The sequence below is a fragment of the Monodon monoceros genome, unplaced genomic scaffold (genome assembly GCF_005190385.1).
Source record: "Monodon monoceros isolate NGI ecotype Baffin Bay Population unplaced genomic scaffold, NGI_Narwhal_1 Super_Scaffold_20, whole genome shotgun sequence".
In the NCBI taxonomy this organism is placed as follows: Eukaryota; Metazoa; Chordata; class Mammalia; order Artiodactyla; family Monodontidae; genus Monodon; species Monodon monoceros.
Window position 1 is genome coordinate 118138926 of NW_021703777.1, and position 144179 is coordinate 118283104.

At 36.8% G+C, this 144179-nt stretch overlaps 2 protein-coding genes and 1 pseudogene across 3 annotated transcripts; 2 read left to right on the forward strand and 1 right to left on the reverse strand.

The window, feature by feature from the left end:
* The first annotated feature begins 5791 nt into the window (after positions 1-5791).
* LOC114903216 lies at positions 5792-7408 on the forward strand (annotated as a pseudogene).
* A 14131-nt stretch (positions 7409-21539) lies between these two features.
* Positions 21540-66807, forward strand: ADAD1 (adenosine deaminase domain containing 1). 2 transcript variants are annotated; one of them, XM_029235902.1, is made up of 11 exons: positions 21540-21711; positions 22465-22653; positions 24814-24981; positions 29877-29944; positions 34544-34670; positions 41630-41753; positions 43553-43723; positions 44940-45169; positions 52830-53067; positions 57214-57346; positions 66694-66807. In XM_029235902.1, the coding sequence occupies exons 1-11, from the start codon at positions 21540-21542 to the stop codon at positions 66805-66807; spliced, it is 1734 nt and encodes a 577-aa protein (XP_029091735.1). The 2 variants fall into 2 exon arrangements, with proteins under 2 accessions (XP_029091735.1, XP_029091736.1); XM_029235903.1 differs by having other exon boundaries at positions 43586-43723.
* Positions 66808-96057: 29250 nt separating this feature from the next.
* IL2 (interleukin 2) lies at positions 96058-101319 on the reverse strand. The gene is made up of 4 exons (XM_029235371.1): positions 101126-101319; positions 100974-101033; positions 98211-98357; positions 96058-96433 (listed from the first exon to the last, which is right to left on the reverse strand). Exons 1-4 carry the CDS (start codon positions 101270-101272, stop codon positions 96323-96325), a joined length of 465 nt encoding a protein of 154 aa, XP_029091204.1. The 5' UTR covers positions 101273-101319; the 3' UTR covers positions 96058-96322.
* Positions 101320-144179: the final 42860 nt, after the last annotated feature.

Sequence of the window (144179 nt, forward strand, 5' to 3'; positions counted from 1 at the left end):
ACCATTGCAACAAAAAGAATAAAATATCTAGGAATAAACCTACCTAAGGAGACAAAAGACCTGGATGCAGAAAATTATCAGACACTGATGAAAGAAATTAAAGATGATACAAATAGATGGAGAGATATACCATGTTCTTGGATTAGAAGAATCAACAATGTGAAAATGACTCTACTATCCAAAGCAATCTACAGATTCAATGCAATCCCTATCAAACTACCAATGGCATTTTTCTCAGAACTAGAACAAACAATTTCACAATTTGTATGGAAACAAAAGACTCCAAATAGCCAAGCAAAAGACTCCGAATAGCCAAAGCAATCTTGAGAACAAAAAACGGAGCTGGAGGAATCAGGCTCCCTGACTTCAGACTATACTACAAAGCTACAGTAATCAAGACAGTATGGTACTGGCACAAAAATAGAAAGATAGATCAATGGATCACGATAGAAAGCCCAGAGATAAACCCACGTACATATGGTCACCTTATCTTTGATAAAGGAGGCAGGAATGTACAATGGAGCAAGGACAGCCTCTTCAATAAGTGGTGCTGGGAAAACTGGACAGCTACATGTAAAAGTATGAGATTAGAACACTCCCTAACACCATACACAAAAATAAGCTCAAAATGGATTAAAGACCTAAATGTAAGGCCAGAAACTATCAAACTCTTAGAGGAAAACATAGGCAGAACACTCTATGACATAAATCACTGCAAGATCCTTTTTGACCCACCTCCTAGAGAAATGGAAATAAAAGCAAAAATAAACAAATGGGTCCTAATGAAACTTCAAAGCTTTTGCACAGCAAAGGAAACCATAAACAAGACCAAAAGACAACCCTCAGAATGGGAGAAAATATTTTCAAATGAAGCAACTGACTAAGGGTTAATCTCCAAAATTTACAAGCAGCTCTTGCAGCTCAATAACAAAAAAACACAAAACCCAATCCAAAAATGGGCAGAAGACCTAAATAGACATTTCTCTAAAGAAGATATACAGATTGCCAACAAACACATGAAAGAATGCTCAACATCATTAATCATTAGAGAAATGCAAATCAAAACTACAATGAGATATCATCTCACACTAGTCAGAAGGGCCACCATCAAAAAATCTAGAAACAATAAATGCTGGAGAGGGTGTGGAGAAAAGCGAACACTTTTGCACTGCTGGTGCAAATGTGAATTGGTACAGCCACTATGGAGAACAGTATGGAGGTTCCTTAAAAAACTACAAATAAAACTACCATATGACCCAGCAATCCCACTACTGGGCATATACCCTGAGAAAACCATAATTCAAATAGAGTCATGGGCCAAAATGTTCATTGCAGCTCTACTTACAATATCCAGGAGATGGAAACAACCTAAGTGTCCATCATCGGATGAATGGATAAAGAAGATGTGGCACATATATACAATGGAATATTACTCAGCCATAAAAAGAAACAAAATTGAGTTATTTGTAGTGAGGTGGATGGACCTAGAGTCTGTCATACAGAGTGAAGTAAGTCAGAACGAGAAAGACAAATACCGTATGCTAACACATATATATGGAATCTAAGAAAAAAAAATGTCATGAAGCACCTAGGGATAAGACGGAAATAAAGACACAGACCTACTAGAGAATGGACTTGAGGATATGGGGAGGGGGAAGGGTAAGCTGTGACAAAGTGAGAGAGTGGCATGGACATATATACACTACCAAACGTAAAATAGATAGCTAGTGGGAAGCAGCCGCATAGCACAGGGAGATCAGCTGTGTGTTTTGTGACCACCTAGAGGGGTGGGATAGGGAGGGTGGGAGGGAGACGCAAGAGGGAGGAGATATGGGAACATATGTATATGTATAACTGATTCACTTTGTTATAAAGCAGAAACTAACACACCATTGTAAAGCAATTATACTCCAATAAAGATGTTAAAAAGAAAAAAAACCGAAAAAAAAAAACCTTACCACCAAATATACCAAAATACACCTCTTTCATTAAGTGAATTACTAGTGTTTCTATACCTGGAATGTTACATTTATTTTATTTACTAGATGTTTACATTTTGGGAAGGAAAACAGTATTGTTTGTTAAAAAAAATTAAATATTTGTAATTTGTTGTTCCCGACTAAAATTTTTATACCATAACAAAATTTGTTCTTTTCTCATGAATTTATAATTTCTAAATGAAGACAAGCAAGTATAAAATTGGGGGAAGAATGGGCTGTATTAATCAAATGATATCTTGATGTTTCTAAATAAGAAATTTATTTTATTTTTAACACTAAATTTTATTTTTAACACTAAACATGGGAGCTGTTTCTTAGCAAACTTGTTTGAAAGGACTGATGTTGTACTGTGTATTAGATTGCCCCATCCTGTATATGAAGCAGATTTGATCTTTGTCTTCTTAAGTTCCTCTACTTTATAATGGTGGTTTTACTTTAAAAAAATACTATATTATTTCATGTCTTTAAAACAATGTTTAAATGTGATCTACAGAATATTACAAATGATTTTTTAAAAAGTGCTGTGAAAATATTACAACCTAAATGAACTAAAAAATAAAAATAAAAAAAAACTAGTGGTCAGTATCTCATCCTGTATCTCTCATAAACAAAAAACATAGGTTCAATAACTGAGAGTTGAAAGATAAAGTTATCTCCTTTCACTATTATACCTAACAAGCACCTTCAAAATGTATACCTTCTGGGCTTCCCTGGTGGCACAGTGGTTGAGGGTCCGCCTGCCGATGCAGGGGACGCGGGTTCGTGCCCCAGTCCGGGAAGATCCCACATGCCGCAGAGCGGCTGGGCCCGTGAGCCATGGCCGCTGGGCCTGCGCGTCCGGAGCCTGTGCTCCGCAATGGGAGAGGCCACAACAGTGAGAGGCCCGTGTACTGCAAAAAAAATAATAATAATAATAAATAATTAAATAAAAAAATAAAAATACATAATCAGAGAACTTGAGGTTTCACCTTGGAGAGGTAGAGAACTGGAAAAAAGCACTGTGCTACCCTTAGAAAAAAAAAGCGGACACATTGTAAATTAACAATTTTTCTTGAACCCATCAGAAAACTGAGGTCATAGTGTAAACAACTAACAGAAAATCTGAAAAGACAGGCATAAGGACAAACAGAACCTGAGCATTTGCTTACTTGGGCCAAATGCTCACAAATGCCATACAAGCTAATAAGAAGAATCAGCCAGTAATTTTTAACTAATCAGATAGGCTAAGCATAGGCTAGAATAAGACTGTGATGCCCCTGGGAGCCAGACTTAGGGGCTGTTGTGCCTTCCTGTAAGCTTTCTCTCCAGGAATCCCACAAGATGCTCATAGGATAAATCAAGATGAATCCTGAAAAAGCTTCCCCCATGATACTGGCTAGATACTGGGAAGAACAGCCACCACTGAAACCCTGCCCAGACCCATGTCCTCTATATCTCCTAAGGAATACAAGTCTAATCTGCAGAGGGAAGGGCAACAAAATTGTTGCCTGAGGCAACTCGTGGAAACCCACTGAAGCTGGAGGAGAATAAAAAGGAAAAAAGTTCTACCGCTGGGAGAACTAGCCCCAATATTACATCTGAAAAAGGGGCAGGAACACTTCTGAATGAAAATGATATAGTCAGAAACTTGGATCTATATAAAGACATGTAGAGTGTTGAAAGTAAATGAGGATAACAAAAATATCTTTGTTTTTAATTGCTGTAAAAGATAATTAACTATGTAAAGCAAAAAAGCTGTACCAATATATTGTGTTTACAGCATATAAAGGAATAACTGGGAATATACTGTTATAAGATTAATATACAGATGTTAAGTGGTATAATATTGTTTGAAGGTTGACTCACATTATTTTAAAATATTACTGTAAATTCCAGAGCAACCACTAAAAAAGTTCTTAAATGACATCTAAATATTAAGTCAACAGAGGAGATAAAATGGAATCATAAAAAAATGTACAATTAAACCCAGAGAAGTCAGCAAAAAAAAATGGAACAGAAAACATCTAGCCTTAAGATTAAAGATTTTAATCCAACCACATTAATAATCATTTTAAATGTGAATTGCCTAACACACCAGTAAAAAATATATATATATATATTGGATTGGATAAAAAAACAAAACCTAACCATACACTAACCACAATAAATTCACTTTATATATAAAGATACAGATAGGTTTAAAACGAAAGGATACATATCATGAAAACACTAAAAGAAAGCTGGAGGAGATATATTAACTTCATAAAAAATAAACTACACAACAAGGAATATTATATTATCAGACCAAACAGTGATGTGACATAAAGTGGTCAATCATCCAGGATGACATAATAATCCTATATGTGTATACATCTACACTTTAAAATATGTGAGGTAAAAACTAAAAACTGATAGGAATGAAAATATAGACATATTCACAATTATAGCTGGAGATATCAAGATGCCTCTCTTAGTCACTGATAGAACAAGTAGGAGGAAAATCAGTAGAAATATAGATGACCTGGACAACACTAAAAGTCAACTCAACTTAGTTGGTATTTATAAAACACTCTACCCAACAACAGCAGAATATAGATTCTTCCCAAGTTCAAACAGAACATTCCCAAAACAGACCATACTCAACCCTAAGACAAACCTTAACAAGTATAAAATAGAAATCATACAAAGATAGTATGTCTTAAACCATAACAGAATTAAACAAGATATCTGAAAAAAATCCTGAAATATCTGGAAATTAAACAACACACTTCTAAGTAAGCCAAGAGTCAAAGAGGAAGTCCCAAGGGAAATTTTAAAATATTTTAAACTAAATGAAAATGAAAACGTATCAAAATTTGTGGGATGCAGCCACAGCAGTGCTTCGAGGGAAATTTATAGAATTAAACATTCATATTAGAAAAGAAGACCTGAGATCAGTAAACTATGCTTGAATAAAGAAATTAGAGAGCAAGAATAACAAATCCAAAGCAAGAAGAAGGAAGGGCATAATAAAGATGAGAGCAGAGATAAATAAAATTTAAACTGAAAAATAACAGGAAAAAATCAATAAAGCCAAAATCTGCTTCTTTGAAAACATCAATAAAATTGATCAACCTCTAGTCTGGCTGAAGAAGACACAAGTTACCAATATTAGGAATAAAAGAGGGGATATCACTACTTATCTCACAGACATTAAGATAATAATAAAAAATTATATGGCCATATATTTGACACAATTACACAAAACTTAGATGTAATATGCTAATCCCTTAAAAGGTGCAAAATACCAAAACTCACCTAAGAAATAGATAACATAAATATTTCTATATTGATTAAAGAAATTGAATTTGTAAGTTAAAACCTTCTCCCTGCCCCGAAAAAAAAGAAAACTCCTGCCCCAGATGGTTTTACTGAAAAAATTCTGAAAATTCTGAAAAATTTACTGTAAAATACAACATTCAAAGAAGAAATAATACCAATTCTACCTAATCTTTGTCAGAAAGTAGAATACTGAATACTTCCCAACTGATTCTATGAGGCCAAATTATCCTAATGTTAAAACCAACGACATTACAAGAAAGAAACACTTATAGCCCAATATTCCTCGTGAACACAGATGCAAAAATCCTCAACAAAATAGTAGCTAATTGAACACAGCAATATACTGAAAGGATAATACATAACACACAAGTGAAGCTCACCCCAGAAATTCAAGGATGGTTCAACATTTGAAAATCAATCAATGTAATTCACTGTATTAACAAACTAAATTTTAAAAGAAAGATCTCTGACCTACAGCCACGCAGAAGAAGATGGCCACCCCAGCAGTGTCTGGGCTCTCCCTGCAGGTGTGATGCTTCAGCACATCTGTGGTCAGGCCATTTGCCAAGCTTGTGATGAGGCCACCTGTTCAGATATATGGTATGTTTTTGTTTTTTTTATATGTACGAGAATATTTATTGCAACATTAGGTATCTGTACTTGCAAAAACACTGGACACAACTTACAGCTGTTAAAAAAAAATGGCAATTTGCCCACATACTACCACAAAGGCAACTGCAGAGCAATATATATAACTTCACTGCTGCAAAACAAACTATATAGTTTGTATGTCTGCATATCTATAGAAAAATACTGGAAGAATACCCACCAAACTACATATTCATAGCGACTGTCTCAAGTAAGGAGATTAAGGAAGGAATGAGACAGACCTTTCCCTTTTTTTTTTTTTTTTACTGCTTTTTTTGTTTTTTGCATTGCTTGCGATTTCTATCATTAGCCTACAGTGCTTTTGCAATTTAAAAAGCAGGGAGCGGGGGAGAATGAGGAAATCAATGTAGGCAAGAACTCTGCAGCCACTCGCTTAACAATTAGTAAATGCTACCATGGCAGGGACAAGATACTTCCTGAAGACCATGAGAGGAATGAGACAATGCCCCTCTTCATCACTTTCCCCCAGCCTAACATCCACTCACAGCTGTGCTTTGGTCACGATCCAGCCCCACCCTTCCAAGGTCAGCTCACAGGGCATGTCCTCCTGGATGCCTCCCCCAATACCTCCAGGCAGTCAAGGAATCTTCCTTTCGGACTCCTTGTCCATACTTCAGCAGACACTTATCACACTGCCACAATTATTTGCCCACAAATCTGTCCTCCCAGCTTGCTCTTTGTGTCTCCAAGAGCAGCGACTGTTCTCACCATCTTGCACTCCCCGGCAGTCAGCACAGTGACGGCGCTTGTGAGATGTACAAAGGACCCCAGGGCACCGTGGAGGCTGTGGTACAAGAGGAAGAGCCCTTGGCTCACCCTCACCTGCTGTTGTGATGTCGGGAAAGCTAACGAATTTATCTGCCTCTCGGGTTTTTCATTAGTACAGTTTGAAAAACATGAGATCTGACTGCACGAGGTATGCAAAAGCGTTTTCTGATATGCTCTTTATTCTGCTGCATTTAAACAGGATAAACCGAAGCAAGTAGAAAAGGAATAGCACAAATCTTGAAGGAACCCAAAACGGCTGCTTCTATTATGAATCCCTATGCAAAGCGTTCCATTAAAGTGAAAAGCTTAAATGACATGACAACAAAAGAGAGGTTTTCTCCCTTCATGTCCAACCCGCTCAATTTGCTTGCTGAAAATGGTCACTTGAACGATATCGCTGGAGTTATCTCTGCCTTTTCTACAGTGAGTGTCCACCATGGAGAAGCACCTTGCACAGTTACCACTGCAACTTCTTTAGATGAAGCCACTCTTACTGAATTAAAAACGGTCCTGAAGAGCTTCCTAAGTAAAGGCCAAGTATTGAAATTGGAAGTTAAGACTGATCCATCAATCATGGGTGAAATGATTGTCCGTACTGGAGAGAAATATGTTGAATGTCTGCAAATCCCAAGATTCAGAAGTTGAGCAGAGCAATGTGGGAGAGTTTCTAAAAGTTGATTTTCTGTCAGTGAAAATTCTTAAACTTGGAGCAACAATAAAATGCTTCCTGAACAGAAAAAAAAGAAAAAGATCTCAAAAGATACAAAAAAGCATTCAAGAAAATTCAACATCCATTAACAATAAAAAAAAAATCTTCATCAAATTAGGAACAGAAGAGAATTTCCTAAGCTTAATAAAGGACATCTGTGAAAAACCTATAGCTAACAGCATAGTTAATGGTGAGAGAATGAATTCTTTCCCTTTAAAATCCAGAACAAAGCAATGTTTCACTGCTATGATATACAATATCATACTGGAAGTTCTAACCAGTGTTTTAAGGAAAAGTAGCCCTCACATAAATATGCCAAATTGTTTTTTGACAAAGGTGCAAAAGAAACTCAATAGAAAAAAAATAGTTTTCTCAAATGGTGTTGGAATAACTGGATGTCCATAGGCATAAAAAAAAAAAAAAGCTCAACATAATCCTAATACCTTATACAAAACATTAACTCCAAGTGGAAAAATATATACCTAACTTAAAATTATAAAACTGTCTAGAAGTAAACATAGGAGAAATGTGTGACCTTGGGTTTGGCAATGAGTTTTTAGAGACAATATCAACAGCATGATCCATAAAAGAAAAAATTGACATAGGCATACCTCGTTTTACTGAGCTTTGCTTTATTGTGCTTCACAGATACTGCATTTCTTTTTTTTTTTTTTTTTTTACAAATTGAATGTTTGGCAAGCCTGTATTATCAGATGCTGGTTAGAATTTTTCACCAATTAAGTATTTTTAAATTAAGGTATGTGCATTGTTTTTTTAGACATAATGCTATTTCACCCTTAATAGGCTTCAGTATAGTGTAAACATGTCTTTCATATGCACTGGGAAACAAAAAAATTCGTGTAACCCGCTTTACTGTGATACTCACTTTATTTCAGTGGTCTAGAACTGAACATACTATATCTCCAAGGTATGCCTGTAAATTGGACTTGATCAAAATTAAAAACTTCTGATCTACAAAGACACTGTTAAGAGAATAAATACTCAAGCCACTAACTGGGAGAACATATCTGCAAACCACATATCCAATGAAGGATCTGTATAAAGAATATACAAATACTCTTCAAACTTAATAAGAAAATTTCCAATTAGAAAATGGGCAAAAGACTTGAACAGACACTTAACTAAAGAATGGCAAAGATATATGAAAAGATACTCAACATCATTAGTCATTAGGGAAGTCCATATTAAAACGACAATTAGATACCACTACATACTTACTATAATGGCTAAAATAATAGTTAAAAAAACTAACAATACCAAATGCTGGTAAGAGTGCACAGCAATAGGAATTATTTATTGTTGGTGGGATTGCAAAAATGTTATAGTCACGCTGGAAAATTCTGGCAGTTTTTTCTAAATTTAAGTATACGTTTACTGCTATGGACCAAATGTTGGGGCCTCCCTAAAATTCATATCTTGACACCTAATTCCCAATGTGACGGTAAGTGGAGGTGGGACCTCTGAGTGGTGATTAGATCATGAGCCCTTATGAATGGGATTAGTGCCCTTATAAAAGGGACTCCGGATTGCTCTCTTGTCCCTTCTGCCATGTGAGGACACAGCAAGAAGATGGCCATCTATGAACCAGGAAGCGGCATCTTTCATCAGACACGGAATCTGCCAGCAATCTGGACTTGCAACCCTCCAGAACTATGAGAAATATTTGTTATTTAAGCCACCCAGTCTATGGTACTTTTGTTATAGCAGCCCAAACAGACTAGGACACTTACTGTATAACCCAGCAATCCTACTTAGGATAAGTAGCTGTATTCATAATTACCAAAAGGTGTTAACAACCAAAATGTCCTTCAACAGGTGAACAGATAAACAGTGTTATATGCATACAATGGAATACTACTCTGCAACAAAAATGAATAAGCTATTTATTCACCTAACAACTTGGCTGAATCTTAAATGTGTTTTTCTAAATGAAAGAAGCCAGATCTAAAAGGTTACATATTGTATGATACTATTTGTATGACATTATAGAAAAGGAAAAAAAAAAGCTATACTGAAAACAGACCAGTGATTTCCAAGAGTAAAGGGAAGGAACAGGGGTGGGTCACATATGGAAATGTTAGGGTAATGGAACCATTCTGCATGGAACTGAGATGGTCAATATATGACCCCATGTATCTGTCAAGACCCACAGAACTGTACTTGACGAAAGTAAGCTTAACTGTATGCAAGTTTAAAAGACCAAGAGGGATGCCAGGATGAAGTGCAGGCTGTGACAAATGAATATAACTGTGTTATAAAACCATGACATGATCTCACTGAAGGGGATGCAAAAACAACTGACCTAAGTAACTCTGGAAAACAGTGTTCTGACCAGATAATGTAAGACTAAAGAAAAAAAAAAGAACTAAGCACTGTGCTTTAGTTGGTAAATATGTTTCTCATAGTGATACTGGTTAACAAATCTGCGACTACTTTACATGCTCAACAGATAAACTGTAGACACAGCCACATTTCTCATTGTCAGAGTAAGAAGAGACACACAGGCGAGGGGGAAGGCTAGAATGAATGTTGTGGTGTTGGATTACAGACAAAGGTATAAACTCATCATTATGTACAGATACCAAAATACAAATGTGTCTGCATATATGAGTTAGCATACATAAATATATTTACTAGTTCTGTTTTCTGTGCAAGCATAGAAGCAATGACACTTCTAAAGCAACAAGTACAACTAGCTCCAAGATCTTAGTTTTTCATTATCATTATCCAGTAAAAATAACCAGGGCTTCCTGGAGTAGGTGTAGGGCGTGGAAAATACAAGCACATCTTATAGTTCCAGAAAGTAAGGAAATACTTTCTTTAAAATGGGAACATGTCAAAAGGGCACAGGAGGCAACAATGAAAGAGCTCCCAATGTTGGAATAATCTGAATGACAAAATAATGACAGTAATGGATTATACCCAAATAATAAAATAAATATCAGTGACTCCACACTGGTATGTAAGGGAAGGGGACAAATGTTTCTTAAAAAGAATTCCAAATAACAAATGTAAGAGGAATGAAAGAAAGAGAAAATCACCATTAGAACACCACAGTAGAAGTTATGGTTCAAGATGGTGAAGCAGTAAGATCCCGAACTCACCTCCTCCCACAGACACACCGAATATACAGCTACATATAAAACAATTTCCTCTGAAAGAAACCACAAAACTAGCTGAAAAACTCCTACGCAATGGGCGACCAAAAAACCCCACATCGGAACAGGTAGGAGAGGCTGAGACACAATCTTGCTGAAAACCCCACCCCTAGTGTGGTGACCCACAAACAGTAGGAAACTCACAACTCCAAGCTTCTCCCTGAGGAGCAAAGGGTCTGAACCCCACACCTGGCAACTTTTAAGACCTGCACCTGAGAGATGAGCCCCCAAAACATCTAGCAACACAGGACTTGCATTCACAAAACACACAAGGCTATGGTGAACTGAGAAACAGTTCTGAACTGAGAAACAGTTCTGAGGACATCCTGGGCCAAGCGGTGAGGAAGCTGACTGAAACACCCAGTCTTTCTGTAAAAGAGGTCTATTTGCTTATCTTAAGGCTTTGGTCTAAGGGGCACGCATCTAATGTAACACACATTAGGCCCCTACTGAAATATTCTCCAAAGATAACAGAGGCCACCTTTGTGCTCTCCCCTCTTTTTTTTTTTTTTTTTTTTTTTTTCCGGTACGCGGGCCTCTCACTGCTATGGCCTCTCCCATTGCAGAGCACAGGCTCCGGACGCGCAGGCTCAGAGGCCACGGCTCACAGGCCCAGCCGCTCCGCGGCATGTGGGATCTTCCCAGACCAGGGCACGAACCCGTGTCCCCTGCATTGGTAGGCAGACTCTCAACCACTGTGCCACCAGGGAAGCCCTGTGCTCTCCCTCTGCATAACTCCAGGTCATGGTATCTCCCAGAAAGGAGTTAGTGCACATATCTGGTGCCCTAGTTTTTGTGCATATCACCCAAGAGTCACCCCTTGACTGCTGGCTCTGGTGGACAGAAAGGCTTATATTCGTAAGTCCCACAGGACTGTAAAAAACAGAGTTCTTAACTGGCTATTCCCCCAGGGCATGGTGGAGAAGCAGCAGACTGACATGCCCAGTCTTTCTGTGAAAGAAGCTTATTAATTTATCTTCCTACCCGTGGCCTGAAGGGCAGGCTTCAACTAAAACAAGTATATAAGGGACCATTGAAAACCTGTCCAGAGAGGCTGGTGAGTGCCATCTTCATGAGGGACCATTGAAAACCTCTCCAGAGACCAGAGAGGCTGGTGCGTGCCATCTTCATGTTTTCCCTCTGCCCCAAGTCAGGTCACCAGTGTCTCTCTGAGAAAGGAGCTTGTGCACATGCCTGGCACCACAGCTTTTGTAGCTGCCACCCAGAGGACACAGCTCTTGATAGCCTGGACCTGGTGGCTAGTAGGGTTGGGTTTGTGGGTTAAATGGGATGGAGGCAAACAAAGAAAAGTTCTTAATTAGCTGTCACCCCAGAACTCAATGCAGAGGGAGCAAACTGCAAAGCCCATTGCTGAGTCTTCCCATGAAACAGAAAAGCCTACTGCTGAGTCTTCCCCTGAAAGTCTTCATACTTTAAAAGCTGATCCCTGAGGGTCCAGCTTCCAATCAGTCTGCATCTAGGTAATGATTGAAGTCCTCCCCTTTGGGACAATGAAAGATTTTGGCACATGCTCAACTACAGAGAGGCACTAAGAACAAAGTAGACTACTTAGACAACCACAAGAGTTTGAGATATCAATGGCATTTTTCACAGAACTAGAACAAATAATTCTAAAATTTGTATGGAAACACAAAAAAACCCTGAATAGCCAAAGAAAAATCTTAAGAAGAACAAAGCTGGAGGTATCACGCTCCCTGATTTCAAATTATCCTACAAAGATACAGTCATTAAAACAGTCTGGTATTGGCACATAAAGAGACACATAGATCAATGGAACAGACTAGAGAACCCAGAAATAAACCCACACTTATATGGGCAATTAATCAACCACAAAGGAGGCAAGAATATACAGTGGGGAAAAGACAGCTTTTTCAACAAATGGTCTTGGGAAAATTAGACAGCTACATGCCAAATAATCAAACTGGACTACTCTCTCACACTATGCACAAAAATAAATTCAAAATGGATTAAATACTTAAATATAAGATTAGATACCATAAAACTTCTAAAAGTAAACACACCCAGTAAGCTCTTTGACATCAGCCTTAGTAATATTCTTTTGGATATGTCTCCTCAAGCAAGGGGACGAAAGCAATAATAAACAAACGGGACTACATCAAACTAAAAAACTTTTGCAGAGCAAAGGAAACTATCAACAAAATGAGAGGCCACCTACTGAATGGCAGAAAGATATTTGCAAATGATACATTTGATAAGGGGTTAAGATCCAAAATATAAAAGAACTCATACAACACAAGATCAATAAAACAACCCTATTAAAAATGGACAGAGGATCTGAACAGACATTTTTCCAAAGAAGACATACAGATGGCCAAAAGGCAATTGAAAAGCTGCTCAACATCACTAATCATCAAAGAAATGCAAATCAAAACCACAAGGAGATACCACCTCACACTTGTCAGAATGACTATCGTGAAAAAGGCAACAAATAACAAATACTGGCAAGGATGTGGAAAAGGGAACCTTCATACACTGTTGGTGGGAATGTAAATTGGTGCAGTCACTATAAAAACAGTATAGAGATTCCTTAAAAAATTAAAAATAGAACTACCATATGATCCAGCAATTCCACTCTTGGGTATTTATCCAAGGAAAACAAAAACATTAATTAGAAAAAATATGTTAATAGCAGCATTATTTACAATAGCTAAGATATGGAAGCCACCTAAGTACCCACCAAAGATGAATGGACAAAGATGTGGTACCTATACATACACACACACAGAGGAATATTACTCAGCCAGAAAAAAAGAATGAAAACTTGCCTGACACAACAACATGAATGGACCAAGAAGGTATTATGCTAAGTGAAATAAGTCATGTAGAGAAAGAAAATACTGTATTATTTCACTTATATGTAAAATATAAAAAAAAAACAAATGAATAAACATAACAAAACAGAAACAGAATATACTATCAGGCCACGCAAGATGGAGATTCTCTTGCTCTCTGTACATCCCTTGCTCAACCAGTACATGCTTTATCTACATGCTACTCAAATGACTAACCTTCTCTCTCATTCATAGAGCCTAATCAGTAACTGCCTACATGGTTGCCCCCAGCGTCAGATAGTGATTGTTATAATCTTTAGATCAGAAAGGCTCCGCCCTCCTAGTGTATCAAAGGGGTTATGAGGGACATGCCCCTTTGCTGGTTTCCCTGGTAACCAATAAGCCAACCTGATGTCAACTCCACCTACAACTAGTAACCTCCCTCTTCCCCTAGTAGCAACGACAGCTGCTGTGACCTGCCTGCTGTCTGCCATACATGGTGGAGTGCTGCTCCAGGAACTCCTTGCTTCAGATGTGTAAGATCCTCTATCCAATAAACCACCGATATCGCTGTCTATGGGCTTTTTCTTCAGTCTTGAGGCTAGGCAATTACAAAACTTGCAGGCCTGTGGAATGCAGCTCAACCTAGTTACAGATATAGAGAACAAACAGGTGGTTGCCAGATGGGAGAGAGGCTGGAGGGGGTGGAAAGAAATAAATGAGGGAGATTAAGAGGTACAAACTTCCAGCTGTAAAATAAATGAGTCACAGGTATGAAATGTATAGTGTGGGGAATACAGTCTGTAACTCTGTAGTATCTTTTTATGTTAACAGATTGTAACTATATTTATTGTGGTGATTATTTTGAACTGTGTAGAAAGATCAAATCACTATGTTCTGTAACAGGAACTAACACAATGTTGTTGGTCAATTATACTTCAAAAACAAATAAACTCATAGAAAAGGAGACCAGACTCATAGTTACCAGAAGCAGGGATTAGGAGGAGGAGGAATTGGACGAAGACAGTCAAAAGGTAGAAACCTCCAGTTATAAGATAAATAAGTACTGGGGATGTAAAGTACAACATGATAAATATAATTAACACTGCTCTATGTTATGTATGAAAGTTGTTAAGAGAGTAAATTCTGAGTTCTCATCACAGGAAAACATTTTTTTCTCTTTCTTTAATTTCATATCTATATGAGATGATGGATGTTCACTAAACCTATAGTGATAATCATTTCATGATGTATGTAAGTCAAATCATTATGCTGTACACCCTAAATTCATACAGTGCTGGATGTCAACTATATCTCAATAAAACTGGAGGAGGAAAAAAGACAATAGAAAGGATCAGTGAAACTAAGAGCTGGCTCTCTGAAAAGATAAACAAAATCGAAAAACCTTTAGCTAGAGTCAACAAGAAAAAAGAGAAGGCTCAAATAAATAAAATCATAAATGAAAGAAGATACATTACAACTGATACTACAGAAATACAAATGATCCTAAGATACTACTATGAACAATTATACACCAACAAATTGAACAACCTAGGAGAAATAAATTCCTGGAAACACACAACCTACCAAGACTGAATCAGGAAGAAGTAGAAAATACGAACAGACCAATTACTAGTAAGGAGACTGAATCAATAATCAAAAACCTCCCAACAGACAAAAGTCCAGGACCAGACACCTTCACTGGGGAATCCTACCAAACATTTAAAAAGAATTAATACCAATCCTTCTCAATCTCTTGCCAAAAATGCAAGAGGAAGGAATATCCCAAAACTCATTTTATGAGGCCAGCACTACCCTGACACCAAAACCAGACAAGGACAGCACAAGAAAAGAAAATAATAGGTCAATATTCCTGATCAGCACAGAAGTAAAAACCATCTACAAAATATTAGCAAACTGAATTCAACAATACATTAAAAGAAGGATCATGCACCATGATCAGGTAGGATTTATTACAGTGATGCAAGGATGGTTCAACATCTGCAAATCAATCAACGTGATATATCAAGTTAACAAAAAGAAGAATAAATATAATTGTCCCAATATATGCAGAATTCAACATCCACTTATGATAAAAACTCTCAACAAATTGGGTATAGAGGGAACATACCTCAAGATAATGAAAGCCATTTATGACAAGCCCACAGGTAACATGATACTCAACAGTGAAAAGCTCAAAGGTTTTCCTCTAAGATGAAGAACAAGACAAGGATGCCCACTCTTACCACTTTTATTAAACATAGTATTGGAGGTCCTAGCTAGAGGCAAGAAAAATAAATGAAAGGCATCCAAACTGGAATGAAAGAATTAAAACTATCTCTATTTGCAAATGACATATTACAAATAGAAAACCCTAAAGACTTAGACCTAATTTACAAATTCAGTAAAGTTGCAGGATACAAAATCAGCATACAAAAATCTGGTGCATTTATATACACTAATAAAGAACTATCAGGGGCTCCCCTGATGGCACAGTGGTTAAGAATCTGCCTGCCAATGCAGGGGACATGGGTTCAAGCCCTGGTCTGGGAAGATCCCACATGCCGCAGAGCAACTAAGCCCATGCGTCACAACTACTGAGCCTGTGCTCTAGAGCCCACGAGCCACAACTACTGAGCCTGCCTTCTGCAACTACTGAAGCCCGCATGCCTAGAGCCCATGCTCCACAAAAAGAGAAGCCACCACAATGAGAAGCCCACGCACTGCAACGAAGAGTAGCCCCTGCTCGCCACAACTAGAGAAAAGCCTGTGTGCAGCAACAAAGTCACAACACAGCCAAAAATAAAAATAAAATAAATTTAAAAAAAAAGAACTATCAGAAAGGGAAATTAATAAAACAATCCCATTTACAATTGCATCAAAAAAGAATAAAATACCTAGGAAGAAATTATCCAAGAAGCTGAAAAACCTGTATGGTGAAAACTATAAGACGCTGATGAAAGAAACTGAAGATGACACAAATAAATGGAAAAACATTCCATTCTCATGGATTGGAAAAATTAATATTGTTTATATGTCCATACTACCCAAAGCAATCTACAGATTCAGTGCAATCCCTCTCAAATTTCCAATGGCATTTTTTTCAAAGAAATAGACAAACAATACTAAAATTTGTATGGAACAACAAAAGATCCCAAATACCCAAAGCAATCTTGAGAAAGAACAAAGCCAGAGGCATCATGCTTCTTGATTTCAAACTACACAATAAACTACAGTAGTCAAAACACTATGGTACTGGCACAAAACAGACACATAGATCAACAGAATAGAGCAGAGAGCCCACAAATAAACCCACGCATATATGGTCAATTAATTTATGATAAAAAAGCCAAGAATATACAATGGTTAGTCTCTCCAATAAAACTGGACAGCCACATGCAAAAAAATAAAGCTAGACCACTATCTCACACCATTCACAAAAATAAACTCAAAAAGGATTAAAGACTTGAACATAAGACTGGAAACCATAAAACCCCTAGTAGAAAACATAGGTGGTAAGCTCCTTGACTTTGGTCTTGGCAATGATTTTTTGAATTTGACACCAAAAGCAAAGGCAACAAAAGCAAAAATAAACAAGTGAGACTATATTCAACTAAAAAGTTTCTGCACAGGAAAGGAAACCATTAACAAAATGAAAAAGCAACCTATGGAAAGGGGAAAAAATTGCAAATTGTATATCTGATAAGGGGTTAATATCAAAATATATAAAGAGATCATAAAACTCAATATAAAAACCCCATACAATCTGATTTTTAAAATGGGAAGAAGATTTGAATACACATTTCCCCCAAAGAATGTATACAGATGGCCAACAGGTACATGAAAAAATGCTCAACATCACTAATCATCAAGGAAATACAAATCAAAACCACAATGAGATACTACTTCATATCTAATAACAGCTATTATTTAAAAGACAAGAAATAACAGGTGAATAGATGTAGAGAACAAACGTATGGACACCAAGGGGGGACGGGGAGGTTGGATGAATTGGGAGATTGGGATTAACATATATACACTAATATATATAGAATAGATAACTAATGAGAACCTGCTGTATAGCACAGGGAACTCCACTTCACTGTACAGTAGAAACTAACACAACGTTGTAAGACAACAATACCCCAATAAAAAAAGAAAGAAAGAAAGAAAGAAAGAAATTACCAGGGGAGGATGTGGAGAAAAAGGGAACGCCCATACACTGTTAGTGGGAATGTAAATTCCTTCACTGGTAATGGAAAACAGTATAGAGGTTCCACAAAAAATTAAACATAGAACTATCATACGATCCAGCATTTCCACCACCGGGTATTTATCTTAAGGAAATGAAAAAAGTAACTGGAAAAGATATCTGCACCCCCATGTTCACTGCAGCATTATTTACAATAGCCAAGACATGAAACAACCTAACTGTCCATCAATGGTGAAATGGATAAAGATGATATATATATATATATATATATATATATATACACACAACTGAATATTATTCACCCATAGAAAGAAGGAAATCTTGCCATTTGCAACAACATGGATTGACCTTGAGGGCATTATGCTAAGGGAAATAAGACAGAGAAATACAGATACTGTATGATCTCACTTACATATCGAATTTTTAAAAAATGAAGTCATAGGGCTTCCCTGGTGGCGCAGTGGTTGAGAGTCCACCTGCCGATGCAGGGGACATGGGTTCGTGCCTCGGTCCAGGAAGATCTCACATTCTGCGGAGCAGCTAGGCCCGTGAGCCATGGCCGCTAAGCCTGGGCGTCCGGAGCCTGTGCCCCGCAACGGGAGAGGCCACAACAGTAAGAGGCCCACGTACCGCAAAAAAAAAAAATGAAGTCATAGATTCAGAGTACAGATGCGTGGTTGCCAGAGGCAAGGGGTGGGGATGTCAAAGGTACAAACTTCCAGTTATAAGTCCTGGGGATGTTATGTACAATATTTGCTAAGATAGTAGATCTTAAAAGTTCTTATCACAAACAAAATATTTATAACTGTATGTGGTGATGTTAACTACACTTGTTGTGGTGATCAACCTGCAATATATACATACACTAAATCATATGTTTTTTTTAATAAATTTATTTATTTTTGGCTGTGTTGGGCCTTCATTGCAGTGCACAGGCTTCTCATTGCGGTGGCTTCTCTTGTTGCAGAGCACAGGTTCTAGGCGCACAGGCTTCAGTAGTTGTGGCTCGCAGGCTCAGGAGTTCTGGCACACGGGCTCTAGAGAGCAGGCTCAGTAGTTGTGGCACACGGGCTTAGTTGCTCCATGGCATGTGGGATCTTCCTGGACCAGGGCTTGAACCCGTGTCCCCTGCATTGGCAGGCAGATTCTTAACCACTGTGTCACCAGGGAAGCCCTAAATCATATGTTTTACAACTGAAACTAATATAATGTTATGTGTCAATTATATTTTAATAAAAAAGAAGAAATTTAACTGAGAAAACTTATTTAAAAAAATAAGAATACCACAGTAATAACTGCTTCAGGCAAAATGAAAATTAGTCAAACTCCAGGGTGAAACAGGATATTTACATAGCCTCAAATTATCTCCCTAAAAATATTTATTAACATGGTGGTTTTAACATATGTCTATAAACTGTGATACTCTTCTCTCCAGGAGATGTATCTCTATTTCCCTCCCCTTGTGTGTATGCTGGACTTCCTTCTAACAGAGTACAGAAAAGGGAAAATAGTAACTTCAGAGTGGAGAAACCTGACAGACACAACCTTAACAAGTCATCAAGGTTAACATCACCACTAACAGCTGCTGATATCATGAACTCCTTGATATGCCACAAGATGCGCACTTCACCTCCATAGTAGTCTTACCAAATATCCTTAACTCTTGTTTAAGCATGAGAAAACATTAGGCAAATGTAAATTGAGGGCCATTCTACAAAATATCCAACTGGTACTCTTCAAAAGGATCAAAGTCATAAAAAACAAGGACAGACTGAGAAACTACCATTTAAACCACAGAAGACGAAAGAGACATGACTGCTAAGTGCAATGGGGTATCCTGGGTTGAATCTGGACATTAATTAAAAACCTGGTGAAATCCGAATAAAGTATATAGTACAGTTAGTAGTTTTGTACCAATGTGAATTGCTTAGTTTTGATAAATGTACTATGCTATGTAAGATGTTAACACTAGGGGAAACTGGATGGAAGAGTATAGAGGAACTCTATCTTTACAAGTGTTCTGTAAATCTAAAATTATTTCAAAATAAAACATTATATACATATGCTTTATCTTTAAGAGTCATTTTTAACCATTCCTTTTACTTCTTTAGCTTCTATTTCCATTCCGTGTCCCTACTCAAACTGATCCTAATGTAATTATGTAATTTTGTACTTAGAAGTTTTATTCACCATCCTTACCACACTTCTCGGCAACATTTGAACTTTTTAATCTCCTGTAAGCAAAAGTTTCTAAATATTAAAGGAAAAAAAACCTAGACTGAGTTATCATTACAGTTATCAACGAGCACTTGATCAAAACGTCATAACCAACACATTCTGATAACCACTAAAGAACATGCTGCTTTTATTGAAAATGCACTACTTAATGAGAAAATGATGTTGTTTTTTCTCCCAATTAACCCATGTATTTGTGGACGGATATTACTTCTTGCTATAATGAGGTAGCACACCATCAATTCTGTTATTTTTTCTATTTTTTTTAAAGTGATTTAACCCTTGAGAAGCCTTTCCCACGTAAAGAAGTAGAGGGTCATTTAAATTTTGTTATAACAATCTCACTCAATTCCATGAGTTACATGCCAAATCTTGTTTAGTAAAATACTAGTTAAAATATTTTCAGTGGTGTCTCAGCAACACCTCTATCAGAGCCTCCTTCAATTTTCACAAGAGCCAAGAACTGAGGACAGGCACACTGGGTTTGCCATACCTGTTTTCAGGACTGTTCCTGGCTTGGCCCCATGTGAAGCTTCTGCAAGAATCCAGGGTGGTTTTTTTCCTGTAAACAATAAAGACACCGTGAGGCCAAACCCTGTCCACAGGGACCTTCTCAGAGTATAACTGGGGACAAAGCGAAGGGTTTCCTTGAAACTACCCACACCCACCCACACCCACACCCACACACACACACACACAGGTAGCCCTAGGGCTGCCTCCAAGGACCCTAGATAAGGAGACCCCATTCCAGTGCTCTCTCAGGATGGAGTGGGTAGGGGGCAGGTGTGCGTAGAGGGCGTCGGGCAGGGGAGCGAAGGGGCCGAACTGCTCAACGTTACCGGCGTGCTCCAGCAGTCAAGGCGGCCAAGGGGCCTGGATACCCACCCTCGGAAAGCTGGGAACACATGCCGCGGCCTTAAACGTGCGCGACGTTCTGTGGCGTCCCGACGCTTGGCGACGCAAGCCGTGGAGCGCGGCGGGCACGCGTAGGCGCAGGCGCGCACGCGTAGGCGCAGGCGCGGGGGGCGGTAGCGCGAGCCTAGGAGACGGTTGGTGACTGGTTGAGGCAGGGCGCGGGGGCGTCAGTCCCTGGCCTGCAGGGACGCCGTGAGGCAGCCATTTGAAAGACGCAGCCCTGGCCGTGTGGTTGTCAGGCCAAGCGGTTTGAAGTGAGAGGTTGAGGCAGGGAGGAAGAAGCCACGGCGTCGGCAGCAGCCGGCCGGCGAGCACCCGGCCTGCGGCTCCGTCAGAGCTGCCCGCCGGCAGGGTCTGGCCAGCAGGGCAAGAAGGACAATTTTGGTAAGTGGGTGTTGGGCTGGGACTCGCGGGCCGCTGCGGGTCTCAAATGTATTCTTTTTGTTGTTGTTGTTTTTCGTGACACCCGAGGAAGGGCTTTTCACCACGGACCACCTCGTCCCTTCTTTCCTCTTTGTAGTAGTGCTTTGGGGGAGGGATTTAGGAGAGATAGTTTTGTCGCCCGTAAAACTGTAGGCACAGAGCAGCCGTGGCATCAGTTAGATAGCGCTTGTCATGTGTGTGTAAAGGCCGCTTATGGGAATGTGGTTGGTTTTTATTTCAGAGTATTTTTAGTTTACGTAGTACTTTTTTTTTTTTTGTCTTCTGCCAACTTTCTTACAATTTGTAGGTGAGAAAATGTCTGGCCACGATGACTGGTTTCAGAGTTCTCGGGTCCCTAGCTTTGCCCAGATGCTGAAAAAGAACTTGGCAGTTCAGCCATCAGCCCAGACGGTAACCACACCCACAGGATATTCCTCGGAAAGTTACAGCCTGTCGAACATGACATCCAAGGTTACTCAAGTGACGGGTACAAACTCCTTTACATTTGTACTAACGCCTACGTTCTTTAAGATTCTGAGATGGCCAGTTAGTTTTGTTGAGCCCCCGGTTTAAATGTTTCCTGGATATATATCCATTTACCTGTGGCCATGTCCCGACTGAAACTTGGATTTGACTCCCAGCACAGTAGAAGTCCTTCCCTTGGCTACTGACTTAATCTTTACCACTTGGGTGTACAACCACTTCCAGTGTGTCTTGCCTTTTTGAGGTGAGGCTGTGTCACTCCCTTCAGGAGAGAGGACTGGATTTATACTGGTTTCTATTCCACATATCACTCAGTAGAGTGTTAAGTGTAAAGCAGGGACAGACACACTAAAAATTTGATTGAATTCAACGTGAAAGGTAATATGAAATAGTGAATGGGAAGCAGAAACTAGGTTCTAGTCCCAAATCTGTCTTAATACATTTTAGGCCTTAGTGACATCATGGATAAAACTGGCTTAGAGAGCATCTGAAGACCTTGACATCACTGAAATGCTAGGATCCTTTGATATCACTTAATTATATGACAATGATAGTACTTTGCAAAATAGTACTCTAAAAGATATATACAGTAACAGGTTACACTTCTTTAGTAGTAGAAACTCATTGTTAATGAAAAACACATGTGACTAAATGTGTCTGGAACACCCTCCATTTTAGGAAAGGGTTTGGTGCTTTTGCTTGTCTTATTATTCTTTTTAATTTAACCAAGTTGACAAGAGTAAACATTTATTTTTAGGTAATTTTCCAGAACCATTGCTCTCCAAAGGTCTTTCATCTATTTCAAATCCTCTCCTTCCTCCAAAAAAAATACCTAAGGAATTTATAATGAAATACAAGCATGGAGAGATAAATCCGGTATCAGCCTTGCACCAGTTTGCGCAAATGCAGCGGGTTCAGTTTGACCTTAAGGAAACAGTAACAACAGGCAAGTGCGAAGTTGTATCTGGTTGTTCCAGTACTAGAAAATATTTTCCTATTGAAAACAGTATATAAGTGGTACAAAATTTGATTATCTTATTTATTTGCCTAATGTCGGGGTTAGATAATTGCTAGTATGTCTTGACAAGGGTACTTCAGAAATTTTTATGTTCATACTTCTTTAGCCTTTTGAGCCTCTAAATTTACTCATACAAAAGTTCTAAAATACTGAATTTTAATTTTTTGTGTATGGCTAGTTTAAATCTCATCAGCCTTGTAGATTATTTTCAATTGTAAGTACTTCTTATAGCATAAGTATACTTCTGTAGGGATGTTGAATATTTGGACTCTGATGATTTTATGAGTATTCTGTGGTGATGATGCGTAATGAAAATTATAGTCAAATTTGGCTTCTGAAATTTATATTTCAGAACCTAATTTTTATAAAGTATAAGGGAAAATAGCAGTTACCTGATTGATTCTCTGTCTGCAGCCTTGTCTTTGACTAAATTTCTCCATTCTCTCTTAAACTGTCCCCTGCCAGAAGAATCTGTTAGCACATTGGGCCTGTGGAAGGCTACAGGAGTACAGATTAGTAAAAGATGGAAAGAAGTTTCTGATTTCTTAACCTTATGACTAGTGATTAGAAAAATTAACAGGTGACAAAAATAGGGTCTTAATAATGAAGTGACGTTTTCCTAGGTTCTATCACTGTAGGTTGGATAACTTCATACGATCAATACTATGGACTGAATTTCTGTGTAATTAGCTTTCTGCCATTCTTCTCAGACTGCCCTTGGAAAATGTAAACTATTGGTCACAGTATGAAGAAAACTTATCAGGGCAACTCTTCGTTGAACAAAGTAAAAACTCAAAAACAATCCAGTGATTGTTAACGATGTGCATTTTATGTGCATAGTACTAGCTGAATAATCTAATTCAGTAGATTTGGTAGAAAAACCAGAGTGTCAATATTTTTTAACAAGCTCTTTAGTATGGATTTAGATGATGATCAAGTTTGAGAACCTGGGGTAGAAACAGGATGAAGCTTAAAGTCTCAGCACTCTGACACAGTACTTATTAACAAATTTGACACATAATATCTCACAAATAAGAATCATCTTGGGCCACTTGTTAAAAATATAAAATAGTCTCAGGTTTACTAAATTTGGATTGGAACCCAGGTGATCATGAAGGAAGGAATTTGGGAAACTGAGGTCATAGATGTTAGGAGGAAAACAGTTTACACTGATGCAGTCTGGAGTTGCTTCTAAATTCTTGATGTACATCTTAAAGAAAAACCCAGAAGTTAATGGAATATGTAAGAAGACAAGATAATACAATAATAATGAGGCTTATGTGGAGTGACACTGTATGTATCCATTTGTAACCAGAGTGGAGACTTAAGTTTCTTAAAGGCCTCCTGTAGTCTGAATACCAAGTAAAACTTGAACCAGAAAAATCTTTGGCTTGTAAATTTAGAAGATGGTTCCATTTCATTTTTCATCAGGCAAATATGAAAACTAGGTAAATGTAACTGTGTAAAGGTAATTTTTCCGGGAATTTTGGGTGACTGGACAGTTCAGTTCTTTAGCATATCTTTTCTTATTATTATTTACGGTTTGGTTTTCCTTGTAAATCCCACACACACACCATAAGGTTGTGATGGCTTGGATTGCTTATTGTGACTCCCTGATAGAAACATAAGATTTCTTCAAAGGGATTCCTTCTGTTCCGGAGCTTATAAGAGTATCAGGGCACTCGGAGTGTAGGAGTTGTTCAACTTCATTGGTATTGAAGTTCGAAAGAAGAGACATGTTGCCAGAGGCTCCACATCTTCCCTCTCATTGGTCATTAGATAGATATTGGGATGCTTACCATTGCCAGGAATTATACAAGGCACTGTCACTCTGTGTGTGACGTGTACTCTAAGCTGGCCCTATTGTTCATGCTGAATCTGGAGCCAAACTGGCTGCTTGAAGGATTCCTCAGAACTAGTTCAGGGGCCCACTCCGCTTTACTTTTAACCTGTATTGGCTCTGCAGAATAACTGGTAGGCTGAGATAGTTTTCTACAGTTGTACTGGGATGTTTTTCTATGTAACAGACATCTTTTGCAAGATCATACTGTGAAGTATTACAGCATTCATTCTGAGTTATTTTTCAAGGTAATGTTATGGGACCATATTTTGCTTTTTGTGCTGTGGTGGATGGTATTCAATACAAGACTGGACTGGGACAAAATAAAAAGGAGTCTAGATCCAATGCAGCAAAATTAGCTCTTGATGAGCTTCTACAATTGGATGAAACTGAACCAAGAATTTCAGAAACATCAGGTAAATATTCTTGATTATAAAGTAGTGTTTATAAAGTGTATCATTTTCCAGAAAGTGTCACCTGAAAGATTTATGTTAATGAAGAGTTACTTGGCAACTACAAGATAGAAGTAGCAGGATTTGAATGATTTTCTTCCGTTGCTGATTGCTGACTTATTTAATAGTAGTTAAAATGCTCTTGTATATTTCAACACCAAAGATGTAAACATGTTGCTGAACTGTCTGATAACTTGTCAGATTGTAGATGGGTTTGAGTCCTGAAACTTAGCTTTCTCTGTAATTTATTGGATTCTTATTATGAACTTAACACTGTGCACTTAATATGTAGAGGTTATTAATGCAATTTTTGTGAAGTTTGCCTATGTTAAATTCGGTAATGGTAGGGTTACTTGAGAAAATAAGGGCCTAAGGTAGCATAGCAAATAGGTTGAGAGTGTAAAGTCCAGAATTAGATTGCTCAGGATTGAGTATTGACCCTGGACAAGACAAGTTGTTTGCTTCCTAATTAGCTAAGTTTCATCATTTGAAAAATGGAGACAAGGATAGATACCTACTATGGCTGTCATTAGGATTCAGTAAATAATGGATGCAAAGCTTATAACCAGTGCCTGGTGAACAGTAACATAATCAAATGACAGTGGTTCTTACTAAACATTAATCAATTTGAGGAGTATATATGTTAGCATAGTAACCAGTTTTTGTCAATATTTCATTCATGTTAGATTACATTTTGGTTTAGCTGTAAATGAGGCAACTTTAGTAAATAAAAACATTTAAATTTGATTTAAACAGTGACAATAAATTCTAGTTAAATTCAGATCACCTTATGACTGGGCTTTTTTTGTTTGTTTATAACCTATTAATTTTAATATTTCTTTTGTAATACTTTCCTTAAGGTCATTTTGTTCTTTCTCTAAGTTCAGTTCTTATTCTATATATTTTAATTTTTCTGTTGTTTAATTAAAACCATTATTGTTTTGATGTGTAGTCTTTCTCATTGTTTTCAAAATACTGATAGTTTGGATTAAATAAGTACTTAGGAAAGTATTTTGTTAATTTTCATATTTCTGTTCACTATTTTTTAGATTTATTAATTTTTTAGGGCTGGGTATGATAATTTTGGTGTCTTATCCATGCTGGCAGTTTATCAATGGAAATTCTTTATATGTGATTATTTCATAAGCTATCAACCCACCTAGGTATGTCCCCAGTAATATTTTCCCCGTTTCTTTCCAACCGTCACATGCATTCAAATCAATAAATCTATGTTTTGAGGATGTACTAGGGTAAATACTAGGACTGTGATAACTTCCAGGGACTGTGGTAAATACTAGGAGTCTAGAATCAAGTAAGACCCATTCTGTACCCTCAAGGAACTAAAATACTTAGTTGAAATCAAGTTAAAATATATCTACAGAATTTCCCATGCATCTAATTTAATTATCAGAAAATGATATTTATGATTGGCTTCTCATGAAAAATGCATTTCCCCTGAGGGTTTTCAAAATGTTTATCTAGGGCTAGCAAATCTTTTGCCCTGTGGGCCACAATTTTTAGTTTCTAAACATTTATCTTTTCCCTTTTTTGTGAAAAAGTAGCATTTTCCCATCTGCACTGATGCCACTTTTATATTCACTATTGTTTTCTTGAAAAGTGCCAATAGTTCCTTAATGATGACTAAGAGTTCTTTAATAAAAGGTTTTCTCTTGGCATAGAGCCTGGAAATAATTCAATTAGGTCGTCTTTTCCCTTATAATGAACTACATTTTCTTCTTTAAAATGTTTGTCCTAGACAACTGAGCTTAACTGTTTATTTTTCTTGTGAAGAGATATGGAAGATAAGTATTGAGTATTTATTTCTTTTCTTTGCTGTTAATGTTATATTTGTTTTTCTAGTCTCCTCCCTATTTATAATGTAAAAATTTTAAAACTTATTTTTAATTTTTTCAAAATTCTGAACTCATCAGAATTATTTTTCATGTATATCTTCTTTCATATATTGTACATGGTGTTTTTAAAAGTATATTCTTAGTTTTTTGTTAACCATATAAATACTTTTTTGCTCTGACTCTTTTCAAGAGCAGTATGCTTAATGATATTATGTTAGGTTTTGAAAATCTAACACTTTTTGACACAGTGATTTAAGAATCTGGCTCTGTGTTTATTTTAGTTCAATACCCCTTAAAAAATCATTTAATAATGTAAAAGTAACGTAAACTTTTTGTAATGCATGTATTTAAAACGTAAAAATTACCAAGTTAACCATTTTAAATGTACAGTTCAGTAGTGTTAAGTACATTCACTTTTTTGTGCATCCAATATCCATAACTGTTCATCTTGCAAAACTGAAATTCTATACTCATTAAACAGTTACTCGCATTCCCCCCTCCACCAAGCCCATGGCAGTTACCATTCTACTTTCTGTCTATATTAATTTGACTTCTCTAGGTACCTCATTTAAGTAGAATCATACAGTATGTGTCTCTTTTGTGACTGGATTATTTCACTTAGCCAGTTTATCCATGTTGTGGCATGTGTCAGAATTTCCTTCCTTTTTTTTTTTTTTTTTTTTTTTTTTTGTTGCAGTATGCGGGCCTCTCACTGTTGTGGCCTCTCCTGTTGCGGAGCACAGGCTCCGGACCCACAGGCTCAGCGGCCATGGCTCACGGGCCCAGCCACTCCGCGACATGTGGGATCTTCCCGGACCGGGGCACGAACCCGTGTCCCCTGCATCGGCAGGCGGACTCTCAACCACTGCGCCACCAGGGAAGCCCAGAATTTCCTTCCTTTTTAAGGCTGAATAATAATTCTATTATATGTGTATACCACATATTGTTTATCCATTCATCTGTTGATGGGCATTTGGGTTGCTTCTCCTTTTGACTATTGTAAATAATGCTGCTATGAACATGGGTGTACAAATATCTCTTTGACACCCTGCTTTCAATTGTTCAGGTTTTATACCCAGCAGTGGAATTGCTGGATCATATGGTAATTTTGTATTTAATTTTTTTGAAGAACTGCTGTATTGTTTACCATAATGGCTGCACCCTTTTACATTCCACCCACAGTGCACAAGGGTTCCAGTTTTTCGACATCCTTGTCAACACTTGCTATTCTTCATTTTTTTGATAGTAGCCATCCTAATGGGTGTGATATCATGTCTCATTGTGATTTTGATTTGCTTTCCCTAATTATCAGTGATGTTGAGCATTTTTTTCATGTGCTTATTGCCCACTTGTATATATTCTTTAGAGAAATGTCATACTCATGTCCTTTGCCCATTTTTGAATTGGGTTGTTTGGTTTTCTTTTGAGTTTTAGGAGTCCTCTGTATATTCCAGATAACAATCCCTTATCAGATATGTGATTTGCAAATATTTGCCCCTCTTTTGTGATTTGCATTTTTACTCTGTTAATAGTGGCCTTTGAGTCACAGAAGTTTTCAATTTTGAAAAAGTCCAGTTTGCCTATTGTTTTTATTTCCTATGCCTTTCATCAGATTCAAGAAATCATTGCCAAGTCCAATGTCATGAAGCTTTTTGCCCATGTTTTCTTCTAAAGGTTTTATAGTTTTAGCTCTTACGTTTGGGTCTTTGATCCATATTGTGTTAATTTTTGTATATAGGGTTATCTGAGGGTCCAACTTCATTCTTTTGCATGTGGATATCATGTTTTTCCAGCATAATCTGTAGAAAAAGACTGTCCTTTCCCCTATTGAATGGTATTGACACCTTTGTTGAGAATCATTTGACCACCTTTGTAAGGATTTATTTCTGCCCTTTCTATTCTATTTCATAGGTCTATAAGTGTCTGTCTTTATGCCATTGCCACACTGTTTTGATTAACGTAACTTTTGTAATTAAGTTTTGAATTCAGGAAGTGTGAGTCCTCCAACTTTGTTCATCTTTTTCAAGATTACTCTGTATATGGTGTTTCAAAATGCAGACCAACTTGTACAGTCACATTTTCTTATTTATTGAAAGCATTTGTGCTTGATAAACAGGATTTAATATCTTTAGTTTTCATTTCACTTGATCCTCACTGAGTAGATGGAAAAAATCCATCTTTCTCTGAGTTTTTAAAGTTCTGCTTATTTAAAGTCCAGAGTGTATATATCTAACTATAGTCAACATTTACTTAATTAATGTGAACCCCAAGATGACATTGTCAGTCTTTCTTTGCTAATTTCTATGTTACAACCAGTTTCTCATTTTACTCAAAATGAGGTCCAGAGTAGCAGTTCTGTTTTCTTTCTTTGTCTTTATGAATGATTTCTTGAGAGATATTGACTACTTTAGTTGAACCTTTGCTCCTGGACCCTTCTCATTTAAGCTTTCCTGATCTTTTATCCCTTTAGTTTAGTGTCATGTTCTTTTCTTGTTCTTCCTGGATTTCCCAACTTGGGAACCAAATTGGAAAGCTATTGCAAAGAATGGGACTAAAAGCTTAGAAAACTTTGAATGAAGTATTCCCCTACAAACTATGATAAAATAGCATTAAAATGGTAATTTTTTACTTACTAACTTTTTGGTAGAATATTAAGTTTAAATGTTTTACCTAGTATTATTGTAAATATAAAATTGTTCATAAGCATTTAGAACAGGGTTTCATTTTTACCGGTTTTCAGAATGTTGAATCTATTACAAAGCAAGCTATATAGTAGCATAAGAATAGGGCACCCAGAAAGGTATTTGGTGTTTGTAGAATTGATTTCAATATAGGAAAGACATTTAGCAAGGCTGAGCTAATGGATAATAGATGGCCTAGAGTTGGCAGAAGTATACAGAAAAGATAATCATTCTTGGATCGCTGTTTTATTACAGAGTAGTATGATACCTGCTCTTTGGAACATTTGATGTTTCATTTTTCCTTATGTTTTTGTTTTATTTACAGGTCCCCCTCCTATCCCTGCAGAACCTATTGTTTCACCTGAACCAGTATATGTTTCAAAAGTACATTATGGAAGGAAAGTCCTTTATGATAATTTTTTTTTTTTTAAGAAGATATTTGAGGGTAGGAATTTATTAATTAATTTATTTTTGCTGTGTTGGGTCTTCGTTTCTGTGCGAGGGCTTTCTCTAGTTGTGGCAAGCGGGGGCCACTCTTCATCGTGGCGTGCGGGCCTCTCACTGTTGCGGCCTCTCTTGTTGCGGAGCACGGGCTCCAGATGTGCAGGCTCAGTAGTTGTGGCTCACAGGCCTAGTTGCTCCGCGGCATGTGGGATCCTCCCAGACCAGGGCTCGAACCTGTGTCCCCTGCATTAGCAGGCAGATTCTCAACCACTGCGCCACCAGGGAAGCCCCTATGATAATTTTTAAAGAAGATTAACCCAATTAAAAATTATAACAGCATATAATTAAAATATGCATAGGTATGAAAATGTACATTAGTATTTTATTATTCAAACCTGTCACACTTCAGCAAAGATGAGTATTTCCTTCCATACTCTGCTAAAAATTAGAGAGATAATAAAATTGGAGAGGAACTATTGAAGAAGTGGTTTCTTTCCTATAAAGAGATGGCTTATCAATATCATATAACTGCTTTTTTGAGAACTCTTTGCTTCGGTGGGCCGGTCATTAATGAAATCCAGTGGCTTTCTGGTGCTTGATGGCTGGGGTATTCATTTCAAGTAATCTATTCACTTTCTTTTAATGTTAGTTATTTGTCACTCAAGCCCAAAGAAAACTATAACTGCAATTGAAATTACTAGTTATGTGACCTAGGACCAGTTACTTCTCTGTACACCTTAATTTCTCTGTCTATAAAATAGCTACAACAATAATTACCTCATAGGGTTATTGTGAGGATTAAATTAATTTATGCATTTAAAAAAAAACGTGATCAGTGCCTGGCACACAGTAGGTGCTCACTAAATAGTAACTACCATTATTTTAACATTTTATTATATTCAACATTATGTAGATTAGTGTATACTTTTCCCATTAGATTGTGAATCCCCTGAAAGGCAGGAAATTATCCTTAATTTCTACATTGCCTTCATAATAGTAACACTTCAGACTTCAGAGTGTTTGTGCAACTAAAGTGAAGAACAGCATTTCTTTCTTTGTCTTTTCCAGGTCTGAGGATTAGGATTTATGCCTTTTCAGGTTTGGTTTTCCATTGTCTTTCTGAGACAGAAAAAAAAGCTGCATTTGTGTGCTTGTTTGGAGTAAAACGACCAGACCAGGGAAAATAGGCATATTCAAAAGGCAAAGTCTACCAATAGTTAAATATAGTCAGTCAGATATAGTCATTTACCCTGATAGTCATAGGAATTGATGAACAGAAGGACAGTGAGTGGCCAGTCCAACAGCAATGATTTCTTAATATGAGAAGGGACTCTAGTGTTTCTTTTCAGCCTCTGTGGACATTTTTAATGAATAGTTAAAAAGAATCCCGGGTTGGCAAATAATAAAAACTACTGTTACCCTGAGAAAACACATCAATCTATGGGGAAGAAAGAGTATGTGGTTAACGGTATGTTTAAAGAAATACATGAGTAGAGTCAGGTTTGGTAGGCTCAGGTAAGGAGTTAAAAAGTTAAAACTTGACAGTTTTAGTCGGGAAATGGAGAACAGACATCATTATCAGGCTTATAGGTAAAGACGGGAGTTGGATGTTATCACTTTTGAAGAAAAAAAGATTTGAGATACATAAAAATCTCCTGAACAGGTCCTGTTGGGCTAGTTATGGAAGGTATCACCATTTCACAGCCTGTCTACTTTGCCATATTTTTACTGGAGTGTATCTTCATTTAATATAGTGATATTTTGGCTCTGAAGATAGGTTCAGGTTACTTATGATACTAAAGATCACTTGAAATTAGCAACTGGAAATCAAAGAACTGGTGTTAATTAGCATCATGTATGTCATGTTTTTATGTCATCCTTCACTTCCAGTAGTTTGTGAGAACATTTTATTTCCTCAGCAACCAGCGCACATGTATAGGAAAAATAGTATTGCACTTGCTCCTTATTCCTTCATATGCATGCTAGTAAGAGATACATTTAGTAACTAAGATTTGATTATATTCACAACATTTGTTATTTCCTTCAACACCAGTTAAGATCAAGAGCTATATCAGTACGTTGTTAACTTCCAAACATTCTTTATGATATTCAGGTGCAACGTTTTTAATATGCAGCAAAATATTCTCTTGCCACACACATAATTCTTGATCTGTCAGTACTAATTGCAGTGTATTTTTCTATTCTATATCATTGCGCAAAATAATTGCTAACTGTATAGGACATGATTAAATAAATTACAGTGCATTCATTGTATGGAACCATTAAGAAGAAGGAGGGTAGCACTACCTCTGAATGATGCCCAAGACCAAGTACAGTAAGTCCCTTACATACAAACGAGTTCCATTCTGAGAGCGTGTTTGTAAGTCCAGTTTGTTCATAAGTCCAACAAAGTTAGCCTAGGTACCCAAATAACACAATCGGCTATATAGTACTGTACTGTAATAGGTTTATAATACTTTTCACACAAATAATACATAAAAAACAAACACAAAAAATAAAACTTTTTTTTTTTTTTTTTTCCTCGGTACGCAGGCCTCTCACTGTTGTGGCCTCTCCCGTTGCGGAGCACAGGCTCCGGACGCTCAGGCTCAGCGGCCATGGCTCATGGGCCCAGCCACTCCGCGGCATGTGGGATCCTCCCGGACCCGGGCACGAACCCACGTCCCCTGCATTGGCAGGCGGACTCTCAACCAGAGTGCCACCAGGGAAGCCCCAACATTTTTAATCTTACAATACAGTACCTTGAAAAGTATAGTAGTATCAGCTACATCACCGCTGCTTTTACACTTGCTTCCAGACATCCTAGGCTTGAAATAAATATACTGTACTACTGTATACAGTACTGTACAGTAAAGTACACAAAAGCACAACCACTTGTAGAGGATGCACACACGTGACAGTGTAATGACAGACACATGAACTAACTTACATGATTGGACATATGAGCGTACCTTTGCATCTTTGAAAGTTCACAACTTGAAGGTTCATATGTAGAGAACTTAGTGTAAATGCAAAGTGGATTTTAGCATGCCCCAGTTTTTATTTTTTAATTAGTGTATGTTTAGATGTATATTTTGTTTATCAAAATATCCATACTGGTAATAGTGGTTGCATTTGGAGAGGGAGACTTATGAATGTACATCTCTTATATTGCTGTTTCAGTGGGAAAAAAACATTTAACTTTATGCTATCATCAAATGAATATGCTTCTCCTGTATCATAAGCTTTTGGTAATAAGCTGAGCCAAGTTGTTGAGTACTTCTCATAGTTTTACTGCATAAACACCAAAAGCTAATTTTTACACCACATGATGGTTTTACTAATTTAAATGAAATATATGCTAGCATGCAATTATAATAATTTGCACCTTCTTATTGTATGCTTTGTGGTTAGATAAAAGAATATAGCAAGTAGTTCATTTTTCTGATTGTGTTTATGATGTTCTTTAACTCTTTTTGATGTGACTTTACATGTTTTTGCTAAGAGAGCATTAACAATATTAAAGAAAAATTCAAGTTTAACAAATATAAGTAAAAACTTGTAAATGGCCTTACTGAAATGAGTTGTCTTAGCTGAGACTACTAACATTAAATTTTTAGCATTTATGTGCCTTTTTAATATAATTATTAAGCAGGTAAAAAGAATTTCTGTGAAAAATATAGTTATACAATTCATATATATGCAAGGTATGAGAGCAAAATTGTTTCATTTACTTTTTTCCTCTGAGGGTATAGTGGACTGCGAACCACTTGATAGACTACTTACCAACTATCATGCAACTAACAAGGACTATCAGTGTTTAGTAAACAACTAAACTTTGAGAAATACTATATTAAGTGATTCTGCAACCTCTCATTCTCTAGAATAATGATTCTTCCCTGGGGATATACAAGCATACATACACAAAGCAACAGATGGCCAGGGCTCTATCTCAGAACCTCAAGTCTTTCATTTTTTTAAAAAGGTCCATGGGTGACTTTTGATGTCTATTCTTGGTTATAACTGTTCTATGGTAATCCTGATTACTTCAGACTATCTCCTTTCAAAGTTTGGGACTTTTTTTTTTAGTGCGAACGTGGAACTATATCAAGAGTCTAAGTGTTTAGTGCTTTGCAGTGGTTGTCAGTGGGACAAATACTTAGGAGTATATTTTGATTGTCACAGTGATTGGGGAAGACTGCTGGCATTCATTGAGATGTTGCTTGTCAGGCAATGTGGGACAATCCCATACAACAGAGAATTGTCTTGTGTCCTGTATGACTTTTGAATGTTTTATCAATTATAAATTAGTAATCCTCTAATATGTAATACTTATACATCTTTTTACAAGAATCCAAAAAGCTCAATAACTTGTGTTCTTTTAGAATGGAGTACTTTAAAATCAATCATGACATAAATTATAAATTTGCTTACATATCTCTATAAATTAACTCATTCAACTGAAAGGTTATAAGAGGAATAATAGAGACCTCTGGGAGAAAGCACAGTGTTCTTCAAATTCATATTGCATTTGATTTTTTTTTTCTAGAAGGGAGACATACTCAGTTTGCAAAGATTTCACAGATCGTTAAAGAAACATTTTATCAACTAATTTCTAATCATTCAGAGTGTCTGAAATGTAGCAACTCATTAGCTGCTTTTATAATTGAAAGAGGTAAGTGCAAGTACTTGGGATGTGTTCATTTGTACAAAAGCTATTAAGTAACTTAATGATCTGAACTACGCAATGGTAATATTTTAATTAACTATCTTTGCCCCTGTTGACAGTAGCGCTGCATTGATTTGAAGTGGCCCTTTCTAGTAGGTGTGGGTCATTAAACACAAAGATTCTCAAAGGTAGAGATAAAGTATACTGAATAGGAACCAATAGAGAACTGCAGAATGGTAAAATAACCTAATATTTTAATCAGTAATTGTGTTGGAGTCACTACCATCTTGAAATCTAACCCCATTATAACAAATATTGAGAGAGACTCTATAAAAATTAACATTTTCTTTACTTTCAAATAATAAAAGATTAAAGTGAAAAATCATGAATCTATGTTTTTTCCTGTGAATATTATGATGTGATTCCAATTACATTTTTTATTTATCCTGTAATGTTCTAGATTGATCATTAATTAAACAGATTTGAATTTTATATTCATCTCAATATTATAGATGATACAAAAACAATTTGATATTTGGTTCTTAATGATTTTTTGTGACCTAGGTGGGGAGAAGATATATATGATTTTTCAAGGGTCAACTTTAGTTTGAAATCATGGAGCATGATACCTCCATGCTTTATCATTCCGTCTTAAGATCACTTTGGCTATTTGGGTGTTTTTGTGTTTCCATACAAATTGTACAATTATTTGTTCCAGTTCTGTGAAAAATGTTGTTGATATTTTGATAGGGATTGCATTGAGTCTGTGGATTGCCTTGGGTAGTATGGTCATTTTAAGAATATTACTTCTTCCAGTCCTTGAGCATGGTATATCTTTCCATTTATTTGTTGTCAACTTCAGTTCCTTCATTAACGTCTTACAGTTTTCTAAGTATGTCTTTTACCTCCTTGGTTAGATTTATTCCTATGTATTTTATTCTTTCTGATGCAATTTTAAATGGGATTGCTTTTTTAATTTGTGTTTTTGATAGTTCATTATTAGTGTATAGAAATGCAACAGATTTCTATACATTAATTTTGTATCATGCAACTTTACTGAATTCATTTATTAGTTGTAATAGTTTTTTGGTAGAGTCTTTAAGGATTTCTGTATATAGTATGTCATCTGCAAACAGTGACAGTTTTACTTCTTCTGATCCAATTTGTTTTCCTTTTATTTCTTTTTCTTGTCTGATTACTGTGGCTAGGGCTTCCAATACTATGTTGAATAAAAGTAGGGAGGGTGGGTATCCTTATCTTATTCCTCTGATATAAGAAGAAATGCTTTCAGCTTTTCACCATTGAGTATGATGTTGGCTGTGCGTTTGTCACATATGGCCTTTGTTATGTTGAGGTATGTTCTGTTGCTACCTACTTTGTTGAGAGTTTTTTTTTAATCATAAATGGATGTTGAATTTTGCTGAAAGCTTTTTCTGCATCTATTGAGATGATCATATGCTTTTTAATTTTCAGTTTGTTAATGTGGTGTGTCACATTGATTGATTTGTGGATATTAAACCATCCTAGCATCCCTGGAATAAATCCCACTTGATTATGGTGTATGATCCTTCTTTTAATGTATTGTTGAATTTGGTTTGCTAATATTTTGCTGAAGATTTTTTTGCATTTGTGTTTAGGCATATTTGTCTGTAATTTTCTTTTTTTGTGGTATCTTTGTCTGGTTTTGGTGTCAGGGTAATGCTGGCCTTATAGAATGAGTTTGGAAGTGACCCCTCCTCTTCAATTTTTTGGAATAGTTTGAGAAGAATAGGTATTAACTCTTCTCTAAATGTTTGGTGGAAGTCACCTGTGAAGCCATCTGGTCCTGGACTTTTGTATGTTGGGAGTTTTTTAATTACTGATTCAATTTCATCACTAGTAATTGGTCTGTTCATATTTTCTGTTTCTTCCTGGTTCAGTCTTGGGAGATTGTATGTTTCTAGGAATTTATCTGTTTCTTATAGGTTGTTAATTTTATTGGCATATAATTGTTCAGAGTAATCTCTTATGATTCTTGGTATTTCTGTGGTGTCAGTTGTAACTTCCCTTTTTTCATTTCCAATTTTATTTATGTGGGCCTTCTCTCTTTTTCTTGATGTATCTGGCTAAAGGTTTATCAATTTTGTTTCTTTTCGGAGAACCAACTCTTAGTTTCATTGATCTTTTCTATTTTTTTTTTATTCTCTATTTCATTTATTTCTGCTCTGATCTTTCTGATTTCTTTTCTTCTAACTTTAGGTTTGGCTATATCTATTTTTCTTGTTCTTTGAGGTGTAAGGTTAGATGATTGATTTGAGATTTTTCTTGTTTCCTGAAGTAGACTTGTTTTTTTCTAATTTTTTTAGAAGTTTTATAGTTTATTTTATTTATTAATTGATTGATTGATTGCTGCATTGGGTCTTTGTTGCTGCATGCCAGCCCTCTGTAGTTGCATCGAGTGGGGTCTACTCTTCATTGTGGCGTGTGGGCTTCTCATTGCAGTGGCTTCTCTTGTTGCAGAGCCTGGGCTTTAGGTGTGCGGGCGTCAGTAGTTGTGGCATGTGGGCTCAGTGGTTCTGGCTCACGGGCTCTAGAGTTCAGGCTCAGTAGTTGTGGCACACAGGCTTAGTTGCTCTACGGCATGTGGGATCTTCCCAGACCAGGGCTCAAACCAGTGTCCCCTGCATTGGCAGGCAGATTCTCAACTACTGCACCACCAGGGAAGCCCTGAAGTAGACTTGTTTTCATTTCCTAATCTTACATCTGCTTTTGCTACATCCCATAGGTTTTGGGTTATTGTGCTTGCAGTTTCATTTGTGTCCAGGTATTTTTTTATTTCCTTTTTGATTTCTTCAGTGATCCATTGATTGTTTAGTAACATGTTGTTTAGACTCCACCTGTTTGTGCTTTTTTGTGCTCTTGTTTCTTGTGATTGATTTCCACTTTCATAGGGTTGTGGTCGGAAAAGATGCCTTATATGATTTCGGTATTCTTAAATTTATTGAGACTTATTTTGTGGCATAGCATGTGACCTGTCCTGGAGAATGTTCCACGTGCCCTTGAAAAGAATGTGTATTCTGCTATTTTGGATGAAATGTTCCATATATGTTTAATTCCATCTGGTATGATGTGTTATCCAAAACCGGCGTTTTCTAATTGATTTTGTGTCTGGATGGTCTGGCCATTGATGTAAGTGGGGTGTAGTCCCCTACTACTACTGTATTATTGTCAGTTTCTCCTGTTACATTTATTAATATTTGCTTTATATATCTAGGTGCTCCTATGTTGAGTGCTTTACATTTACAAATGTTATATATACTTTTAGGATCGATCCCTTTATCATTGTGTAGTGTCCTCTTTTGTCTTTTTACTGTCTTTGTTTTAAAGTCTGTTTTGTCTGATAATAAGTATTGCTACTCCAGCTTTCTTTTCATTCTGTTTTCATGGAATACCTTTGTCCCCTTCACTTTCAATCTGTGTGTGTCTTTAGATCTGAAGTGAGTCTCTTGTAGGTAGTATATATGTGGATCTTGTTTTCTTCTATTTTCTTCTTTTTTTTTTTGGGGGGGGGGTACGTGGGCCTCTCACTGTTGTGGCCTCTCCCGTTGCGGAGCACAGGCTCCGAACGTGCAGGCTTAGCGGCCATGGGTCACAGGCCCAGCCGCTCCACGGCATGTGGGATCTTCCCGGACCGGGGCATGAACCCGTGTCCCCTAGCATCGGCAGGTGGACTCTCAACCACTGCGCCACCGGGGAAGCCCGGATCTTGTTTTCTTATTCAGACACTTTATGTTTTTTGATTGGAGCTTTTAGTTCATTTACATTTAAAGTAATTATTGATAGGTATATACTTATTACCATTTTGTTAACTTGTTTTCAGGTTATTTTTGTAGTTCTTTTTTGTCCCTTCTTTTGCTTTCTTCCCTTGTGATTTGATGACTGTCTTTAGTGGTTGTGTTTGGATTACTTTCCCTCTTTTGTGTGTGTATCTGTATTATCGGTTTTTTATATTTATATATATATATATATATATATATATATATATATATATGGGTGAGTATTTTAAGTTGATGATCTCTCAAGTTCAGATGCATTCTAATCACCCTGTATTTTTACTCCCCCCAAAGGTTAATGTATTTTACATCTTTTTGGCATGTGTATCCCTTAACTACTTGTTGTGGCTATAGATGATTTTACTGCTTTTGTTTTTTAACCTTCCTACTAATTTTATAAGTGGCTGATCTGTCAACTTTACTGTATGTTTGCCTTTACCAGTGAAATTTTTCCTTTCCTACTTTTCATATTTCTAATTGTTATCTTTTCTGTTTAGAGCAGTCCCTTTAACATTTCTTGTAAAGCTGATTTTTTGGTGCTGAACTCTTTTAGTTTTTGCTTATCTGTAAAATGTTTATCTTTCCTTCAAATCTAAATGATAACCTGGTCAGGTAGAGTATCCTCTACCGTAGGTTTTTTCCTTTCATGTAGGTTCTTTTCCTTTCATTGCTTTGAATATATTGTGCCACTCCCTTCTGGCCTGCAAAGTTTCTGCTGAAAAGTCAGCTAAAAGTCTTATAGGAGTTCCCTTGTATGTGACTAGTTGCCTTTCTCTTTCTACTATTCTCTTGCTTTATCTTTAATATTTTCCTTTTTAATTATAATGTGTCTTGGTTTGAACCTCTTTCAGTTCACCTTTTTGAGACTGTGTGACTCCTGGACCTGGATTTCTATTTTCTTCCCCAGGTTAGAGAAGTTTTTAGCTACTATTTCTTCAAATAAGTTCTCTGCCCCTTTCTGTCTCTCTTCTCCTTCTGGGACCCCTATAATGCACATGTTAGTGTGCTTGGTATTGTTTCAGAGGTGTCTTAAACTATCCTCATTTTTTAAGTTCTTTTTTTTCTCTTTAGCTTAGGTGACTTCCACCACTTAGTCTTCCAGATTGCTGATTCGTTCCTCTGTACTAGCTAATCTACTGTTGATTTTTTTAGTGTATTTTTTATTTTAGTTATTGTATTCCTCAGCTCTGTTTGGTGGTTCTTTATATTTTCTACCTCTGTGTTCATCCATTCTTCTCGTGTCTTCAGTGACCATCTTTATGATCATTATCTTGAACTCTTTAATCAGGTAGATTGCTTATCTCCACTTCATTTCGTTCTTTTTGTGAGGTTATGTCTTTTTCCTTCGTTTGGAACATAATTCTCTGTCTCTTTGTATTGCCCAATTCTCTATGTGTTTCTGTGTGTTAGGTAGTTCAGTTACATTTCCCCCTCTTGGAGAAGTAGCCTTTTGTAGGAGACATCCTATGGGGCCCAGCAACACATTCTTCTCTGGTCACCAGGGCTGTATACTCTAGGGGTGCCCTCTATTTAGAATGTGTGTGCCCTTCTGTTGTGGTGAGGCCTACTACTCTGGGCATGTGGGTAGGCAGGCCTGGCCCCTGACCCAGTTGGCTATAAGACCAGACCCTGTGTGGTGGCTGTGAGCCCAGTGGAGGACAGGGTAGGCTTGCCTGCCATTTCCTCTTACATCTTGGCGAATTTCTTCTTTTGGTTATTCCCTCTTTTTCCTACATTATCAAACTCTAGTATCTCCCTGAAACATTGCAGTTTGAGTTACAGAGAAAGAAGCTGAGCTCTTGGCTACACTACTGCCCATTATAACTCAGAACATAGATCACCATTCCAGAACTTACACTGACACTATACAATTCCCTTATATCACCCCATATCCCACACCAATACTAGAACTTTTTGACCAACCCAATACATTAGAGATAATAGAACATTTTTACTTTTCTCATCTAATCCTACTCCTCCAGCTGCCTTTATCTCAGTAAATGGCATCCATCCAGCTGCTAAAAATCTAAGTCATCCATTATTTATCCCTTCCCCTAACATCTTACAATTTATCTTCAAGTCCTGTTTATTATATCCTCAAACTCTATCTCAGGTCTGATCTTCCTTTTTTTTTCATTTAACCTCCATCATTTGAGTCTTAAGTCATTATCTCTGACCTGGACTACTGTAACAGAGCCCCTAATTCAGCTTCTTGGACCTTACTGGAATCCTTTACCCCACTCCTTTTGCTGCTCACTCATAATGAAACTTAAATTTCAGTTTCATAAGGAGGGATTCTGCAACTGGTCTTCATGAGGTAATCTTTCCTCCTAATATTCTTTAAATTAGCCGTGTATCTGTTTCCTTCAAAGCTTTTATTACAATTTGTGGTTTTAGTCTTTTTTTCTTCTCTCCTATTAGAAGCTTCATGAGGGCCTGTCTTAATCAGTGTTTGATTCCTAGCATCTATTTCACTGCCTAGTATTTGGTAGGACTGCAACAATTTTTGTGGAATTAATGGAAGTCCTTTCTTAGGTAGTTGCAGATGTGGAACTGAACTTTGAAAGACTAAGACTAGAGATTTTCTGAAATCATCAACACAGAGGTAAACTATAGCATGAGATAGGTACTCAGAAGAATATTTAGAGAAAAAAGAACAATGATCTAGCAACTAGGATATAGAAAGGCCACATAGGTAGGAGGTGAAAGGAAAAAACTATCTTCTGAGCATAGAGTTTCAAAGAAATCTCAAATGGAGTACAGCAAAAAATGATTCTATTGATTGTAGTAGAAATGTAGATAAAGTATAATATAAAACATTTGCCTTTTAAATTGTGATACTATTGAAGTAGTTTTTAAATTTTGCTTCCTAGAAGACTCTCAAACTCTTATTTGAAATTGTGGAATTATTTTTCCAACTTTTTGGTCAATATATTTTACTAACTTTAAAATGGTAAGGTAGACTTTTTCATTGAACTACCGTTGTAATTAATTCATTTAACCTACTCTCTTTTTACACCAGGCATTTACTAGATGCTCAAATAAAAGTTTGTTGAATATAAATGGGAAAAAAAATGGTAAGAAAGAGGTGGAGGTTGAACATAGGGAAGAGGAAGGTAAAAATAACCTGCTACTGTTAACCTTTCCTTTCAGCTGGACAGCGCGAAGTTGTAGCTATAGGCACAGGTGAATACAATTATAGTCAGTGCATTAAGCCAAATGGAAGAGTGTTGCACGATACTCATGCTGTTGTTACGGCAAGGAGATCTCTCCTTAGGTAAGGTAACAAATATATTTAATTAAATATATTAAATATATATAAATATATCTGTTAATATTTAACAGATATGTTTAATGCCATCAAATATTAATGCTCTTAGCCTAAAGCAATCACATATATATGTCTTTATTTACAAATGGAATTTTACTCATCATTGAGCCAAGGGTATGGCAGTCTCTTACTTATCCAAGCCATCTGATATTTTCCTGTCACTTTTGGAAACCTTATAGTAATTTCAGTGTCTAGCCTATGAATTTTAGTGGCTTCTATTATCAAGAGCTTATGAACTCAGTTTTAAGAGTCATACAACCTTTTTTTTAAGAGAAAAATACTGTCTTTATTACTGATAAAAGTAATTGGAGAGTATAGCTTTAGATCTGGACCAAGTAGGCTTGGTAATATATCACCCCTGAATTAATCATACTTATCCAAAGGCAGAAATCAATGAGTTTCCACTCATGAGGTCTGTACAAAGTTTACGATATAGCAGAGTGTCGATAAAGTATTTTTTAGGCTGGCAGATCTCAGAGAGAAAGAGAGAAAGGGGCTAAAGTGAGGATGCCTAGTTTCTTTTTCCAAACTTATCAGTCACTCTGCTCCTTGTAAGAGGCATAATTAGCAGATAGTAGAGAAATAAACCAAGAATGTTACTCTTTGGAATTCCTTTTCTGTAAAAACATGAAAAGTGGGACATGAGCATTACCTCCTGCAGTAGTTACCAGCTTTTGTTCTCTTAAGTCACTAAGTTTACTTTTTATAAAACATTTTTAATCGAATTTTTCAAACAAAAGTGAGAATCAGATAATTAATTCCATCATTCAGTTGTCAGCATTCTGATACCAATACCCAATGATCATATCCAATTATTAGCATATCCAGTTATTAGGATTCTGTTGATCTTATTTAATTTATGCACCCTCACTTTTTGTTGGTGGTATTTCTTTACTGGAGTATTTTAAAACAAATTTACACGTATTATTTTATCGGAAAAACTTAAGTATATATCTCTAATAATAAGGAAAGAATCCTATAATCTTAAAAGGAAAGATTTTGGGAAGTCCATGAAGGTAATGCAACTAATTGTCCTCCCATCCCCCTTGGTGCTTAGTGAATTATTTGACCCCTTTAAAACTACCTCTTTGTGTTTATTTCTTGTCATGCTTGGCACTGTCATTTATACTGGTGCTTAATATTTTATTATATATTTCTGATGATAGGATTAAAATCATGGTTTTTTAAATAAGCAAAATAGTATTTGTCCTCTGATTTGATTAGTAGTTTCAGGAAATCTATTTCACTTCTTAATTTAACTTACAGGCTTTGTTATGTTATTCCTACGCTCTTGTGTTTTTGTCTTCAGAACCACTAAGCAGTGGGAACCACAGTCGTTGTCTACCTGTTTTGGCATGGAAGGGAAAATAGAAGTAAAGCAGAAAATTGATACTTCACCTAGGAGGCTGGGAGCAGAGCTGTCTAAGAAAGAAGGGAGGAATCAGTAGAGAAATGGGTCTTTTGCAGAAAATGATAGTTGAGTACTTTAATGTGAAATGAGAGTGGAGTGGTAGTCGAGGAATGATGCTTTAAGGCAGGTCACCGGGCAGACTGGGCTCTAACTGAAGACTTATCAAGGGACTTAATTCTTCATTAAGTAAGGCTAAGATTATTTTACAAGTTCCTATCAATATCAAAACTTTTGGCATATAGGGACATTGTTCATAACATAAATATAATGTTTGTTTAAGATACTTCATTTTTAAATTTTCTTACTTGATGAAGCTCTATCTCATTAATTTTAGGTACTTTTATAGACAACTTCTACTCTTCTACAGCAAAAATCCTGCTGTGTTGGAAAAATCAATATTTTGTACAGAACCAGCTTCTAATCTGCTCACTCTCAAGCAGAATATCAACATTTATCTCTATATGAACCAGTTGCCTAAAGGATCAGCCCAGATTAAGTCACAATTGTAAGTATTATGGAAGCTGTTTTTGAAGGAATCTAGGATGGCCATATCATGCATTCTGAATCCATACAGCAAAAGAACAAGTAAATTCATATCTATCCATATTCTTCCTCCAGCCTTGAGGTGTTATTTGTAGGCTGCAAGAGCCTGAAGGCTGAAAGACCACAAATTCTTTCTCCTTCCCTCCACTCAGTCTGGTCCATTACTACTACTTAAGTATTCCATGTACTTCACTGCTCTCTTTTTGATGCTGTTGAAAATCTTCTATTCCTTTCTAGTTGTAATACTTCATAAACTTTAGGAAGTATGGATTTATACACTCTTCACACACTAACACAGGAGTTAAGGAATGCAGTCTATTCTTCTGGTCAGTCTGTGGCCAAAACTTCATTATCTTGATGAATGGGTAGCATCAGTTAGCATGAAGTTTGAACAACACAGGCAAGCACAAAAAAGAAAGTAAAATTCACTTCACTCCAACCATCTAGAGATAACTGCAGTTTATAGTTTGTTTAAAAGCCTTCCAGTAACACCTTTGAAAACAAGGGTGAGTGTTTCTCTTGAGAGAAACCTCAAGAAAAATAATTTTAGATTTTACTGTTTTAACATATTTTGTTGGAGGTGAATCTTGAATATAAATTGTCAGTTTTCTTTTTTTCATTCTCTAATTTTGTAGTGTTTAAAAATTTTAATATGGAGAAAGGAAATAACTCACAAACTATGGCAGGGACAAAAATTAGGTTTTCATTTGATTTTAAGGGACATAAAGAATGGCAATAATATGAAATTTATCCTTGCTGGAAGCTCTAAATATGGTTAATTTCTGTTTGGTTTTAATTTTGTGGAAGGAAGTCACTCCATCCTACCTTGCTTTGGGTTTGCATCTATTTCTGTTACTGGAATTAAATGTACACTGGCAAGTTAAATATGTTTGAGAACAGTTCTTAGGTACATGCAGATTTTACTTTGTCAGCTTTGGGTTTTGGTTTTTTTTTTAACATCTTTATTGGAGTATAATTGCTTTGCAATGATGTGTTAGTTTCTGCTTCATAACAAAGTGAATCAGTTATACATATACCTATGTCCCCATACCTCTTCCCTTTTGCCTCTCCCTCCCTCCCACCCTCCCTATCCCACCCCTCTAGCTGGCCGCATAGCACAGGGAGATCAGCTCGGGGCTTTGGTTTTTAAAGGAAGAAACTTTCTTTTCTTTCTCTAGGCGTCTTAATCCACGTTCTGTGTCTGCATTTGAAGCCCATGAAGAGCTGAGTCTCCATGTGGCTGTTGAAGGCAAAATTCATCTGACTGTCTACTGCCCTGCAGATGTTGTTAATAGAATAAGCAGCATGGCCTCAAGTGACAAACTGATGAGATGGGGAGTGCTTGGTGTACAGGGAGCATTGCTGAGTCAGTTTATACAGCCAGTTTATATCAGCAATATACTTGTTGGTGAGTTGGATTACAGTACCTCTTGGCCTCTTTCACTAAGTCATTTCACTATATTTTATTTACCAGTGTAAAATCACAATTTGCATGCATGAAGCTTTACTTAAGGTAAAATTCAGATCCAGTGTTTTGTTGAGGTTTTCATTTCATGGTAACTGGTCATCACATTTAGTATAATATGACTTTTGCCATCTTATCAGGAGGCTAATAAGAATCAATATTTTATGTTAGGCAATTACATGTATTCTGTCTTGAATGTATACTTTTGTTTGTACAGTATTCAATTTTTCCCTTTCTTTTGGAAGAAGATGCTTCTTTGAACTTATCAAATTTAAAAGCTTATATTTAGTTATTCCTGAAATAAAAAATATTAAATGCCCATTTTGGTTCTTTCTTACTTTTATGCTTTTTTTATACATTTGGTTATGATTTGGATCCTTTTGATTTGTGAAGTGAGTGGGAAGTAACTAGAACACAAATAATGTGAACTAGTAATTTATTTCTTTCTTTGGTAGGGGCTATTATAGAATGCTGTATTTATATTTGAATGGTTTTCCAGATATTATCCCATTGACAGACATTTTGGGCACTCAATTCTATAGTTTTCATAAAGCCCTAAGAGTTTCAAAGCTTCAGTTACCCTTGGGAAACAATTTAAATACTACCATTACTTGGCTGTTCTTTGTTTACTGCTAATTTTTCGTAATGATGGCCCATATGCAAGCTTTGGATCCTCGCATGAGAAGTAGTTTTACTTTTAGAAAGTGCTGTTTCTTTTATTCTTGTGGGGTTTTTTTGTTGTTGTTCTATACATTTTATACCCATTTCTTTAGGAATTTCTCCTATAGACAGTATTTTTTCAGTTCCATGTATATACAGAATATTTTATTTTCTTCCCATTTTTGTTTGGTTTGGCTTTAATAAATGATAAAAATGAAATAGTAATTATTTATTTTTCTAATATTAAGCTTATTTTCTTTGTTTAGGAAACCTGTTACTTGGTTCACAATTCAAAAGATTCAAAAGGGTATTCAGTCAAGTCTTCCTTCTATCCTAGGGCCCTAGGAACCCATTTTACCTCTGTGGCATCCATTGTTACTAGTTTGTTTTTCTTTCCAAAGGTAGTTTATGCTTATAAAAGTATATGCATATTTTTTTGTATTTTACACCAGTGGGATCATACAATTCATACTTTTCTGCACCTTGCTCTTTTCATTTAACAAAGTGTCTTGGAAATTTTTCCATATGAGTATATGAAGAATTTTTCATTATTATAATTCATAACTCTCTGTATGGTATTTCTTTGTACAAACGTATTATAATTTATTTAACCAGTTGTGGGTTAATGGAACTTTAGATTGTTTTTAATCTTTTGCAGCTACCAAATGCTATTGTGAATCATGACCTTATTACACTTGTTATTGACACATGTAAAATATATCTATATAAAATGAATTCCTAGAAGTAGAGTTGCAGGTCAAAGAGGTATGCATTTGCAATTTTGAAAACTATTACCAAGTTACCCTCCAAATCATATTCTCACTAGCAATATTTGAGAGTGCCTGTTTGCTCACACCCTAAAAAGTGGTTATTTCTAACTCTTTTTCCAAATATTTATTCTTGTAGATGATTTATTTCTTAGATTTAACTTGGATACCAAAATTATGCTTTATGATGTTTTCTTTTAGTCAGTTCAGATACTCTCTCAGACATTTCAAACTTTTCTCAGTCTTCTTTAGGAAAGGCAATTTTTGTTCTTGATAAGTGTCTACAAAATGTCTAATAAATGTCTGTGCATTCTCTAGAGTCACAGTTTGGCATGCAAGGCTTTCTTTGACTTTTGTGAAGAAAGATATTTTACAGTTTGCCTTTTGTATGACATAACTCCGTACTATATTTAGTTTCTTAAAAGGGTAGAATCTTAGATTCTTTTAGAATTATTTAGTGTTTAGTGGTTTGGACAGGGGCTTAAAAATTAGACCTCATCATTTTGCCTGTCATCTTGCACGTAGCAGTAGGAATACCAGGTAGCAATAAAAATACTATGAAACTTGGTAAAATTGCTTCTGATCTCTTTCTTTGCATCTTTATGGAACATATCTAAAGTTAATTAATTGGTGTTCTGTCTGGCATAACCTAAACAGATTTTAATGTTTGTTAAAAATGCAGATTTCTCAGCCTCTTAAGATCTGTACTGTATGTCTGGGGGATAACCCCAGGAATATATGTTTTAAAAGAGCACCACCAGGTGATTCTGATACAGATGATTTGAATGGCTCACATTGAGAAATACTCAGAGTGTCTGTATACTTAAAAGTGTGATATGTACAGCTAAAAGAATCTTAAGAGTTTATTGAACTAGTCGTGTAGTACAGCTTCTCACTTATTATACAAACTCTTACTTTTTATTTCACATTGGAGTATAGTTGATTAGCAATGTTGTGATAGTTTCCATTGTACAGCAAAGTGATTCAGTTATACATTTTCCCGTTTAGGTTGTTACATAATATTGAGCAGAGTCCCCTTTGCTATACAGTAGGTCCTTGTTGGTTATCCATTTTAAATACAGCAGTGTGTACATGTCAATCCCAAACTCCCTAACTATCCCTTTCCCCCACCCTTCCCCCCTGGTAATCATAAGTTTGTTCTCTAAGTCTGTGAGTCTGTTTCTGTTTTGTAAATAAGTTCATTTGTATCATTCCTTTTCAGATTTCGCGTATAAGTGATATAATGTGATATTTCTCTTTCTCTGTCAAACTTACTTCACTCAGTATGACAATCTCTAGGTCTGTCCATGTTGCTGCAAATGGCATTATTTCATTCTTTTTAATGGCTGAGTAATATTCCATTGTATGTATGTACGACATCTTCTTTTTCCATTCCTCTGTTGATGGACATTTAGGTTGCTTCCATGTCTTGGCTATTGTAAACAGTGCTGCAGTGAACATTGGGGTGCATGTATCCTTTCAGACCATGTTCTTCTCCAGATATATGCCCAGGAGTGGGATTACAGATCATATGGTAGCTCTATTTTTAGTTTAGTTTAGTTTTGTTTTTTAAAATTATTTATTTATTTATTAGCTGTGTCGGGTCTTAGTTGCAGCATGCGGGATCTAGTTCCCTGACCAGGGATCAAACCTGGGCCCCCTGCATTGGGAGTGCAGAATCTTAGCCACTGGACCACTAGGGAAGTCCCTATTTTTAGTTTTTTAAGGAACTTCGATACTGTTCTCCATAGTGGCTGTACCAATTTACATTCCCACCAACAGTGTAGGAGGGTTCCCTTCCCTCCACACCCTCTCCAGCATTTATTGTTTGTGGATTTTTTTATGATAGCCATTTTGACTGGTGTGAGGTGATATCTCATTGTAGTTTTGATTTGCATTTCTCTAGTAATTAGCGATGTTGAACATCTTTTCATGTGCCTCTTGGCCATCTGTATGTCTTCACAAACTCTTTTTATGCCATTTCTGATAGAGGATCATCTAACCCTGCCTTAAAAGGATCCAATAATGTGGAGTATAAGATTTAAAGACAATCTATTCCATTAATTGATAGCTCCAATTGTTTTTAAAAATTACTCTTTAGAATTGAAATTTGTTTCCCTTTAATTCTGAACTAAATGACAATGCAGATTAAATCTAATTATTTGATGATAATGACCTTGTCCCCTTTTCTCTTAAGTCTTATGAAATCTTTTGCAATTCTTTATTTTGATGCTTGAAAAACCTAAGATATTTTAGTAGATCAATTAAAAATGGAGAGATTATTATAAGACTTCATTTAACTTTTCAAAAACTTTTTGGAGGGCTTCCCTGGTGGCGCAGTGGTTGAGAGTCCGCCTGCCGATGCAGGGGACACGGGTTCGTACACTGGTCTGGGAAGATCCCACATGCCGCGGAGCTGCTGGGCCCGTGAGCCATGGCCGCTGAGCCTGCGCGTCCAGAGCCTGTGCTCCACAACGGGAAGTTTTTGGAAACTAATTTTATACTGTAGATGTTTTCAGATAATTCATTTTGTCATTTTATGGTGATAGTCTTTCTTTTTTAAGAAAAATGTCTTAAGCTTGCACTATAAAAAGGCACTATTATTTGTATAGAAAATAATCCAGAGTAATCTGGAAAAAAATTCATTTTGCTTAGTTATTAAAAGAGCTGGATTTATATTCGTTTTCAAGCCTTTTAAGGTGTATTTGCAAATTTGTTATCCTGTTAAGATAAAGTTTTCTGAATAAATACCTCAAGAATGTTTATCCAGAGGTGTTTCCATTCAGGAGTCCTTTTCAATACGCTAATTTGAATTGTACAATTCCATTATAGGGAATACTAAATTCTGATTCCCTCTTAGTGAAGGAATCTATTTTCAACATAGTTCATGAACTTTTAAGAAGCATGTGATAACCTTAGAGATTCTGTTGTTCATTTCTTTCTTTTTTTTGTTTTCAGGTCAGTAATAAGAGGTTTAGAATGTTAATAAAAATACATGCCCAAAATCATTCAGTTTGCCTGCTGGCAGAGCCTGGACCCACACTCAGTTTTCATAACTTCTCATGCTTCTGCCTTTTGTATTAAATTGAGCTCTGACAGCTTTGTCTGAGCCTAGCCAGTGACTAGAATCCCACTATTGTGTCTGCTAAACTTGACACTCTTGAAAGGCAGGTGCTTTGCGACACTCATCTTGGTCTGGTTTGTACCAGGAGGTCAATAAATGTTTCCTGGATAAATGCTTTGAGTCAGCATGTTTTATTTTTTAAAATGCTTTTATTTTTCTTCTTAATACCAATTCTGCTGCCTGGAACACTTGAAAAATAAATTTTAACTATTATTCTTTACTCATGTTGCACTTCAGGTTCACCTGGATAGCTTTTAAAATAATATGGGAATGGCATTAGTATTAATATCCCCATCCTTACTGATTCTAATGTGTATCCAGAATTGATGATTACTGCTCTCTGATAATCTAATCTTTTATGTTCCTTTTTCATCAGGTGTTTATTGAGCCACCTACTATATGCTAGGTGCTGTGCACTGTTAAATAACTCTCAGGGGCACCATTCACATAAAATATAGAATGAGAATTAAGAATACAAAGATAAGATGCTTCTGCCTTCATGTCTTCTCCTATTTAGACATCATTTGTGTTTCACAGGAGCATGATTTGTTTTCTCCAGCTGTTCTGTAATTTGTGGGTGGCGGTGTTAAAATGTAATGCCTCAGACTAAATATGATGTTTCAGATATGATATGAGCAGTGCATAGTTCTATAATAATGCTGAATTCTTTGACTTAGACACTGTATTTTTATTAATGCAGCTTCAGTTTGTATGGGCACACCTCAAAGATATTGTGGGTTCAGTTCCAAACCACCATAATAAAGTCAATATCACAATAAAGTGAATCACACGAAGTTTTTGGTTTCCCAGTGCACATAAAAGTTATGTTTACACTATACTATAGTCTGTTAAGTGTGCAATAGCGTTATGTCTAAAACAAAGCAACGTACTTACCTTAATTGAAAAGTACTTTATTGCTGAAAAAGGCTAAACATCATCTGACAACACAAGGTTGCCAGAAACCTTCAATTTGTAAAAATCGTAATATCTGCAAAGTGCAATATAGCAAAGTGCAATAAATTGAGGTATGCCTTCATTACCTGTTTCAGCAGCTGTTTCTGTTCACTTATATTAACTTATGGTAGACTAAGGTCCTGAGAACTTTTCTTTTTTTTTTAAATTTAATTTTATTTATTTTTTTATACAGCAGGTTCTTATTAGTTATCCATTTTATACATATTTAGTGTATATATATCAATCCCATCTGAGACCTATTCATGCAGAAAAGTTCTCAGGTCAGGTTTGCTATAGTCTTTACTAAGATTTAACCTTTGCCTTTAATCTTTGAGTTTTATGTTATTATTTCAAATCATTTTAGATGAATCAAATCGAAATTATGTGATATAATTTTAGAGATATATTTTCCCGGGAACAGGATTTAGCCTCAAGATAAAATTAAAATCATACCTCAGGTATAGCTAATAATTAAAGCATACATATATAAATGGAGAAAGTAAAATTTCTAATAAAATATTAATATACTTGATTTTTTTCTATTAAATTTTATACCACCACGTTAAAACATCTAGGTGAAACAATTTGATGTTTACAGAATCTTAACGTGGAGTTACTGGTAGGTTTTTATTTTTCTTTTTCCAAATGTTATCTTGCTGTTTTATGCACAACCAATGTCATTATCTTATTACAGTATGTCTTAGTCTGTTTGGGCTGCTACCAAAAAACAAAATACCATAGACTGCATGGATTAAACAATAAACTTTTATTTCTCACGGTTCTGGGGGCTGGGAAGTCCAAGATCAAAGGGCTGAGAGATTCATTATCTGTTGAGGACCTGCTTTCTGCTTCATAGATGACTGTCTTCTCAGTATGTCCTCCTATGGTGGGAGGGGTTAGGGTCTCTTTTATCATAAGGGCACCAATTCCATTCATGAGAGCTCTGACCCTCATAATCACCTTGCAAAGGTCTCACCTCGAAATACCATCACATTGGGGATCAGGTTTCAGTATATGAATTTTGTGGGGACACACTTAGTCTGTAGTACAGTGTGTAATACGTAACATTTTTTTTAACCCATGTTTTCTGTTCATTATAGATACAATGACTATTCTACAGACCTTATTTCTTCTTTTTTCCTACGTCTAAGTATATCTTTAACTTAACTAGCCTGTATTAGGCAGTATCTCTTGATTTGGAACATTGAAAGGAGTGCTTAGAAAAAGAGTGTCAGAAGCAACTCATGTTCTTTTTACATCATTTTCTAGTTCCCAAGTAATCATAGTGAGTGTAAGCCCAGTAGCCATCTCAACAGTTCCAGTGATGTGAAAACAAAACTTTATCTGTGAAATATGTCTACTGGTATATAAAGATTTTCTTGTTGTGAGAACTTCAGACCCTCTAAGGAGGAAAGAGATCTGCTTTGGAATTATTAATTTTTAAATAGGAATGACTGTTCCCTAACTTCTATTTTAAGTTTGACGCAGCCCATTTTCTTATACTAATCATCTTTTTGAGCTTTCTTCTTCAACAGTAATTTTAACTGAGAACTCAAAGCTTTTGGCATTGGCCACAGTTATAATCAGAAATGGTCATTCTTTAAAGTACTTCATGTTGTGAAACTAAGCCATGTGGTACTGGAACAGTTGCAAGCTGTGGCTCTCAGATGTGGAAAAATAACACACTTTAACCAACTATTTCTCAGCTACATATATCTGCTACATTATGTGCTGGTTTCATGCTGTAATCTTAGAAATCAAGACAGAATGAGCCAGTTCTCTCTGGCAGAACCCTGTAAAAGTACTGATTTGTTTCTGGTCAGGTCTGGCTTTTTGCTTTTATTCACTGGAATGTCAATTCATTATTTTCTGTAGAAGATTCTTTTTTGAATGGAAATTCTGACTTATTACCTTGTCTTGATTCTGGTAAAGAGTATAGAAGTAGCTACTAAGAGAGTAGAAGTCAGAAAGAGAAGGTTGCAAGATACAGGATAAAGAAGTGAACTATTTACGATTAAACTTTTATTTATATCCTTTTTTTTCAGTATAGTCTTTTCATACTGAACTTCTGAGTATTTACTTTGTTTTTGCTTTGTAGGTGATGGGAATTGCAGTGATACTAGAGGCTTAGAAATTGCTATAAAGCAACGTGTTGATGATGCACTCACTTCAAAACTTCCAATGTTTTACTTGGTCAACAGACCTCATATTAGTTTAGTACCTTCTGCATATCCATGTCAAACAAACTTGGAATATAAATTCCTGAGTCTGAATTGGGCACAAGGGGACATTTCTTTGGAGATTGTGGATGGCGTAACTGGGAAGACCACCGAAAGGTTAGCGTCACTAATTTCTTCAAAAATCACATATTAAGCAAAACAATACATTTTAATACGATTTTTAAAAACTCTCTTGTTTTTTGAATACAATTTTTTGAATTGTGATTAATAATAATAATAGTTATCAAGTGTGACTATGTTGCAGGCATTGTACTAATGAAAAAACTTTTTTTTCCTGATGAGAACATAGGCCTGGAGAAGTTATATAATTTACCAAAGTTACATGGTAAATGGTAGAGCCAGCATTCAAAATCAGTCTCCAGATCCTTTGTTTCTCTAGTGATCATTAGCAAATAATATATTTGTTTTAAAAATTCAGTTTTTCCTACTGAATCTGAATGTCTGGATTTAGGGCTCCAGAATCTGTATTTTTGACAACTTTCCCAAATATTGTTTATGTACACTTGAGTTTGAGAACTATTGTACTATGTTATACTGCTTTCTTATAAAAACCTTGTGGGTTAGGTGATATTGTTTTTTTTTTTACAGGTAAAGAAACTGAGATTCAAGCTAGTTTAAATATCTTGCTTAAAGTCACCCAACTATTAAGTGACACAAGTAGGATTCTGATCTGGGCATTTTATTTCCAAAGCCTTTGTTCTTAGCCATAATACATTATGCCTTTTAGACATTTCTTTGTAATATTCCTGTCGTTGATTATCAAGTAAAACTAAAATCCTCCTTTTAGTGTGAAAATACATTTATAATGTGGTAATGAATAATGTTAAAAGTTTAAGTGCCTAAATTTACTTTCTTTGTGAAAGACAGATTTAAATTAAGATCACATACAAATGTTTCTTGGTATGAACTGAGTCAGGCATACTATTGATTATTTCAACTAGGATGAATTATACTACTTATGCATTGAGTCAGCATTAAGAAGTGTATTTCTGTTAATAACAGACTACACACATACAAACAAAACAGGTCTTCTGTGGAAGACATTAAAAAACTGTTTACTGAGGGACTTCCTGGTGCTCCAGTGGTTAAGACTCCGTGCTTCCAATGTGGGGGGCATGGGTTTGATCCCTGGTCAGGGAACTAATATACCCCATATGCCACATGGCAAGGCCAAAAAAAATAATAAACTGTTTACTGAAAACATAATAGTATAACAAAGATGAAATTAATGTAAAATGAGCTTAACTCATTTATTATGGCTAAGTGCTTGCCAGGTGATTGCAAAGAAAGCAGATATGATCTGATTATTCATCCCCAAAGCATTACATAAGGCAAAGGACACTTTAGCAATATAATCCACGAAGAAGAACAGTTCTGAGTAACTGCAGCAAATAACATAGTATCAACCTTCATAAAGCAGAAATTACAGAAAATAAAAGGATAAATAGAAATACACTATTAGTTGAGGCAATAATTCACCTCTTTCAGTTCCTAGTAGATTGAGTAAACAAAACAATAAGCAAGAATATAACAGTCTTAAATAACAATAAGGTAGATTTGATTAATTTCTTTAAAACTCTGTACCATAAAATATAAAATATACCTGCTTTTCAAGAACCTGCAGAACATTAACAAAAATTGACAGTATGTTAGGCCACAAAAAAAAATCTGAAATTCTAAGAAGTAAAAGTGATGTAGGCAGTGTTCTCTGATTGTGATGCAATCAAACTGTAAATAACAAAATCAGAATATTTAGAAACCACTTTCATTGGGAAAAAGAAGTTCTCCAACTTTTGGCTCAAAGAGGAAATATAAAATGAAATCACAGAATATTTAGAATATTTAGAAAATATTAGAATATTTAGAAAACACGGATATTTAGTGCATTGCATTTCAGAACTTGTAGGATATATAGCTAAAGCAAAGTGAATGGAAAAGCCAATTCTTTAGATGCTTATAGCAACAAATAATGAAAATAAACAGAATGAAGAAGTTCATAAAACTAGAAATGTAAATTAAAGATCTAGAGAACTGAAGAAGTTAGAAATGATCATAAAAAACTGATTCTGTGAAAAAAAATCAGTAGCTAATCTCATATATACTAATGAATGATAAAGGCGTAATTACAGAGAAAATTAAAAGAAGTCATAAGAAACTTCTTTGCCCTACCATGCAAATATATTTGAAAATCTGGGTGCAATGCATATATTTCTAGGAAAATATTTTTCTAAAATTGGTACGGAAGAGGGAAAAATATCTAACATTATTTTCTTGAGAAAGTTACCAAGAAGGCGCCCTACCTCTTTTTCAAAGAAAACACCATTCTGAGGTGGTTCGGATTAATTTTATAAACCATTAAATAGCAGGAACTTCCAGTGCTATCTAAAAAGATAGAAAACATTCAAATACTTTTATGAAGCAAGTGTATCATTGATACTTAAATCTAATAGAAGATTGCTGTCCCCCTACCACAAAAGTTACAGACCAAGCTCACTTTTATATTCAAGCATAATTGCTAAATAAAATATTAGGAAGCAGAACCTTAAAATAATATATTTTATACAATAATACCAAGTGGAATTTTTTCTAGAAATGTGAGAATAACATAATAAAAATAATACCAAATTAGAAACTCGTATTAATATAATTTGTCATATTAATTGATCTAGGGAAAAACACCATATATTCATTTTTATAAATTCTAAGAAGACATGTAATACAGCTCTACAACTATTCTAGATAAAGTTACTCAATAAAAAAGGAATAGATATTTTTGTTAAGGGTAAAATATATCTTTATTAGTCCAAAAGTGCCATCATGATTAATGATGAAATCTCAGAGTCATTTCTACTAACATCTGAAACAAGACATGATTGTTTACTGTTATTGCTGTTATTTAACATGTTATTTAATGCATTTGAACAAAAGAAAGAAATGAGAGATATAAAATATTGGAAAGGAGGAGGTAAAATTACGACTTTTTGCATATGGTATCATTTTATACCTGAAAAGCCCAAGCGAATCATCTAAAAATCCACCACCAAAAAAAGGTATGATGGTGGAAAATTAATATATAGAGATTAGTACATTTCATTAATAGGCGTTTATGTTAACTATTACTGCATATAAACTATCTCAAAATTTAGTGGCTTAAAACAACAAACATTTATTGCTGTTCAAGTCCTTAGGTCAACTGAGCTAGATTTGGTCGGGCTCTCCCATGTGTCTGGGATCCACTCTAGGTCAGCTGTAGGGCATCTTGGCTGATCTTAGAGGGACAGCTGGGCTCTGGTCCATGTGTTCTCTCACCTTCTAGTAGACCAGTCTTAGGAGGCTCACATGGCAGAGGAAGGGGTCCCCAGAGAATGAAAACACAAAGCCTCTTGAGGCCCAGGCTTGGAACTGGCACATAGTCTATTTTATTCACCAAAACAAGTCACAAGGCCAGCCCAAATTCATGGGGAGGAGCAATCAACCATAGTTAGTGATGGGAGAATCTGAAAAGTTACATTGTAAAGAGCATGGAGACAGGAAGGAATAAAGGATTTTGGCAATTTTTGTAATCTATCAGGAGAACAACTAATGAGAAGATATAATGAAGGGAAAGAGTTACAATAGCAAGAAAGCTCATGATCTGTGGACCCACTTCTATTAGAAACATAGAAAAATACATATCTATATGTGCATACATACACACATATATATGGAGGGTGGTGAGGTGAGTGTGTATAATTTACTTTTTTAGTGAGTCAAGATTTACAAAGAGTGAAATGTACAATTTCATGAGTTTTTTTATTTATTTATTTATTTGTTTGTTTATTTATTTATTTATTTATTTATATACATGCCTGTGTAACCATTACCCCAGTCAGAATACAGGACATTTTCTTCATTTCAGAAAATATTTTTTTGCCCTCTTCTAGTCAATCCTTGGTAGAACCACTGTTTTAATTTGGATCACCATAGATTAATTTTGCTTCAAACAAAAGAAATGTTCCAAATATCCATCCTCTGCTTTAATTTTTAATGCAGTACTCTGATAACTTAAACTATAATTTCATAAAAGAAATTAACTTCAGAAAGTTAAATATTCAGAATAATTTTATGTAAAAAAATTTCACTATATGCACTGTACATAATTGAAATAAATATTTGTAGATTCTGTGTTGATTTTAATCCCTACAAGTGCCAACATAAATACTGAATAATGATTAGTGAATGTTTCATTCTTTTCTACTTCAGTTCCCCATTTAAAAGTGGTGTGTCAATGGCAAGTCGGCTTTGTAAGGCTGCAATGTTAAGTCGATTTAACCTGCTTGCCAAAGAAGCTAAAAAAGAAGATTTACTTGAAGCTAGTACATATCATGCAGCTAAGGTAAGTCTTAAAAGGAATGAAGCTAATCACTGAAATAAAAATTTAAGACAATAATAATGTAATTTTATGATGATGATACATAGCAAAAGTTGAGTAAATAGTTCCTGAAAATAAGAGATTACCATGTAGTGATAAAATTAATTTTTAAGTGAACATGCTGGAAATTGGATATGTAAATAAGTGTTGCCCCTGAAAGTAGCTACCTCAGTATGGTGTGTACCTACTTTGACAATATTGATCAAAACCTACTGTCATACCCAGAGGAACAAAATGGTAATAAAATTTCTTATGTATATGATATTAGCTATGTTAACGATAGTATTTAAGTATTCTAAAATGATATATTAGTATATTCATATAAATTAATTTGCCTATCTTAAAATTGTGAAACACCTTTAATTTGAGTTTGTGATTTGGGCTTAAGTGATGTAGGTAGCCTTCTTCTATCTTTAAATATATATATTCTTTTTTTAGTATTACGAACATAATTCATGTTGAGTAGAGAATTTGGAATTTTAAGTACAGAAGGAAAATATTACTTGTAAATCCACCTACTACTCAAATATAATACTCTAATCTTGTAATGTAAGCATGTTATTTCAGTTTCTTATCATGTATTTATATTTTTGTGTATGTATATATTTTAAAATATTAAGCTTATATTATATATGCTTGTTAATCTGATTTTTTCATTCAACATACTAAGACCTGAGCCATTTCATAATATGTTATATCCATGTTATCAAATTATTAAATACAAATTGTTTTTAATAACCTAATTTCAGTTTCAGTAATATAGTATTATGTGAAAGTCTCTTAATTTCACCAATATCTTAATACTCAAACTGTATAATTCCATCCTGTAAAGCAATTAATATTAACTGTAGGTTTGTTTGTATATACAAACATTTTTAAGTATAAAAGCTTACCTAGACAATTTCGGGTTTGGGCATAAAGAGGTTGCAAGTCATCTCTGTAAAAAATATAAAACTGGACAAAATTATCAGGGGAAAAAAACCCCTTCTCACAACTCTGGAAATTAACTAAAGGCAGAAAACACACTGAAAAGTGTATACTCTTGTAAAACTTTTAGAACTTTGGGTAAGAACAGCAGGAATTTGTGGCACCTTTGCCCAAAGCTGTTCCTGTTCTCTCTCCTTCCTCTCTGCTAGTTTGAACGGCAAGAACTGTAGTTTTATCAGATTGAGAATGCCACCAAAAGTAGTAGATTTTCTGCTAGAGGGGATGAACTTGATGTGTGGCAGAGGGTGAAAATTTGTGACTTTTTCAACTAAATGTGCCAAACCTGGTAGAGGAAAATAATGGAGAAAATCAGTAACTTCGCTGGCCCAAGGTTGCAGTCCTTGGGGCAAGTGGTATACCAGTTAGTAACTTAACAGGGAGATCTTGGAAGTGAAAGAGCCATGGAAGCGTTGAGAGAAATTCTCTATATATCCTTGGCTGACTGAGAAATTACACTCATGTGCAATGCAGACTCAAGAGAACCTAGTAAAGAGTGAAAGTGTGAAATAGAACTGCCTGCAACATTAAATACACTGTACCACCCACCCCTCCCCAAATGAATTGATCAGAAAAAGGTAGAAGCCTTTTAGGTTCAAGGTGTTTGAGCATAATGTATGCTGAAATCTTTTCCTTATCACTAAGCTATTTGTTTATCACTAAGGTTTGCAGATACAGGGTAACCCCTAGGAAGCCAGGCTAAAACATAAAAAAACTGGAAAGAGACAGTACACACCATGGGGAAAACAGATCTCACAATTGCAGCAAACTTAAAAAAAATAAAACAGAATCCAGAGTTGCTACAATATATTATCTAAAAAGTCTGTTTCAACCAAAAATTATGGGATATGTAAAAAACAGGAAAGTAAAACCTATACTCAGGAAAAATAACATTCAATAGAAACTGGTTCTGAGTGGATCCCAGTGTTGAATATAGCAAAGGCTTCAAAGCAGCTATTATAAATATGTTCAAGTAATTAAAGGAAAATACAACAATGTTTCAGTAAATAGGTAATCTCGGTAGAGAAATAGAAACTACAAAAAGAAAAACCCCAAATGAATATTCTAGGATTGAAACAATATATAATAACTGAAATGAATATAATTCTCTAGATGGGTTCAACAGTACGTTTGAAATTGCAGGAAAAATATCAGTGGACTTTGAAGATAGATCAAAAGAAATTATTTTAAAGGACAGAATGAAACAGGTTAAAGAAAAATGAACAGAACTTCAAAGATTTGTGGAACAGTATTAAGTGTACCAACTTATGTTGGGTTGCCTCCATTTTTTAAGTAAAAATAAAAGACACATTTTTCATTTTCACCAAGAACTTGATTGAACAACATATTCACCCTTTTGTTCCACTACCTTCTGCCATTTTTCAGGCAACTTCATAATTCCATCTTCCCAAAACTTTTTCTTTTCGAGTAAAGAACTGCTCTGTGTACCTTTTACAGTCTTCCAGGGAATTGAAATTTTTTCCATTAAGAGAATTTTGTAAAGAGCGAAATAAATGAAAATCCAAAGGTACAATGTCTGGTAAATATAGCAGATGAATCAGAACTTCCCAGCCAAGGTGTAACAGCTTTTGCCTGGTCATCAAAGAAACATGCTGTCTTGCGTTATCCTGATGGAAGATTATGCATTTTCTGTTGCCTAATTCTGGATGCTTTTCATCTAGTGCAGCTTTCAGTTGGTCTAATTGGGAGCAGTACTTGTTGGAATTAATCATTTGGTTTTCTGAAAGGAGCTCATAATGGAGGACTCCCTTCCAATCCCAGCATATACACATCAACTTCTTTGGATGAAGACCAGCGTTTGGTGTGGTTGGGTGGTGGTTCATTTCACTTGCCCCATGATCTCTTCCGTTCCACATTATTGTACAGTATCCACTTTTCATTGCCCATCACAATTTGTTTTAAAAACAGAATATTTTCATTACATTTAAATAGAGAATCGCATGTGGAAATACAGTCAAGAAGGTTTTTTTTGGCTTAACTTACGTGGAGCCCAAATATCAAAGTGATTAACATAACCAAGCTGGTGCAAATGATTTTCAGCACTTGATTTGGATATTTTGAGTATGTTGGCTATCTCCCACATGGTATAACTTTGATTGTTCTCAGTGAATGTCTTGATTTGATCGCTGTCAACTTCAACTGGACTACCTGACCGTGGAGCAACCTCCAGCAAGAAATCTCCAGCACCACACTTCAAAAACCACTTTTGACACATTTGATCAGTCACAGGACCTTCTCCGTACACTGCACAAATCTTTTTGTGCATTTCGGCTGCGTTTTACCTTTCTTGAAATAATAAAGCATAATATGCTGAAAATGTTGCTTTTTTCTTCCATCTTCAGTATTAAAATGGCTACACAAAAATTCACCAATTTTGATAAGTCTTTTTTTAAATGCACGATGATATGACAGCTGTCACATACAATCTAACAAAATTGTTTTGAATGAAGTTGAAGACAACTAAGTGATACTAGAGCCATCTTACGGAAAAAAACAAATGAACCTTTTGACCAACCCAATGCTAGGAGTCCTAGAAGAAAAGGAGAGAGAAAAGGGATCAGGAAAAACACTTGAAGAAATTACTAAAAATAACCCCATATTTGAGGAAGAATATTAACAGATCCAAGAAGCTCAAGAAACCCCAAGAAGGAAAAAAATAAAGATTCATACGTAGATACATCATAGTCAAACTGCTTAAGACCGAGACAAAGAGAAAATCTTGAAAGCAGCAAGAGAGAAAATAGTTATCAACCATAGACCAATACATTTAAGGCTGATTTCTCATTAGCAGTAATGGAAGCAAACCCAGAAGAGCCAAAGCAATCTTGAAAAAGAACAAAGTTGGAGGATTCACACTTCTTGATTTCAAAGCATACTACAAAGCCATAATAATCAAGATAGTATAATACTGGTATTAGTATAAACATATAGATCAATGGAATATAATTGACATTCCAGAAATAAACCCTGGCAATTATGGTTAAGTGATTTTTAACAAGAGTGCCAAGATCATTCAGTGGGAAAAAATAGTCTTTTCAGTAAGTAGTCCTAGGACAACTGAATATCCCCATGGAAGAGAATGAACTTGGACTTCTGCCTCATACCATATACAAAAATGAACTCAAAATGAATAGACCTACGTAAGAGCTAAAACTATAAATCTCAGAGAAAAACATAGGAGAAAATATTTGTATTCCTAAGTAAGAAAAAAGGTTTCTTAGATCTGATAACAAAAACACAATCCAAAAGAGAAAAAAATAGTATTTTAAACTTCATTAAAAGTAAAACTTTTGCATTTCAAAAATTATCATTAGGAAATTTGCAAATCATATATTTAATAAGGGACGTGTATCCAGAATACACAAAAAACTTTTGCAACTCAATAATAAAAAGACAGATGACCAAATTTTTTGAATGAGCAAAGGATTTGAACAGACATTTCTACAAAGAAAATTTTAAAATGGCCAATAAGCATATGATGTTCAACATAGTCATTAGGAAAATGCGAATGAAGACCACAGTGATATACTGCTTTACACACATTAGGACATAGCTGTAATAAAGAGTGACATTAACAAGGGTCAAGAATGTGAAAAAATTGGAACTATCATGCATTGCTGATAGGAATATAAAATGGTACATCTACTTTGGAAAACAATTTAACAGTTCCTCAAAAAGTTAAATATGAGTTATCACGTAACCCAGGAATTTCACTCCTAGGTATATGCATAAAAGAATTGAAAACACTTATCCACACCAAAACTTAAACATAAATGTCTGTAACAGTATTCATAATACAGAAAAGGTAGAAACAATCCAAACGTTCATCCACTGATGAATGGATAAACAAAATGTGGCATGTCCATACTACGGACTACCATTCATCCATAAAAGGAACTCTGAAGTACTGATACATTCTACAGTGAGGGTCAACCTTGAAAATGTTAAGTGAAAAAAGCCAGCCACGAAAGGCTGCATGTATGATTCCATTTATATGAAATGTCTATAATAGGCAAATTCATAGAAACAGAAAGTAGATTACTGATTTCCAGGGGCTGTGGGGAGGAGAGAATGAGAAGTGACTGCTAATGGGTCAGGATTCCTTTAAAAACAAAAGCAAAATAAAAACATTGCCAGGTAGACAAAAATTAAGAAAATTTGTTGTTAGCAGAACTTCTCTAGAAGGAATTCCAAAGGAAGTCCTTGAGGCTTAGAAGAAATTATACCAGATGATAACAAGTCTACAGGAAGGAATAAAGAATACTATAAACAGTAATTATGTGGGTAGATATAAAAGATGTGTATATTTTTTTTTATTTTCTTTAAAAAACCAAAGTTGTTTAAAATTATTTTAGCACTGTATTATTGAATTTTATAATGTATGTAAGTGGAGTATAAATGGCAATAATAAAGGACAGAGAAAGAAATGGATCAATATTGGAACAAAGTTGCTATATATTAGCAGGATTAAGTCAGTATGAATCTGAAGCAGACTATGGTAAGAGAAAGAGGTATATTGTAATTACTAAAGTAGCCATGAAGAGAATAGCTGGAAAACTACAGCTAAAACATCAACAGAGGAATTAAAATGGTGTACTAAAAATGCATTTTTAAAAGGACTAGAAGGCAATAAAGAAGCAGAGAAATAAAGGACACAGGACTTGGAAAATAAAGTGAAATGGCAGACATAAATCCACTATATCAATAATTACATTAAATTTGAATATTCTAAATGCTCCAGAAAAAAGACAGAGATTTTTCAGATCGGGCTAAAAAGCAAGATCCAACTGTATACTATCTGTAAGAGACACATTAAATTCAAAGACACAAATAGATTGAAAGTAAAAGGATGAAAAAAAAGACATACCAGGCAAACAATAGCAGTAAGAGAGCTGGAGTGTTTACATTAAAATCAAACAAGTACACATCAAGATGAGCAATATTACTGGAGACAAAGGGTAACGTGTTATAGTGGTAAACGGTTAATACATTAGGAACATAACAACAATTATATAAGTATATGGGTATAACAGCAGAACCCCAAAATACATAAGCAAAAAATGACAGCATTTAAAGGTGAACTGGAGAATTCTACAATTATAGTTGGAGGTTTTAATGTTCCTCCCTCAGTAATTGATAGTTCAACTAGACAGAAAATCAGTAAGAATATAGAAGGCTTGAATAACACTACAAACCAACCAGACTAAACACTATACACAACAGCAGAATATACATTCTTTTCAAATACACATGAGGCATTCTCCACTATAGGCCATATAGGCCATAAAGCACGTCTCAATAAGTTTAAAGGATTAAAATCATACAAAGTATGTTCTAACTACTATGGAATTAAATTAGAAAACAACAGAATGAAATCTAGAAATAATTATACATTTGGAAATTAAACAACTTCTATTCCACAAGTCAAAGAAGAAATACAAAGGAAATTAAGAAATATCTCAAACTGAATGAAAATGAAAATACAGCATATTAAAATTTAGAGAATATAATCAAAGAAGTGCTTAGAAATGCATAGCTTTAAATGCTTATATTAAAAAGGAAGAGAACCATAAAATCAGTTATTTAACCTTCCACCTCAAGAAGTTAGAAGAGCAAATTTAAAAAAAAAAAAGAGAATAATATAGGATGGGTTGGAAATTAATGAGATAAAAGACAGGAAAATCAATAGAAAAATCAATGAAATCAAAAGCTGGTTCATTGAAAAAAATCAGCAAAAAAATTCATAATACTTTAGCTAGACTAAAGAACTAAGAAATAACTGAGAAATAAGAGACAACGCAAGTGATCAAAATCTTGATGAAAGAAGAGTCATCACTGAAGACCCCAAAGAGCTAAAATAATTATAAGGAAATACTATAAACAACCTTTTGTCAACAAATTAGACAAGTTAAATGAAATGGATGCATTCCTAGAAAGACAAATTACAAAACTCGACTAAACAGAACATCTGAATTGAACTAAAGTAAAAAAAAAATTGAATTATTAGTTAAAATTCTTAAAGAAAAGCACAAATGCAGTTATGGGTTTGCTGGTGAATTCTACCAAACATAACAGCAAAAATTAACATAAATCCTACAAAAACTGTTTAATAAAATAAAGAAGGAGAGAATGCTTCCCAGCTCATTTTATGAGGCCAGTATAATAACCCTGATACCAAAAGTGGTCAGAAACATCACAGGAAGTGAAAACTACATATCAGTATCTCTTAGGAACATAAATGCAAAAATTATTCATAAGATATTTACAAACCAAATCCAGCAACATATAAAAAGGATTATACACCATGACCAAGGAGGTTTATTCCAGGATGCAAGGGTGATTTAACATCAGAAAATCATTTGATGTATTATGTGAATATATTCAAGTTCAAAACCCACATACTTATCTCAGTAGATGTACATAATGCATTTGACAAAATCCAACACCTATTCACAATAAAAACACTGAACAAATAAGAAATAGAAGTGAACTTCCTCAACCAGATAAAGGGCATCACTGAAAAACTACAGTTTACCTGACAATGCTGAAAAGCTGAATACTGTTTCCCCTTCCCCCAAAGATTGCTCTCACCTCTTCTAGTCAGCATGATCTGTAGGTCCTAGGTAGAGCAGCAAGGCAAGAAAAAGGAATAAAAGGCATCCAGACTGGAAAGGAAGTAGAAAAACTGTCCTTATTTCTAAATGATATTGTATGTAAAATATCCTCTGGAATCTACCAAAAACAACTATATTATATGTGAATTTAGCACACAGTGTAAGAACAATATAGAAAAATAAATTGTATATGTATATACTAGGACTGAACACCCCAGAATTACACTTGAGAAAAAAATTTCATCCACAGGAGCATAAAAATAAACTTAGGAATAAATTTAATAAAAGAAGGTAAGACCTGTACACCAAAAATGATGAAACATTGCTGAGAGAAATTTAAAAAGACCTAAGTAAGTGGAGAGATGTACCAATTAATAGATTGGAAAACTCAGTGTTTTTAGAATGTCACTTCTCTCCTAAATAATCTATGGATTCAGTGCAAGTTCTTTCAAAATCCCAGTAAGCTTTTGTGTAGAAATTGACAAGCTGTTTCTAAAATTGTTACGTAAAATCCAAAGGACATAGAAGAACCAAAACAATTTTTAAAAAGAACAAAATTGGTAGAGTACCCTACCTAGTTTCAACAACTTACCATAAAGCCACAGTAATCAAGACAATGTATTGATGTAATGATAGACATATAGATCAATGGACATATAGATCAATGGAACAGAATAAGAGACCAGAAATACACCCACACACTTACGATCAATTGATTTTGTACAAAGGTACAAAGTAATTTAATGGGAGAAAGAAAAATCTTTTCAACAAATGGTGCTGGAACAGTTGGGTATCTGTGGGCAAGCCAAAAAATTAACTTAGACTTATATCAGTCATACAAAAACTTCAAAATGGATCATAGAACTAAAAGAGGTAAAAACTATAAAAACTTCCAAAGAAAATGTGAGGAAACATTTGTCTTCCTAGGTTAGGCAAATTTTTCTTAGATATGACACCAAAAGCACAATCCATAAAAGAAAAAATTGATGGACTCCAGAATTTAAAACTTGGATTAAGAAAATGAAGATACAAGCCACAGAATGGAAGAAAATACTTGCAAATCATACACTTGACAAAGGTCTTAGATCTAGAATAGATAAAGAACTCTTATAACTCATTATTAAGTGGGCAAACAACCCAGTTTTTCAAAGTGGCAAATAATATATACAAATGGCTAATACACATATAAAAGATACTCAGCCTGATTACTCATTAGGGAGATGCAAAATCAAACCACAATGAGATACCACTGCACACCTACTAAAATCCAAAAGACTGACTACACCGGGTGTTTTTGTGGAGAAACTAGAAACCTGTTACACTGCTGACTGGAATGTTAAAATGGTATAAAGCACTTTGGAAGACAGTTTGGCAGTTTGTTATGGAGACAAACATATACTTACCATGTGATCCAGCACAGGTGATTTTTATTCTGTTTTCTCTATTTTCAAGTTTTCTGTAATGAGTATGATTACTCTTCTAATTAAAAATTAAAGAAGAAAAATTGTCTTTTAGGAGTGTTGGGAAGGAAAATTTTTAGTTTCAAAAACAATACTGAGGAAAATGGGAAATAAAAAAGATTTTTCTTAATTTTTAAAATGTCAAACTAAAGAAAGAAGATTAGGGCTACTTACTTTTCATAAGCCTAATTCTGCCTATATTCTATAATTCAATATTTTTTTCTTTCTGTAGCATATGTCTGGATCCTATCAAGAAGCTAAAACTTTGTTGAAATCCTACTTACAGCAGCATGGCTATGGCTCCTGGATTGTGAAATCTCCCTGTATAGAGCAATTTAGTATGTGAATTAAACCATTGTCATGTTAGAAATCGTTTTTTTTTTCATGTGTTTTGACTACTAAAATTTTTTTTTAAATGTTGGTGGTGTTCAGCTTTTAAAATCAGAGTCATGCAACAGCAGTGTTCAGAGATTGCTGAAATTTTGTAAATATTCGTGTCAATTTATGTTGAAACATTAGGGTTTTAAATGTTTTTTAGTTTTTGAAAAAATAATTACCTGCTTCATTATATAGCTATTTTGTATTTATTTTTATAGACATTATAAAGCCATTACCCTTTTGTAATTTAAAAGAATATTCATTTTCTTTTAAGTTTTTGCTTTAAAGTTATTTGTTCAGCAAAGATATTCAGCATTGTGTCCTGATATCTCACTCGTTTTTTCTTAATTAAAAATTGGAATTCAAGAATATAAATAATAATTCTTACTCATTTGTTGATTAAATCAACAGACATTTGAATGTCTAATATTTGCCAATAACCATAGTAAGAAACAGTAACTAAAACATCATTTCTCATGTCAGAGAAGCTCTTGAATGCAAACTGAACATGTAAATGCAGAAAAATGTTAACCATGTTAGGGAATAATTTGATACATTAGTTATTCTGATTAATAGAGGATTATTGTAAATGCTTTAAGATTGCCTATTTTCAGGTATTCTGTAAGATTCATCCAAATATTATTCTTTATAATTTAGATTAGTAGGGACTTCTAATAATAGATCAATAAAAGATTATTTAGCTTTATATTTGTATTTGTTTATACGGTTAGATGAAAGAGAAAGTTTAGTTACTCTTGGGTTAGGATATATATCTTTATTGAAGTTGGGAGTTTGTTCCATGCTTTAGCCTCTTCAATCTCTTCCTTAGTTTAAATCACAGATGAATTAAGCATTGGCTCTCAGACTTTGTTCCTCTTAGCTTGGATCTTTATTAAATTAGTCTCACTCCAACTCCAACCCATATGAACTATTATAATCTCTGATAAGGTTAATGTAGGGTTTTTGTGTTTTTGGATTTGTTTTTTGTCTATTCTAAAAGTATGGTAGAGTTTAGTTTATGAACACTGAAGTCATTCTGGAAAGACATACTTACATGTCTTTCAGTAGACTAGATTTTATACTTATCAGTAGGTTGAACCCTGTGAAATTGCCATTTTTATGGGGGGAAAGTAGGTCAAAAATGGTCAAATATGGACAGTTTCATGTGGATCAACATAAATATACTGTTATTAATAAGTTCCATTTCCATCAATTAGATGATATCTAGTGCTTATTTCTCTAAATTGGTATTTCCTTCTAAAATCATTTTAGTCTCTTATCTGGGTTGATTCCATCTACAGCTAATTTCCAGCCTTTATTTCTATTACTTTACCTCTCTTTGATAGTAAATTGCCTCTAAAAATACAACACCTTTCATCTTCTCTTGGCTCTTCACATTTGTGGGTATTCTGCTTTTGACTGACACAAAATAAGGAAAAGCACCAAGTGGTTAATATTTGCTTCTGAAAGTTTTACCTAACTAGTGAAAGGTCATATGTTAGACAATTTATTTCCTCAAGAAAATTTTAATTTTAAGGGTAAGATAAAACAAATATACCCAGCTGTTTTATAGACAGAATCTAGTAAGTGCCACTTATTTATTCAACAAGTGGTCACTGAGTGTCTCTGTGTATGTATTATGTCTACTTAACTTACATATGGTGTTGTGATTTAGAGAAAGATTATATTCTAGAGAGGGATAAGCTATATAAAGGGTAAAGGAGATAGCATTTAGTAGAAGGCAGTCATTTAGCAGAAGGGGCAGGATATAGATGTGAAACCCAACATTGGCTGTTATGACTCTTGACAATTGTAAATTATTTAATTTCTTTTAGCTCCATTTTTTATCTTTGCAAGGATGAAATTGGTACTTGTGGTTGTTATTCTTTGTTCAGGGTTGGAAGCTTAATAGAAAGGACTTCAGGCTGCCCTTCATCAAAAGTAGAAATGCTTATTATCTCTTCTATATATAATGTGTTGGGGTTGTACAAAATATTTTGCTTTAAGAAAAGCAAACTTTTTAATATAAATCATATGTAATGTTTAATTTATAAGCATGCTGAGCACAATATTTGTAAGCATGATAAATACGTTATTAGTGGCAGATATTTTTCAAAGATTTTTATAAGAAAGGTAGATAATTATGAAATACTTTTATGTAGAAGGTTTAGGGGTAAGCTATTTTTCAATACAGGAAAAACATATTATTCAAAGTTCCATTTATTTTTAAAGTTCTGTTGGGAAAAGCAAACTTCTAAATTTAGACTTCTAAACCTCTACTTCTAAAGTTGTTCAAAAACCCATGAAACTAGTTTAAAGTCCTCTTTTAGCTCCAAGGTTCTGTTATGTTACCTGAAGCAAGCACTGAAAGATGGGTAAAATTTAGAAGGTTGAAATGAGAGAGAGATTGCATTCCACTTGAAAATTATGAAGCAAAGATTAGAGGGGAAATGTTACAGTGTTTGAGGCCAATAAAGAACACTGGATGGAAGATTTGAGAAATGAGTCTAGCAGATGTTCTCTGTTTGGTAGGCAGAAGGGAGTCCTTGAAAGATTTTGTGTAGGGAAGTGACCTACAGTAAAACAGCATTTCACAACATTTTCTTTATTTACTTTTTATGGAAATTTTCAGACATACAGAAGTAGAGAGAGTAGTACCCATCACACATGTATTATAAATCATGGCATGATTATTAAAACAATCTTGTTTCATATATACCTCCCCAAAGTAGATTATGTTAGAGCAAATATCAGACATGTTATTTCATCTGGAAATACTTTGATATGTATCTGTAAAATATGAGGACTCTTTAATACACACACACACACACACACACACACACACACCTGTGTGTGTATAACCACAATTCAGTTAGTATACCGTAAGAATTAATAGTAATTCTCTCATCTCATAAATGTTGTATATATTGTTGGAATCAAGATCAAAATTACATCCATGTATTGAAATTCAAATTTTTGTTAAGTATCTCTTAATCTATAGATGCCCTCTCATTTTTTTCTTTTAATTTAGTTCTTGAAAAAACTGGGTTCTTTGTTTGCACAGTTTCCCACAGTCTCATTTTGCTGCTGTTATTGGTTATTGCTGTTATTTCTTTTGCTCTCTCGTGATTTGATGACTATCTTTAGTGTTACATTTGAATTCCTTTTTCTTTTCTTGCATGTGTATCTATTACAGATTTTTGGTTTGTGATTATCATGCAGTTTTTATATAGCAATCTATATATATACATGATGGGTTTAAGTTGCTGGTCTCTTCTTTTTAACAGCTTTATTGGAGTATAATTGCTTTACAATGGTGTGTTAGTTTCTGCTTTATAACAGAGTTAAGTTGCTGGTCTCTTAATTTCAAATGCATATTAATAACTTTGCATTTGTTCTCACCTCCCATCATGATTACTGCGTTTTATATCATATTTTACATCTAATTGTTTTGTGTATCCATTAACTGCTTATTGTGGATATAGATGATTTTACTACTACTTTTAACCTGTCTGCTAGCTTTGTGTGTGGATCATTTCTTAGTTTACTGTATGTTTGCCTTAACTGATGAGCGTTTTCATTTCTTAATGTTCCTGTTTCCAGTTGTGACCTTTTCTTAAAGAAGTTCCTTTAACAATTTTTGTAAAGCTGGTTTGGTGGTACTGAATTCTTTTACCTTTTTATTATCTGTAAAACTTTTTTTTTTTTTTTTTTTTCGGTACGCGGGCCTCTCACTGTTGTAGCCTCTCCCTTTGCGGAGCACAAGCTCCGGACGCAGGCTCAGCCGCCATGGCTCACGGGCCCAGCCGCTCCGCGGCATGTGGGATCTTTCCAGACCGGGGCACGAACCCGTGTCCCCTGCATCGGCAGGCAGACTCTCAACCACTGTGCCACCAGGGAAGCCCTGTAAAACTTTTGATCTGCCCATCATATCTGAGTGAGAGCCTTGCCAGGTAGAGTATTCTTGGTTGTAGGTTCTTTCCTTTTATCACTTTAAATATATTGTGCCACTCCCTTCTAGCTTTCAGAGTTTCCGCTAAAAAGTCAACTGATAGCCTTATTGGAGTTCCCTTATATGTTATTTGTTGGTTTCCCTTGCTGCTTTTAATATTCTCTCTTTATCTTTAATTTTTGCTATTTTAATTACAGTGTGTCTTGGTGTCTTCCTCTTTGGGTTAATCCTGGGTTGGATTCTCTGTGCTTTATGGACTTGGATGTCTGTTTCCTTTCCCAGATTAGGGAAGTTTTTAGCTATTATGTCTTTAAGTATATTCTCAGCTTCATTCACTCTCTTCTTCTTTTGGGACCCCCTATAATGCAAATATTAGTATGCTTGATGATGTCCCAGAGGTCTCTTAAGCTGTCCTTATTTTCAGCCTTTTTTCTTTTTTCTATTCAGTATCAATGATTTTTAACTACTCTGTCTTCTAGCTCACTTATCCATTCCTCTGTATCATTTAGTCTTCTGATGTATTTTTCATTTCAGTTATTGTATTTTTCTTCTCTTTTTGGTGGTTCTTTATATTTTCTAACTCTTTTAAAAACTTCGAACTTCTCGCTCTGTGCATCCATTCTTCTCCCAAGTTGTTTGATCATCTTTATGATCCCTACCCTCAACTCTTTTTCGGGTGTTACCTAACTCCCCTTCACTTAGTTCTTCTTCTGGGGTTTTACCTTTTTCCTTCATCTGGGACATGGTCCTCTGTCACCTCAGTTTGCCTAAGTTGCTATTTGTACTTTTATGTATCTGGTAGATTAGTTATGTTTCCTGACTTTGGAGAAGTTCCCTTTGTATGAGGCATCCTATGCATCCCAGCAACACACTCCCGTCTCATCATCCGAACTATATCTCTAGGGGTTCCCTTTATGAGGGCTACAGGGTCCTTCCGTTGTGAAGGGCCTGACTATGTGGGCAGTCTTTTAGGCTTTGTTGGTCCCCAGTCCAGTTGGTTGCCAGGTCTTGCCTTGTGCACAGGCTGCTGGCTGGTGGTTGGTAGTGCTGGGTCACAAGGAGGTGGCTGACTGCAGAGCTGCAGGGAACCTTAGGACTAGTGCTGCCTTACTGGTGGGCAGGGTCCAGAAGACTCTGAGGCTGTTGCCTGCCCACTAGTGGGTGAAACCAGGTCCTCGGGTTAGAGCCAGACTACTGGCAGGCAGAGCCAGGACCTGGAGTGTGCTTGCAGGGCCCTGGGGTCCCAGTGCTGGTGTCAGATGGCTGGTGGGGGAGACTGGTTCCTGACACAGTTTGGTAAGGGATCTGGGGTGTCCTGAAGCTTGTGCTTGCCTACTAGTGGGTAAGGCTGTTGCCCAGCTGGTCCCATGACAGGGTCTGGCCTGCTGATGGCAGGCTGGGTCCACAGGCTGTAGGATTGTGGTTTTCTTGCATCTGGTGTTTACCCCGTGGTAGGTGAGACTAATCCAGAGGCTAGAGCAGACTTCCTGGGGGCATGGCCAGGGCCCAGGGGATTCTGGGGCTGGTGCTTGCCCACTGGTAGATGAAGCTGGTTCCTGGGCCCTCTGCTGTGCAGGGCGGTGACCAGAGGCAGCTGTTGGCTCAGTGGGTCTTAAGGCAGCCTATATGGTGATGGGTAGGGTGTGTCCCTGCCCACTTAGCTGCTTGGCCTAGAGCATTCCAGCACTGGCACCTACCAGCTGTTGGGCCAGGGCAGGGTTGGGTCCTGGGGCTAATAAGCTAGAGGGATGATTCCACAGTGGCACCTGCCAGCACCAGTGTCACTTGGTAGAAGGAGCTCCCAAGCATGGCTGCTGCTAGCATCTGTGTCCCCAGGGTGAGCCATACTTGCCTCCTGCATCTTCAGGAGACTCTCCAAGAGCAGCAGGTAGGTCTTACCTAGGCTCCTATCAAATTACTGCTTTTGTCCTGGGTCCTGGAGTGTGTGAGATTTTGTGTGTGCTCTTTAAGTGAGATCTCTATTTCCCTCAGTCCTCTGGGACTCCCGAAATTAAGTCCCACTGCCTTTCAAAGCAAAATACTTTGGGGGCTCATCTTCCTGGTGCAGGACTCCTGGGTTGGGGTGTTTGACGTGGGGCTTGGACCTCTCACTCATGTGGGAGAACCTCTGCCACAGTGGTTGCCCACCCAGGCATGTGACCTGACTATATCGTGAATCTGCCCCTCCTACCCATCTTGTTGTGGTTTCTTCTTTACATCTTAAGTTGTAGAAGATCTTTTCTGGTAGGTTCCAGTCTTTCTCACTGATGATTGTTGTGTAAATAGTTGTGATTTGGGTGTACTTTTGAAAGCAGTTGAGCCCAGGCCCAGAGACAGCTGAAGCCTGGACAGTCAACTGTGTCATTAGGCAGCCGTTATTTGCCCCCATGTCCAGTAATGCCAGTTTCTTATCTGTGCCATGTATGAAAAAGGTTAGAAAGCAGTATTCTAAACTTTTTAATAAAAAATGTGGTGGTGTTGATCATGTATTAAGTCATGGCCTATTGAGGTAGAATAGCCATTTAATTATATCTGTTATAGGAACTTACAATTTTTTAGTTGGGAGGTATTTTTAGATAATATTTCATTTTGCACGTGAGGTGGTGACATGACTGAGCATTATTTTAAGGAAGGCTTAGATGAAACTTGTGAAAAATAATTTAAGGATAATATGTACATGAAATAGGTACAGATACTTTAAAAATATTGTTGGTTGCGGAGTGGATATGAGTGTTGTCAAGCTTCATAATAACAGTTAATGAAGGATCACTGTGACTTTCAAATGCAAGTTTATTTTCTTTGAGAATGAGCTGAAATTGATGGTTCCAAGATAAAGATAACTTTTCTTTGATGTGAGAAAGGAGAAAGAATATTGTTAAGTAAACAGGAAGCATGCGAATTTCCTCTTTAGAAATCTTTTGATCCTGGTACCATACTATAAATTAAGTTGAGTTAAAATACAACTTTCTACTCTGTCACTTCTTGTGTTATAATAGATGGCAAAAGTATTTTTGTTTAGTGTAATAGTTTTAGTAGTATCAAAGGAGCATCCTGACTACCAAAACATTATTTGTTCCTGGAAATAACATACATGTTTCTGTTGTTAAAAAGTCTGCTGAGCCTGAATTCCCTTTCTTTGTGATATTTTAAATCTGGATTATTTTTTTAGAAGCTATAGTTTTTATTGTTACATGATGGTAGAGGTTAAAAAGGTATACTACTCCTAGAAGATTGGTATTACCATTTAAAATCTTTAAATGAATTATTTTGAGAGTTGTAGTTTAAATTGTTCTACATATATTAATATGTTATGTTTGTTAAGAGTTTTGATCTTGATCGTCCGAGTAACATTTTTTATTTTTAATAGCTCCCAGTAGTTGAGGGTGTGCCAAGACCAGTTAGTGTCCCAAAGGGGAAGAATTCAGCATCTAGAATATAGGTTGATTGGAAGCCAGACCCTCAGGCAGCAGCTGTTAAAGTATGCAAATATATATAGTCCTATGGGACTACAAGGATAAGCCCCACTGGTCCCCCTGAGCCAGGCAATCTGGAGGTATCCCCTGGGCAGCATTTACAAAAACCAGGGCTACAGACAAGTGTATAAGCTCCTTTCTGGGAGGTACCGTTGAACGGTGGCAAGGCAGAGGGAGAGTGCAAAGATGATTTTTCCCGGCCTGTGTTCCCTGAGAGCACCTTCGTATCCTCTAGATGTGTACCAAACTTGAAGCCTGCCCCTAAGGCCAAAGGTCCATGATTAGCAAGTCCCTCTTTCACAGAAAGTCTGGGTGTGTATTTCAGTCTGCTATCTGTGTAGTGCCCTGAGGGGGAGGCTGCCAAGAACTGTCTCTCCAGTGTTACAGTCCTGTGGTACCCAAGAATGCAAGCCCCCCTGGCCACCAGAGCCAGGCAGTCCAGGGCAGCAGTTACAAAACCAGAACGTCAGAGAAGGCTATAAGCTCCTTTCTATAAGATACCAGTGAGCTGAAGTGAGGTAGAGAGAGAGCACGAAGATTGCATCCACTGGCGTTCTCTGAGAGCACCTCTGTAGGTCCCTATAAGTGTGTCAAACCAGAAGCCTGACCCTCAGACTAAAGCTCATGGGCAAGGAAATAGACCTCTTTCTCAGAAAGACTGGGGGGGTGTTTCAGTCGGCTACATGTGCAGTGCCCTGGGAGTGATAGACTTCCAAGAACTCTCTCTGATTGTTACAGTCCTGTAAGACACAGAAATACAGGCCTCTGGTCTCTAGAGACAGGTGATCAAGGGGTATCCCCTGGGTGGCAGCCAAAAAAACTGGTCACCAGATATAAAAAAAACAGGGTGAACAAAGTGAGAAAGTGGCATGGACTAAATACACTACCCAATGTAAAATAGATAGCTAGTGGGAAGCAGCTGCATAGCACAGGGAGATCAACTCTGTTTTGTGACCACCTAGAGGGGTGGGATAGGGAGGGTGGGAGGGAGATGCAAGAGGGAGGAGATATGGGGATATATGTATATGTATAGCTGATTAACTGTGTTATAAAGCAGAAACTAACACACCATTGTAAAGCAATTATACTCCAATAAAGAGGTTAAAAAAAAAAAAAAAAAAAGCCAGGGCAGCAGATGTGTGTAGAATCTCCCCTCCAGGAGATACTGGTGTTCTGAAGCACGACAGAGGGAGAGTGTGAGTGGGAAGATGGTGCCCTCCGGCTTTAGCAAAGCAGAATGAAAGCAGGAAGATGGTGCCTGCCCACCAGCCTCTGTTCCTGGAGAGTATACCAACAGGCCCCTGCCCCTCAGACCAGTGCTTTAAAATTAGGAAATGAATCTCCTTTACATAAAGTCTGGGCACTTTTCAAAGGACTGCTTCCACATTGGGCCCTGGGGCAGGTGAGTCTGTATACAAGCCCTCAGTTTGCCACAGCTCTCCAAGTGTCATGGGTGCAAGCCTCATTGGTCTTCAAAGCCAGGTATTTGGAGGACTGTTTCAGGTGCTGACCTTAAAAGTTGGAGTGTCCAATGTGCGGTATTATGAGCCCTCTGCTGCTTAGTGAGAAGCTTCAGGTTTTGAGTTCCCTCCTGGTTGTGGGTCACCTCACAGTAGATGGGATTTATGGTGAGATTGTGTCTTAGCCTTTCCTATCCACTTTGATGTGATATCCCTCTCATTTGCCCAATGTGAAGGGGCAAACTGGTTTTGCTGGTTTTTAGTTTTGTTTCCAGAGGAAATTATTCCATATATAGCTGTAGGTTAGGTGTGTCCATGGGAGGAGGTGAGTTCAGGAACTTCCTACATTGCCGTCTTGAGTTGGAGCCTCTCCTCTCCATCTTTATCCAAATTCTTCCTACTTTAAGGACAGCTCCAATGTAACTTTTCCATTAAATTTGCTCTGAAACTTCCTAGTTTTAAATATCCTTCCTATTTCTGAGCTCCCATATATATATCCATCCCTCTCTTAACACATTTATTTTTACTTCTTATCACTGTTACTAAATTGTAAATTTGTTCATTTTTTTCCTATAGCCTCCTGGGTAGTGACTTTAAGTAATCAGTTAATATTTACTTATTGAAAACTTACTAAGTTTTTATATTTTTTTCCCAAGAATGAAATATGCAGATATGTGTAGACATATCTAGAGACAACTAAATTTACTACTTCAGAAATTGGGGGCATCTCTGAGTCCCTTAGATATATGTTGTAGATGAATTATCTTATTTGATCATTTACTGCTAGAATTTTAATGACTACACTTCCTGTATAACTGCACTTACTAAGATGACTTCTACTTTTAAAACCCAAGGACTTTCTGTATTAAGAAGGTATAGAGCACCAAGTTTAACGTGTTGTTCTTTTTTTTTTACTAAAAACACTTAAAAGGAATTATTTTCTCTCAGAATTTTAAAAACCTTTTTCGAAATAATTATATGCTCATAAGAAGTTGCAGAAACAGTACAGAGAGGGTCCTTTGTACCCATCACCCACCATCCTTCAGTGGTACATTTACATAATTATAGAACATTATGAAAACCAGGCACATAGGCACAATATAATTAACTAGACCACAGAACTTACTCAGATTTCTCCAGTTTTTATATGTACTCCTTTTTGATGTGTACAGTTTTATGAAATATTTTCACATGTATACATTAATATAACTACCACCACAAAGGAACTCCCTCAAGCTTTATAGTCAAACCTTCTCCAACATCTGGCAATCTGTTCTCCCTCTGTATATAATTTTGTCATTTTGAAATGTTATATTAATGAAATCATATAGTATAATATTTGGAAAATGGCTTTTTTCACTCATTAGAGTGACCTTGAGATCAGTCCAAGTTGTTGTGGGTATCAATAGTTCTTTTTTTATTGCTGAATAATATTTCACTTTATATATTACCACAGTTTGTTTATCCCTTCACCCATTAAGGTGAACCCATTTGGGTTGTTTCCAATTTTGGCTATTACAAATTCAGAGAACATTAATGCATGTTTTATTGCAGTAAAATATATAACAAAATTTGCTGTTTTAACCAACTTTAAGTGTACAATTCAGTGGTATTAAGTACGTTCACAGTGTTTTGCAGCCATCACCATTATCTATTTCCAGAACTTTTGTATCATTCTAAACAGAAACTCTATACCCATTAAACAGTAACTCCCCATTCCCTCCTTCCCCCAACCCCCAGGTAAGCACACATCTATTTTCTGTCTGTATGATTTTGCCTATTCTAGGTACCTCATATAAGTGGAGTCATAAATATTTGTACTGTTTTGTCCAGCATAGTGTTTTCAGGTTCATTCAGAGTTACCTTTTTAGGCTGAATATTATTCCATTGTATGGGTGTACTGCATTTTGTTGTTGTTGTTGTTTATCCTCTCATCTGTTGATAGATATTTGGCTTATTTCTACCTTTGAGCTATTGTATTTCATGCTGCTCTGAACATGAGAGTACAAGTACGTTTGAGTCCCTGCTTTCAATTCTTCTGGACAAATACCTAGAAGTGGAATTGTTAGATCATATGGTAATTCTGTGTTTAATTTTTTGAGGAACTACCATACTTTCCAGTATAGCTGTCTCAGTCTGCATTCCCGCAAGCAGTGCACAGAGGTATCAGTTTCTCCTCATTCTATCAACACTTATTTTACCTTTATTCAGACATAATGCTCAAGGGTTTTTTTTTTTTAATCTATCTAGTTAACCTGGAAGCATTTATTGGGAAGACTATTCTTTCCCCATTGAATTAAGTTGTACATTTGATGTAACCTTATATATGTCAGACTTTTTCTTTTCCTCTGCTCTGTCCTTATGTCAACCATGCTTATTTATTATGAGTTTTTTACTAAGTCTTGATAGTTGGCAATAGGAGCCCTGCAGCTTTGTTTTTCTTCAGGAATGTCTTGGCTAGTTTACATTCTTTGTATTTCCGTATAAATTTAAGCTTCACTTTTTTGGTTTCATACCACCCCTCCACCACAAACATATATACGTTTAAAATCTTCCGGAATTTTGAACAGATTGAGTTAACTCTGTAGATCAAATTAGGGAGAATTAACATCTTATACTGAGTCTTAAATTCACGAACATGGTAGATCCTTTCGTTTATCTAGATCTTAATTTCTCTCAGTAATGTTTCTTTTCAAGAGAGAGGTATATATATTTCATGACATTTATTCCCAGTTATTTGATGTATTTTGGTGCTATTGCAAATGGTATTGTTTTAAAATATTCTCTGTTTGATTCTGGCATATAAAAACACATTTGACATTTTTGTATATTAATCTTTTTATTAATCTTACTATGTTCACCCATTAATTCTAATAGTTTGTAGTTGCAGATCCTTTTCGACATTCTATTTGTACAGTCACATCTGTGAAAAGTAATTTTACTTCTTCCTTTCTAATCTTTTACTTTTTTTCCTTGTCTTATTACATTTGTTAGAACCTCCACTATACCATTGACTAGAAATGGTAATGAACACCTTTGTCTTAGTCCCGAACTTAGGAGAAAGGTGTCCCACATTTCATTATTAACATATTGGCTGTGGTTTTGTGACAAAGATACTCAGATTAAGGAAATTTCTTTCTATTCTTAGTTTTCTGAGCACCGTTAATTTTTAAGTTTCTTATCTGATTTTTATATACCAACTGAGCTGATTCATGTAGTCTATATCGATTTGTTTTTTTCTCTGTATATGATGAATTAATTACATTTTTTAAAAAACATCAAGCCCATTTTACATTCCTGGACTAAATCCAATTTGGTCACATATATTACCTTTCATATATAACACTGATTTTTATTTGCTAAAGTTCTGTTTTTTGCATTTATGTTTATCAGAGTTATTGGCCTATATTTCCTCTTTCTTATAATGTTAGTTTGGTGTCAACGTTATGCTGGCCTAATAAGAGTGATTTTTGAAGTGTTCCTTCTTTTTCTACTCTTTCAGATTGCTTGTGTAAGATTGCTAGTATTTCTTATTTTAATATTTGGAAGACTATAACAGAAAGGCGATTTAGGCCTGGAGTTTCCTTTATGGGAATGTTTTAAATTATAGGTTAATGTTCCATTATTTTGGACCATCTTTATGGGGATTTTTTTTTTCACATCCTTGTTGAAGTATAATTGCTTTACAATGGTGTGTTAGTTTCTACTTTATAACAAAGTGAATCAGTTATACATATACATATATCCCCATATCTCCTCCCTCTTGTGTCTCGCTCCCACCGTCCCTATCCCACCCCTCTATGTGGTTACAAAGCATCGAGCTGATCTCCCTGTGCTATGTGGCTGCTTCCCACTAGCTAGCTATTTTACATAGATAGCATATATATTAGTCCATGCCATTGATAGGGTATATATTAGTTCATGCCACTCTCTCACTTCGTCCCAGCTTGCCCTTCCCCATCTCCGTGTCCTCAAGTCCGTTCTCTATATCTGCGTCATTCCTGTCCTGCCTCTAGGTTCTTCATAACCTTTTTTTTTTTTTTTTTTAGATTCCATATATATGTGTTAGCATACAGTATTTGTTTTGCTCTTTCTGACTTACTTCACTCTGTATGAAACACTCTGGGTCCATCCACCTCACTACAGATAACTCAATTTCATTTCCTTTTATGACTGAGTAATATTCCATTGTATATATGTGCCACATATTCTTTATCCATTCATCTGTCAATGGACACTTAGGTTGTTTCCATGTCCTGGTTATTGTAAGTAGAGCTGCAATGAACATTGTGATACATGATTCTTTTTGAATTACGGTTTTCTCAGGGTATATATGCCCAGTAGTGGGATTGCTTGGTCATATGGTAGTTCTGTTTTTAGTGTTTTAAGGAACTTCCATGTTCTCCATAGTGGCTGTATCAATTTACATTCCCACCAACAGTGAAAGAGGGTTCCCTTTTCTCCACACCCTCTCCAGCATTTATTGCTTGTAGATTTTTTATGATGACCATTCTGACTGGTGTGAGGTGATACCTCATTGTAGTTTTGATTTGCATTTCTCTAATGATTAGTGATGTTGAGCATCCGTTCATGTGTTTGTTGGCAATCTGTATATCTTCTTTGGAGAAATGTCTGTTTAGGTCTTCTGCCCATTTTTGGATTGGGTTGTTTGTTTTTTTGATATTGAGCTGCAAGAGCTGCTTGTAAATTTTGGAGATTAGACCTTCGTCAGTTGATTCATTTGCAAATATTTTCTCCCATTCTGAGGGTTGTCTTTTGGTCTTATTTATGGTTTGCTTTGCTGTGCAAAAGCTTTTAAGTTTCATTAGGACCCATTTGTTTATTTTTGTTTTTATTTCCATTTCTCTAGGAGATGGGTCAAAAAGGATCTTGCTGTGATTTATGTCATAGAGTGTTCTGCCTATGTTTTCCTCTAAGAGTTTTATGGTGTCTGGCCTTACATTTAGGTCTGTAATCTATTTTGAGTTTATTTTTGTGTGTGCTGTTAGGGAGTGTTCTTATTTCATTCTTTTACATGTAGCTGTCCAGTTTTCCCAGCACCACTTATTGAAAAGGCTGTCTTTTCTCCACTGTATATTCTTGTTTCCTTTATCAAAAATAAGGTGACCATATGTGCATGGGTTTATCTCTAGGCTTTCTATCCTGTTCCATTGAGCTATATTTCTGTTTTTGTGCCAGTACCATACTGTCTTGATTACTGTAGCTTTGTAATATAGTCTGAAGTCCGGGAACCTGATTCCTCCAGCTCCGTTTTTCTTTCTCAAGCTTGCTTTGGCTATTTGGGGTCTTTTGTGTTTCCGTACAAATTGGGAAATTTTTTTGTTCTAGTTCTGTGAAAAATTCCATTGGTAGTTTGATAGGGATTGCATTAAATCTGTAGATTGCTTTGGGTAGCATAGTTATTTTCACAATGTTGATTCTTTCAATCCAAAAACATGGTATATCTCTCCATCTGTTTGTATCATCTTTACTTTCTTTCATCAGTGTCTTATAGTTTTCTGCATACAGGTCTTTTGTCTCCTTAGGTAGGTTTATTCCTAGGTATTTTATTCTTTTTCTTGCAGTGGTAAGTGGGAATGTTTCCTTAATTTCTGTTTCAGATTTTTCATCGTTAATGTATAGGAATGCAAGAGATTTCTGTGCATTAATTTTGTATCCTGCTACTTTACCAGACTCATTGATTAGCTCTAGTAGTTTTCTGATAGCGTCTTTAGGATTCTCTATGTATAGTATCATGTCATCTGCAAACAGTGACAGCTTTACTTCTTCTTTTCCAATTTGGATTCTTTTATTTCTTTTTCTTCTCTGATTGCTGTGGCTAAAACTTCCAAAACTATGTTGAATAATAGTAGTGAGAGTGGGCAACCTTGTCTTGTTCCTGATCTTAGAGGAAATGGTTTCAGTGTTTCACCATTCAGAATGATTTTGGCTGTGGGTTTGTCATATATGGCCTTTATTATGTTAATGTAAGTTCCCTCTATGCCTACTCTCTGGAGGGTTTTTATCATAAATCGATGTTTAATTTTGTTGAAAGCTTTTTCTGCATCTATTGAGATGATCATATGTTTTTTATCCTTCAGTTTGTTAATATGGTGTATCACATTGATTGATTTGCATATACTGAAGAATCCTTGTATTCCCGGGATAAACCCCACTTGATCATGGTATATGATCCTTTTAATGGGCTGTTGGATTCTGTTTGCTAGTATTTTGTTGAGGATTTTTGCATCAGTGTTCATCAGTGATATTGGCCTGTAGTTTTCTTTCTTTGTGACATCTTTGTCTAGTTTTGGTATCAGGGTGATGGTGGCCTTGTAGAATGAGTTTGGGAGTGTTCCTCCCTCTGCTATATTTTGGAAGAGTTTGAGAAGGATAGGTGTTAGTTCTTCTCTAAATGTTTGATAGAATTCACCTGTGAAGCCATCTGCTCCTGGACTTCTGTTTGTTGGAAGATTTTTTAATCACAGTTTCAATTTAAGTGCTTGTGATTGGTCTGTTCATATTTTCTCTTTCTTCCTGATTCAGTCTTGGCAGGTTGTGCATTTCTAAGAATTTCTTAGAAATTTCTTCCAGGTTGTCCATTTTATTGGCATAGAGTTGCTTGTGGTAATCTCTCATGATACTTTGTATTTCCACAGTGTCAGTTGTTACTTCTACTTTTTCATCTCTAATTCTATTGATTTGAGTCTTCTCCCTTTTTTTATTGATGAGTCTGGGTAATGGTTTATCAATTTTGTTTATATTCTCAAAGAACCAGCTTTTAGTTTTATTGATCTTTGCTATTGTTTCCTTCATTTATTTTTCATTTATTTCTGATCTGATCTTTATGATTTCTTTCCTTCTGCTAACATCGGGGTTCTTTTGTTCTTGTTTCACTAATTGCTTTAGGTGTAAGTTTAGGTTGTTTATTTGAGTTGTTTCCTGTTTCTTAAGGTAGGATTGTATTGCTCTAAACTTCCCTCTTAGAAGTGCTTTTGCAGCATCGCATAGGTTTTGGGTCGTCATGTTTTCATTGTCATTTGTTTCCAGGTATTTTCTGATTTCCTGTTTGATTTCTTCAGGGATTTCTTGGTTCTTAAGTAGCATATTGTTTAGCCTCCATGTGTTTGTATTTTTTACAGATCTTTTCCTGTAATTGATATCTAGTCTCATAGCGTTGTGGTCAGAAAAGATACTTGATATGATTTCAATTTTCTTAAATTTACAAAGGCTTGATTTGTGACCCAAGATATGATCTATCCTGGAGAATGTTCCATGAGCACTTGAGAAGAAAGTGTATTCTCTTGTTTTTGGATGGAATATCCTATAAATATCAATTAAGTCCATGTTGTTTAGTGTGTCATTTAAAGCTTGTGTTTCCTTAATAATATTTTCATTTTGGATGATCTGTCCATTGGTGAAAGTGGGATTTTAAAGTCCCCGACTATGATTGTGTTACTGTCGATTTCCCCTTTTATGACTGTTAGTATTTGCCTTATGTATTGAGGTGCTCCTATGTTGGGTGCATAAATATTTACAATTGTTATATCTTCTTCTTAGATTGATCTCTTGATCATTATGTAGTGTCCTTCTTTGTCTCTTGTAATAGTCTTTGTTTTAAAGCCAATTTGTCTGATATGAGAATTGCTACTCCAGTTTTGTTTTCATTTCCATTTGCATGGAATATCTTTTTCCATCCCCTCACTTTCAGTCTCTATGTGTCCCTAGTTCTGAAGTGGGTCTCTTGTAGACAGCATATATATGGGTCTTGTTTTTGTATCCATTCAGCCACTCTGTGTCTTTTGGTTGGAGCATTTAATCCATTCACGTTTAAGGTAATTATCGATATGTATGTTCCTATTCCCATTTTCTTAATTGTTTTGGGTTTGTTATTGTAGGTGTTTTCCTTCTCTTGTGTTTCCTGCCTAGAGAAGTTCCTTTAGCCTTTGTTGTAAAACTGGTTTGGTGGTGCTGAATTCTCTTAGCTTTTGCTTGTCTGTAAAGGTTTTAATTTCTCTGTCGAATCTGAATGAGATCCTTGCTGGGTCGAGTATCTTGGTTGTAGGTTCTTCCCTTTCATCACTTTAATTAATGTCCTGCCACTCCCTTCTGGCTTGCAGAGTTTCTGCTGAAAGGTCAGCTGTTAACCTTGTGGGGATTCCCTTGTACGTTATTTGTTGTTTTTCCCTTGCTGCTTTTAATATGTTTTCTTTGTATTTAATTTTTGATAGTCTGATATGTGTCTTGGCATGTTTCTCCTTGGATTTGTCCTGTATGGGATTGTCTGTGCTTCCTGGACTTGATTAACTATTTCCTTTCCCATATTAGGGAAGTTTTCAACTGTAATCTCTTCAAATATTTTCTCAGTCCCCTTCTTTTTCTGTTCTCTTCTGGGAGCCCTCTAATTCCAATGTTGGTGCGTTTAATGTTGTCCCAGAGGTCTCTGAGACTGTCCTCAATTCTTTTCATTCTTTTTCTTTATTCTGCTCTGCAGTAGTTATGTCCACTATTTTGTCTTCCAGGTCACTTATTCGTTCTTCTGCCTCAGTTATTCTGCTCTTGATTCCTTCTAGAGAATTTTAAATTTCATTTATTGTGTTCTTCATCATTGTTTCTTTGCTCTTTAGTTCTTCTAGGTCCTTGTTAAACGTTTCTTGTATTTTCTCCATTCTATTTCCAAGATTTTGGATCATCTTTACTATCATTACTCTGAATTCTTTTTCAGGTAGACTCCCTATTTCCTCTTCATTTCTTTGGTCTGGTGGAATTTTACCTTGCTCCCTCATCTGATGTGTGTTTCTCTCTCTTCTTATTTTGCTTAACTTATTGTGTTTGGGGTCTCCTTTTCACAGGTTTCAGGTTTGTAGTTCCTGTTGTTTTGCATGTCTGCCCTCGGTGGCTAATGTTAGTTCAGTGGGTTGTGTAGGCTTCCTGCTGGAGGGGACTAGTGCCTGTGTTCTCGTGGATGAGGCTGGATCTTGTCTTTCTGGTGGGCAGGTCCACATCTGTTGGTGTGTTTTGGGGTGTCTGTGACCTTATTATGATTTTAGGTAGCCTCTCTGCTAATAGGTGGGGTTGTGTTGCTGTGTTGCTAGTTGTTCGGCATAGGGTGTCCAGCACTGTAGCTTGCTGGTCGTTGAGTGGAACTGGGTCTTAGCTTTGAGTTGGAGATCTCTGGGAGAGCTTTCACCGTTTACATGGATCCAGGAGATCTCTGGTGGAGCAATGTCCTGAACTCGGCTCTCCCACGTCAGAGGCACAAGCCTGACACCTGGCTGGAGCACCAAGGCCCTGTCAGCCACGTGGCTCAGAATAAAAGAGAGAAAAAAAGAAAGAAAAATAAAATAAAGTTATTAAAGTAAATATTAAAAAATAATTATTGAAAATTTTTATAAAAGGAAAGAAAGAAGAGAGCAGCCAAACCAAAAAGCAAATCCACCAATGATAACAAACGCTAAAAACGATACAAAAAAAAAACAGAACCCTAGGACAAATGGTAAAAGCAAAGCTATAGAGACAAAATCACACAAAGAAGCATACACGTACACACTCACAAAAAGAGAAAAAGAAAAAATATATATATATCGTTGCTGTCAAAGTACACCGCCTCAATTTTCGGATGATTCGTTGTCTATTCAGGTATTCCAGAGATGCAGGGTACATCAAGTTGATTGTGGAGATTTAATCTGCTGCTCCTGAGGCTGCTGGGAGAGATTTCCCTTTCTCTTCTTTGTTCGCACAGCTCCCGGGGTTCAGCTTTGGATTTAGACCCTCTGCGTATAGGTTGCCTGAGGGCATCTGTTCTCCTCTCAGGACGGGCTTAAAGGAGCAGCTGACTCGCGGGCTCTAGCTCACTCAGGCCAGGGGGAGGGAGGGGCACGGATGTGGGGGTGAGCCTGTGGCAGCAGAGGCCAGTGTGAAGTTGCAACAGCCTGAGTTGCGCTGTGTGTTCTCTAGGTGAAGTTGTCTCTAGATCATGGGACCCTGGCAGTGCCGGGTTGCACAGACTCCCGGGAGGAGCGGTGTGGATAGTGACTTGTCCTTGCACACAGGCCTCTTGGTGGCTGCAGCAGCAGCCTTAGAATTTCAGGCCCGTCTTTGGTGTCCATGCTGATAGCCACGGCTCATGCCCGTCTCTGGAGCTTTTTAGGTGATGCTCTGAATCCCCTCTCCTCACGCACCCCGAAACAGTGGTCCCTTGCCTCTTGGGCAGGTCCAGACTTTTTCCCGGACTCCCTCCTGGCCAGCTGTGGCGCACTAGCCCCCTTCAGGCTGTGTTCACACAGCCAACCCCAGTCCTCCCCCTGGGATCTGACCTCCGAAGCTGGAGCCTCAGCTCTCAGCCCCCACCCATCCCGATGGGTGAGCAGACAAGCCTCTCGGGCTGGTGAGTGCTGGTCGGCACCAATCCTCTGTGCAGGAATCTCTCCGCTTTGCCCTCCGCACCCCTGTGGCTGCGCTGTCCTCCACGGCTACGGAGCTCCCACCCCTCCGCCACCCGCAGTCTCCGCCCGCAAAGGGGCTTCCTAGTGTGTGGAAACTTTTCTTCCTTCACAGCTCCCTCCCAGTGGTGCAGGTCCCATCCCTATACTTTTGTCTCTGTGTTTTCTTTTTTCTTTTGCCCTACCCAGGTAGGTGGGGAGTTTCTTGACTTCTGGGAAGTCTGAAGTCTTCTGCCAGCGTTCAGTAGGTGTTCTGTAGGAGTTGTTCCACATGTAGATGTATTTCTGATGTATTTGTGGGGAGGAAGGCGATATCCACGTCTCCTCTGCCATCTTGAAGCTCTCCCCCATGGGAATGTCTTAAATTATAGATTCAATTTCCATTATTTTAGACCACTATTTCTTTAAAAAATTTTTCTGCCCTCGTTTTCTGGTATTCCTATTTACATATATGTTAAACCACTTGATATTATCCAACAATCATTGAGTTTTACTTTTTTCTTTGTTCTCTAGTTCCGTAGTTTCTCTAGGATAGTATGTTTGAGTTCATTGATCTTCAGTGCCTAATCTCTTGTTAATCCCATCTGGTGAATTTTTAATTTCATATATTTTTCAGTTAATAGAATTTCTGTTCTACGACTTTGGTTCATTTTTATAGTTTTTTTTTAACAGTTTTAGTTTTCATTTTTATAGTTTCCATTTCTCTTTTGGATTCCCTATTTGTCCCCTCATTGTGTTTGGCTTGTCTTTTAAGTCTTAAACATGTTTATAATAGCTAATTCCATTGCCTCTGTCATGTTTTTTCTGTTTCTATTGAGCTATTTTTTCTCTTGGTTATAGGTCACCTTTTCCTACTTTTTCACAAGACTGGTCAGTTTTGGGTTTTGCTGGATATTATTGATGCTTCATTGTTGAGTTTCTGCATTTTGTTGGCTTATTTTAGACAGTGTTGAATTTTGTTCTAGAATGGAATTAATTTATTTGTGAATAATCTTGAGTCTTTCAAGGCTTGCTTTTAAGCTTTATTAGGACAAGTTTAGAGTAGCCTTTACACTAAGGCTAGATTAGTCCAACTTCTGAGGCACTTTCTAGGGCTTCTAAGCTTTTCAACAAGGTTTCTGTACTCTGGGTTGTTGGAATTTGAGCTTCTTCTAATCCTATACATAGGATTGTATGTATGTATAATCCTATACATAGTTTCAGTGATTGTTTAGGTAACAGTTTTTCAGTGTACATTTCTTTCCTGTTTAGTTGCTCTTTGTCTAGTCTTGTAGACTCTTCACCCCTAAAATAGGCACGGCTTAGTATTCAGCAAAAGAATAATGAATGAATGAGTGAGTGAATTTTCTCTACATATTTCTGTAGCTCCTTCTCTGTACCTCTTATTTCCAGTATGTTGTGCCACAAATTTCATTTACTTCAGTAACCTTGAAACTCTCTGATTCTTTAGCTCTGTGAGGTTGCTCTGCTCTGTGTAGGGCTTACCTTTTTTTATGGCCAGTTCCTTAGGTGTCACATTTTCTACTGCTTGTTCTTTAATGCCCCACTTTAATGGTTATTTATAAGAGAAGGGTTAGTCTGGTACCAGTTATACTGTCAAGGCTGGAAGCAGAAGTCTTCTATATATTTTGAAGCTATGGAATTATTAGATGAATCAAATTTAGAACTGTTACATCTTCTTGTGGAATGAACTCTTTTATCATTATGAAATTCCCTTTATCTCTGATTATAACTCTTGCTTTAATGTCCCCTTTTTAAAATTAATAAAGCTACCTCTGTATTTTGGGAGATTTTTTGTTTGTTTTTGTTTAGTGTTTGCATTGTAATTTCTTTTCATCCTTATACATTTAACCATTTTTGTCTTATTTAAAGTATTTTTTTTTATAAACACCAGTGTATAGTTGGTATTTTTTTAAACAAGTAGTCGATATATGTTTATTAAAATGATTACTGTTATTTTTTTTTTAATTTAAATATTAGAATCAACTTTGTTTTTTACATTCCTTTTTTATATTCTTTTCCATTATGGTTTATCACAAGATATTGAATATACTTCCCTGTGCTGTACAGTAGGACCTTATTGTTTATCCATTCTATATTTAATAGTTTGCATCTGCTAACCCCAAACTCCCAATCCATTAATTGGGATTGACATTTATTGTATCTTACAATCTTTTTTTAATTGGAGTTTTTCTTAATTTATATTTAATGAGATTATTGATAGAATTTGGTTTAAGTCTTTATTCTTGCTGTTTGTTTTCTGTTTGTCTCATTCTTTGTTCCTATAGCTTCTCTTTATTCTTTTTATCTTATCGTTTTAGGTGTATTTTTAATATTATATTTTCTCCTGTATTACGTTTTAGTTATACTATTCTTTTAGAGGTTGCTGTATATTATAATACACAAATTTGACTTACTACAGTCTACTTAAACTTTATTCTTTTAGCACTTCCCAAACAATGCAAGTTTTTAATGTAACATTTTAATGCCACTTACTATCTTTTGCCCTAAGTTCTTTTGCTGTCAAATATTTTACTTATTCATATGTTAAAATGCTACAAGACATGTTGTCATCTTAATTAGCTACTACTTACCCAGTGTGGTACTTTTCATTTCTTTTTTTGCAGTTGTGTGCTTCCATCTGGGATTTTTCTCTTGAACCTGAAGTTATTCCTTTAGAAGTACTTATAGTTCAGGTCTGCTTTTGACTAGTTTTCTCAGAATTTTGTCTGAAATGTCTGTTTCACCTAAATTTCTAACAAATTCTGAAAAGAATTCTAGATGATCATGTGTTTTGTTTTATCACCTGTATGTCATCCCATTGTTTTCCAGCTTCCGTAAGTGTTGTTGAAAAATGAGCCAATAATTTTATTATTGTTCTGCTGAAGGCAATACCTTTTTTCCCACTGGCTGCTTTTTGTCTCTGGTTTTCAACAATTTGACTGTGATTTCCCTAGGTGTGGATTGGAGGGTTTTGTATGGGTGTTTTTTGTTGTTTTGTATTTATCCTGCTTGGGTTTTACTGAGCTTCGTTAATCTGTAGGTAAATGTCTTTTAATTGTTTGTGAAAATTATTAGCCTTTATATCTTCAAATATAGCTTATTCCTCTTTTTTCCCTTTCCTTTTATGATTCCATTTACCTGTACGTTAGATCTTTTTGCTGTGTTCCACTTGTTTCTTACGTTCTTTTTGTTTCTACTTCCTTTTTTCCTCTGGTCTTCAGTTTGGTTATTTTTTATTGGCCTGTCTTTGGATCACTATTCCAGTCTTCTGCTATGTTCAGTAATGCTTTTAAACACATCTAGTGATTTCTTAATTTCAGATACTGTATTTCTCAGTTCTAGAATGTTCATTAGATTTTTTAAAAATATATTTCAGCTTTCTGCCAAAATTCATTGTAGTTTCATCTATATTTTAGAACTAATGCCCTATTTTCTTCAACATATTAACCAGTTATTTTGAAGTTTGTGACTTATAACTATATCTGAATTCTTCGTTGAAGATTTTTATTGGTTTTGGCCTCATAATTTTGAATGTATGTGTGTGTTAGCATACCTCATAATTTTTTCATGTTACATGTGGATGAAATATTATAGAGACTCTGGATGTGGATTTGATGATGTTATCTTTAAAGCAGATTATGTTGTCCTGAGAAGGCAAGAAGAATCTGGTGGATACCTTTCATCCTGTTGAATTCTGGTTTTAGGCTTTGTGAGAGCTGGTTTATTTCAGATGGCCTTATTCTAAGGCTCATTTACCTAGGGCCTTGCCCCTTCTTTTCTCTCATCTTAAATTCTGGTGTGTTTACTAGACCCTTCCCCCATGGCAGAGCTTAAACTCCAGTCTGTGTCTCCTCAGCACCACACAGCTCATTTGCCTCATACCAGCTTTTTCTCTGCCATTTCTTTTGGTTGTTGGAAGGTGTCTTAACCTGTGCATGTGCAGGTGACAGATCAGCCCTTGAAGGGAATTTGTATGTAGATATATGGATGGGGTCCTTTTCCACAGTTCCCTCTGTTTTGCTTCTCAAATCCCATTCACTTTGACAACCCTGAACTCCTACTTTTATTTCCTCATAGGTCTGCCACTTGAGTTCTATTTCCCTGTGCCATAATTTGGAAAATAGCCTCAGCAAAAAAGCCAGGATGTCTGTTGTCCACATTCTTTCTCATGAGGAATGTAACCTGTAATACCTGCCTGCGCTGGTTGCTGTCCTCACACAGGGGAGCTGGTACCACACTTAGGCTTGAAGGGAGGAGGAGATTACTAGAAAAATGAAGGTCAGGGTCATAAAGAAAGGGCTATATTGAGAGGAGTATGACCTTTGGTAAGCCATCCTGAGGCCATCCAGAGGTGATCCTTCATCCAACTCTTACCAGGGATTTGGCCAAACTCAACTAGAAACCAGAAGGCAGGAAAGCACATTAATGTATGTAAGTCAGCTTAGGGTCGAGAGGATGTCAGGTTGTCAAGGGGAAAATGGAAATACCTGGCACAGTTCACCCCTTTCCTTTGTTCCTTAACAGATACTCTCTTTCTTCATTTGGGAGAAAAGTTTGTATCTCAAGCAAAGGAGACACTTGAAATTCCATCAATTTTGGTATCATTGTGGGGTAATGTCCGTTCAGCGATACCTTCCTGAAACTTAAAATATTAGGCACACCACCAGTACTTTTCACATAAAGAAAGTGAGACTATATAAAGTCCCAAAAAGAAAAACAAGTAAAATAACTACCTGGGTCTCTGCTCAATAGCCGAGAAAGTTGGTAGTCATGAAAGTTCACAGTCATGAAAGTTGGTAGTCATAGCTACCTTCTTTCAATACTCTTTGCATGTTCCCCTTTATCCTCTGCCATTACTTTGGCTGGGCGGAATTCTTTGCCTGGTGGTAGACTCCAGATCTCAATTCTATGGAATCTGAATCTTTGGTGCTCTTGCATTTTGAAGATTGGTACGGTTTTCCATTGATCAGTACAATTGGAAAGAGAGCTAAAAGATGCCCCGCTGAGTTTCCTGGGTTCCAAATACAGTGTTACCTATTGTGTAGCAGTCACGTCTGTTCTGTAGCAGGAATTGTTTCCCCTTGTCAGCAAAATCAATTACTCTGCTAGTACGATATGTACCTGTTGGTTCAGCTGCATGAAAAGCCCCCAGTTGCTCAAAAGGTAGTCTCAGCTCCCAGTTAATCAGTTTTCTGATAGAAGTTAATGTTCCTGGTAGACACGTGTCTCATTGAGCACTAGGACCTTAATATTAACCAAGCTAAGGTTTTGTTAATGGGAGGTAAAAAAAATTTTTCAAGTGAGTCATTTAGTATAATAATGAGATGGCTTACCATTACTTGTACTTCTTGATTCCCAGACCTGTGCACTCTGGCTCTGGGGGAGACTGTACCATATTTTGGCTGCTGATTTAACACAGATAGAGCATTCTGCACTTGATCCTCATAATACTGTTTCCAAGCAGGTTCATAACTGAACCTTCAACAGGCCATTTCACTGTCTTACCAAGCCAGTTGCCTCTGAATGATAGAGCATGTAGTGAGATAAGTGAAATCCATGCTCATGATCCTATTGCCACATGCTCATGATTCTTTTGCCATAAACTATATTCTTTGGTTGGAGGCAGTGTTGTGATGGATAAGGCATTCTATAAATCTAATGACAGTGGTGCTGCAGAACACTTGAGGCAGAGAAGGAGAGTCTGTGTTTAGAACATGGATCTATCCTTTTGAGGACAAAACATTGTTCATGCCCCAGTGGAAGAGGTCCAGTATAATCAATCCCAGCTGGTTCCTCAGGGACATGGTGCCATATTGAAAGCTCAGCATTGGCTTATGCTTTGGGGAGGTTGGGCACTCAGCAGTGGCAGTAGCCAGATCAGTATTTGTGAGTGAAAGACCGTTTTGTTGGGCTCATGCATATCTCCATACTTGCTGCCGTAGCCATTTTGTTCATGAGCCTATTGAATAAGCACTGGATTGGCCAAAGAAAGAGGCTGGCTGGCATCCTCAGGAAGGGTCATCTTGTCCACCTGAATAATGAGAGCCTGCTTTATAGTGGGACATTAATATCTTCAGATTCTCTGCCCATTCACATACATCTTCTTCAGACCTCCCTCTCACCAGTTTTCCATTTCCATTTTCTTCCTCATACCCCCAGTCATCTGGCAATCTCATTTGTCACTTCCCATAAATCAGTCTATTCTAGATCCAAACCTCTGTCCATTTCTCCTTCAATATGAAATGGGTAACCAAATGTACAAATCTGCATAGGGTTATTACTCTGGGATCATCCATTCTGGCTGATACCAGCATCTGGTGCAGATCCATTTGTGAACCAGGCCCTCAATTTTCTAATAGGGAACTCCGCAAGAAGCCGAAGGAGTAGGCTGAGGGAGCGGGGTTAAACCACATACCATGAAAGTCTAAACTGCCTGCTGATAAAGTTGACTTGTCCCTCTTGGACCTGTTTATACTACTCACTTGCATTTTATAGTGAAATGTGCTCTGTTGTCCAATATTATGTTTCAGTACATCAGTTAATAACTGGTTCATGATGGGCAGTTCAGGTTGCATAATCTTTTGGTGTCCTATGGTCAGACATTTGTCTCTACCAGGGTTTTGTAACAAGCCAAGAGCTGCTTTTAATGGAGTATCTGCAGTGTAGGGTGTGGTCTTTTCTAAAAACTATAGGACTGTGTGGTCATTATCTCTTGGGGACTTTCTGCGGGCTTTTAACATCTCTATCACAAACACTTTGAATAACACTGGGTCGGCTGGGTCATAAATCTCATGTGGCTGAAGAATTTGTATTGAGGCCTGGGCCTGCTATGTAGCCCTTTCTTGCTGTGGGCCTCACTGAAAACTGACAGCCTTATGAGTTACCCTTCAAAAACGGGTCAGAGTAGCAAATGTAGCGTTCTTTTAAATCCCAGAGGCTCACCAAGCTTTGTACCTCTTGGTAATTGGCCTTTCAAGGCACAGCATCTTGCCCTCCACTGTAGAGGAAACTCCTAACATGCATGAAACTACTGGACCCTTAGAAACTTCATATTTGTGACACATCCCTGAACTTGTCACCCTTCTTCTAACGCACATTCGCCTTACTCAGGCACTACTCCTACTTGTTACTTCTCAACAAATCCAGTTAGCATAAAAGCATCAATGTAATGGACCCACATGATATTCTTTGAAATAGTAAGATGATCAAGTACTCTCCAGACTAATTAGGGTAGAAAGCAGTAAAATTGATATATCCCTGGGACAAGACAGTTAACATATTCTATTGCCCATGTTATGTAAATGCAAATGGCAATAGCTAGAGACTGTCAGTCACCTATGCTCCCTGGAGAATATGTTCTGTTGAAGGGAGTCCTGAACAGTGCAGCTCCTTGGCCACTATGGGGGTGTGCTACAGGAGGGTCTGTGATCCCTTTGGGCCCTCCTGAGAGGGACTTGGGCTAATCTTCCATCAGGCTAAGTCCCCATTCTGACTGGTGACTCACAGTGGAGTTTCAGAATTATAGGGTCCTTCAGGGCCATTATCTAATAGCCCCCAGAATATCTTGATAGTTCCCATTCTTCAGCAAATTGTCTCTTTGTAAATATCTCTTGCAGAATGGCTTGGGGAAATTTTTGCAGTATACATCTGTGGCCATATTACAGTATCCTTCCTTAAAGGGATTCTGCATCCCCCTTCTGAGGCAGGAATACCAGGTATATGAAGTGGCTTAAATCCAGGAGCTTGGAACAGGTCATGAATTCCAATTATGGTGACTTTCATTCATTTCTGCCCAACAGAATTAGAATCTTCTAATTTTTAGGGATCTTGCAATCAGGTAGCCACCACTTAAGATCTGTTTTGGATAAAACACTTTGATTAGCACTCTGCCCTGTGGTTTATTGTGGTGATTGCTTCCATTTTGTCTTTGAGGGCTAAGTGCTGTCACCTGGCCTTTATCATTCCAGGATTACGTTATTCCCCAATGAGATCCGGGAAACCAGTTCCATTGCAGCACCGTCTGTCATTTCTGGCCTAATGAAAACACCACCACAGAACTCTGGTGGATGCTAGTGTCCCTCTTACCAGTGTACTTCCTAAAGTCTTCCTGGGCAAGATGAGAAGACTGTACCTAATGGATCCATTTCAACATTTCCTGTTCCCTGGTCCTTTGGACTCCATCTTCTACCAAGAAGCTCTGGCATTTCAACATCATTAAAAGAGGCCACTGCAGAGTCCCAGCATTTACTCAACCAGCTGTTAATGCCATTTGCAAGTTATTATTAAATTCGGAGTCCCAGGGAGTTGCATTCATCACAATTAAAGTAGCCCAAACATGACTTATTTTTCATCTCCATTGGCCTAAACACTTTGTATCTCATTGCCCCAGAATGTTGAGATCTTAACTCCCATTTTAGGCATGGAGGCAAGGAAAGATGGTAGAGGTGTGTTCTGAGGAAAATTGTCCTCAATTTGTGAGTCATTGGAAGGTTTTTAAGTAAAGGAGTGGTTTTTCCTCACAAGGGATTCTATTAAAGAAAAGGAGTTACCTCTGTCAACAGGAAAGACAGATGTTTAAGGTTCTCAGTCTCTGTGTCTGGCAGAACATCCACATCCCATATCTCAGAGTCCCACTCCTTCCCCATCCTTACTGTAGGAGACCTGGAGGGCTTAAGCTTTTAAGTGGCACTAGCTCTTTGCAGATCTTACATTAGACTCTTTGCTTTGTTCTCTGCCATATACACCCTATGATTACAAGAGATGAACTCCTTCACAACTGCCAGTGAGGACTTCTGGTTGCCCATGAATGTCTTTAATTGTGTGTTCATAACTTTAATTTTTTCCCTTCATTCTCTGAGACTGTCAGAAGTATACAGGTGATAATCACAACTTTTATAGCTATTATTGCTGTAGCAATTAAATGTCACAGTCATTTCATCTCACATCTTGCTCTCTATCTGCATTTCATCCTATGCTACCACTGATAATAATTTGAAAAATCAGGATGCTACATCCCATAGATTTCTCATGGCCTTATTTTGTTGTATTCCCTGAATATATGAACAACCTGGTCCCAGAATTCTATTTTGAGGATCTATTTCTTAGGACTATTTCTGGTACAACTACTGTGTCTGACTCAGAAAACAGATGGCATACTCAGAATAATTCAAGGAGAACCTAATAAAGAGACAATTTACAAAGCTATGGTCAGCATACAGGGAAACTGCAAGGAATAGTATAGCACCCTGGAGCTGGTAATAGTATAAGTGCTACCATCTTTAGGCTGGAAGGGAGGAGTGGAGGGAAAGGTTAGCAGAACTCAGAAGGAAAAAGTCTCAAGAGAGCCACCTTGAGAGAAATTGGGTTCTTTGGTCGAGAGGCACAACCATCCAGTGGCTACTCCATAGGGAATGTCAGGGGAATCTTTTCTGTCCCTCAGACATCCTACCAGGGTTCCCCAGTGGCAGGACCCAATGGAAAGCCAAAGGGCAGGGGAGAGCTTTGATATAGGTCAAACAGGTGAGCCTCCTGAGGGCAGAGAGCAAGGTATAAGATGTTGGAGAATGGATAGAAAGACACACCAATCATATAAAGGGTTTCAAGAATGTTTTTGTTTTGGCATCTTATTTAAATTTAAGGCATGACCTGGAGAAGGAAAATAGTATAATTTGATGAGGTAGTCTCAGATTAGAATTAAGAGTCTAATCAACTTATGAAAGGAGAAAGCAAGAGCTTTGAGAAACCCATTTCTGTATTCCACATACCTCTTCAGGGGAAGAGTGACTTTTGTAAGCATCTTAACCGTCTTGTGAGTTTACATGAGTAATTCAGAAATATTTTAGTGCTCACTCTGTGCTATTCCCGGAATAACAAATATCTGGGCTTGTTTTTATTAAATAATTTTATTAACTGACCTACATAGACATTATCTTTAACAATTCAACATAAAAATAAATACTTTAGGATAAATAATTTAAGTGAATTTTTTAGAGCCCGTAGGGCTTACAAAAAGAATCTTAAAAGATCCATATTTATCATCTGAAGACTAATAGTTACAAAAGGTAGAAAAGCATACATCAAAAAATAAATATACATTTTAAATATTTAAATAAATAGAAAGCCTGATACATTTAAAATGGGAGGCACTTAATTATCAAGTCATTGTTGAGTAGATGCTTTGACAAAAGGTAATCCATTTGTTCAGAAATTCTACAGCGGTTACTGTCTCATCATCATATTCACATGTGAATCTTGTTTCAGATCCCTGTAAAAGAAAACATTTTAATTTTGTTTTAGTTCAAGGTAGTTTACCTTATATATAATATTTTCAGTTGAAGTCTTATAGACTTATGGCCTTTATTTTCAAGTATGTTAAACATATTAACCATTCACATTTTCTTGAAATGATCAAAATGATGTGCCAAAGTTATATGTTATGATACCAGTGATAGTGACATAAAAACTGAAATTTTCCTCATTTGTTAATTGTCACTCTTAATGAACACGATTTTTTTTCCTGAATTTTGTACAATAAACATTTTAAAAACAGTTTTAGACAAATACTTCATTAAGTGCTGCATGCAGAATTAAAGTTGTTAAACCTCTTTTCCTCTCGAATTATATCTGTATCTAAATATAGGTTACATGTATACAGTGATAAGCACATTATACTTTCTTCATTTCTAAACCTTAAATCTCCTATTAGTCTGCTTGAGTGAATTTCCTCATATTTTCCCCAAAGCAAGATGGAACCAGCCCAGAGTAAGTTAGGATAAGCTTTGGGGGGAAATTTGTATGAAGAACGTTTTCAAAAATACTCATAACGAATCCCACCCCACCTCAGTGCAGATAAATTTCCCAATTTTTAGAAATCTAAACATTAGAAATTCTGTGGACTGACTTTTTAGAAATTAACCTCCTCTGCTGATAGGAACTGTTTCAACTCTGCCTCTGGCTGACAAGCTAAGAAGAAAATATTTTGATATATAGTGAGATTGAAAGGGGAGACTTTTTCAAATTTGAAGTAATTCCTATCCTGAAAACATAAATCAAGTGAGATAAAGTATTCCCTTTAAACAAACTATTGCAGTATTATATACCCTCTTACATATAGTTATTTAAATATTATAACCTCTTGGGGGCTTAGATTTTTTAAAGTATCTTGCTTTTTCTGATTTTCATGTAATTTTATATTAATTTTGCATCTAGAATTTAGAATGAGTTTTTCTGATGTTGGTCAAGAATTTTAGAGCAAAATTATTGACATAGATGGCAAACTGAGTCTATCAATGGGTAGATGACATTGATCTCAATGTATTTTTTAAATTAAATAGAGACTGTCTACTAATAAAGTGACTCTTACTTGGAAACAACTAGAGTTACATACTTTTAGAAAGTTGGTTCTACTGTAATTAAAATTATGCTGTTTATTTAGGATATCTATTAATTCATGAATTTTGTACTTTGGCAGATGGATGAGAAAAGAGAGCCATGAATTCCTCACATCACCCAAGTTCCTTGTATGTTTCATGCTTCCTATGCATTTAAAAATACTTGAGGTCCTGAAAGTGAGTATTACTTCTAAATAAAAAGCTAATTATCTGGTCCATTGGCCATTTTACTGGTTGCCATTTTTTTTTTAGACAAATCTCTCAGTTCTTCCACCAGATGATAGGAAAATCTCATTTAAAAAGTCAGGTAATCAGAATTAGCTATTCTGGAAAATGATCTGAAGGAATTAAAAAATATATAATGAAACCTGTCTGCTTTCTGTGAAATTCAATTCAGTGTCTTCTTCCACTCCCAATTTTGTGTTCATGTGAGGGGTGACAGAGTGCAGCGGTGGGGGCTTGTCCCTGAATGGATGGTAGGTGGAAGCCCTCTAGCTTACACTTCTCAGTTCCACCTAATATAAAAATGAGTTATGTTCACAGTGGACTTAAAATGCATGAGTACTTCACAAACACCAAAAATGTTATACCATGTTAAAACACCCTTCCATTTATTTTGTTTCCAGGAGAGCAAATAAGGTAATATCTTACCTTTAGTGTCAAAACTATTCTGTTGATATTGTCCATTAAATCCTTGATATCTATCGAGTTCTGGGTTTTGCTTTGAGCAACATTTAGCACATCCTCCAGAGGTTTGAGTTCTTCTGCTAGACACTGAAGATGTTTCAATTCTGTAGCCTTGAATAATAATAAAAGTAATTATCAGGTCAATTTGCCCTGACTAAAGGTCAGAATCAGAAATTAATATCAAAATGTATTAACAGAGGCAGTATATAGTTTTTACCATTCTCTCTGTTTTCATCATTGCTATAAAGATGGACCAACATTATAAGACTGGAAAATGAGAGTTCAGCTGCCCATAGTTAGCATTAACTGTTAGTTAACAAATAATGAGTCATTAATTTCAGCTTAATTTGACTTTGAAAAAAAGTCAACATTTCTGCACCCAAATGTAAATCACCAATATAGGTTGAATTCTTTTCCAGTCTGCAGAGAAATTATTAGAATCAGAGGAGTCATAATGTGGAAGTATAGGATCACATTCTCTGATTCTAATATTTAATAATCTAAGAGTTGAGAATCATAGAATGTTAGGGACAGAGGGAGCTCTTGGATGCCATCTGTCACAGTTCCAACACTTTATGGATTAGTTAGTTGTAGCTATTTAGTAATGGGTCAGTATAGCAAGGCACATATAACTACATCTTAATTTTTTACTTTTCTATAATAAGTACATTAAGATACATTTTTTTTTTTTTTTTTTTGCGGTACGCGGGCCTCTCACTGTTGTGGCCTCTCCCATTGCGGAGCACAGGCTCCGGACGCGCAGGCTCAGCGGCCATGGCTCACGGGCCCAGCCGCTCCGCGGCATGTGGGATCTTCCCGGGCCAGGGCACCAACCCATGTCCCCTGCCTCGGCAGGCGGACTCTCAACCACTGCGCCACCAGGGAAGCCCTAAGATATATTTTTAAAAATGATTTGTCCAAATCAAATAAAAGCTTACAATATTTGAAGGATTTTTGGATGGGCCTCCTAATTTAGACATATACACATACAAATACACACAACACACTTCTATATATAATGATAATATTTCATACTTCTATGGTACATTATAATTTCAAAGTGTTTTGTCCTAAAGAAGCCCAAGTCTCACAGCCACCTTTTGTGATAGGTAATGCAGTGTGTTATCTCCATATTACAAATAAGGAAACTAAATCTCAGAATTTCAATGTCTTCCCCAAGGCCATATGACTAGGTGGAGCCAGGATTAAATTTCAGTTCTTTTTCTTTATAACATTAACATAACAACCTTTGAATTAAATGTTTTTATAGCTCTCTAAATTCTTTTGCAAACATGAATGGTTGTAAAATGAACAAATGAATGGCGTTTACCACATTACTTTTAGTTTCAAATAGATTTTGCGTTGTCATTTAGAAACTGCTAGATTTCAAAGAATTCTACCATCCTCTAAATTATGCACATAATCTGGTGTTATCTTTTTAACACTTTTTAAAGGGAGAGGTAGGAATACACCACATACATTTTATGACATTTTCATCTAATGCCCTTTCAACTTGCTACTATAAATTCTACAAGTTCAGGGCTTAAGTTTTTGGCATGAGCAACTTGGAGCTCTTTCCTTCAAAAAACAGTCTAGTGTCTTTACGCTGCTGGAGGTAAGAGTTACGTGACTCTGATTAAGTTGGAGGAGCATCTCTAAGTTATCTCCTTTTTGTCTTCTAAAGGGGTAGTTTGATGTATAATTTCCTCGAATTTATAAGAAGTGGGTCAGTGGGATTGCATTCATTACCCTTAAATCCCATTTTTTTTCTGGGCTGTTCACCCAGGGACAAGCTCTTCTTAGCATCAGATTTTGCCCATTTTCTGTTGAGTGGTATGACGACTAGGAAATTTTACATGACTAGCGTAGCTCTAGGAGCTTAGATGATGCTTAGCTAACTGTGTGAATCCCCAAACAACCAAATGAAGCTTTTAGTCTTGGAATGTAAGTCATATAGCATCAGAAGTCTCTAGGTCTATTGACATGAAAGATGTGTAAGTCCAAAATTTTACTTTACACTCTCCAGGAAGAATTTTGTCTTTATTATTACTTCTAATAGCTAATGCTTATATGGTGTTTACCATATGCCAGATACTGTTCTGAGTACTTTACATTTACTCCTTAATCCTCACAAAACTATATGAAGTATATACAATTATCATTTACATAAGTAAGTAAGAAACTGAATCACAAAGAGAGTAACTTGCCCAAGGTTACAAAAGATTGGACATGGCAGAGCTGAGATTTCAGTTTAAATAATCTGCCCTAGAATCTGTGCTACGGATTACTGCTATGCTGCCTCTCAAAGATAGATCCTTAAGAATCTTTCCTAAAACAGTAAAGGATTTATTTTAAAGTGGGCCCTCTGATATCAGTTTTGCTACTTTGAGTGGTAAAGTGATATGATCACGTATCTCTAGAGTTTTATATTTTTAAATAAAACAGTAGGTCAACACAATCTTTTTTAAAACTGTCTGAGCAATAAAGAGAATATTATTCTTTTCTTCCCACTCCCTCTACCCCAAAACACACATAAGTACGTATAAAGAAAATACTGGCAAAGCCATTTTTCAGAGGCTCATTAGCAAACTTGGTTTTTTTCAAAAAGATGCTGAGGTTACTAATTCTTCTCCTCAGATGAAGTGCTATTAATCCAGGTAGTTTGTAAATTTTCACATTACTTTCAATTCTATTAAAATGTAAATGAATGTAGAAAGTTGTACTTACCTTCTTGGGCATGTAAAATTTAAATGTGAGCATCCTGAAGAGCTTGAGGTTCTCGTAATTCTGAGAAAGCATAACAGATTGTTATTAAAAAAAGAAACTCCACTTAGAAAAATTAAATGTAATAATTTGAATAAGAAAGGGAATAAACTTACATTAATTTCCTTCAAAAGCAAATGTAAATCCTGCAGCAATGACTGCACTTGTTTCTTTGTGTTCTCTGTAGAGCTTGAAGTAGGTGCACCGTTTGCCACAAGTGCAAGAGTTAGTGCAATGCAAGACAAGAGTTGCATCTTGTACATTGTGGCAGGAGTTGAGGTTACTGTGAGTAGTGATTAGAGAGGCTGATAGGAAGCTCTTGAACAAGAGAAGCAATTTATACTGTTAATTCTGGAAAAATATGATGGGGGTGTCAAAATGTTTTACATATTACACATACTTTCAAAGATTCTACCTGTGTGGCAAAAAGCATTACCTTTATTTTTCCTCTTCTGATGACTCTTTGGAATTTCTTTAAACCCCCATAAACTGACTGAATGGATGTAGGTGAAATCCCTCTTGGTTACATTAGCCCACACTTAGGTGGCAGTTCTAATTCATACAACTAACGCCTTCTGTGTGAAACAGTTTTTCCTCCCTCTTTCTTTAAGGGGGTGGGGATACAAAAGAGTCTCATGAAAAATTTCTCTTTGTCATAAAACTATGTGGAACACCATGTTGTGGTGGACAAGAGCAAGAATAAATAGTTGAAAAGAATAAATTTTTAGATTTGTTGATTAAACAGGAAGAATATTGGTTTCCTGTTTCAGGATGGCTTTACCTTTTTATCTCCACGATGACTGAGCTAATGCATACAACATGCTAGATTACTTCTTATACAATCAGCTAGAGAGGTATTAAAATTAGAATACATAAAATACTGAGCTTGAGGCACTGTTTTATGCTGTTTTAATTTTAACATGTTTCTTGTATCTGTTTAAATCTCTTAATGTCTGTTGTACTTTTTTTTTTTTTTTTTTTTTTTTAGTGGTACGGTGTTTAACAAACATGCTCAGAAAAGGGTTTGCATACAAGGACACTACTAATGCTAATGGGGGTTGTTTTTGGTCATTTGTTTTACAGATTTATTTTTGCTTCTTTATCCTTTCTGATGGGCATCAAGGGGATATAGTGAGAGTTGGAATGTTGCCAGAATCAAGGATGCTTTTTCTTCCTCTCAGTCTCTCAGGGGCCACCTGAGCTATTAGATCTTTCTCCCTCTTCATGTCCATTTCATTTCTTTATCTCTCTCTGTTGAACAGATTGCTTATATTTCTTTAAATATAAGGCAGAAAACGAGCATAACAATAGGGATCCCCAAGTTTATTTGTTTATAGGAAGCTCACTAACTGGAATTTCTGGATACCATTCGTTCACTCTTTAGGAGAAAGATGATGTGACTAGCTCGTGGTGATCCAATACTGGCCTAATTATTGTGGCTGGGGGTGCAAAAGGCAGGGTAATAAGCAGTCCAGGAGGCCATGGTGAGCCACGGAACATGTATGTTTGTGTGCGTGTGTGTGTGTGTGTGTGTGTCTTGTGGAGTGAGAGCAGTCCTCAGAGCAGGGGTATTTGGGCTCAGTTATTCCCACATGACTCTTAAAATACAGAAGCCAGAACTCAATCAATAGAAGTTACCAGGAGGGGTATCCATTACAATTCTTGGAGCACCTTTATGAAAAAATTAAGTACTGCAAAACCTTGTGACAAACAAATACTCAGGAAAGGGTTTGCATCCAGGAAAGGGTATTGATGCCAGTTTTATAATAGACTTTATGTGTGCCATATATAAACCAGTCCACAAGTTTCTAGTTTATATGTTTTCACTCTTTAGTAGATTTAGATTTAGCTTCTAAAGCACCTGTGACACTATGAGTGTAACAATAATAGTTATTAAATAACATCAGATCAGTATTTTTGTAGTCATTATATCAGGTAGGATACTTAGGATTGTGTTCGTTTGTCCTCAGTGTAATGCACTGACTGCCTGAATGATGGTACAGATATATACTGCTAATTTAAACTGAGGAAATCCTTCTTCAAAGACATTTCTTGTAACTTCTCCGTTCTTACTACCTTATTCATTTCTTGTCTATTCTTTAAACAGATATTTATCTAGCACCTATGATGCTGTCAGGTATATAGAAAGAAAATGCGCAGGCGCACCGTCTAGTTTAAGCCTTACCTGTGAAGTGATGGTACCATTTTGTAGATTAGACAACTGAAGATCAGAGATGTTAAATAATTTGTTCTAGGTTATTTAGCCCTTACTACCAGTTTAGGGCAGAACAAGGATTTGAAACCAGAATAATCTTACTCCAAAGCCCACACTCTTACCATTTGTGTTCTTTCTCAAACAACCTGATGTGTAATAGAGCAGCCATACACAGACAGGTGTAATCCCAGGTAATAGGTGATTGCTGCCTCAAGAAAAGTGAAGATGAAGAATTTTGAAGAAGAAACATGACTTTAAACCGAATTTTGACAACATGGTTAAAATGTAGATATGTAAATTTAGGATTAAGATGAGGGTGGATAGGCAGGAAAGGTTACACATTCTTTGAGCATAATTTACTTTTTTTTTTTTTTTCTTTTGGTCACATTGCGAGGCATGCGGGATCTTAATTCCCTGACCAGGGATTGAACCCGTGCCCCCTGCGGTGGAAGCACAGAGTCTTAACCACTGGACTGCCAGGGAAGTCCAGGTTACACATTCTAAGGAACACTTAATTGTATATAAAAAGAACAGAGAGGGCTTCCCTGGTGGTGCAGTGGTTGAGTCCGCCTGCCGATGCAGGGGACACGGGTTCGTGCCCTGGTCTGGGAAGATCCCACATGCCGCGGAGCGGCTGGGCCAGTGAGCCATGGCCTCTGAGCCTGCGCATCCAGAGCCTGTGCTCCGCAACGGGAGAGGCCACAGCAGTGAGAGGCCCGCGTACCGCAAAAAAAAAAAAAAAAGAGAAAAATGTTTCAGTACTTTTTATCTATGCATTAGGCAATATTCAGAAGAATATAAAACATCTTCCTAAAATTTAAAAATAAGAATTACAGTTCCTCAAGGGAAAAAAAGTGAAGAAAAAGCCAGGTTATAGAAAATAATTTTTTCTTTTAGAAAAGATTAGAGACCAATGATGATGATCTTTTCCTTTTTTTTTTTTTTTTTTCCTAAAAAACTGCAGAATGTCTCTCTGTACCTTTCAAATCAAAACCACAAATTTAGCATCAGTTATAAGGGAAAGGCTATTTGGTAATCTGTGTGTCAACTTTATTACACTTGTTTCACTTCTCTAAAGACTTCAGTGTCTCATCCCAGCATCATCAGCTCAGGCCTTTACCCTTCCAGAATGGAAAAATTCACACCCACACATTTTTCTGTGTGGGGCTTTTCCAGTGAGGCCTGTGATGTGCTCATAGTCTTGATATTTATATTTCTCCGGCTATTTCCATGAGAGGGTGGGTCAGTATATGGCTACATTGACAGGACCCTGTGGAAAATTGAATTCCTAGGCCCCTGGCTTGTCCTTATTGTGTAACAGGCATCATTATGGAAGTTGGCCTTATAACTTCTTTCTTGAAATGCTTGGGAAGAAAGCTACGGCAATCGTATGCTGTGGCAAACTTTCACTTTTTAACATGTCTGACACATCAGCGGACTTCTCTGGCTATAGTGGTTATAGAGTCAGTAGTAGACTGCTAACTACCGCATGTGTCACACCCCCTGCTTCCCCTTTGAAAATAAATTTCACTATTCAATTAGAAGCTCTTTTAGTTGCTTAGCATTGTTTGTGAGTCTGCCTCTTAGACTCAGGAATAGCCCAAGTTGCTAAAGCTGCCTCCCAGGGAGGTTGGTCAGTCAGTTGCCTAATCATCCATCCATCAAAGCTAACTTTCAAGGACTCCACCTCCTGCAAGAATTTCTTCTTTCTGAGCCTCTTTCACAGCTCTGTAAAACTTTAATTTGATCTGGAGCTTGATGCCTGTATTAATGCATCTCTTGTCGGTCTCTCTGAAGGCCTCTTGGTTTTTCAAGATACTGTTCTCTTCTTTTGAAGTTAGGACATATTGTTGGATCATCTCCATACCACCTAGAGAACATTTCACTAGGAGCTCTGTGTTTCCTGTGAAAATTCAGATTTCCTCAGGCATAGGTTGGTGCCCACTGTTTGTCTTTATTAGACCTGTGGTCCACCTTAATGTGATACCGCTTCTGTAAATCTGTCTGTTCATCACAGTTAAGTCTCATTTGTGTGTGCTCTTCTTCTGTGTGGTAAATTTTAATGATGTTCATAACCTTTTGGAATGGAAGAATTATTTCCTTGGTACTTTTAATTTTGCAAAGTGTTTTCAAATTCATTATCTAATTGAGTCACATTTTGCTGATAAGAAATTTGGTGTTTTTAGAGGTTTAAGTGACTTACCCAAGATCCCATTCTTAAATTAGTGGTGAAGTTAGAGCAAAAACCCAAGGCTTCCTTGTCTCTAATCTTATGTATTTCCTGTGCTAAATAGTAATGCCAAATTCTAGGCCCATTATGCTACATAGAAAAAGATGAATTGTGCCCATTTTCCATCTCACTCATTCTCTCAGTGATAGCTGATGAATCAAGTGAGGCATCATCCACCATCCACCTTCACTTAACCAACACCTTGTTTGAGCAACTTTAGGATTTCTAAGAATTTAGAGCAGCTGAATCCATACAGTAGCTATGAAAGCTGGTTTTGCTCATGTTTTTTAATCTCTTTCTAGGGTCTTTTAAAAGCACTGGAGCATTTGATGTTTCCTGACACTTCTCCCATATCTAAAGTAAGAAAATGATTGTATTCAATGTGGATTTAAGCTGCATTGTCCTTTTAGGAGTGCAGTGTTCTAAGGCTGACATGGGGATATCACACAAGGCAATTGTCTGCATTTGTCAACCAGGAGACAGCTTATTACTTAAATGTGATGAGAATTGGGAGTATCTTCACAACCTTTGGAAATAATTTTTTGTGTAAATATATGACCCCTATGACAAGTCACACAGCAGTTACTAGAGGTAGAACATGACAGTCTTCTGATGGTAATAGTAATAGACTTGTAAAGCACTTCAAGTTCATAAAGGACTTTCACATCCATTTATCTCATTTCACAGTAAAATAGTTAAGGAAAGAAATTTTCTGGCTGCATGTATTTCATGAAGACCTTTATTTTCTTTGTACATTAAGATTAAACCTTGCAACTTACAAATAAATATTAGCTTTCTCCTCTGTGGAGATAAATGCCTTCATTAAAATCATTGTAAAAATAAAATCATTTACATTTAAGTTCTCTGTTAACTATTGGTTCTTTCCTCTTCTAGAGAAGCTTTGGATGTATCATTGACAGTACATTGTTCCATCATTCCTAATGTTGAAGGATAAACTGAGGCATACTAAAAATTTTGAGAGTTTGAGCAAAAGTCAATTCGAATCAGGCAGCATCCAATCTAGCAGATAGAAGGGAACTCTGGGGAACTGTACAAAATGAAAATAGCCAGAAGGGAATGAGAGCAAGGAAGTTATACTAGGCAAAAAAGTGGATTGGTTACTGCAAGGTTACTTCCCTTTAGGGGATTGCAGGGGTCTATCAGGCAGATTACCTAATTTATGCTGATTAGGCAATTCCTGATTGGAATATCTGGGAGAGCCAAAACTGTAATTAAGTCTTGGTTTAGTGATGCGGGACTTAGCATAAACGATTCCATTTTGGGCCTGTTGTATTGTTTTTAACACTAACTAATATATTTTTTAAAGATTATAGTCTGATTTTTTGTTTAAAAATTGTAACATGATCTAATTACAAAATAATACATATTCATTATAGAAAATTTGGAAAATAAAAGGAAACTGAAAAAAATTAAAAATCAACTGTAATCTTACCAGGTAGATATAACTATTGTTATCACATACTGGTATTTATGTCCATCTAATCTTTTTTCTGTGGTATGGTTTTACATGCTTATTTTTCTTAATCATGTGTTATAAATATCTCACATATTAAGTATTCTAAAACATTTTTATTCTGTTGTGTGACTATTTTATTATTGGAATTTACATTAATTACAAACATTCACAATTATGAATAGGGCTGTAATTCACTAAGCTCTTTTGTACATAAATATTTGTGCAAATTTCTGATTTTCCTTTTAGGATAAAATCCTAGAATGGGAATTACTGTGTCAAAGTGTATGAATATTTTAAGGCTTTTGATACTTATTCAGAAAGTTCTTAACAATTTACCACTCCTTATCAGTGGTATAAGCCTATATTTCTGTACCAATTACATAGTTTCCATATTATCAAATAAGGGTGGATCAAGAGGGAGAAGGGAGCGGGAATGGTGAAATGTATGCCAGTTGGAGGTTATACTAATACCTTCAGTTCCATATTTGGAATTGGGAATCAGGTGGACCTGAGTGCCAGTTGTCTTTATCACTCACTGGCTGTGTGACCTTGAACAAATTTCTTATCCTCTGTGAGCCTGTTTTTTCATTTCTAAAATGACAATATGGACCTAAGTGGACTCTTGAGTGAATGACAAAATATCATAAATGAAAGCACACAACACTAATCTGATAACTTTGAATGAATGAGTAGTCCCATGACCTGTTTCTGGTATGCTACACCCGCTCCCTTTTCTACTAAGATATTCCTTTAAATGATGGCATTTGCTTTGCAAACTGTTTTGATATCATCCAGGTTTATCAATCTGCCTAATATGAAGGTTGAAAAAGAAAGAGGTAGAAATTTTTACCGTTCCAGCAAAGCCCAGATTAAACTCAGGTAAAATCTAATTAACCAAATACCTTTTCATCATTCTATAGGGTTACTAGAGGTAAAGTATAACATAGATATTATTCCATAATATATCAGTCCCGTCTAAAGAGATCTCTGTCCATTGTAGAGGAGGAACATTTTTCCTTTATCCTTCTAGGTGCTCTGCTGAGACACCCCCCACCCTGTAATAAAAGACAGATTAATAGGAGAAAAAATAAGCAATTGTAAGTACATACGTATGTACCTACAGGAGCACTATAAAGATCTGAGCCTCAAAAGGCAGCCAGATGATTGAGGCTTAGATACCATCCTGAGCTAAGGAACCGGATAGGGGTCTGGGGCTTCAAAGAGGGGAAGGCGTTTCTTGGGAAGGCGAAAAGAGGAAATGTTTGGTAAGCAAAGGTTGCCCTGCATGCAGATAAGTCTCTCAAGTTAGAAAGTTATATTTGGAAATAAAGTGGGTTAAAAAAAAATAAAATAAAAGCAGATAAACGAACAGTCAAAAAAAAGTTATCTTTGGTAAGAGCTTTCTTCCTGGTACAGACCCCTCTCTAAAGTAAATTTCCTTTATAATTGTAGATCTCTCTTACAAAAGGGTAACTTCTACTCTGTTTTCAGAGATGCTCTTGTGTCTGTAGTTTCTCAAAATAATCAACTAAAAATAATCCTTACGGCCAAAAGGGTGTATTTTGGGGTGAAATATTCTGCTACCCTTCATCATCAAAATTGACCTATCCTGATCTGAGTTGAAAAGCAGCCTCATTCCACTAAAACAACCAAAACTCTGAAAGTTAATTTTCAAAAGTCCTCTGATGTGCTGAATTATTAACAGTGTCTGCTTGGAGTGCTGTACTGAGAATAATTTGTTCTCAGTGGAGAAGTGCGCATGGATATTTAGTCTGCAATGGGCTCTGGAATGTGGAGTCACGGCCTGTATGCCAAGTTTTTAACATTTCTGCCCTATGCTCATGCTTTCTTTAGGCCCAGTTCTAGCCAGCTTTTTTGTTTTCAAGAGCAGGTTAGATTAGAAACAATTGTGGGAATCAGGCTGCCCACAGAAGAAATGATCGCTGACAGTTTAAAAGGATGAGGCATAGGAGGTAACTATAAATACAGAAAACAAGTATTAAAAATGAAGGAAATATGGGGACCAAAGAAAAGCACAGCCTTCTGAAACCTTAGTATGTGATCCAGTAACCCCCATGCACCCCAATAACCCTGTATGATAGCAGAATATAATGACTGATATTCACAGTGATAACCTGCCTCTTCAAAAAATGTTGAAATTATGTTTTGCCTTGTTAAAATCTGCTTTGTTTAGGAAGTCACAGTATATGTAATATTTTTAGGAAAGATTTCCATTACAAATGTTTAACATAGAAACAAATTTGATATCTTAGCAAAAGCAAATGAGAGCATGTCTTCACATGTCTGCAGATCAAATTTTAAAAATTATTATAGAAGACAGTAATGCTAGAGAAGAGGAGGGAGTCAAACAAATCAACACTGTATCAGGCCTCACTCATGTAAATCATAGAGAATGGAAGGAGGAGCCAGCCTCTGTAAATAAGATGCATCTGTATCTTCTGTTGCAGGGAACAAAAGGAAAGCTTTCACACCACCTCATGGTTACTTGGCTTTTTCTACTGGTAGAGATTCTAGAAGTAGTTACTTAGGGGGCTGATTTTAGAGTCAAGCTTGCCTCATATAATTTTTTATTTTTTAAATTTATTTTATTATTTATTTATTTTTGGCTGCCTTGGGTCTTTGTCGTTGCGCGCAGGCTTTCTCTAGTGGCAGCAAGCGGGGGCTACTCTTCATTGTGGTGCGCGGGCTTCTCATTGCTGTGTCTTCTCTTGTTGCGGAGCGCGGGCTCTTGCCGCGGGGGCTTCAGTAGTTGTGGCTCGCAGGCTCTAGGTTGCAGGCTCAGTAGTTGTGGCTCACGGGCTTAGTTGCTCTGCGGCATCTTCCCAGACCAGGGATCGAACCCGTGTCCCCTGCATTGGTAGGAGGATTCTTAACCACTGTGCCACCAGGGAAGTCCCCATATAACTTTCTAAAATTTATGAATATGTAATTTATTCTTAATTCTCTATCTTTGACAATATTAGGCAAATAATTCTGGACTACTCACCAAATGATATTAGGATTCTGGTAGAGTTCATTTCACCTCTTAAGCCAAATGTTGTTTATAGATTAACCCACATAGACTTCTGTGTGTGTGTGTGTGTGTGTGTGTGTGTATGTGTGTATACTTGTATGTATGTATACATATAGACATATATCTGTATTTATTTCCTATTAAGAATTCAGGCAAACTTTATCCATGGGGTAAGAATGTATTATGGAACTTACAGGCACTGGCAAATCTCTGAGGTGTTTTAATCTGATTCATAAATTGTGAGGCATAATTACCACCAATAGACGAGGTTATTTTAACCTAGGAGGAAAATCTTGTTTGTTGACAATCATTATGTTAGCCCTTGCTCACAAATATGAGGAAGCTTCTAACTGTACTGAACGCACACAGTCATTGAGAATATTTATATTAATAACACTTTTTCTGTGCAAATTAACCTGGAGAAATTGAGATTCCCCCCTCCTCTCTCTCACTTTTTATAGATGTCTCATATTGTGAGTCAGCAGTATAGGGCAGTTCTTACAAAACCATTGAGCTAATATTAAAACATGGAGTATACCAAAAACCTAGTTATTTCTAGCATCCCTTCTTTCCTAAGGGGAGGAGGTAAACCCTTGGTGCAACCCATGGACCATCTGGAAGGCACCCTAGATGTGGGTATAAGGGGCATCCTTAAATTTTTATTATTCTGAGTTTGGGTATGTTTGGGGGGAAGCAAAACCATGAAGAATTCTCAGCGGTGAATACTTGCTCAGGTAAGATGCAGGTACAGTTCCTAAAAGAAAGAGTAGCAGCAGGTTGCCTGCTTCATGGACCAGAGTAATGATGAAGTGTTTTGAATATAGCAGGTAGTAACATAATAATGCCTAAGAATTTTACTTCTTCCATAAGTGAAGAATCATTGTTTGACCTAGAATTACCTATGAACATGGTAAGAGGTGGCATAAAAGTACAAAGAATATTCTTGAGGTGAGGCAAAAGGTAACTTATGTTTTCTATGTAGAATATACAGAAGAGAAAAAATAATTGTATTATACCTCACAGGTAGACTATGTAATCCAAGATAATACACTCTTTTAATACAGCGTTCTCTCTGTGGTTGGCTATGCTGGCTGTGGTGGTTAAAATCCCAACTATTAGAAATTCTTTTGTGTGGTTGAAATATCACTGAAAGTTCTTTTGACGTGCTCATATACTACTTAGAAGAATAAATGTAATGAAATCCTAGTATCCCCTAGATTTCAAGATATTGTTCTCTACACTAGAATACGTTTGGGGGGAAATGGAGCACTAAGAAATTTAATTTGATTGACTAGGCATTTAGGGGTGATTTAAATTTAGATTGTATGATACTATTTCCTAGGGAATATAAATTCAAGTGCCACACCACAATGGTGAGGGTAGGACCACATGAGGGTCCCAGATGGCTAGAGCATCAGAGCCTGAAAAAAGGAAGAACAAGCAACATCCATCCCAGGCATATCTCAGTCCATTCCTACAGGGGCAGCTATGAGACACTGAATTACTTTGGAGCTTCCTAAATACCTTACTTTCTTCAGGCACAAACGGATTTTAAAAAGTTATCCTGTTATTTCTGTTGTAGAGAATGCTAATTTCCTCCTAATATCTATTCTTCCTTCTTGCTTAGAATAAGAATCCTGAGTTTTAGCTGGTTACAGTACCGCTGCCCAGTAAAGACCACATTCCCTAGTTTTCCTTTGCAATGAGGTGTGGCCATGCAGATATAATGGCAGCACTCTAGCGACTCGTCTGGACCTAAAGACAGGGAACCACACTCTAGGGATGTTAGAGCTGAGCTAGGATACCAATATTTTCATGGAGCTACCAAATCAACTCTGATAGCCTAGTTGCTGAATTATTTTATGTGAGAGAGAAATAAATATATCTTGTTTAAGTCACTGTTATTTTGGGTTTCTCATTATATGCCCCTAACAGCACTGTATGAGTACATTAGGCCTTGTTCTTATTAGACAATCCTATTGGGGTTTTTTTTTGACTGCAAAATATTTAAGGTACATTATCGAACATCATCTCATGGGCTATGAGAGTAAAAAAATAGGTTGCTATCCCTAGCCTACAGAATTTTATATTTTAGTAGAAAAACAGACATATATAGGGATGCTCCAATGTAATACAGTAAATGCAAGGGGACCAGTAGGTAGTTACTTGCCAAGTATAAAATTTATGCTAGCTTCTACTGGCATAAGAATAGACATAGAAATCAATGGACTAGAATTGAGAGTTCCAGAATATACTCTTGATTATAGTCAATTGATTTTTGACAAGGGTGCCAAGACAGTTCAATGGAGGAAGAATAATAGTCTTTTCAACAGCTGGTGCTGGGACAACTGGATTTCTACATGTGAAAGGATGAAGTTGTACCCCAACTTCATACCATATACAAACATTAACTCAAAATGTATCATAAAACTAAATTTTAGAGCTCAAATTACAAGACTCATAGAATAAAACATAGGGGTAAATATTCTAGAGTTTGAATTAAACAGTGGTTTCTTAGCTATGTCACTAAAAGTAAAATCAACAAAAGAAAATAATAAATTATAGTTCATCGAAATTTAAAACTTCTGTGCTTCAAAGAACACCATAAAGAAAGTGAAAAGACGATCCACGGAATGGGAAAAAATATTTGCAAAGCATATATTTATAAGTGATTTATATCCAGAATGTATAAAGAACTCTTGCAACTCAACAATAAAAGGACAAATAACCCAATTTAAAAGTGGCCAAATGATTTGAAATTTCTACAAAAAAGATGTATACATGGCCAAAAAAGCACATGAAAAGATACTGAATATCATTAATCATTAGGGAAAAGCAAACCAAAACCACAGTAAGATGCCTCTTCATACCAATTAGTATAACTGAAAAAAGACAATGTGTTTACAAGAATGTGAAGAAATTGGAACCATGATGCATTGCTGGTGGGAATGTAAAATAATGGTCCACCTGCTTTGGAAAACAGTTTGGCAGCTCCTCAAAATATTAGAGTACCATATGACCCAACAATTCCACTCCTAGGTATATGCTCAAGAAAAATGGAAATATATCTACATAAAAACTTGTACACAAATGTTCATAGCAGCATTAATCAAAATAACCAAAAACTGGAAGCAACCTAAATGCCGATCAGCTGACGAATGGATGAATAAAATGTGGTATACCCACACAGTGGAACATTATTTGGCAATAAATACTGAAGTACTGATACAGTACAACATAGATGAGCCTTGAAAACATTATGCTTATTTCAAGCAACTGACCACAAAACGCCAAATATTGTATGATTCTATTGATATGAAATGTCCAGAAAAAGCAAACCCATCATGTCAGAAAGTAGATTAGTAGTTTCTAGAGGCTGGAATAAGGGAGAATGGGGAGTGACTGCTAAGGGGTTATGGGGCTTCTTTTGGGGGAGTGATGAAAATGTTCTAAAATTAGATAGTGGTGATGGTTGCACAACTTTGTCAATATAATGAAAACCAATGAAATGTACACTTATGGTATGTAAATTATAGTTCAAAGCTGTTAAAATTTTTTTGCTAGCTTCATAATTGTGGTTGAAACATGCAGTATGTTTTTGGTTTGTGGCTAAACTGAAATAGTGTCTTCAAATGAAACTATATTTATCTTTAAGAATTACATATATAACCAATGTAATGTAAAACAACTATATTATTACAATTAAGAAAAATGAAATGGGTTAAAGTTTTAAATTGTCTATTGTTAAATGGTAAAAGCTAACACATGGCACTCAATCACTACTCCTATTGCCAATTATCATAACCTAATTAAGTCCCAATATTGTAGAAGTGGTAATGCTTTCTCTTTGAGTAGTAAATGAAAATGGCGTCCTCCAACACATCAGTATATTTGAATGCTTGAAAAATATATTTTAGGATGAATAACTGTACCAACCAATACTATAGAAATGTGACAATAGTTCCAGAAAAGGTGATTCCGTGGCTTTCCCTCTCACTAGCTAATGGGAATTCCATACAGCATGAACTGCTCAAAACAGCAACAAAAAACTATGCAATCATCTTTGTTTTCTTTCATCTTTGTTTTCCCATATTCAATCTGTCAAAAAATCTTGTTGGTTCTTCCTCAGAATTCATCCTTGATCCACCACTGAAACCACAGCTATCTCAACCACTCTAGTCTAAGCCATTATTATCTTTTGTTTGAATATTTCAGTAGTTTTCCTAATTGATGCCTCTTCTTCCAGTTCTTGCCCCTTATACTGTAAGCCTCTTTTCACACAGGAGACAACATGATCTTTCTAAAATCTAAATCAGATTACATCAGGCTGACCTTCAAGAGGCTTCTCAGCTCACCGAAAGTAAAAGGCAAAGTTATTAATTGGCTTACAAGGCCCCCTCATCTGACCTCAGTAATGTCACCTTCCACTCTTCTCTCTTCCCTCAAGTCACACTGTTCTCCTTTCTATTCCCTGAACAAAACAGCCTGTGACAGCTTCAGGGCCGTTGTTTGCTGTTCCCTCTGCTTGAAATGCTCTTTACCCCAGTATCCTCTTGACTTCCCTCATCTTCTTCAATTCTTTTCTCATATATCTTCCTCTCAGTGAGACCTTTTCTGTTCATGTTATTAATTCTGACCTCCCAGGAACTAGCTATCTCCCTTCCCTGTTTTTTCCCCTTCTACAGCTTATTATCACCTTCCAATACACTGTGTTATTTTCTTATTTATTCATTAAATATAGTCTGTGTCCTTCCACTATAATATAAACTCTGTGAAGGCAGGGATTTTTGTTTGGTTGTTTTGCCTATTACTAACTACCCCTAGGGCCTGTAACAGTATCTCACACATAGATGTCACTCAATAAATATTTATAGTAAGCCATTCTGAAGAAGTAGGATTTTTCCTGAATACATTGGAAAGATATTGATAGATTTTATGTTTCCCTTTTATAAAGATTCCTCTAGTAGTATTACGGAGGAGAAATTGGAGGAGCTAAGCCAAAGAAAAAAAATGACTTTTTCTCTCATATCAAAATTTTGCAGAAACACTCTATGGGGAACCTGAACATAGCTTAGGAAGACAGCATATCATTTCCTTGAGAAATGCCTTGATTAATTAAATAAAATCTGAATTTTATTTGCCAATTTGTGAGCATGAGGTACAGCATCAGGTTTGTATGTAAATTTACCATGTGCTATTTGTTACTGAGAGATTCAGAATGAAGCAGTGCTATCGTATAATGTGGAATCAGCAAGAGTGTTGAAAGTTTGGTAGGGAACATTGGAGTGGGGGAGGAATGTGGATTACTGAAGTGCTGACACAACTATTTTATCATGGGTAAGCAAGGAAATTATTCACTTTTTTTCCTCATGAAGGCCAAAAACACCCTTCAGTGGGTATTTTGTAGTATTCTGGATGGAAAGAGTTACTGCGTCTCAAATAAATGAGCGACTGAATTCTAAGGGAGCAGAAGAATCTGTCCTCTGAACAGAGTTTTGAGAGAGTCAAATACTTATAAAAGCAAAGATCCTCCTTTGTTGATTTATGCTATGTATAGTCAAGTGTGTGTTCCATGTTTTTCTTTTGATATTTACCTATAATCTGAAATGATGAAAAGTTGGGCTTTCCATGGAACGCTTCCATCCTGATACTACTCTTTATGGTGAAAACGGCATGCTTTTATGGTTTTCTCTTTGTATTTGGAGAAAAAAATGTGATGTGTATTTATACTGGGGTAGATAAAGGTTTTATTTCACAATTACCATAACCATTTCGTATGACATACAGTCTATTCCCTAACTTTGTACTTTCTATTAATCTACCTCTTGCTAATTTTCTGGCCAAAAAGAACTAAAAGAGCTGTTGTCTTAAATCAGAGAGCTGAGTGAGAGGCTCTTATTTCTGCCCTGCTGAGCAGATAATAGTCAAAGGAAAACTTCTCAAATAGTCATTTCAGTTGTGAGCTTTCTCCTTGGGTTTGTTTTTTCATACCTGTTCTTTCTTGTATTCATGAAGTTTAAAATTTAATATTGAAAATATTTTTATTGATAATTTCCTAAAACACTAATTCCAGAGTGGATTGATAAGACTGGATTCATGGATAAAGGGGAATAATGTTTATTAATCTAAGATTGTATTAACATTGCCAAGAGATCTGTTTTCAAATTGCTCAATTTACATAGACTAAAGTTTGTGCTTTCAGTAACACACAAGAATGATAGCTTCAGAGAGAAATCTCATTTACTACTTTCCCACTTCTTTGTAATAGTGTGTTTCCAGGTTGAAATGTTGTCTCCATTTCATCAAAACAGAGGCAAACCAATTTTTTATATACTTTCACCCATGAATGTCTGCAGTCTTTGTAGCATTTTAGCAAGAAATTCTAAAATCTTTTATAAATCTTCAAATATCCATCTCGTAACCATTCTACTGGATTTCAGTGTTGTTTGGCCATATATACTGGGCTTAAAATTTCTAGCCAAGTTGTAAATAAGTCAGTAACTACACAGAGTAGATAAGACATTAAGTTTACTAAATTAAGTTAGTGGAAATTGGTTAACCTCCCACTTTCTCAAAATTTACTTTATTATTCAATCTAAATTATCCAACATGATATTTCTTCTATTTCTCCAGGTAGATAGCAGGAGAGCCTGGGGTCGGGGGGAAATTGGCATTAGTGAGCTTGGGAGTAAACCCATTTCCCCCTACACAAGTTGTTCATCCTCAGAAAGATTCACTTTCTAAGAAAAAAGCGACTCTCCCCAATCTTAAGTCAGTATGAGATCTAAGATGGAAAAACAAAGATGAAACCACAAACCCATGTCATATAAGAGAGACTTAGATATTCCATGAGTTAACATTCATAGAAATAGCCATCATATTTTAATTCTGTCTGCAAAAACCTTCCATAACTAGGGGCATTGTTTCATGAGCAAACACGTTATTAAATTGGAAATTTTATTTTACATTTTATAGTTGACCATGTCAGAGAGATAGTTCAACCATATCTGAACCCAGTTTCGAAGAATACAAATGCTGTCAGGAATTACTAACTTATTTTTTTACAACTTCATTGGGGCATAATTGATATGCAAAAAACCTGCACATATTTAGTGTATACAGTGTGATGAGTTTGGATACAGGAATACCCATGAAAGCATCACCACAATCAAGGTAATAAACATATATGTTATACCCCCCTTTTTGCTGTAATAACACTTAACACGTGATCTACCCTGTTAACAAATTTTTAAGCACACAGTGTATTACTGTTAACAGTATGCACTATGTTACACGGCAGATCTCTAGAGCTTACCCATCCTACACAAATTAAACTTCATACTCGTTGAACAACTTCCCATTTCCCCCTCCCTCCAGTCCCTGACAGCCACCATTCTACTCTGTTCCTATGAGTTTAACTATTTTAGATGCCTCATAGAAGTGGAGTAGTACAGTATTTATCCCTCTGTAACTGGGTTATTTCACTTAGCATAATGTTCTCGAGATTCATCCATGTTATTGCATATGGCAGGATTTCCTTCTTTTTTAAGGTTGAATAACACGCCATTTTATATATATATATATATATATATATATATGCCACATTTTCTTTATCCGTTCATTTGTTGATGGATATTTAGATTTTTTTCGTATCTCGGTTATTGTGAATAATGCTGCAGTGAACATGAGTATGCAGATATTTCTTCAGTATCCTGATTTCAGCTCTTTTGCATGTGCCCAGAAGTGGAATTGCTGGATCATATGATAGTTTATTTTTAATTTTTTGATGAACCACCATACTGTTTTCCATAGCAAGTACACCATTTTACATTGTCACCAATGGTGCACAAGGGTTTCAGTTTCTCCACATTCTAACCATCATTTATTATCTTTTTTAAAAAATAATAACCATCTTAACAGGTGTGAGATGATACCTAAATGTGATTTTGATTTGCAGTTCCCTAATAATTAGTTGAGATTCTTTTCACCTATATGTTGGCCATTTGGTCTTCTCTGAAGAAATGTCTGTTCAAGTATTTTGCTTGTGGTTTTTTTTGTTGTTGTTTTTTTCTTCCGGTACGCGGGCCTCTCACTGCTGTGGCCTCTCCCGTTGCGGAGCACAGGCTCCGGACGCGTAGGCTCAGCGGCCACGGCTCACGGGCCCAGCCGCTCCGTGGCATGTGGGATCTTCCCGGACCGGGGCACGAACCCGTGTCCCCTGCATCGGCAGGCGGACTCTCAACCACGGAGCCACCAGGGAAGCCCTTTGCTTGTGTTTTAATTGCGTTGTTTTGTTTTATTGAGTTGTAGGAGTTCCTTATATATTTTGGATATTAACTCCTTATCAGGTGTATGGTTTGCAGGTATTTTCTCTCATTCTTTAGGTTGCCTTTCATTCTGCTGATTGTTCTTTGCTCTGCAAAAGCTTTTTAGTTTTGGTGTAGTCCCACTTGTCAATTTTTTCTTTTGTTGACTGTGCGATTGGTGTCATATCCAGAAACCATTGCCAAGATCAGTGTCAAGAAGCTTTTCCTCTATGTTTTCTCCTAGGAGTTTTACAGTTTCAGATCTTACATTTAAGTCTTTAATCCATTTTGAGTTGATGTTTGCATGTGGTTTAATATAACGGTCCAATCGCATTCTTTTGCATGTGGATATTCAGTTTTCTGTACATAATTTGTTCACAAGATTATTCTTCCCCATTGTGTATTATTGGCACCTTTACTGAAAAGTAATTATATTTGCATGGGTTTATTACTTGGCTTTCTATTCTGTTCCATTGATTTATATGTCTATCTTTATACCAATATCATACTGGGTTTTTTTGTTTGTTTTTTTTTTTTACAGCTTTATTGGAGTATAATTGCTTTACAATGGTGTGTTAGTTTCTGCATTATAACAAAGTAAATCAGTTATACATATACGTATGTTCCCATATCTCTTCCCTCTTGCATCTCCCTCCCTCCCACGCTCCCTATCCCACCCCTCTAGCTGGTCACAAAGCACCGAGCTGATCTCCCTGTGCTATGCGGCTGCTTCCCACTAGCTATCTATTTTACGTTTGGTAGTGTATATATGTCCATGCCACTCTCTCGGTTTGTCACAGCTTACCCTTCCCCCTCCCCATATCCTCAAGTCCATTCTCTAGTAGGTCTGTGTCTTTATTCCTGTCTTACCCCTAGGTTCTTCATGACATTTTTTTTTCTTAAATTCCATATATATGTGTTAGCATACGATATTTGTCTTTCTCTTTCTGACTTACTTCACTCTGTATGACAGACTCTGGGTCCATCCACCTCATTACAAATAGCTCAATTTCGTTTCTTTATGGCTGAGTAATATTCCATTGTATATATGTGCCACATCTTCTTTATCCATTCATCCGATGATGGATACTTAGGTTGCTTCCATCTCCGGGCTATTGTAAATAGAGCTGCAATGAACATTTTGGTACATGACTCTTTTTGAATTATGGTCTTCTCAGGGTATATGCCCAGTAGTGGGATTGCTGGGTCATACGGTAGTTTTATTTGTAGTTTTTTAAGGAACCTCCATACTGTTCTCCATAGTGGCTGTACCAATTCACATTCGCACCAGCAGTGCAAGAGTGTTCCCTTTTCTCCACACCCTCTCCAACACTTATTGTTTCTAGATTTTTTGATGATGGCCATTCTGACCGGTTTGAGATGATATCTCATTGTAGTTTTGATTTGCATTTCTCTAATGATTAATGATGTTGAGCATTCTTTCATGTGTGTGTTGGCATTCTGTATATCTTCTTTGGAGAAATGTCTATTAGGATCTTCTACCCATTTTTGGATTGGGTTGTTTGTGTTTTTGTTACTGAGCTGCATGAGCTGCTTATAAATTTTGGAGATTAATCCTTTGTCAGTTGCTTCATTTGCAAATATTTTCTCCCATTCTGAGGGTGGGCTTTTGGTCTTGTTTATGGTTTCCTTTGCTGTGCAAAAGCTTTGAAGTTTCATTAGGTCCCATTTATTTATTTTAGTTTTTATTTCCATTTCTCTAGGAGGTGGGTCAAAAAGGATCTTGCTGTGATTTATGTCATAGAGTGTCCTGCCTATGTTTTCCTCTAAGAGTTTGATAGTTTCTGGCCTTCTATTTAGGTCTTTAATACATTTTGAGCTTATCTTTGTGTATGGTGTCATGGAGTGATCTAATCTTATGCTTTTAAATGTACCTGTCCAGTTTTCCCAGCACCACTTATTGAAGAGGCTGTCCTTTCTCCACTGTACATTCCTGCCTCCTTTATCAAAGATAAGGTGACCATATGTGCGTTGCTTTATCTCTGGGCTTTCTATCCTGTTCCATTGATCTATCTTTCTGTTTTTTGTGCCAGTACCATACTATCTTGATTACTGTAGCTTTGTAGTATAGTCTGAAGTCAGGGAACCTGATTCCTCCAGCTCCGTTTTTCGTTCTCAAGATTGCTTTGGCTATTCGGGGTCTTTTGTGTTTCCATACAAGTTGTGATATTTTTTGTTCTACTTCTGAGAAAAATGCCGTTGGTAGTTTGATAGGGATTTCACTGAATCTGTAGATTGCTTTGGGTAGCATAGTTATTTTCACAATGTTGATTCTTTCAATCCAAGAACATGGTATATCTCTCCGTCTATTTGTATCATTTTTAATTTCTTTCATCAGTGTCTTATAATTTTCTGCATACAGGTCTTTTGTCTCCTTAGGTAGGTTTATTCCTAGATATTTCATTCTTTTTGTTGCAATGGGAAATGGGAGTGTTTTCTTGATTTCACTTTCAGATTTTTCATCATTAGTGTATAGGAATGCCAGAGATTTCTGTACATTAATTTTGTATCCTGCTACTTTACAAAATTCATTGATTAGCTCTAGTAGTTTTCTGGTAGCATCTTTAGTATTCTCTATGTATAGTATCATGTCATCTGCAAACAGTGACAGCTTTACTTCTTTTCCGATTTGGATTTCTTTTATTTCCTTTTCTTCTCTGATTGCTGTGGCTAAAAATTCCAAAACTATGTTGAATAAGAGTGGTGAGAGTAGGCAACCTTGTCTTGTTCCTGATCTTAGAGGAAATGGTTTCAGTGTTTCACCATTCAGAATGATTTTGGCTGTGGTTTGTCATATACAGCCTTTATTATGTTGAGGTAAGTTCCCTCTATGCCTACTCTCTGGAGGGTTTTTATCATAAATCGATGTTTAATTTTGTTGAAAGCTTTTTCTGCATCTATTGAGATGATCATATGTATTTTATCCTTCAGTTTGTTAATATGGTGTATCACATTGATTGATTTGCATATACTGAAGAATCCTTGTATTCCCGGGATAAACCCCACTTGATCATGGTATATGATCCTTTTAATGGGCTGTTGGATTCTGTTTGCTAGTATTTTGTTGAGGATTTTTGCATCAGTGTTCATCAGTGATATTGGCCTGTAGTTTTCTTTCTTTGTGATATCTTTGTCTGGTTTTGGTATCAGGGTGATGGTGGCCTTGTAGAATGAGTTTGGGAGTGTTCCTCCCTCTGTTATATTTTGGAAGAGTTTGAGAAGGATAGGTGTTAGCTCTTCTTTAAATGTTTGATAGAATTCACCTGTGAAGCCATCTGCTCCTGGACTTTTGTTTGTTGGAAGATTTTTTAATCACAGTTTCAGTTTAAGTGCTTGTAATTGGTCTGTTCATATTTTCTATTTCTTCCTGATTCAGTCTTGGCAGGTTGTGCATTTCTAAGAATTTCTTAGAAATTTCTTCCAGGTTGTCCATTTTATTGGCATAGAGTTGCTTGTAGTAATCTCTCATGATCTTTTGTATTTCTGCAGTGTCAGTTGTTACTTCTACTTTTTCATTTCTAATTCTATTGATTTGCGCCTTCTCCCTTTTTTTTCTTGATGAGCCTGGCTAATGGTTTATCAATTTTGTTTATCTTCTCAAAGAAGCAGCTTTTAGTTTTATTGATCTTTGCTATCGTTTCCTTCATTTCTTTTTCATTTATTTCTCATCGATTTTTATGATTTCTTTCCTTCTGCTAACTTTGAGGTTTTTTTGTTCTTCTTTCTCTAATTCCTTTAGGTGCAAGGTTAGGTTGTTTATTTGAGATGTTTCCTGTTTCTTAAGGTAGGATTGTATTGCTATAAACTTCCCTCTTAAAACTGCTTTTGCTGCATCCCTTAGGTTTTGGGTTGTTGTGTCTCAATTGTCATTTGTTTCTAGGTATTTTTTGATTTCCTCTCTGATTTCTACAGTGATCACTTCGTTATTAAGTAGTGTATTGTTTAGCCTCCATCTGTTTGTATTTTTTACAGATCTTTTCCTGTAATTGATATCTAGTCTCATAGCGTTGTGGTCGGAAAAGATACTTGATACAATTTCAATTTTCTTAAATTTACCAAGGCTTGATTTGTGACCCAAGATATGATCTGTCCTGGAGAATGTTCCATAATCACTTGAGAAAAGTGTGTATTCTGTTGTTTTTGGATGGAATGTCCTATAAATATCAATTAAGTCCATGTTGTTTAATGTATCATTTAAAGCTTGTGTTTCCTTATTTATTTTCAGTTTGGATGATCTGTCCATTGGTGAAAGTGGGGTGTTAAAGTCCCCTACTATGAAAGTGTTACTGTCGATTTCCCCTTTTATGACTGTTAGTATTTGCCTTATGTATTGAGGTGCTCCTATGTTGGGTGCATAAATATTTACAATTGTTATATCTTCTTGGATCGATCCCTTGATCATTATGTAGTGTCCTTCTTTGTCTCTTCTAATAGTCTTTATCTTAAAGTCTATTTTGTCTGATATGAAAATTGCTACTCCAGCTTCCTTTTGGTTTACATTTGCATGGAATATCTTTTTCCATCCCCTCACTTTCAGTCTGTATGTGTCTCTAGGTCTGAAGTGGGTCTCTTGTAGACAGCATATATATGGGTCTTGTTTTTGTATCCATTCAACCAATCTGTGTCTTTTGGTGGGAGCGTTTAATCCGTTTATGTTTAAAGTAATTATTGATATGTATGTTCCTATTCCCATTTTCTTAATAGTTTTGGGTTCGTTATTTTAGGTCTTTCCTTGTCTTGTGTTACTTGCCTAGAGAAGTTCCTTTAGCATTTGTTGTAAAGCTGGTTTGGTGGTACTGAACTCTCTCAGCTTTTGCTTGTCTGTAAAGCTTTTAATTTCTCCATCAAATCTGAATGAGAGTCTTGCTGGGTAGAGTAATCTTGGTTGCAGGTTCTTCTCCTTCATCACTTTAAATATGTCCTGCCAGTCCCTTCTGGTTTGCAGAGTTTCTCCTGAAAGATCACCTGTTAACCTTGTGGGGATTCCCTTGTTTGTTATTTGTTGTTTTTCCCTTGCTGCTTTTAATATGTTTTCTTTGTATTTAATTTATGACAGTTTGATTAATATGTGTCTTGGCGTATTTCTCCTTGGATTTATCCTGAATGGGACTCTCTTTGCTTCCTGGACTTGATTAACTATTTCCTTTCCCATATTAGGGAAGTTTTCAACTATAATCTCTTCACATATTTTCTCAGTCCCTTTCTTTTTCTCTTCTTCTTATGGAACCCCTATAATTCGAATGTTGGTGCGTTTAATGTTGTCCCAGAGGGCTCTGAGACTGTCCTCAGTTCTTTTCATTCTTTTTTCTTTATTCTGCTCTGCAGTACTTATTTCCACTATTTTAATTCCAGGTCACTTACCGGTTCTTCTGCCTCAGTTATTCTGCTATTGAGTCCATCTAGAGTTTTTTTAATTTCATTTATTGTGTTGTTCATCATTGCTTGTTTCATCTTTAGTTCTTCTAGGTCCTTGTTAAATGTTTCTTTCATTTTGTCTATTCTATTTTCAATACTTTGGATCATCTTTACTATCATTATTCTCAATTCTTTTTCAGGTAGACTGCCTACTTCCTCTTCATTTGTTAGGTCTGATGGGTTTTTATCTTGCTCCTTCATCTGCTGTGTGTTTTTCTGTCTTCTCATTTTGCTTATCTTAACTGTGTTTTGGGTCTCCTTTTTGCAGGCTGCAGGTTCGTAGTTCCTGTTGTTTTTGGTGTCTGTCCCCAGTGGCTGAAGTTGGTTCAGTGGGTTGTGTAGGCTTCCCGGTGGAGGGTGCTAGTGCCTGTGTTCTGGTGGATGAGGCTGGATCTTGTCTTTCTGGTGGGCAGGTCCACATCTGGTGGTGTGTTTGGGGGTGTCTGTGGACTTATTTTTGGCAGCCTCTCTGCTAATGGGTGGTGTTGTGTTCCTGTCTTGCTACTTGTTTGGCATAGGGTGTCAAGCACTGTAGCTTGCTGGTCGTTGAGTGAAGCTGGGTGCTGGTGTTGAGATGGAGATCTCTGGGAGATTTTCACTGTTTGATATTATGTGGAGCTGGGAGGTCTCTTGTGGACCAGTGTCCTGAAGTTGGCTCTCCCACCTCAGAGGCACAGCATTGACTCCTGGCTGCAGCACCAAGAGCCTTTCATCCATACAGCTCAGAATAAAAGGGAGAAAAAGAAGAAAGAAAGAAAGAAAGAAAGGAGAGAGGGAGGGAGGGAGGAAGGAAGGAAGGAAATAAAGAAGATAAAATAAAGATAAAATAAAGTTATTAAAATAAAAAATAGTTACTAAGAAAAAAAAATTTTTTAAGAAAACAAATGGACAGATAGAACCCTAGGACAAATGTTGGAAGCAAAGCTATACAGACAAAATCTCACACAGAAGCATACACATACACACTCACAAAAAGAGGAAAAGGGGAAAAAATCATAAATCTTGCTCTCAAAGTCCCCCTCCTCAATTTGGGATGATTGGTTGTCTATTCATGTATTCCACAGATGCAGGGTACATCAAGTTGATTGTGGAGATTTAATCCGTTGCTTCTGAGGCTGCTGGGAGATATTTCCCTTTCTCTTTGTTCTCACAGCTCCCAGGGCTCAGCTTTCTATTTGGCCCCGCCTCTGCATGTAGGTCGCTGGAGGGCGTCTGTCCTTTGCTCAGACAGAACAGGGTTAAAGGAGCAGCTGCTTCGGGGAATCTGGCTCACTCAGGCCAGGGGAAGGGAGGGGTACGGAGTGCGGGGCGAGCCTGTGGCGGCAGAGGCCAGCATGACGTTGCACCAGCCTGAGGCACACCGTGCTTTTTTACGGGGAAGTTGTCTCTTGATCCCGGGACCCTGGCAGTGGTGGGCTGCACAGGCTCCACGGAAGGGGGGTGTGGATAGTGAACCAGGCTTCTTGGTGGCAGCAGCAGCAGCCTTAGCATCTCATGCCCGTTTCTGGGGTCCGCGCTGATAGCCTAGGCTCGCGCCCGCCTCTGGAGCTCCTTTAAGCAGCGCTCTTAATCCCCTCTCCTCGCACACCAGGAAACAAAGAGGGAAGAAAAAGTCTCTTGCCTCTTCGGCAGGTCCAGACTTTTCCCCTGACTGTCTCCCTGCTAGCCGTGGTGCACTAACCCCTTGCAGGCTGTGTTCACGCTGCCAACCCCAGTCCTCTCCCTGCGCTCCGACCAAAGCCTGAGCCTCAGCTCCCAGCCCCCGCCGGCGGGTGAGCAGACAAGCCTCTCTGGCTGGTGAGTGCCGGTCGCACCCGTCCTCTGTGCGGGAATCTCTCTGCTTTGCTCTCCGCACCCCTGTTGCTGTGCTCTCCTCTGCGGCTCCGAAGCTTCCCCCCTCCGCCACCCGCAGTCTCTGCCCACGAAGGGGTTTCCTAGTGTGTGGAAACCTTTCCTCCTTTACAGCTCCCTCCCACTGGTGCAGGTCCCGTCCCTATCCTTTTGTCTCTGTTTATTCTTTTTTCTTTTGCCCTACCCAGGTACGTGGGGACTTTCTTGCCTTTTGGGAGGTCTGAGGTCTTCTGCCAGCGTTCAGTAGGTGTTCTGTAGGAGTTGTTCCACGTGTAGATGTATTTCTGGTGTATCTGTGGGGAGGAAGGTGATCGCATCTTACTCTTCCGCCATCTTCCCCTCGTCCCTATAATACTGTTTTAATTACTGTAGCTTTGTAATATATTTTGAAATCAGGACGTATGATGGCTCCATCTTTGTTCTTCTTTCTCAAGATTGCTTTGGCTACTTTGGGACTTTAATGGTTCCAAATGAATTTTAATATTTTTTTCTATTTCTATAAAAAATGTCATTGGGATTTTGATGGGGATAACATTAAATCTATAGATCACTTTGGATAGTGTGGACATTAAACAATATTAATTCTTCCAGTCCATGAAAATAGAATGCCTTTTCATTTATTTGTGTCTTCTTTAATTTATTTTACCAATACTCTGTAGTTTTCAAGTCTTTCACCTCTGTGGTTAAATTTATTCCTAAGTATTTTATTCTTTTTAACACTATTGTAAATGGAATTTTTTTCTTAATTTCTTTTTCAAATAACTCATTGATAGTGTATAGAAATGGAACTGATTTTTGTGTGCTGGTTTTGTATCCTGCAACTTTCCTGAATTTATTAGTTCTAGCAGTTATTTTGTGGAGTGTTTAGGGTTTTATACATATTATGTCATCTGCAAAGAGGGATAATTTTACTTCTTCATTTCCTATTTAGATGCTTTTTATTTATTTTCCTTGCCTAATTGCTCTGGCTAGAACTTTCAGCACTATGTTGAATAGTGTGGCAAGAGTGGGCATCCTTGTCTTGTTAGTGATCTTAGAGGAAAAGATTTCAGTTTTTCACCGTTGAGTATGGTATTAGCTATGGGCTTATCATATATGGCCTTTATTATGTTGAGGTGAATTTCTTCATTATTTCTTTAAATAAGCTTTCTGTCCCTTTTTTTCTTTTCTCCTTCTTATACTCTGTAATGTGCGTATTGGTTCATTTGATGATGTCCCATAGGTTCCTTAGGCTTTCTTCACTATTTCATTATTTTTTCTTTGTGTTTCTCTGAGTGATTTCAAATGACTTGTCTTCAAGTTCACTGATTCGTCTGCTTGATCAAGTCTGATACTGAAGCTCTGTATTGAATTTTTCAGTGTAATTATCAAATTCTTGAGCTCCAGAATTTCTGTTTGGTTCTTTGTTACAGTTTTGTTTTTTGGGTTGTTTTTTTTTTTTTACCATTGTTGATATTCTCACTTTTTCATGTATTGTTTTCCTGGTTTCATTTACAGTAAGCTCCCTACATACGATTGAGTTCCATTCTGAGATCGAGTTCATAAGTCCAATTTGTTTGTTAAGTCCAACAAAGTTAGCCTACATACCCAACTAACACAATCAGCTATATACTGCTGCTTTTACACTTGCTTCCAGACATCCTGTTGAGTATGATATTAGCTATGGCAAGGATGCCCACTCTTGCCACTTGTATTCAACATAGTACTGAAAATACTAGCCAGAGCAATTAGGAAAGGAAAAGAAATAAAAAGCCTCTGTATTATTGTACTCTATACAGTAGTGTACAGTAAGTACAAAAAAGCACAACCACTTGTAGAGGATGCATGCACTTGACAACGTATGCCAGACACGTGAACTAACTTACATGATTGGACACGAGAAAACATGTTCACATCTTTGAAAGTTCACAACTTGAAGGTTCGTATGTTGGGGACTTACTGTAGTTGTCTATCTGTGTTCTTTTGTAACTCACTGAACTTCTTTAAGATGATTACTTTGAATTATTTGTCAAGAAATACATAGATCTCCATTTCTTTAGGGTTGGTTACTGGAGGTATATTTTGTTCCTTTGGTTGTGTCACGTTTCCCTGAATCTTTGTGTTTCTTATAGCTTTGCATTGGTGTCTGCACATATGAAGAAACAGCCACCTCTCCCAGTCTTTTCGGATTGGCTTCAATAAGGAAAAATCTTCACCAATCATTCTGCCTAGAGTTTCTGGGAGATTCTCAAACCTTTTCTATGAATGTGCATACTTCACTCTCCCTTCTTCCTGCAGAAACATCTTTGGTGTTCTTTTGGTTTGTCTGTTTTCAGCCTGCAAAGCTCAAAATTATTGGATTCTCAACAAACTTAGATTATAGGCCATAGACAGAAAAGGCCTCTCTTGTTTTCTTCTTTCTCTGCCAACAGATGGGCCACCTTTAGTCCCTACTTCTCTTTCTTATAGAGTTTTACCAAGGCAGAAAGAAGCAGCTGATCCATTCTAACATTCCTAATTTTTCCTATCATTTCCCTGGATACTGTAGCTTTAGTAGGTATGTCTGACCCCAAGGTAAAAGAGTTTTACCAACTTTTTCCCAAGCAAGGTTCTAGAACCTCTCAGTGAGGAACGGTATCAGGGTGCACGTTGCCATTAGTCCCACATTCTCGACAAATTTCACATCACATTTTAGAGTCTGAGACTTGTAGCACTTTAGTTTCATGTACCAAACTCTGTATCAGATAGGATACCTCCAGCTTTAAGTAACAGAAGCCCTACTTCGAATTGGCCTGAATACCAATGACATGTATTTCATATATTAGGAAGTCTAAAAGTAGGGTAGACTCCAGAGCCAACTGATTCAGCACCTTAGAGAGGTCATCAAGGATCCATATTCTCTGCTGCCACAGTGTTGGCTTCCTGCTAAGACTAGTTACTCTCATGAACATAATATGGCTGCCAGCAGAAACTAGAATAATGCGCGTCCTTGTTTATATCCAGCAGGAGAGTGAAACTAGCTCCATTTCCCAGAAACTCAAGTAGGTCCTTGATCTCAATTGTCTTAGGCCTGCCCTTCCCCCAATTAACCAGTTCCAAGGGCGATAGTCTTATTGTGATAGGCTTTCACTGACCTTCTGCATGTATGAGTAGATATTGGCAGAAAAATTGATTGACAAAGCTATGTATTTGTTATCTCTCTTTTGGCTTAAGTTATTGTCGACAACCAACACTTTAATAATTCAGTAATGCTAGGTAGACTCCCTGTATCATTTAGAAAAGCTTCAAGGTTGAAAGTAGCATAACCCCAATATAGTGGCTTTAAAAAAAATAGGGTATTATTTGTGTCATATAAGAAATCTGGTCATATGTACTTGCTGTTTTGGCTCAGTAGCTTGACAATGTCAAGGTTAATGTCTGATTCTCAGCCTTTTTTCTATACATCTGTCACCTTATGGTGACAAAATGGTCGCTGCATTCCAGATATCAAGTTTATATTTTAAGCAGGAAGAAGAGGGAAGGGTGATCTTACTTACATACTATCAGCCAGAACTAATGACCCATGGCCACCCCCAGCTGGTAGGTGACTGTGGAGAAGGGGTTGGGGTAAGCCAAACACAATGTCTGCTGCATATTGACCACTGGATAAAGTACGTAAGCATATATAGTTTAGTACAGAGTAATTTATTTTCTTCCAGAAGCTAGAAATGAGTTTATATCTGGTGATAGGCATAAGGATCTAGATAGGCCCAATCTAGCTGCCCCATCCTATCAGAATGCTTCAGGCAGTCTACCTGTGGCAGCTCTCCTGGACTTGGGAGAATGTATGCTATCCATGGCCTCCTGCTACCTTGTGGTTTTTAGCTCAGCTTCTGAGTTCCCATCCATAGGAGTCCAATTGATTGGGAAATTGAATCACAATTGATGCTGCAGGAAGCTGTGGTGGACCTTGTTTCTTGTTACCCCGTAAATAGCCACATGATCTATTCTCATAACTCCTCCCAATGTCCATGTGGGGAATAAGGGATTCTTTGAGCCTCCCTTTCCTCCTCTGCCCCCCAAAGTTGCCTTTGTTCTTTTAGGATTGGCAAGCTCTGACAGACTTTGGAGAGGACCTTGCCTCCTTGCCTAAGCCTCAAGAACTATCCTCTTCTTAGCTTCAACTCTCTTATCTTCTCTCTTGTTATCTCTATAGCTCACTGGACAGTGGGTGTGAAGAGGCTACAGTAGAGGGAAAAAGGATTATAGCAAAGGGGACTTCATTTTGACCTTCATTAAGTCCTGCTTTGTTCCCACAGCATCTAAGAGCTGGATGCAGAATAGGGCAAGACTGGAAGGCCTACTTCCCATACCTCCACCATTCCCAAGCTAGCCCTACTCTGAACAGAGAGGAAAGATTGAAACCCTTCGATGACTCAGCAATAGTCAAACCCTCTTGGAATCCTAGAGCTACTTGGAACCAAGGCAGCAAATAAGAGGTAATTGTCTTTTGTTGCCTTCAGTTCTTATTTTCTGTGTCAGAACAGAGCATCACTCTCTTCCATAACAACTTTCCTTCTGAGCCTTTTTCGTAAATCTTGTCATGGAATTCCATCCCTGCCTACCAGCATCACATGCACACACTAGTAATCCTGTTCTAAGGCAAAGAGAAGTAGAAAACTATTCTAGATTTCTGAGTCTAGGGAACTTGCTAATAAACGGTTTTTCACAACTGGAGCTTGAGGGAAGATGGTATGTATTTTCCTTTTTTGTTGGAAACTGGACATTCATCAGAGAAGTCATATACAGGTAGAAAGTCAACATCAGAGTCCACACACAACTCTTATGAACAGATACAGCTTCCAAGGCAATGAAGATTACGTAGTTGGAAGTGTCCAGAACCAAAGAAGCTAAGTGGTGACAGCCTTTTATACATGTCCAAGACTCCCTGTGCTCTTCTTCTCGAGACACTTCAGGTTTTGGACAAAAGGTGTAAGTTTAAAATAGGCACAGATTGTTTGGAATGGCAGAATTCTTATAAGGGTGTTTTTTTTTTTCATCCCAGTGCTGGGCATATATCTGTTTGCTATGCTCAGAAGCAGCCGTGTGGTTCCTGGATCCTTCAACAGCTGTTGGTATCCTAACAGTCTCTCAGTACTATCTCAGTACAGGAGAGAAAATCAGGTGTCCTTGATTTAAAAACAGATTCCTGAGTCCCTGAATAGGTTATCTCAGGAATGAATCTTAAAGATGCTACAAAGGGGAAAGGGAAGGAAATCTTGAAAGTCATTATGTTATTTTGCTATCTATGGAAAGAGTCCAACCCAGATCTTTTCACACAAATGCACCTCTGAATCCCATGTATCCAGCAGTGGAGTCCAGAGCTTTTGTTTTTAAAGTGATGGGTTTTTTCCTCCTGATTAAAAAATAATGCATGTTCATTGTAGCGATTTTGAAAAATATAAAAAGTACAAGGAAGACAAAAATTATCTGTAGTCCCATATGTCCAGCAATTATTACTCCTATCAGTTTGATGCATTCTTTAAAGTCTCCTGCTTCTTTCTCTGTCTCTCTCAATTCATGGCCCTGGCAAAGTTGGGATGATAACCGTATACATGATTTTGTATTCTGCTTTTTTCACCCAACATTATATTATAACTATTTTCTCAGGCAAATAAATATGTTTAAAACATCTTTTAAAATGATTTTGTAATATCAAATGACTGTATCAAATTTAATCATTTTCTTGATAATAATCCATACCGTTTCTGAACAATTTTAATAGTGTGTATAGCATTTAAATAGCAGGTATATTAAAAATAAAATAAAGCATATGAAATGTTCACTGTCCTCTGCCAAATGCTATAAAACATATAAAGAATTATAAGGCCAGTTTTCTGATCTCAAAGAGATTTTAGTTTATTATGGTATAACTTTTTAAAAATTAATTGTACCATATAGCTTAGTACTTAAACATAGAGTTTACAATTTAAAATAATTAGTACTTACAATTAATTATTTTAATTAGTATTTTAAAATACTATTTATTCTACATTCAGTCTACTTTCCAAAACTCTGTGAGGCAACTTATCATAAAAGAATAGCTAAAATAAAAGTGAAGATCATCCTAAGTAGAGGAAAAAGATAGGAACCAAGAGGAAGGTAAAGGAAGAAAGGAAGGTAAAGGAAGAAAGGAGAAAGAGACCAATGAAACCAGAAAACCTAATCTAAGAAAAATACTGCATGGGCTGAGAGACACCCAGCTTTTATTATCTAAAGTTCATTCCTTCAACTATTCATTTGTTCTTTCAGCTCACAAATAGTTATTGAGTACTTCCCATGTGCCAGGAACTGAGTTAGGGGCTGGGAACAATGATGAACAAAATAGACTTGTGCTCATAGAACCGGTATTTCACAAAGAGAGATACACTTTGTCCTAGCTCCTAATGACAGTATCCTCAGTGGAAAATTCAAATCTTCCACACTTCTTCATCTCTTATAGGTCCTCAGAAGATACAATGGACACTCAGTTAAGTCAGAATATTCAACATAAAGTTTGAAAAATATAGTTCAACAATGTAGGATTTGAAATAGAAATAATAAAGCTTGGAAAATCTAGAGTATGAATGTTTATCACATTCTTTATGAAATTTCATATGTAAATTATCCTATCTAGTCTTTTGATAATAATAATGCAGTTGACCATTTTAAAATTTTTTTTTAATTATCTAAGAAATCTGAACACATTACTAACATTTTGAAAAAGAGAAAATAAAATTCTCCCTTAAGGCCTTCACCTGACCTAACCATTAATAACATTTATATATCTCTTTCCAATCTTTTAGATTGCCATATTTTACATACCTGTAATCATACAGTACATAAAATTGTCCTGGAATTGTTTTCACAAATCATTATATCATAAGCATTGTGTTAATCAGGGCTCTCTGGAGAAACAGAATATATATATTCATTATATGTATATATATATATATATATATATATATATATATATATATATATATATATAAAGTGAATGAATGAGAGAGAGAGAGAATTGGCTCACCCAATTATTGAGGCTGGGAAGTCCCAAGAGCTGCAGCCAGCAAGCTGGAGACCAAGAAGAGCCAATGTTTCCATCCAAGTCTGAAGGCTGGAAAAGACCAATGTTCCATGCAAGCAGTTAGGCAGGAGGAGTTCCCTCTTACTCAGCCTTTTTGTCCTGTTTAGGTTGTCAATTGATTGGATGAGGCCTACTCACACTAGGGAGGGCATTCTGCTTTATTCAGTCTACTGATTCAAAGGTTGATCTCATCCAGAAACACACTCACGGACAACACTGAGAATAACGGGCAGCAAATATCTGGACACCCACAGCCCAGTCAAGTTGACACAAAAAATTAACCATCAAAAGCATTTTGTATGATATATAGTTTTCATGAGCATAATTTACTTAGCCATTTCGGATTACGGTATTTTTTATTGTTTCCTGTTTTTTCCCACTTATAATTAACACCATGATGGACATGTTCATGATACGAATATTTCCATATTTAAAACCGTTTCTTTTAAAAACCCCCAGATGAGTTTCTTTTTGTTTAGGGGTTGGGACGTGTGTTGAGTTTCCTAGTGCTGCTGTAACAAAATGCCACCCACTTGTTGACTTAAAACAACAAAAATTTATTATTCTAGAGTTTAGATGTCCAAAATCAAGATTTTGGCAGAGTTAAGCCTGAGGAAGAATCTGTTCCTTGTCCCTCATCTAGCTTCTGGTGGTTGCTGGCAGTCTTTGGGATTCCTCAGTGTAAGGATACATCACTCTAGTCTCTGCCTCTGTGTTCATATGGTACTCTCTTCTCTGTGTCTGCACATGGCCTTCTTGAAGGACACCAGTCATTGGACTTAGGGCCCACCCTGATCCAGTATGATCTCATCTTAACTAATTACACCTGAAAAGACCCTATTTCTAAATAAGGTCACATTCACAGGTACCAGCGTTAGGACTTCAACATATCTTTTTAGGGGGACACAATTTAACCCATAGTAAGGTGTCTGGCTATTCCTGATAGGTATTGTCAGACTGTACCCTAAAGGCCTGTATTTATTTAAAATACGCCAATAGGGTATGAGAGTAGTTTTGTTTTATGTTTTATATTCTTATAATTGTTATATCTTACTGCTGATTTGACTCTTTTATCATTTTGGAAATGACACCTTTTTTCTCAGGTGAGCCTTTTTGCCTAGGACCAGAACTGCCGGCACTATTCTTATACTGGGAAAATGTATAGGCTCTCATAGGCTATTCAGAGTGCTGGGACAGCCAGCAAAGGGTGCTGGGTTACTCCAGCCCTTCCGAGTTGTATGGAATGTGTGTAGGTTACCTCAGGAGATAAGGGCATACAACATATCAGGAGCACCTGGGCATTGCAGTCTAATGAAGACTTGAACATCATCCTGCAGCTCCTCAGTCAGACATCAAGAGCAGCCATGGAAAGCTCATTCGGGGTACAGTGCTTACTCCAGCGGCTAGCAATTTTATCTTTCTCTCAGTAGCAGGTGTCAGCTGCTCCGTAGCAGACTAAGCTCCATCTGGTAGGCTACTTCTTATCTGTGTTTTTATGTCTTCTGCTGCTAACAATTAACTGACCTTAATCTCCTTATAGCTTCTGTTCAGTCATGGCTTCTACTCTACTATGGCTTCTGTTTCTTGCCCCCTTTCAGTGTCTCTTGGCTTCCATCCATACTATTGTCTGCTGGTTCTGATGCTGAGTGTTCTCAGTTCAAACTCTCCAAGACAGCGATGCGACTAGATTGGCCCATCCTCATTCCTGCTGATCACAGTACTAGGTTAAGTAGAACTCACATGACAGGCCTCATGGGTAAGGGCCAGTCTATTGATGACTCTCTTTGAATCTGCTGGTTGTTCCTGGTGCAAGCAGCCATAAACATGGTGGTGAATCCTATGTTAATAAATGTGATGACTCAGACCAAGAAGCCTCTCTCAGAAGGGGTATCAGAGAGTCTGAGGCTCTCCCAGTGGGGTCAGGGCAATTAGCAGGCCACTGGCATGGTCTATCCACTTGATACTTAGCTCACATTTCCAGCTCTACATATGTATGGTTCAGGATAACAATAACTTTTAGGTGATTGAGAAGCCTTCTAGAGAGGAATTCGTGGAAGAGAGGACAATAGAGCACAGTCTTGAAGGATAGTTAGAGTTGGATAAGGAGGGGAGAGAGTACCAGGCAGAAATTATAGATTGAAGAAAGGCATAGACAGGAAACATTATGCAATGTTCAGTGTTACTAGGATACAAATGTTGATACAAGACAGTGTAGTCTTATGTAGGAACCGATTTATGAAGACCCTATTTGCCAAGTTGTAGAGCTTGGACTTTTGGTAAAAGGAAGTCACTGAAATGTTTTAAGCAGGGAAATATAATAGCTTTTTCTATTTCAAGTGTAAAATATAGGTTTAAAAGGAGCAGAACTAGCAGTATATTAACTGGTTAGGAAGCTATCAAAATAGCCATGCAAGAGACAATGAGGGCAGTGATAGTACAGATGGAGAACAGGGTACAGATCTGAGGAATGTTTGGAAGATAAAACTGGCAAAACTTGATAATTGAAATGATATAGAGACTGAGTGTCAGGAATGAGTTCAGAATGACTCCCAGGTTTCTTGCTTGGGCACTCTATGAGTGATGTCCCTTTAACTGAAGTATAAGGACTTAGGACAAAAGCAGGTTTGGGGGAGGAGATGAAAGGTGCATACTGAGCTCAGTTTTGGACATTTTGAGTTTTGAGTACCATAAATACACACATATGGATATATGCATCCAAGTTAAAGTGTCATTTCTTCAGAGAAAGCTTCTCTGACTAGTTGTAGGGTACAGATCTCCATCTCTTAACATCCTCTGCTTTTCTGTTGTGCTAATCACAGTTTAAGGTAAGTGACCAATTGTGCAGTTAACCATTAATGTAATCTTCAGGAGGACAGGCTGTATTTCCCTGGCCTAGGCCAGCGCCCTCTCCACAGTAGGCAGTCAGTAAATATCTACTGAATGAATGCTAGGTGCATCTCAATCACCTAAGAGTTAGTTATTGTTATCCTGTACCTTACACATACAGAGCTGGAGATTCTGAGAAAGAAAGTAGCTTGTGCATTGACACACATTGAGTGAGTGTAGGGTAACCAGATTTAGCAAATAAAAATATAGGATGACCAGCTAAAATTGTATTTCAGATAAAAAAACAAGTACTTATTAGTCCCAAATATTGAATCAGATAGACTTACACAGCTCAAAGTGAGTGGCATTTGACTTAGAACTATGTGACACCAAAGTCCAACTCTTTCTACTCTGCCACTAAGATTGAACACCACTCCTATACTGGAAGCTTTGTTGGGGATTATACCAGCACCAATCCTCTTCTCCTGTTAATAAAAGTTTTTGTTTTATTTTATGTTGTTTTGTTTTAAAATTCCTGCTTTGATGGAAAGTAACTCAGTTTGTCCTGGATGCAGACCAGCAACCAGTGGATTCCAGAAGTTTTATTAGAGTCTCTCTGGGATGCTTTCTCCAAATATAAAGGTAAATTAAAACAACTTGGACCTTCTGCAGTTATCAGATACAGGGAAATGAGTTAAAGGACTCTCCTGAGTAGAACTGTTCCCCACCCACTTCTGTGGTATTTTGAGCCACTCAGGAGCTGTGGTCCCTATCAGATGATTATGTACGTCAAAAACGATTGTTTATGAGTTTCCTCATAGATGATCTGAATTGTTCTGGAAACAAGATAACAGTGTGGTTCTGGCAATTTTCCTGAGCAAGCTTTAGGGCTATCCTCTGCGGTTAATTTGATCTGTGGAGCTGCTGCATTATGGGTAATTTTGAAACACGAGGTTTACTTATCTGTCTGCCTATCCTAGGTGACAACGTTTAGGCATTGGTTCAAGGGGCAGTACCGGGCTTTTCTTGAAGGGCCTAGGAAAGGCTCCTGTGCACTCTCTCTCCTTCTCTGTCTGTACGTATGTATGATTCTACATAGAGAGACACATGTAAGTCATTTACTAGAACATTAATAGAGATTATCTTCTGAAGAGTAAATTTTTACTTTTCCTTTATATCTATTTTTTGAATTTTTGACATAAGCAATATTACCTTTATAATAACAGTAACAATAAAGAGTATTCTCTTTTGGGGGAAAAACAGTTTCAGCCTTCCCTTTACAGACCATTGGTTAGTCCTCATATCTGATACTCTTCTGTGTCTTCTTCCTCTCTTCCACTTACAAAAGAAAGATAAAAGAGAAATAAGATAAAGAAAAAGTAGAGAATCTTCTAAAAGGTTATTGAATAAAAAGCAAAAAAAAAAAAAAAATTTCCAAACAAGCAGCTCTTAAAAAAGGAAAATATAATATTGGTCAAAATCATCACAAAGAGATAGGTAAATTCTTTGGTTTAATATAAGCAATGAAAACATGTAAGCTCAGGATTTGATGTGCAGGCTCTTTTCAAGAGAAGTTTGCAAGAAAATATTTCCAGAAGTTGATATTTCCACATGGCAAAAAATTTTCAGAGCAGAGAGCACGTGTTAGAACCTTGAGCCTCAAGCATGACTACGTATTACCAAGGACAAGACAAAATGATTGTCATCTTTCCGTTCCTAATGGTTGATTTTTACCCAAAAATATAGGCCCATTTTCCAGATTGATTTCTCCTCCCTGCAGCCCCCAAGCAGCTGCTATCATTTATAAGGATTACTGTCAAATTGTTTTTGAAACATTTTTATCTATAGAAGGCAAATGGAATGCAGAAGACCTGGCACGTTTCCACGGAACAAACTTTCACGCTTCAGCTGTATTTTAGGCTTGTCTCCCAGCCCAGACGGGGTTACAAGCACAGGAACAGTCACAAAACATTATCTCTCGGGCTTCCCTGGTGGCACAGTGGTTGAGAGTCCGCCTGCCGATGCAGGGGACACGGGTTCGTGCCCCGATCCGGGAAGATCCCACATGTCGCAGAGCCGCTGGGCCCGTGAGCCATGGCCGCTGAGCCTGCACGTCCGGAGCCTGTGCTCCGCAACGGGAGAGGCCACAACAGTGAGAGGTCCATGTATCACAAAAAAACAAAAAAAAATTATCTCTCTTGCTGCACTTCTACCTGCTACACAGAAATTCCTCCCGGCTGATTCTGAAAGGCCAGGAGGGAGGTCACTTGTGTTTGCTAACTCACTGTCAGCTCACACGTGGCACTTTTCCTCCCTGCCCTCTTCTCCGGCTCGCTGTGGTGGTGTCCTGAAGCTGTCGATATTGTCAAGGTCCTATTGGCTTCGACCAAAACTCTGATTTGTGTGATACTGGACAAAACTATCTTGTCTCCTGAATTTCCTCTGGAAAGTGCTGCCTTGAGTTTCCTAAGGTCTACAAAGTTTAGTGAAATAGCTCTTTTAGTTTTTATTCACGCTTTATTGCAGCCCTTTCCACCTTGGACATAGAATTACATCCATGGGAGTTGGATTGAAAGACAATGTGAGTAGTAAACACCTTGGTCTACTCCCTCTCTTGACTTTCTTCCCTCCCCATTGCCCACTGTGATCCTTTGTTCTTGGACCAAACTTGAGGAGAGGATGTGGACTCTTGTGTATGCTTGGATGAGTTCTTTCTTTCCCAGAAGGCTCTTCAGTCCTTTAGGCAAACAGACCTATTGTGGGCCACCCTGCCAGCCTTCTAGACATGCTCAGACACACCTGAATTACGAGATGAATGTGGCATATGGTACCAAACCCACTCTGCTTCCCATGAATTTAGATTTGGAGTTCCAGGTATAACAAAGTGCTTACTGGGATAGAAATGTAAGAACTCCAGCCAGTGCTTAAAGCTGACAGCACTTCCCTGGTGTAGTTGGGCACAGTGGGTCTTCTTTTTCAGGATAGTCAATTAAGTGATCCCAAATGGTTAGGCAAGCAAAAGGTACACAGGCACCCATTGCCCCAGGAGAAGGGTGGAACAGAATCCTAATGTAAGACATCTCTCAAGACCCCTTGTTGTGCATGGCTGGTTGCTGGAGAAAAGGTAGGTAAATTTGCATAGATGCCAAGCAACCCCCTAGGAGAAAAGGAGGTAGAAAGCCTTTTAAATGTCAGTTCATTAGAAACTTCCTGATGGATTGGGATGGTTCTGACAGATTTTCCTGCAGTTTGAAAGGATAATAGCCTAGAAGCAAGCACACTGTAAGAGATGAGGAACCCGGTCTGATGGATTCATGGGGGCAAGGAGGAGATCTGTACAACATGGCTAAGGCTGGAATGCCTTCCTGGGACCCCCTCTGGCCTAGAGCTCTCAGCGTTTGGAACAAAGACTGTGAACATGTGGACTGGCTGGCTCTCTCCTTAAGGCCCAGTATGGCAGTACCTCAGCCTGGGTATGGTCTGGGATAGCAAGAGCATCAGTCCACCAAGAGACAACATCCTTTGGCCTGTGTGGGACCCATGGCAGCAACCAAAGCAAGGGTCTCTTCTACCTAGTGCTTGGAATCAAGACTGACTTTTTTTGAACTGAGTAGGCACCTGGCTTTTTTGGCAATTCATGTCAGTTAAGGGTTGAGGAAGTGGGAAGGGCTCAAGATTGAGATACTGGACTTGTTAATAACTTGCAGGTGGGGCTAAAACAATTAACTGCTAAAATTAGCACTATGACTGACTGTAAACTGATAAAGCCAATCATATGGGTTATGTGAGCAGAAAGAAAGGGCTCATTCACCTTCTGTTAGTTTTAAGATTATTGTCCACTGTAATTTAGGGCTCAAATGAGGTTGCATATTTATACTTTTAAAAAGTAGAAGTTAATATGATTGTTTGCCCTACCCTGGTCTCTTAAATAAGCTAGATCCATTCACACAGGTCTTTGGAATTAATCCAGATGGTCTCCTCTTTGGTGCCACTCACTGGCTCTTGCCCCGTGATTCCTGGTTCTTTGATTTGAGTCCATCTTTAGACCTCAGCTCTCACTGTCTGCCTGGCCCTCTTGGATGGTTCTGGGCTAGATTTTCTAGTATGGCAGAGATTCTCTTTTTCCAGCCAAGCCTTTAGCAAATGCCTACCTTTCTCCTGCCATCAGTGCAGCTACTGAGCTGCCTCCTTCTTAGTGGAGGAGGATAAGCCACAGTGCTTGGAAACTAGCCAAAGAGTTCACTCCAGTGCCCTGTATCTCTGTGCCGTGCACTAGTCTTTTTGAGCTGTTTCACACTCTGCTGCTTCACCTGTGGAATGTGGGGATTAAACTAAATGGACCCACCATGCATTATGTATTAAAAAACAATTATTTTTTTGTGCTGGTGGTGTTTGTAATAATTTTGAGATACACATACAAAAAAAACCAAAAAAATGTTTACTTCAAATCAAATGCGAACTTTTGCCCTGGAGTATTCATAGTGCATTCAAAGCTCTCAGTTTTTGACAGGATCATGATATGGAGTTTTTAGAAGTTAAACCCTTGAAAAAATGACTTTTTTTTTTTCCACAAAAATGTATTTCCCCTTCTGAAGAGGGAGAGATGGAGGTTGATGAGAGAGTTGATACAATGGAAAGAAATGCTGAAATCCTGGTATTAATTTTACCTTAAAAATCTGGAGTTTTTATTCACATCAACTTGATAATTAAGCAAAAGCAGTGGAGAAATTTGCCCAAGACTTGGTCTTCCCACCTTTATTCAAATTACTGTCTATTACTTTCCATATCTTAACAAGGGAAAAACTGAAAGTAAAGGAGGTGTGTGCACCACAATGAATTCACTCATACCTTCCATCACTGAAAATGAGAATGAGCAAGCAATTTGTTTTTCCACATTCAGAATCATATTTTTTAAAAAAACTCAAATTTTTAATGGCATTAAGATTAGAAGCAATCAACAAAGGCAAGGAAATTCGCTGGAAGAAATGAAATTCCAACTTAAATCACAAATCCAAGAAAACATACTTTACTGGTTTGATTGATCATATCAGGAATCCCCTGCCCACACTCAAAAACAATCTCTTTTCCCTGTAACAGATCTTTTTAGTCACGCAAGAAGGTGTGTCTCATGCACACAATCATGAAGATATTTTTTAAATCGAATTCTTAAGAGGCTTGTTAAGACTGCTTGTATCTTTCTTTGAGATTCTTTTGACAAGAATTATCAACTACAGAAACCTTCTAAGGTTTCAAACCTGAAAAGATTGTGTTTAATTTTTCTTTGGGCGGCAGGGGAGTGTGGGGAGGCTAGTCAGTAAAGACAGGTCTACTTTTTATCTTTAGTGAAATCACGATGAGTAAACTGAAAGGAAGATTGGGTTGGGGTTTATGCAACTCAGTTTCTTCCTCTCTACCCCTCTATGCTGGCTCTGCCTGCAGAGAGATTTACCTTTGCCTCTCTGTATTCCAGCTCTTCACTCTCAGAGCACTGATACTCAGTCCTGGGCAATTCTAACATTTCTGGTATGCAGTCTTAGATTGAATGAACAAGTTCAACATTTCTTAGGATCAGCCTGTAAAAGCAGAGTCTCCATCTGAAAAATATAACAGTCTCCATCTGAGTTATAAAATATAACTCAGTATTCATTCGAACTGACATGAACATGAATCATTTGCAGCTCTGTGGCCATACATGTCAAGAAATATTTATTAGATGCCCATTTATGTATAAAACTGAATGAAATAAAATGTACAGTGAATACCATAGGCACAGTCCTGACCCTAAAAGGAACAGTTGATAACAATAGCGATGATAAGAGTAACTACCACTTAGCAGGTACTTACCATATGCCAGCCATTTATATTCTCATTTAATCCCTAAGCCACTCTAATGTAGATACTATTATGACTCCTTTATGAAGAAAGAAAATGAGGTTAGGAAATATTAAGCAGTTTACCAAGGTTGCATGACAAACACTATGCTCGTCTCTGAAGAACACACTACTGGGTTGTATTCCCCTTGAGCCTAAGTGAAGGCTGAGCATGTAAGACTGGATAAAGCCTCTTCCCCACCTGTTTGCTGGACTGTAAATTTGTAAGTACATGGGGTCCTTGGATGGAGAGGGAAATAGAGAAGAGAACAGAATTTCTTCTCCACATGGCCTGATACTAGTCTCCTGGAATGACTCCGTACAGAGAGATAAGGAGGAAGTGGGTACTAAAGGAACCATAAAATATATCTATAGGTTTTTTTTGTGGTGGTGAAGGAAGTTTACAAAAGAAATATATCCTAGTTAAAAATTCAAACAATACAGAAATGTATAAAATAATCTCACCAGAAAATATTGCTGTTAATGGTTTATGTATATTCTTCTGGACTTTTTCCCACATATAAATATATAATTATTTAAAATAGGATTGTAATATACACAGAAACATTTCATCTAATAATACGCTCTATAATTCTTTTCTTTCTTTGTCTTTTTTTTTATAATTCTTTTCATATCTTTATCTCCTTTTTCCGTAGAACTTAGTATTTCATTGTATGAGTATACCATAATTTATCTAATATCTCTATTTATTTGGACATTTAAATTTGTTTACAAATATTCTACAATAAATATTTGTATGCACACATCTTTGCAATGTGTCTAAAGCAAATCCCTGAAAGCAGAATTGTCAGGTCAAAGGAAAGGCATATTAAAAATTTTAAGGACTGTTGTCAAATGCCCTCCATGAGATGGTACCATTTTATATTTCCACCATCAGTGTAGGAGAGTGCCTATTTCTGTACACTTTTGCCAGGACTGGATATTGTTAGTCTTTTTAACATGTGCCAGTGTGATGGGTGAAAACTGTATCTTGTTGTTTTGATTTGAATTTCTTTCACTGTTATTAAGTTTAGAGTCTTTTCATGTTTATTTAGCTACTTGTATTTTCCTTTTGTGAATTCCTAATTCTGTCTTCTTTTTCTGTTGGGAATTTAATGATATTCTTACTGATTTTGATGAGTTTCTTGTATATTAGGGATAGTTTAACATTTGTCTGCTATACATATTGCAAATTTTGTTTCCTAATTTGTCTTTTGTCCTCATTTTCTTCTTCTCCTCTTCTTCCTTTTTCCCTCTCTCTCTCCCTCTCTTTCCCATATAGGTGTTTTAAATTTTTATGTCAAAAGTTTTTATGGCCTTTGGACTTCATATATATTAGAAAGGCCTTTCACAGTTCCAAGAGTATGCAAGTATCAATTCCTGTTTTATTTTAGAACCTTAATTTTTTTCATAATCAAATATTTGATCTAACTTTAATTCACTCAAATTTAGCTAGGAATCCAGGTTTTCAGGTAAAATCATTAGCTTTAAAATGTCTGCCATTAAAATGTATATCTTTTTAATGTGTGAGCCAAAACAACCTTGGTGGCCAGATTTGGCCGTGAACTGCCATTTTGTGACTTCTAGTTATAAAGATTTCACATAAGAAATTAAACAAGACCGACTGTTTCTGTTACATTGCTGGTGGATAAAAGGAGTATATACAGCATGTAATTAAATGCAGGAAAAACTGTATAACTACCTGCTTGAAGGTAATGACCTTCAAGTTCTATCTCCTAAGGAAGATTACTTAACTGAGATTCTAAGTTTCTTCATCTGCAAAATGGAGATAGTAGTAGGTTTCAGGGAGCATTAATTGTGTTCTGGCCTCGTATGGGGTCTGCCACGTGGGATGTCATTAAGTGGTAGTTATTATGAGGGGTTTTAGTGAATTACAAATATGATCTCTACCACTCCTGTAGCCATTTTTGTGGCATGTTGTAAGCTTGTTTCAGAAAGAACTTACTCAATTGGAGATTTGATTAAAGTCAGGTAGTGCTTATGGGTTCCCAGTTTGTGTGTGATTTAGTGAGGGACTCTGTTGGAGATATGCAAGAAGCGTTAGACATAGTCTACTTTTAGGAAGTCTCCAATTTGGTTAGGAAAAGTAGACTTTCATTCAGAAAAACAAATGAAAACACAAATAAGGTTGCTATAAATAGTACCAAATTGATATGGATATGTGTTAGCTCAAGAAGATAAAGTTGTAGGGGCGATGGAATTGAAGGCCTTGAAGAATGCATAGGATTTGTGTGTACCAAGAAAAGGGCATTAGAGGCTTGGGAAACAGCATGAACAAGACATAGATATGGGATTACATGTGTCATTGTGCTCCGCTGCAGATGGTGGGGAGAGAGAGAAAGGAGGTGTGAATGGGGACAGAAAGGAAGAGTCCTGGCCAGGGCAGAATTGTGGGAATATGCTGGGACAGACACATTGAACTCAATAAATAGAGAGGGTTACAATTGTAAGGCCACATTTCAAAGTATAGACACCAAGCTCTCACCCTCTTTTGAATGCACTTTAGGACATAGGTCAAGATGAGAATGGGGTCACAGTGTCTTGGTGACATCTGTATCCTCACCATATGATGTATCCAGTAACCTTTCAGAGGATTAGAAATGTGAAACAACAAGGCTCATAGAGCAGGAAAAGTCTATTCAAGTGAAAAATTGTTCATTTTTGACTCAGTGATTTTCTCTGGCCCTTGAGTCATGATTGCTTAATGCTGCCAGGTGCTTCAATAATTCCCTCTTTCCTTTTTTGACTAGTGGGTACTTTCTCTCAGTTTTCCTTTTCAGTTTGGGGGATTTTTCAGATTTTAATTTACTACAGGGGAGATAA

Bases quoted from the DNA above. Each gene is read 5' to 3' on its own strand.
- IL2 (XM_029235371.1), bottom strand. From the start codon at position 101,272: ATGTACAAGATGCAACTCTTGTCTTGCATTGCACTAACTCTTGCACTT. The intron at 98,358-100,973 runs GTAAGTACAACT...TTATTATTCAAG, and splicing joins AATTTTACATGCCCAAGAAG to GCTACAGAATTGAAACATCT. The intron at 96,434-98,210 runs GTAAGATATTAC...TTTCTTTTACAG, and splicing joins GAATAGTTTTGACACTAAAG to GGATCTGAAACAAGATTCAC.
- ADAD1 (XM_029235902.1), top strand. From the start codon at position 21,540: ATGTCTGGCCACGATGACTGGTTTCAGAGTTCTCGGGTCCCTAGCTTT. The intron at 21,712-22,464 runs GTACAAACTCCT...ATTTATTTTTAG, and splicing joins CAAGGTTACTCAAGTGACGG to GTAATTTTCCAGAACCATTG. The intron at 34,671-41,629 runs GTAAGTGCAAGT...CTTTCCTTTCAG, and splicing joins TGCTTTTATAATTGAAAGAG to CTGGACAGCGCGAAGTTGTA.